Source organism: Lissotriton vulgaris, chromosome 1_1 (assembly GCF_964263255.1).
Source record: "Lissotriton vulgaris chromosome 1_1, aLisVul1.2, whole genome shotgun sequence".
In the NCBI taxonomy this organism is placed as follows: Eukaryota; Metazoa; Chordata; class Amphibia; order Caudata; family Salamandridae; genus Lissotriton; species Lissotriton vulgaris.
The window spans coordinates 30,492,535-30,636,713 of NC_141685.1; the positions used below are offsets into that span (position 1 = coordinate 30,492,535).

A 144,179-nucleotide genomic window follows, 5' to 3' on the forward strand; every position below is an offset into this window, starting at 1 on the left:
TTCATGAATGAGCCCTCACTCTTCTGAAGGATGCCCTGTGCTCGGCCTGACTGACACACAGCTGCAGCTCTGTGACTTTCATGAATGAGCCCTCGCTCTTCTTCTGAAGAGATGCCCTGTGCTCGGCCTGGCTGCACACAGCTGCAGCTCTGTGACTTTCATGAATGAGCCCTCACTCTTCTGAAGAGATGCCCTGTACTCGGCCTGACTAACACACAGCTGCAGCTCTGTGACTTTCATTAATGAGCCCTCACTCTTCTGAAGAGATGCCCTGTACTCGGCCTGACTAACACACAGCTGCAGCTCTGTGACTTTCATTAATGAGCCCTCACTCTTCTGAAGAGACGCCCTGTGCTCGGCCTGGCTGCACACAGCTGCAGCTCTGTAACTTTCATTAATGAGCCCTCGCTCTTCTGAAGAGATGCCCTGTGCTCGGCCCGGCTGCACTCAGCTGCAGCTCTGTGACTTTCATGAATGAGCCCTCGCTCTTCTGAAGAGATGCCCTGTGCTCGGCCCGGCTGCACTCAGCTGCAGCTCTGTGACTTTCATTAATGAGCCCTCGCTCTTCTGAAGAGATGCCCTGTGCTCGGCCCGGCTGCACTCAGCTGCAGCTCTGTGACTTTCATGAATGAGCCCTCACTCTTCTGAAGAGATGACCTGTGCTCGGCCTGACTAACACACAGCTGCAGCTCTGTGACTTTCATTAATTCCCCCTCGCTCTTCTGAAGAGATGCCCTGTGCTCTGCCTGACTAACACTCAGCTGCAGCTCTGTGACTTTCAGGAATGAGCCCTCGCTCTTCTGAAGAGATGCCCTGTGCTCGGCCTGACTAACACACAGCTGCAGCTCTGTGACTTTCATGAATGAGCCCTCGCTCTTCTGAAGAGATGCCCTGTGCTCGGCCTGACTAACACTCAGCTGCAGCTCTGTGACTTTCATGAATGAGCCCTCGCTCTTCTGAAGGATGCCCTATGCTCGGCCTGGCTGCACACAGCTGCAGCTCTGTGACTTTCATGAATGAGCCCTCGCTCTTCTGAAGAGATGCCCTGTGCTCGGCCTGACTAACACACAGCTGCAGCTCTGTGACTTTCATTAATAAGCCCTCGCTCCTCTGAAGAGATGCCCTGTGCTCGGCCTGGCTGCACACAGCTGCAGCTCTGTGACTTTCATGAATGAGCCCTCACTCTTCTGAAGAGATGCCCTGTACTCGGCCTGACTAACACACAGCTGCAGCTCTGTGACTTTCATTAATGAGCCCTCACTCTTCTGAAGAGATGCCCTGTACTCGGCCTGACTAACACACAGCTGCAGCTCTGTGACTTTCATTAATGAGCCCTCACTCTTCTGAAGAGACGCCCTGTGCTCGGCCTGGCTGCACACAGCTGCAGCTCTGTGACTTTCATTAATGAGCCCTTGCTCTTCTGAAGAGATGCCCTGTGCTCGGCCCGGCTGCACTCAGCTGCAGCTCTGTGACTTTCATTAATGAGCCCTCGCTCTTCTGAAGAGATGCCCTGTGCTCGGCCCGGCTGCACTCAGCTGCAGCTCTGTGACTTTCATGAATGAGCCCTCACTCTTCTGAAGAGATGCCCTGTGCTCGGCCTGACTAACACACAGCTGCAGCTCTGTGACTTTCATTAATGAGCCGTCACTCTTCTGAAGGATGCCCTGTGCTCGGCCTGACTAACACTCAGCTGCAGCTCTGTGACTTTCATTAATTCCCCCTCGCTCTTCTGAAGAGATGCCCTGTGCTCGGCCTGACTGCACACAGCTACAGCTCTGTGACTTTCATGAATGAGCCCTCACTCTTCTTCTGAAGAGATGCCCTGTGCTCAGCCTGACTGACACACAGCTGCAGCTCTGTGACTTTCATTAATGAGCCCTCGCTCTTCTGAAGAGATGCCCTGTGCTCGGCCTGACTAACACACAGCTGCAGCTCTGTGACTTTCATTAATGAGCCCTCACTCTTCTGAAGAGATGCACTGTGCTCGGCCTGACTAACACACAGCTGCAGCTCTGTGACTTTCATGAATGAGCCCTCGCTCCTCTGCGGAGATGCCCTGTGCTCAGCCTGACTAACACACAGCTGCAGCTCTGTGACTTTCATGAATGAGCCCTCGCTCTTCTGAAGGATGCCCTGTGCTCGGCCTGACTAACACACAGCTGCAGCTCTGTGACTTTCATTAATGAGCCCTCGCTCTTCTGAAGAGATGCCCTGTGCTCAGCCTGACTAACACACAGCTGCAGCTCTATGACTTTCATGAATGAGCCCTCGCTCTTCTGAAGAGATGCCCTGTGCTCGGCCTGACTAACACACAACAGCAGCTCTGTGACTTTCATGAATGAGCCCTCACTCTTCTGCGGAGATGCCCTGTGCTCGGCCTGAGTAACACTCAGCTGCAGCTCTGTGACTTTCATTAATGAGCCCTCGCTCTTCTGAAGAGATGCCCTGTGCTCGGCCTGACTAACACTCAGCTGCAGCTCTGTGACTTTCATGAATGAGCCCTCGCTCTTCTGAAGGATGCCCTGTGCTCGGCCTGACTGACACACAGCTGCAGCTCTGTGACTTTCATGAATGAGCCCTCGCTCTTCTGAAGAGATGACCTGTGCTCGGCCTGGCTGCACACAGCTGCAGCTCTGTGACTTTCATGAATGAGCCATCGCTCTTCTGAAGGATGCCCTGTGCTCGGCCTGACTAACACACAGCTGCAGCTCTGTGACTTTCATTAATGAGCCCTCGCTCTTCTGAAGAGATGCCCTGTGCTCGGCCTGACTAACACACAGCTGCAGCTCTGTGACTTTCATGAATGAGCCCTCACTCTTCTGAAGGATGCCCTGTGCTCGGCCCGGCTGCACTCAGCTGCAGCTCTGTGACTTTCATGAATGAGCCCTCACTCTTCTGAAGGATGCCCTGTGCTCGGCCTGACTGACACACAGCTGCAGCTCTGTGACTTTCATGAATGAGCCCTCGCTCTTCTTCTGAAGAGATGCCCTGTGCTCGGCCTGGCTGCACACAGCTGCAGCTCTGTGACTTTCATGAATGAGCCCTCACTCTTCTGAAGAGATGCCCTGTACTCGGCCTGACTAACACACAGCTGCAGCTCTGTGACTTTCATTAATGAGCCCTCACTCTTCTGAAGAGATGCCCTGTACTCGGCCTGACTAACACACAGCTGCAGCTCTGTGACTTTCATTAATGAGCCCTCACTCTTCTGAAGAGACGCCCTGTGCTCGGCCTGGCTGCACACAGCTGCAGCTCTGTAACTTTCATTAATGAGCCCTCGCTCTTCTGAAGAGATGCCCTGTGCTCGGCCCGGCTGCACTCAGCTGCAGCTCTGTGACTTTCATGAATGAGCCCTCGCTCTTCTGAAGAGATGCCCTGTGCTCGGCCCGGCTGCACTCAGCTGCAGCTCTGTGACTTTCATTAATGAGCCCTCGCTCTTCTGAAGAGATGCCCTGTGCTCGGCCCGGCTGCACTCAGCTGCAGCTCTGTGACTTTCATGAATGAGCCCTCACTCTTCTGAAGAGATGACCTGTGCTCGGCCTGACTAACACACAGCTGCAGCTCTGTGACTTTCATTAATTCCCCCTCGCTCTTCTGAAGAGATGCCCTGTGCTCTGCCTGACTAACACTCAGCTGCAGCTCTGTGACTTTCAGGAATGAGCCCTCGCTCTTCTGAAGAGATGCCCTGTGCTCGGCCTGACTAACACACAGCTGCAGCTCTGTGACTTTCATGAATGAGCCCTCGCTCTTCTGAAGAGATGCCCTGTGCTCGGCCTGACTAACACTCAGCTGCAGCTCTGTGACTTTCATGAATGAGCCCTCGCTCTTCTGAAGGATGCCCTATGCTCGGCCTGGCTGCACACAGCTGCAGCTCTGTGACTTTCATGAATGAGCCCTCGCTCTTCTGAAGAGATGCCCTGTGCTCGGCCTGACTAACACACAGCTGCAGCTCTGTGACTTTCATTAATAAGCCCTCGCTCCTCTGAAGAGATGCCCTGTGCTCGGCCTGGCTGCACACAGCTGCAGCTCTGTGACTTATATGAATGAGCCCTCACTCTTCTGAAGAGATGCCCTGTACTCGGCCTGACTAACACACAGCTGCAGCTCTGTGACTTTCATTAATGAGCCCTCACTCTTCTGAAGAGATGCCCTGTACTCGGCCTGACTAACACACAGCTGCAGCTCTGTGACTTTCATTAATGAGCCCTCACTCTTCTGAAGACACGCCCTGTGCTCGGCCTGGCTGCACACAGCTGCAGCTCTGTGACTTTCATTAATGAGCCCTCGCTCTTCTGAAGAGATGCCCTGTGCTCGGCCCGGCTGCACTCAGCTGCAGCTCTGTGACTTTCATTAATGAGCCCTCGCTCTTCTGAAGAGATGCCCTGTGCTCGGCCCGGCTGCACTCAGCTGCAGCTCTGTGACTTTCATGAATGAGCCCTCACTCTTCTGAAGAGATGCCCTGTGCTCGGCCTGACTAACACACAGCTGCAGCTCTGTGACTTTCATTAATGAGCCGTCACTCTTCTGAAGGATGCCCTGTGCTCGGTCTGACTAACACTCAGCTGCAGCTCTGTGACTTTCATTAATTCCCCCTCGCTCTTCAGAAGAGATGCCCTGTGCTCTGCCTGACTAACACTCAGCTGCAGCTCTGTGACTTTCAGGAATGAGCCCTCGCTCTTCTGAAGAGATGCCCTGTGCTCGGCCTGACTAACACACAGCTGCAGCTCTGTGACTTTCATGAATGAGCCCTCGCTCTTCTGAATAGATGCCCTGTGCTCGGCCTGACTAACACTCAGCTGCAGCTCTGTGACTTTCATGAATGAGCCCTCGCTCTTCTGAAGGATGCCCTGTGCTCGGCCTGGCTGCACACAGCTGCAGCTCTGTGACTTTCATGAATGAGCCCTCGCTCTTCTGAAGAGATGCCCTGTGCTCGGCCTGACTAACACACAGCTGCAGCTCTGTGACTTTCATTAATAAGCCCTCGCTCCTCTGAAGAGATGCCCTGTGCTCGGCCTGACTAACACACAGCTGCAGCTCTGTGACTTTCATGAATGAGCCCTCACTCTTCTGAAGGATGCCCTGTGCTCGGCCTGACTGCACACAGCTGCAGCTCTGTGACTTTCATTAATGAGCCCTCGCTCTTCTGAAGAGATGCCCTGTGCTCGGCCTGACTAACACACAGCTGCAGCTCTGTGACTTTCATGAATGAGCCCTCACTCTTCTGAAGGATGCCCTGTGCTCGGCCTGACTAACACACAGCTGCAGCTCTGTGACTTTCATTAATGAGCCCTCACTCTTCTGAAGAGACGCCCTGTGCTCGGCCTGACTAACACACAGCTGCAGCTCTGCGACTTTCATTATGAGCCCTCGCTCTTCTGAAGGATGCCCTGTGCTCGGCCTGACTAACACACAGCTGCAGCTCTGTGACTTTCATGAATGAGCCCTCGCTCTTCTGAAGAGACGCCCTGTGCTCGGCCTGACTAACACACAGCTGCAGCTCTGCGACTTTCATTATGAGCCCTCGCTCTTCTGAAGGATGCCCTGTGCTCGGCCTGACTAACACTCAACAGCAGCTCTGTGACTTTCATTAATGAGCCCTCACTCTTCTGCGGAGATGCCCAGTGCTCTGCCTGACTAAAACTCAGCTGCAGCTCTGTGACTTTCATGAATGAACCCTCGCTCTTCTGAAGAGATGCCCTGTGCTCGGCCTGACACACAGCTGCAGCTCTGTGACTTTCATTAATGAGCCCTCACTCTTCTGCGGAGATGCCCAGTGCTCGGCCTAACACATAGCTGCAGCTCTGTGACTTTCATGAATGAGCCCTCACTCTTCTGCGGAGATGCCCAGTGCTCGGCCTGACTAACACACAGCTGCAGCTCTGAGACTTTCATGAATGAACCCTCGCTCTTCTGAAGAGATGCCCTGTGCTCGGCCTGACTAACACTCAGCTGCAGCTCTGTGACTTTCATGAATGAGCCATCGCTCTTCTGAAGGATGCCCTGTGCTCGGCCTGACTAACACACAGCTGCAGCTCTGTGACTTTCATTAATGAGCCCTCGCTCTTCTGAAGAGATGCCCTGTGCTCGGCCTGACTAACACACAGCTGCAGCTCTGTGACTTTCATGAATGAGCCCTCACTCTTCTGAAGGATGCCCTGTGCTCGGCCCGGCTGCACTCAGCTGCAGCTCTGTGACTTTCATGAATGAGCCCTCACTCTTCTGAAGGATGCCCTGTGCTCGGCCTGACTGACACACAGCTGCAGCTCTGTGACTTTCATGAATGAGCCCTCGCTCTTCTTCTGAAGAGATGCCCTGTGCTCGGCCTGGCTGCACACAGCTGCAGCTCTGTGACTTTCATGAATGAGCCCTCACTCTTCTGAAGAGATGCCCTGTACTCGGCCTGACTAACACACAGCTGCAGCTCTGTGACTTTCATTAATGAGCCCTCACTCTTCTGAAGAGATGCCCTGTACTCGGCCTGACTAACACACAGCTGCAGCTCTGTGACTTTCATTAATGAGCCCTCACTCTTCTGAAGAGACGCCCTGTGCTCGGCCTGGCTGCACACAGCTGCAGCTCTGTGACTTTCATTAATGAGCCCTCGCTCTTCTGAAGAGATGCCCTGTGCTCGGCCCGGCTGCACTCAGCTGCAGCTCTGTGACTTTCATGAATGAGCCCTCGCTCTTCTGAAGAGATGCCCTGTGCTCGGCCTGACTAACACACAGCTGCAGCTCTGTGACTTTCCTTAATGAGCCCTCACTCTTCTGAAGAGATGCCCTGTGCTCGGCCTGGCTGCACACAGCTGCAGCTCTGTGACTTTCATGAATGAGCCCTTGCTTTTCTGAAGAGATGCCCTGTGCTCGGCCTGACTAACACACAGCTGCAGCTCTGTGACTTTCATTAATGAGCCCTCGCTCTTCTGAAGAGATGCCCTGTGCTCGGCCTGACTAACACACAGCTGCAGCTCTGTGACTTTCATGAATGAGCCCTCGCTCTTCTGAAGGATGCCCTGTGCTCAGCCTGACTAACACTCAGCTGCAGCTCTGTGACTTTCATGAATGAGCCCTCGCTCTTCTGAAGAGATGCCCTGTGCTCGGCCTGACTGCACACAGCTACAGCTCTGTGACTTTCATGAATGAGCCGTCATTCTTCTAAAGAGATGCCCTGTGCTCGGACTGACTGCACACAGCTACAGCTCTGTGACTTTCATGAATGAGCCCTCACTCTTCTAAAGAGATGCCCTGTGCTCAGCCTGACTGACACACAGCTGCAGCTCTGTGACTTTCATTAATGAGCCCTCGCTCTTCTGAAGAGATGCCCTGTGCTCGGCCTGACTAACACACAGCTGCAGCTCTGTGACTTTCATTAATGAGCCCTTGCTCTTCTGAAAAGATGCCCTGTGCTCGGCCTGACTAACACACAGCTGCAGCTCTGTGACTTTCATGAATGAGCCCTCGCTCTTCTGAAGAGATGCCCTGTGCTCGGCCTGACTAACACACAGCTGCAGCTCTGTGACTTTCATGAATGAGCCCTCACTCTTCTAAAGAGATGCCCTGTGCTCGGCCTGACTGCACACAGCTACAGCTCGGTGACTTTCATGAATGAGCCCTCACTCTTCTAAAGAGATTTCCTGTGCTCGGCCTGACTGCACACAGCTACAGCTCTGTGACTTTCATGAATGAGCCCTCACTCTTCTTCTGAAGAGATGCCCTGTGCTCGGCCTGACTAACACACAGCTGCAGCACTGTGACTTTCATGAATGAGCCCTCGCTCTTCTGAAGAGATGCCCTGTGCTCGGCCTGACTGCACACAGCTACAGCTCTGTGACTTTCATGAATGAGCCCTCACTCTTCTTCTGAAGAGATGCCCTGTGCTCAGCCTGACTGACACACAGCTGCAGCTCTGTGACTTTCATTAATGAGCCCTCGCTCTTCTGAAGAGATGCCCTGTGCTCGGCCTGACTAACACACAGCTGCAGCTCTGTGACTTTCATTAATGAGCCCTCGCTCTTCTGAAGAGATGCACTGTGCTCGGCCTGACTAACACACAGCTGCAGCTCTGTGACTTTCATGAATGAGCCCTCGCTCCTCTGCGGAGATGCCCTGTGCTCAGCCTGACTAACACACAGCTGCAGCTCTGTGACTTTCATGAATGAGCCCTCGCTCTTCTGAAGGATGCCCTGTGCTCGGCCTGACTAACACACAGCTGCAGCTCTGTGACTTTCATTAATGAGCCCTCGCTCTTCTGAAGAGATGCCCTGTGCTCAGCCTGACTAACACACAGCTGTAGCTCTATGACTTTCATGAATGAGCCCTCGCTCTTCTGAAGAGATGCCCTGTGCTCGGCCTGACTAACACACAACAGCAGCTCTGTGACTTTCATGAATGAGCCCTCACTCTTCTGCGGAGATGGCCTGTGCTCGGCCTGACTAACACTCAGCTGCAGCTCTGTGACTTTCATTAATGAGCCCTCGCTCTTCTGAAGAGATGCCCTGTGCTCGGCCTGACTAACACTCAGCTGCAGCTCTGTGACTTTCATGAATGAGCCCTCGCTCTTCTGAAGGATGCCCTGTGCTCGGCCTGACTGACACACAGCTGCAGCTCTGTGACTTTCATGAATGAGCCCTCGCTCTTCTGAAGAGATGACCTGTGCTCGGCCTGGCTGCACACAGCTGCAGCTCTGTGACTTTCATGAATGAGCCATCGCTCTTCTGAAGGATGCCCTGTGCTCGGCCTGACTAACACACAGCTGCAGCTCTGTGACTTTCATTAATGAGCCCTCGCTCTTCTGAAGAGATGCCCTGTGCTCGGCCTGACTAACACACAGCTGCAGCTCTGTGACTTTCATGAATGAGCCCTCACTCTTCTGAAGGATGCCCTGTGCTCGGCCCGGCTGCACTCAGCTGCAGCTCTGTGACTTTCATGAATGGGCCCTCACTCTTCTGAAGGATGCCCTGTGCTCGGCCTGACTGACACACAGCTGCAGCTCTGTGACTTTCATGAATGAGCCCTCGCTCTTCTTCTGAAGAGATGCCCTGTGCTCGGCCTGGCTGCACACAGCTGCAGCTCTGTGACTTTCATGAATGAGCCCTCACTCTTCTGAAGAGATGCCCTGTACTCGGCCTGACTAACACACAGCTGCAGCTCTGTGACTTTCATTAATGAGCCCTCACTCTTCTGAAGAGATGCCCTGTACTCGGCCTGACTAACACACAGCTGCAGCTCTGTGACTTTCATTAATGAGCCCTCACTCTTCTGAAGAGACGCCCTGTGCTCGGCCTGGCTGCACACAGCTGCAGCTCTGTAACTTTCATTAATGAGCCCTCGCTCTTCTGAAGAGATGCCCTGTGCTCGGCCCGGCTGCACTCAGCTGCAGCTCTGTGACTTTCATGAATGAGCCCTCGCTCTTCTGAAGAGATGCCCTGTGCTCGGCCCGGCTGCACTCAGCTGCAGCTCTGTGACTTTCATTAATGAGCCCTCGCTCTTCTGAAGAGATGCCCTGTGCTCGGCACGGCTGCACTCAGCTGCAGCTCTGTGACTTTCATGAATGAGCCCTCACTCTTCTGAAGAGATGCCCTGTGCTCGGCCTGACTAACACACAGCTGCAGCTCTGTGACTTTCATTAATTCCCCCTCGCTCTTCTGAAGAGATGCCCTGTGCTCTGCCTGACTAACACTCAGCTGCAGCTCTGTGACTTTCAGGAATGAGCCCTCGCTCTTCTGAAGAGATGCCCTGTGCTCGGCCTGACTAACACACAGCTGCAGCTCTGTGACTTTCATGAATGAGCCCTCGCTCTTCTGAAGAGATGCCCTGTGCTCGGCCTGACTAACACTCAGCTGCAGCTCTGTGACTTTCATGAATGAGCCCTCGCTCTTCTGAAGGATGCCCTGTGCTCGGCCTGGCTGCACACAGCTGCAGCTCTGTGACTTTCATGAATGAGCCCTCGCTCTTCTGAAGAGATGCCCTGTGCTCGGCCTGACTAACACACAGCTGCAGCTCTGTGACTTTCATTAATAAGCCCTCGCTCCTCTGAAGAGATGCCCTGTGCTCGGCCTGGCTGCACACAGCTGCAGCTCTGTGACTTTCATGAATGAGCCCTCACTCTTCTGAAGAGATGCCCTGTACTCGGCCTGACTAACACACAGCTGCAGCTCTGTGACTTTCATTAATGAGCCCTCACTCTTCTGAAGAGATGCCCTGTACTCGGCCTGACTAACACACAGCTGCAGCTCTGTGACTTTCATTAATGAGCCCTCACTCTTCTGAAGAGACGCCCTGTGCTCGGCCTGGCTGCACACAGCTGCAGCTCTGTGACTTTCATTAATGAGCCCTCGCTCTTCTGAAGAGATGCCCTGTGCTCGGCCCGGCTGCACTCAGCTGCAGCTCTGTGACTTTCATGAATGAGCCCTCGCTCTTCTGAAGAGATGCCCTGTGCTCGGCCCGGCTGCACTCAGCTACAGCTCTGTGACTTTCATTAATGAGCCCTCGCTCTTCTGAAGAGATGCCCTGTGCTCGGCCCGGCTGCACTCAGCTGCAGCTCTGTGAATTTCATGAATGAGCCCTCACTCTTCTGAAGAGATGCCCTGTGCTCGGCCTGACTAACACACAGCTGCAGCTCTGTGACTTTCATTAATGAGCCGTCACTCTTCTGAAGGATGCCCTGTGCTCGGCCTGACTAACACTCAGCTGCAGCTCTGTGACTTTCATTAATTCCCCCTCGCTCTTCTGAAGAGATGCCCTGTGCTCTGCCTGACTAACACTCAGCTGCAGCTCTGTGACTTTCAGGAATGAGCCCTCGCTCTTCTGAAGAGATGCCCTGTGCTCGGCCTGACTAACACACAGCTGCAGCTCTGTGACTTTCATGAATGAGCCCTCGCTCTTCTGAAGGATGCCCTGTGCTCGGCCTGGCTGCACACAGCTGTAGCTCTGTGACTTTCATGAATGAGCCCTCGCTCTTCTGAAGAGATGCCCTGTGCTCGGCCTGACTAACACACAGCTGCAGCTCTGTGACTTTCATTAATAAGCCCTCGCTCCTCTGAAGAGATGCCCTGTGCTCGGCCTGACTAACACACAGCTGCAGCTCTGTGACTTTCATGAATGAGCCCTCACTCTTCTGAAGGATGCCCTGTGCTCGGCCTGACTGCACACAGCTGCAGCTCTGTGACTTTCATTAATGAGCCCTCGCTCTTCTGAAGAGATGCCCTGTGCTCGGCCTGACTAACACACAGCTGCAGCTCTGTGACTTTCATGAATGAGCCCTCACTCTTCTGAAGGATGCCCTGTGCTCGGCCTGACTAACACACAGCTGCAGCTCTGTGACTTTCATTAATGAGCCCTCACTCTTCTGAAGAGACGCCCTGTGCTCGGCCTGACTAACACACAGCTGCAGCTCTGCGACTTTCATTATGAGCCCTCGCTCTTCTGAAGGATGCCCTGTGCTCGGCCTGACTAACACACAGCTGCAGCTCTGTGACTTTCATGAATGAGCCCTCGCTCTTCTGAAGAGACGCCCTGTGCTCGGCCTGACTAACACACAGCTGCAGCTCTGCGACTTTCATTATGAGCCCTCGCTCTTCTGAAGGATGCCCTGTGCTCGGCCTGACTAACACTCAACAGCAGCTCTGTGACTTTCATTAATGAGCCCTCGCTCTTCTGAAGAGATGCCCTGTGCTCGGCCTGACTAACACTCAGCTGCAGCTCTGTGACTTTCATGAATGAGCCCTCGCTCTTCTGAAGAGATGCCCTGTGCTCGGCCTGACTAACACTCAGCTGCAGCTCTGTGACTTTCATGAATGAGCCCTCGCTCTTCTGAAGGATGCCCTGTGCTCGGCCTGGCTGCACACAGCTGCAGCTCTGTGACTTTCATGAATGAGCCCTCGCTCTTCTGAAGAGATGCCCTGTGCTCGGCCTGACTAACACACAGCTGCAGCTCTGTGACTTTCATTAATAAGCCCTCGCTCCTCTGAAGAGATGCCCTGTGCTCGGCCTGACTAACACACAGCTGCAGCTCTGTGACTTTCATGAATGAGCCCTCACTCTTCTGAAGGATGCCCTGTGCTCGGCCTGACTGCACACAGCTGCAGCTCTGTGACTTTCATTAATGAGCCCTCGCTCTTCTGAAGAGATGCCCTGTGCTCGGCCTGACTAACACACAGCTGCAGCTCTGTGACTTTCATGAATGAGCCCTCACTCTTCTGAAGGATGCCCTGTGCTCGGCCTGACTAACACACAGCTGCAGCTCTGTGACTTTCATTAATGAGCCCTCACTCTTCTGAAGAGACGCCCTGTGCTCGGCCTGACTAACACACAGCTGCAGCTCTGCGACTTTCATTATGAGCCCTCGCTCTTCTGAAGGATGCCCTGTGCTCGGCCTGACTAACACACAGCTGCAGCTCTGTGACTTTCATGAATGAGCCCTCGCTCTTCTGAAGAGACGCCCTGTGCTCGGCCTGACTAACACACAGCTGCAGCTCTGCGACTTTCATTATGAGCCCTCGCTCTTCTGAAGGAAGCCCTGTGCTCGGCCTGACTAACACTCAACAGCAGCTCTGTGACTTTCATTAATGAGCCCTCACTCTTCTGCGGAGATGCCCAGTGCTCTGCCTGACTAAAACTCAGCTGCAGCTCTGTGACTTTCATGAATGAACCCTCGCTCTTCTGAAGAGATGCCCTGTGCTCGGCCTGACACACAGCTGCAGCTCTGTGACTTTCATTAATGAGCCCTCACTCTTCTGCGGAGATGCCCAGTGCTCGGCCTAACACATAGCTGCAGCTCTGTGACTTTCATGAATGAGCCCTCACTCTTCTGCGGAGATGCCCAGTGCTCGGCCTGACTAACACACAGCTGCAGCTCTGAGACTTTCATGAATGAACCCTCGCTCTTCTGAAGAGATGCCCTGTGCTCGGCCTGACTAACACTCAGCTGCAGCTCTGTGACTTTCATGAATGAGCCATCGCTCTTCTGAAGGATGCCCTGTGCTCGGCCTGACTAACACACAGCTGCAGCTCTGTGACTTTCATTAATGAGCCCTCGCTCTTCTGAAGAGATGCCCTGTGCTCGGCCTGACTAACACACAGCTGCAGCTCTGTGACTTTCATGAATGAGCCCTCACTCTTCTGAAGGATGCCCTGTGCTCGGCCCGGCTGCACTCAGCTGCAGCTCTGTGACTTTCATGAATGAGCCCTCACTCTTCTGAAGGATGCCCTGTGCTCGGCCTGACTGACACACAGCTGCAGCTCTGTGACTTTCATGAATGAGCCCTCGCTCTTCTTCTGAAGAGATGCCCTGTGCTCGGCCTGGCTGCACACAGCTGCAGCTCTGTGACTTTCATGAATGAGCCCTCACTCTTCTGAAGAGATGCCCTGTACTCGGCCTGACTAACACACAGCTGCAGCTCTGTGACTTTCATTAATGAGCCCTCACTCTTCTGAAGAGATGCCCTGTACTCGGCCTGACTAACACACAGCTGCAGCTCTGTGACTTTCATTAATGAGCCCTCACTCTTCTGAAGAGACGCCCTGTGCTCGGCCTGGCTGCACACAGCTGCAGCTCTGTGACTTTCATTAATGAGCCCTCGCTCTTCTGAAGAGATGCCCTGTGCTCGGCCCGGCTGCACTCAGCTGCAGCTCTGTGACTTTCATGAATGAGCCCTCGCTCTTCTGAAGAGATGCCCTGTGCTCGGCCTGACTAACACACAGCTGCAGCTCTGTGACTTTCCTTAATGAGCCCTCACTCTTCTGAAGAGATGCCCTGTGCTCGGCCTGGCTGCACACAGCTGCAGCTCTGTGACTTTCATGAATGAGCCCTTGCTTTTCTGAAGAGATGCCCTGTGCTCGGCCTGACTAACACACAGCTGCAGCTCTGTGACTTTCATTAATGAGCCCTCGCTCTTCTGAAGAGATGCCCTGTGCTCGGCCTGACTAACACACAGCTGCAGCTCTGTGACTTTCATGAATGAGCCCTCGCTCTTCTGAAGGATGCCCTGTGCTCAGCCTGACTAACACTCAGCTGCAGCTCTGTGACTTTCATGAATGAGCCCTCGCTCTTCTGAAGAGATGCCCTGTGCTCGGCCTGACTGCACACAGCTACAGCTCTGTGACTTTCATGAATGAGCCGTCATTCTTCTAAAGAGATGCCCTGTGCTCGGACTGACTGCACACAGCTACAGCTCTGTGACTTTCATGAATGAGCCCTCACTCTTCTAAAGAGATGCCCTGTGCTCAGCCTGACTGACACACAGCTGCAGCTCTGTGACTTTCATTAATGAGCCCTCGCTCTTCTGAAGAGATGCCCTGTGCTCGGCCTGACTAACACACAGCTGCAGCTCTGTGACTTTCATTAATGAGCCCTTGCTCTTCTGAAAAGATGCCCTGTGCTCGGCCTGACTAACACACAGCTGCAGCTCTGTGACTTTCATGAATGAGCCCTCGCTCTTCTGAAGAGATGCCCTGTGCTCGGCCTGACTAACACACAGCTGCAGCTCTGTGACTTTCATGAATGAGCCCTCACTCTTCTAAAGAGATGCCCTGTGCTCGGCCTGACTGCACACAGCTACAGCTCGGTGACTTTCATGAATGAGCCCTCACTCTTCTAAAGAGATTTCCTGTGCTCGGCCTGACTGCACACAGCTACAGCTCTGTGACTTTCATGAATGAGCCCTCACTCTTCTTCTGAAGAGATGCCCTGTGCTCGGCCTGACTAACACACAGCTGCAGCACTGTGACTTTCATGAATGAGCCCTCGCTCTTCTGAAGAGATGCCCTGTGCTCAGCCTGACTGCACACAGCTACAGCTCTGTGACTTTCATGAATGAGCCCTCACTCTTCTTCTGAAGAGATGCCCTGTGCTCAGCCTGACTGACACACAGCTGCAGCTCTGTGACTTTCATTAATGAGCCCTCGCTCTTCTGAAGAGATGCCCTGTGCTCGGCCTGACTAACACACAGCTGCAGCTCTGTGACTTTCATTAATGAGCCCTCGCTCTTCTGAAGAGATGCACTGTGCTCGGCCTGACTAACACACAGCTGCAGCTCTGTGACTTTCATGAATGAGCCCTCGCTCCTCTGCGGAGATGCCCTGTGCTCAGCCTGACTAACACACAGCTGCAGCTCTGTGACTTTCATGAATGAGCCCTCGCTCTTCTGAAGGATGCCCTGTGCTCGGCCTGACTAACACACAGCTGCAGCTCTGTGACTTTCATTAATGAGCCCTCGCTCTTCTGAAGAGATGCCCTGTGCTCAGCCTGACTAACACACAGCTGCAGCTCTATGACTTTCATGAATGAGCCCTCGCTCTTCTGAAGAGATGCCCTGTGCTCGGCCTGACTAACACACAACAGCAGCTCTGTGACTTTCATGAATGAGCCCTCACTCTTCTGCGGAGATGGCCTGTGCTCGGCCTGACTAACACTCAGCTGCAGCTCTGTGACTTTCATTAATGAGCCCTCGCTCTTCTGAAGAGATGCCCTGTGCTCGGCCTGACTAACACTCAGCTGCAGCTCTGTGACTTTCATGAATGAGCCCTCGCTCTTCTGAAGGATGCCCTGTGCTCGGCCTGACTGACACACAGCTGCAGCTCTGTGACTTTCATGAATGAGCCCTCGCTCTTCTGAAGAGATGACCTGTGCTCGGCCTGGCTGCACACAGCTGCAGCTCTGTGACTTTCATGAATGAGCCATCGCTCTTCTGAAGGATGCCCTGTGCTCGGCCTGACTAACACACAGCTGCAGCTCTGTGACTTTCATTAATGAGCCCTCGCTCTTCTGAAGAGATGCCCTGTGCTCGGCCTGACTAACACACAGCTGCAGCTCTGTGACTTTCATGAATGAGCCCTCACTCTTCTGAAGGATGCCCTGTGCTCGGCCCGGCTGCACTCAGCTGCAGCTCTGTGACTTTCATGAATGGGCCCTCACTCTTCTGAAGGATGCCCTGTGCTCGGCCTGACTGACACACAGCTGCAGCTCTGTGACTTTCATGAATGAGCCCTCGCTCTTCTTCTGAAGAGATGCCCTGTGCTCGGCCTGGCTGCACACAGCTGCAGCTCTGTGACTTTCATGAATGAGCCCTCACTCTTCTGAAGAGATGCCCTGTACTCGGCCTGACTAACACACAGCTGCAGCTCTGTGACTTTCATTAATGAGCCCTCACTCTTCTGAAGAGATGCCCTGTACTCGGCCTGACTAACACACAGCTGCAGCTCTGTGACTTTCATTAATGAGCCCTCACTCTTCTGAAGAGACGCCCTGTGCTCGGCCTGGCTGCACACAGCTGCAGCTCTGTAACTTTCATTAATGAGCCCTCGCTCTTCTGAAGAGATGCCCTGTGCTCGGCCCGGCTGCACTCAGCTGCAGCTCTGTGACTTTCATGAATGAGCCCTCGCTCTTCTGAAGAGATGCCCTGTGCTCGGCCCGGCTGCACTCAGCTGCAGCTCTGTGACTTTCATTAATGAGCCCTCGCTCTTCTGAAGAGATGCCCTGTGCTCGGCACGGCTGCACTCAGCTGCAGCTCTGTGACTTTCATGAATGAGCCCTCACTCTTCTGAAGAGATGCCCTGTGCTCGGCCTGACTAACACACAGCTGCAGCTCTGTGACTTTCATTAATTCCCCCTCGCTCTTCTGAAGAGATGCCCTGTGCTCTGCCTGACTAACACTCAGCTGCAGCTCTGTGACTTTCAGGAATGAGCCCTCGCTCTTCTGAAGAGATGCCCTGTGCTCGGCCTGACTAACACACAGCTGCAGCTCTGTGACTTTCATGAATGAGCCCTCGCTCTTCTGAAGAGATGCCCTGTGCTCGGCCTGACTAACACTCAGCTGCAGCTCTGTGACTTTCATGAATGAGCCCTCGCTCTTCTGAAGGATGCCCTGTGCTCGGCCTGGCTGCACACAGCTGCAGCTCTGTGACTTTCATGAATGAGCCCTCGCTCTTCTGAAGAGATGCCCTGTGCTCGGCCTGACTAACACACAGCTGCAGCTCTGTGACTTTCATTAATAAGCCCTCGCTCCTCTGAAGAGATGCCCTGTGCTCGGCCTGGCTGCACACAGCTGCAGCTCTGTGACTTTCATGAATGAGCCCTCACTCTTCTGAAGAGATGCCCTGTACTCGGCCTGACTAACACACAGCTGCAGCTCTGTGACTTTCATTAATGAGCCCTCACTCTTCTGAAGAGATGCCCTGTACTCGGCCTGACTAACACACAGCTGCAGCTCTGTGACTTTCATTAATGAGCCCTCACTCTTCTGAAGAGACGCCCTGTGCTCGGCCTGGCTGCACACAGCTGCAGCTCTGTGACTTTCATTAATGAGCCCTCGCTCTTCTGAAGAGATGCCCTGTGCTCGGCCCGGCTGCACTCAGCTGCAGCTCTGTGACTTTCATGAATGAGCCCTCGCTCTTCTGAAGAGATGCCCTGTGCTCGGCCCGGCTGCACTCAGCTACAGCTCTGTGACTTTCATTAATGAGCCCTCGCTCTTCTGAAGAGATGCCCTGTGCTCGGCCCGGCTGCACTCAGCTGCAGCTCTGTGAATTTCATGAATGAGCCCTCACTCTTCTGAAGAGATGCCCTGTGCTCGGCCTGACTAACACACAGCTGCAGCTCTGTGACTTTCATTAATGAGCCGTCACTCTTCTGAAGGATGCCCTGTGCTCGGCCTGACTAACACTCAGCTGCAGCTCTGTGACTTTCATTAATTCCCCCTCGCTCTTCTGAAGAGATGCCCTGTGCTCTGCCTGACTAACACTCAGCTGCAGCTCTGTGACTTTCAGGAATGAGCCCTCGCTCTTCTGAAGAGATGCCCTGTGCTCGGCCTGACTAACACACAGCTGCAGCTCTGTGACTTTCATGAATGAGCCCTCGCTCTTCTGAAGGATGCCCTGTGCTCGGCCTGGCTGCACACAGCTGCAGCTCTGTGACTTTCATGAATGAGCCCTCGCTCTTCTGAAGAGATGCCCTGTGCTCGGCCTGACTAACACACAGCTGCAGCTCTGTGACTTTCATTAATAAGCCCTCGCTCCTCTGAAGAGATGCCCTGTGCTCGGCCTGACTAACACACAGCTGCAGCTCTGTGACTTTCATGAATGAGCCCTCACTCTTCTGAAGGATGCCCTGTGCTCGGCCTGACTGCACACAGCTGCAGCTCTGTGACTTTCATTAATGAGCCCTCGCTCTTCTGAAGAGATGCCCTGTGCTCGGCCTGACTAACACACAGCTGCAGCTCTGTGACTTTCATGAATGAGCCCTCACTCTTCTGAAGGATGCCCTGTGCTCGGCCTGACTAACACACAGCTGCAGCTCTGTGACTTTCATTAATGAGCCCTCACTCTTCTGAAGAGACGCCCTGTGCTCGGCCTGACTAACACACAGCTGCAGCTCTGCGACTTTCATTATGAGCCCTCGCTCTTCTGAAGGATGCCCTGTGCTCGGCCTGACTAACACACAGCTGCAGCTCTGTGACTTTCATGAATGAGCCCTCGCTCTTCTGAAGAGACGCCCTGTGCTCGGCCTGACTAACACACAGCTGCAGCTCTGCGACTTTCATTATGAGCCCTCGCTCTTCTGAAGGATGCCCTGTGCTCGGCCTGACTAACACTCAACAGCAGCTCTGTGACTTTCATTAATGAGCCCTCACTCTTCTGCGGAGATGCCCAGTGCTCTGCCTGACTAAAACTCAGCTGCAGCTCTGTGACTTTCATGAATGAACCCTCGCTCTTCTGAAGAGATGCCCTGTGCTCGGCCTGACACACAGCTGCAGCTCTGTGACTTTCATTAATGAGCCCTCACTCTTCTGCAGAGATGCCCAGTGCTCGGCCTAACACATAGCTGCAGCTCTGTGACTTTCATGAATGAGCCCTCACTCTTCTGCGGAGATGCCCAGTGCTCGGCCTGACTAACACACAGCTGCAGCTCTGAGACTTTCATGAATGAACCCTCGCTCTTCTGAAGAGATGCCCTGTGCTCGGCCTGACTAACACACAACTGCAGCTCTGTGACTTTCATTAATTACCCCTCACTCTTCTGCGGAGATGCCCAGTGCTTGGCCTGACTAAAACTCAGCTGCAGCTCTGTGACTTTCATGAATGAGCCCTCACTCTTCCGGGGGGATGCCCTGTGCTCGGCCGGGTCATCTTACAGTGTGCAGCTTCATGACTTTAAGGTCTTATTGTTCTACCTGCGTGAGATCCAAATAAACCTTGATTTTGCTTTTGGTTCTTTGTGAAGGCACCCACCTTATACGAGAATAAGGTAAGACAACACACTAGGATATTGTTCTTGATGTTATGCAACACAATTAATATCTAATCAAGAACTATAGCCTTGATAATATAACTGCAACAAATAATTATAAGCAAACTGTGAATATGCCTAATATAAATGTGTGAAACGTTATTAAAAATAAAATAAAAAGTGATGTTAAAATACATCTGCACAGTATGTTCTCCAGTACGGTACAAACTATGGAACATGCTGTTTCGATGATATGCCTTGTCTAAGCCGGCATCATTGGGGTTGCCCTGGATTTCTCCGGCCTCTACGTCCTGAATGGCTAATTGCAGACATTTCCCCTCTTGACCAGGTTGTGTAATTCATATACAAATGGCACCTACAACCCATTCAATTTGGATTTGTTACATGTGATGTTCTCAGCATCTGTCTTGCAACAAAACTCTTTTTTTTTAAATGTCACACGTCTATGAACGTCTGCCAGTGATGACATTATAAAACAGCACACAGCCTACAGAGAATGAATGTTTTCACATATCTTTTATAGTCATCATACATTTTAAAAGATAACATGAGTGCTTTATTTATTATGTGAAAGTCACTGAAGTGGCTGCTCACCCCCAAAAGTGATTTCTTATTTTAGAATTTAGAGAATAATAGTATTATTCACACCTTCTGCTTCTCCAAGGTAGGTTTTATAGAAATACAAGCTGGCATAAAACCAGCAATAGATGGCAGAAAGGCTGTGTCAGACATACTGAGCTATGTTTGGTAAAATAAGTAACATTACATTTGGTAGTAACAGCACTTTTTAATAAAGAGACAAATGAGTGAATGGCATGCAATAAATGGTTGTTTGTATTATTTAGCGTAGAGATCAACAACAATGCTCATATTTAGATTTTATCCTAGGATATTTTTTGACAGATGTTGTTAGTGGCATGCCTAATTTGCATGATGTGTGTCAGCTTGTGTTGGCTCGTCTTGTTCTTGTCACTACCCTGGAATAGAGCCTCTTTACCATCTGTCTGATTGGATGACTTTGATACTTTCACTGCTCGCTATGAGAAACTACGCGTGTCTTTTTGGTTAAGCTTTCCATGGGAGTGCATGTGTTTTGGGTTTATGAATTTACAGGTTTTATCACTAATCCCGAAATCTAGCTGAAACGATCCTTGTTAGTCCAAGCATTGTTCATAGTGTTGCTTTTACCAGAAGTATGATCAGATATGCATGTTTTTTCATGCCCTTTTTAAGAGCACTGTTTCACTCACTGAAAAGCAACTATATTTTATTTTTTTAGTCAACCTTATCCTAGTCTTCCAATATGCTTCCTAGTATTTCATGGTTTTCCCTACATGTAGAGAAGAATAGACACTTTCATAATTCTTGAAATATATATGTGTTTCTTCTTTCCTGCAAGTCGGGTCTTCTATCCTCTACTTTTTATTATCTGGTAATGGAATGTCCCACTTAATTGTAATGTTACAATTTTCTGTAATTCGTTCCTCTCTCAATAACTGCACATGTTTGCTCCTGTGTGTATCCACAGTTGGGTAACTATAATGGCCCTTACATTCTTGCCAAATTTTCACCATCTCTAGGATTATTTCACTTGTTCAATGAAGGTGTGTTTTTGCTTATGGCTGTGCAGAGCTTATAATCGGCTAAAGGCTTTCATACATTCAGTACACTTGTGTGGCTTTTACCATGGGAGTTCTCTGATGCTTCCTTAGGTTTGAGGAGTCACTGAAAGTACTGCTATACTCAATAAAATGGTAAGGTTTTTTCCATGTGTGTTCGCTGATGACTTTACAGAATTGATAATTGACTAAAGCTCTTCACACATTCATTGCACTTGACTGACTTTTTCCCCTATGTGAGTTCGCTGATGTCTGTGTAGGACTGATGACTGTCTGAAGCTCTTCCCACATTCAATGCAATGGTAAGGTTTTTCCCCAGTGTGTGTTAGCTGATGGCACTGTAGGTCTGATAATTGACTAAAACTCTTTCCACACTCATTACAAAGGTATGGTTTTTCCCCTGTGTGTGTTCTCTGATGTCTGAGTAGGACTGACGATTGACAAAAGCTCTTCCCACATTCACTGCAGTAGTATGGTTTTTCACCTGTGTGTGTTCGCTGATGTCTGAGTAGGACTGACGATTGACAAAAGCTCTTCCCACATTCACTGCACTTGAATGGTTTTACCGCTGTGTGTTGCTGATCTGTTTGAAAACATGATAACCGACTGATGCTCTTAACACACTCACTGCACCCAATAGGCTTTTCCCCTGTGTGTGTTTGCTGACGATTCCTTAATGTTAAGGAATGTCTAAAACTACACCCACATTTATTGCAGTGGTATGATGTTTCCCTAGTGTGTGTTCGAAGATGTCTTTGGCGATGTGATGACTGACTGAAGCTCTTCACACATTCATTGCAATGGTATGGCTTTTCACCTGTGTGTGCTCGCTGATGCCCTTGGAGGTGTGATAACTGACTAAAGCTCTTCACACATTCATTGCAATGGTATGGTTTTTCTCCTGTGTGTGTCCGTTGATGTACTAGGAAGTTTGCTAACTGACTAAAGCTCTTCCTACATTCATTGCAATGGTATGGTTTTTCCCCTGTGTGTGTTCGTTGATGTCTTTCAAGGTCAGATAACTGATTACAGCTCTTCATACATTCAGTGCAATTGAATTGTTTTTCTCCTGTGTGCGTTTGCTGAGGGCGCTTTAGTAGTGATGACAAACTAAAGCACTCGATGCGTGTGTCTGATTCTTTATTCTTTGTTAGTGTCTCTGGATTGGGTATATATTTTTCTACATCACATAACTGTGTTTTCTGAAGGGTCAACATGTCTGTTAAAGCAATTGTGTTATTCTCACACTCCCTAAATGTGTGTGCTATTTTGCACATTTGGTTTCCGATTTAACAATAAAGTGCAAAGGGCACCAAATATCTGTTACACTTATAATGTGTGTAATACTTCTTTGTGGGTGATAGTGCCTTTAGAATGGCTATTGGTTTTGTAAAGCTAGGGGTAAAGATTAATCTTCCTTCTGGTTTGTGCAAATTGGGACAGAGGTTTTCATTTTATTTAGCAAAACTCGACTTCCATCTAAACTCCAGTTGTCTGGCTCTACTCCGTTGTTCTTTTTTCTGCTTCCTGTGGTTTGGCCAGAAATAGTTTACAATATACATAAAAGACTGGATAGTAGTAGTCATTTTACGAAGCAAAGCACTACTGTAAGCACATCATACCAATCCCATGATCAAAGCTTGTACTGGATACTTTTTTATACGATAGGAGGTTTATCAGTGGTGTTTCCTAAATCTTCTAGAGTTCTTTTCTTGGCCTTGTGACGTGGAGGCACACAGCTCAGACTTGTATATTCACTGAATTGCCCTTAACTGTTTCTTCCAGGATCTGTCTGTTAAGGTTCAGGTTCGTCTGTCTATGACTGTGCTGACATTTTTCTGAATACTGGAGCCCAGTTTTTCATTGTTCTTGCAGATTTACAGTACTATCTTCATTATCCATATTCATTTCAAGTATTCAAGGCTTGTTTTCTGTTGGATGTAAAGAGATGTATAATTACTACAAGCAAATGTATTGGAATGTGAATATACAATGTTTAAATTGTAGTAAAAGACATCTTGTCTTTACCATCCTTGAAACTTAGTAAGGGATGTTCCCCCATACACAGATATTTAACTAGAAGTTCTGTTTAGCACAACACATCTTATTGACTTCAGAGACGGAGGTGATTTGTCAGTTTTCACAAAGTAACACAGTCAAAAAAATGCACTCAAGGAGCACCCACCTGCTACAGGCACAACTTTAGGGAGATGCAAATGATCAAGATTTTATTTGAACAAGAACAGATTATGGAAGAAGATGGATCAGGATGTGCTGCTGTTTCTTCAGTTTCAATGGTAACTCTTCGGGAAGTATATAACAAGTATATAACAAAACTAAAACTTCAGGAGGTACAAAACAAAGGTAACTCGGGGTGCATTTTTTTCCAAAGCAGTGGAGCGTCTGTCTGCATGCAAATAGCAGAAGACAGGTACTGGCTTGAAAGTCAAGTGCCCGTTGTGAGAAGTTGGCCCGATATGCAGCGTTCGCTATTCTAGCGGCCGCTATGTATCGTTCCAACGACCCTTATGGTGTTTGGTTGTAAGTCAACCTATAGACCAGCTATCCTAGTAGCGTGGATACGAGCAGTCTAAGGCTAAAGACTCGAGAGGGCGCGTTAAGCCAGCTGTTTACCACACATGTACCCCTTGAACACCCAGTGAAAAGACACCACACAAGTGTTATGAAAATAAACAGTATATTTATTAAGAATCACAACAGCCCTGTACTCTTTATGAGGACAGGGTACTAAGCACAAACCAAATCTCTTTAGCAAATACTTCAAGTGCACAGTTAAAACAAGTGTCCGAGGACACGGAAAGTTTAAGGTCTCGGGCGGACCCGATTAGGCAAGTCGGAAGCGAGGGACTCGGGACCCTAGAGTAAAGAGGCTATGCAGGCACCGAAATGCCGAGTTACCTAGCCACGAGGGCTGCGGCTGCACAAGTCTTACAGGCGTCGGGGTCTTCGCTGACGAGCCAGGAGCCGGAAGAAAAGAAGTTGCTGGCCGGCGACCAGTGATGAATAGTTCGTAGAGATCCAAGCCTGGATCAGAGATGGAGGGTACCTGGAAGCAGAGGGGACCAAGTTCGTACTACTAGCCAGTAGTCAGAGGGTACCAGGAAGGCACCGGTTGGCCGTCACCTCGACCAGGTGAGTGGGCGACGCTAGGCTCTGCAGTCTCACGGACCAGGAGGCGTTGTCGGCGACCACGGTGGAGGTGCGAGCTGTCCCACGAAGGATGATGCTGTCGGCGTCGCTGGGCCCAGGATGGGGCAACAAGCCTTGGCAAATCTCAGGGCCACGTGGTGGGCCTAAGATGGCGTCTTGAGTGGACCAGGAGGGTCCGGGGTGCTTCTCGAAAAGATGGAAGCAAGGGCCAGTCTGGAGCAACCAGACCAGCAGTGTTGATTTCCGGATGTCGTCACAGAAGGGCACAAGCCAGCGGCTAGTGACCAGACAACGTGCTGAGCAGCGAGCAGAAGGGCCCCACGCAGATCGTGGAGATGCTGGGAGACTGCACTTCGGTGCTGGAGCGGCTCAGGGTTGGGGCTTCTCGGACCCCAGAGCACTCACCAGGGAATTGCTTCGAAGGTCGTGCTGGTTAAGAGCGTGCAGGTTCTGATGATGGCCGGTCCCTCGAGGTCTCGTCGCACCCACAGATCACAGCTGAGCTGATGACGTGGGTAGAGGTCAGAGGTGCCAGGGAAGCCGGTTCTCGTCGAGCTGGGCCGTCGGATCCTTGAGGAAGGACTTGCAGCAAACCGCAGAGTTCTTAGATGGTGCCCGCTGATGCAGGGTGACTACTCCTTAGTCACAAGGGAGAAATCTTGAGAAGAGTCTTGAGTGTCCTTTCGTAGAAAGTAGTTCTTGATTCAAAGATGATCTAATTTGGAAGGGTCCCCGCTCCGGCCTTTATTCTAAAGAAAGGGGTGGGTACATGACTAGGTCCTGCCCTAAGGGTGGGACCAGGAAGGGGGGTAGTTACACCCCTCTCCCCTGCCGGACTTTCCCCAGGCCAGGGCTGTCGCCCCTGGAACTGGTTCTAACCGGCAGATGCGTAGTGAGCACCGGGGTGCCACTCCGCAGTCACCTTCTCGCAAAAGCCCTACCTACCCAGAATACACAAACCCTGTCTGGGACGGTGCGAACACCGCCCTCGACAGGAAACCCTTTGTCCAAGCTCTCCTCGCTGGAAGGACTCCCAGCAGCAGGAGGTCAGACTCGTGTCTGTGGTGGCAGCATCCATTTTGTGGAGCTGAGGCTTTAGTTAACTTTAACCGGGGTTCACAGTTACGTACATGTCGTGTCCCTCTAGAAGGGCGGAATGCTAACCTCGTCGCCAGAGTTGGTGAGAGGGCAGCATCCCAATTCGTATGACACCTTACTCGACATGTCTTGATAACGCGACACCGAAGTTACCGATGGGGTACGCGTTACCATGGAACAGCCATTGGATCTTGGTTCCGCAAGCTGCAACCGGGCTCGGCTCGGGCCAGAGCCTAGTTCACACGAGCCCATGCACTCTGCCTTCAGGATTGTCAAGGCCTGCCATAGGAGTGACTGATAGGAACTCGGGTGTCCATTGTATGGTTAGATATAGGGCTACTATATCTAAAGCAAAGTGTGATTACACGACTTCGCCCCAGCTGTCATGCAGCCAGTTGTGTCAAATTTAGGAGGCCAGCCAGGGGTGGCATAATACATGCTGCAGCCCCTGGCGGCCCTGGGTACACCTATGCCCTGCGTTACGGGGTCTGATAAGGTGGCCCAGTACCAATTGGAAATGCACCTAAGGTACATGGAATCCATTTTAAAGAGAGAGCAGTAGGCCTGGGGTCCTGATTGGCAGGATCCCAGGTCGACTATGTCAAAAACCAGCTAAAACACAGGGCAAAAAGTTGGGGGCAACCATAGTCAGGATGTACCTTCCTACACAACCCCCCCCCCCAAACGAAAGGAGATAAGGCTATCCTTGTCCAGGTAAGCCTCTATTACCTAAGTGGCCATATAAGGAAGGACCAGTTCTGGCTTGGTTTCCCCCTGTGTCATGGTCCACTAGGCAACCCCTCACCCTAAGGGTATCTGAGGGTCTCCACCATAGGGAATCTCTGTCTCTGGTGTGTCTTGGGAAAGAAGAAGGCTGATGCTGGGATGGAGTACTGAATTGAGGCTCCTCTACCTTTGGGCTCCACTTCCTCCAATCACCATCCATCATGTGTGCCTTTCTTTCTTTAGCTGAGATGCACTGAGCTCTCAGGGTCAGCCTCTGGCTACCTAAAGCTGGAGGCTGAGTCCCTCGGTTTGGCTTACTGGAGGGACAGGTCAGGTCTGGGGTTTTTAGGCCCCATGTTTGGCTGTGCCCAACAGTGTCCAGCTGTGGGAGTTCCCTAACTACTTTTAAGGGGGATCCCTCAGGAGTCTGTTCTATTTTCACTTGGCTAGGTTTGCCAGCTTCAGTGATCCTAATCTGCTGATTAAGGGGTTCTTTTGGACAGGGGGCCCTTGGGGGTCCACCACTGGCCTCCCTGATCTCTTCAGCCCTGGGCTGACTGAGGCAGGGTAGAGAGGTGCAGGTTACCTGCTCCAGACTGGGTCCCACCTGGGAAGGGTCCACTGCCATCAGAGGCTCTGCCAGGCTAGGCCTGACAAGAAAACTATCCTGGTTTCATGTTTTATTATTCATTTACTCTATTTTTGATGTTAGTGTGGTAACATCCTGTGTTTTCTCATTGTTAGAAACTTTTAAATTGATTCGAACAGCCGCTGATTGAACTCAAATTTAGGTACTTTGATTGTTATTCAACAAGCCCTAAACTAGTGCTGCAAATTCATATAAATGAAATCCCTTGCTGGCCAATTTATACTTTACTAAACTCTGCCCGAGCCCGCAAGGGTATATTGGGTTACTCACCTTCCGAAACATTCTATTTGCGCAGAAAACCTCTGCTGTGAGCCATTTGTTTCAAAGTGGTAAAAACTGTTAGTGAACAGTTTATTTCTCCCTTTCTTTGACTTTGCAATAACTCTAAGTCTATGTCTGAAGCCGAGACTCTGTCATATACCGATGACTACATTCAAAAAATTGCCTCTGGACCATCCCTACTAGGGAACAGAAGCACACCAGTCAATTCACCTCTTGAGTCTGACTTGAACCAACTAGAACGCCTCAAGAAAAAATTAGTCAGAACTGAACTCCATGCGAAGTTTCTGACAGACTGTCTCAGTGCTAATATTATTCCCACTGGGCTACAGATTCGCAATATCCCTATTATTTTTACTGAAGACGGTGAATTCAAGGTTAGCTTTAGCCACGCAGCCAATAAATGCTCACGCACGTGGATGGTGCTTAGCATTGAGACTGCGGCAAAACAAATCAAATTACTTCTGAAAGAGATTGAGACACTTGAAAATAAAATCAACAGTGACTCAAACATTACCAATGCAAAAATTCTTCTGGATAAAATAACACAAACAATCAAAGAATTTGAAGAATTCAACTCTATGAGAAAAACAGATAAACTCCAGAAGGATATTCGTAAATATAATAAGGAAATCACATATCCCTACTTAAACAAAGACTTCTACCAGGCCCAGAACAACCCTAGAGGTCAAAATCCCAACCAACCCCAGCAGAAAAGAACTACCTTTTCTGAAACTGGTTCAGAGTCTGACGGCGACCAACCACCAACAGGTCACTTCAGACCGGCATTTGACCAACAGCCCTCAACTTCACGCCCTTTTTTAGGCCAGGACAACAGGAGAGGGAGAGGGCAACCTCCGAAACCCAGAGGGGCGAAACGAGGATGGTACAGGAATCAATATACTCCAGGGCAAAGACAAACCCGCAACCAGTTTTACCAATGGTAGACAGCCCTTCGACCATTCCAATATTTAACCTGTCAAATCACCTCCTATCAGAGGCTGAAACATCTGTCCTCGCATCAGGTTTATCTTTCGTTCCAACCTACAGAAACAATCAATTTCTCACTAAATGTGAACTGTACAAATTTTTCAGAACAATCAGATTAAAAAACTTCTTTGCTTCCAAAGAAAGTATTCCGGAAAAGAACGTCACTGGTCTCCATCCTCCATCAACCTTCTTTCCGATGAACAATATGGTCTCAAAGAACATCTTGACCTTTGAAAGTGCAGTCTTAATTGAAATTGACACTTTATTTACTCAACAACCTTTCTGTAGAAATAACCTCAACAAAGAACAACATCTAGCTCTCAAAAATCTTGAATCCCTTAAAGATACAGTGATCAAACCCGCCGACAAGGGTGGAGGTTTGGTACTTTGGGATCGACAAGCATATAGGGAAGAAATGTTGGAACAACTCTCTGTACCTGAGAATTACAAACTATTGAAATCTGATCCGACACCCACCCTAGAGAAAAAGATCAAGCAACTGAGGGACCGGGGACTAGAAGGTGGCTGGCTAAGCACTAAGGAAGCCTCTTTCCTTATAAATGATTCACCAACTGTGCCAGCCATATACATCTTACCAAAAATTCACAAGCATGCCACCAAACCACCAGGGAGACCTATTGTGGCCGGTTGTAACTCTATTCTTAAACCCTTGGCCCAATACGCAGATGTCTTCATTAGACCCTTTGTCACCGAAACAGAAACCTATATCAGAGACACTACCAGTGTAATCACCAAACTAGAGAATCACAGCTATAATCCCGAGGAGGAATATCTTGTAACCATGGACATAAGTAGTCTCTATACAAATATTCCACAAGAGGAAGTTCTAGAACTTATCACGAATCTCCTAGATAGTCGTGACAGACCACATGTCGTACCGAGCGAATTCATAACTGAATGTATTAGAATCTCCATGTGCCAAAACTTTTTCCTTTTTGAAAAAAAGTTTTACCAACAACTCAAAGGAGTAGCCATGGGGGCAGTCTATGCACCGGACATAGCTAACATCTATGTGAATCATTTCGAAAACGAGTTCATCTATAACAGTCTTAATCCTTTCTTAGCCAACATATCCTGTTGGCTAAGATATATAGATGACGTTTTTCTTATATGGAGAGGTACACAAGACCTACTTAAACAATTCCATATATGGGTCAACCAAAGAAATCCACACTTACAATTTACCCTAGACTACCATGCCCACGAAATGAATTTTCTAGATTTAACAATCAGAGCAAGTGAGGAAAATACAATCTATACAACGTTGTATACAAAACCCACCTCACGTAATACCTTGCTTAAGTATACCAGTCACCACCCCAAATCACTTCGGGATGGCCTTCCCTTTGGTCAGTTCCTACGACTGCGTAGGAACTGCTATAAGCGATGTGACTACTTCCATGAAGCTAAAATCCTTAAGAATAAACTACTAGAAAGAGGCTACCCTAACAAACTTCTGAAAAATTCCATGAAACGGGCATGGTACAACGATCGTGAAAGTCTACTACAAACGAGGAACAAGACCAACCAGGCACCCTTGGTATGTGTGACTACCTTCGGGACATATAGTCAAAAAATAAAAAAGATCGTAACAAAACACTGGTCCCTGCTGCAGGAGCTACCAGAACAAAGAGAAAAACCAACGTTCTCATTCAAGCGTGGGCCAAACCTCAGAGACCGCTTGGTGCATGCATATGACAAACAAGACACCAACGTAGTGGACAGCATGAGACAGCTATCCCCGGTCGTGGGCCACTACAAATGTAACAAATGTTTGGCATGTAAAACAACTAAAAACATCAAAACCTTTGAAATCAATACACGCAACTATACGATCAGACACTTCTCCAACTGCCGAACCACCAATGTAATCTATTGTATACAGTGCCCATGTGGCAAACTGTATATAGGGAAAACTACCCAAATGATTAAGCAGCGAATCCTCCAGCACCAATCGCGTATTCGCTGCAAAGTGGTAAATGCACCCCTAGTAGATCATTACTCCTCCGCCAAACACTCAGAAAATGACATGATCTGGTGGGTGATAGACGTGATCAAACCATCTATTAGACAGAAAAACTGTGAGAAAAGTCTAATCATTAAGGAGAACCGTTGGATTGAGGTAGCCAAAAGTGTTAACAACGGACTAAACGTATGTACAGAATGGCATACCCTTGCTTGCCTATCGTGATTAATATATTGAGTTGCCTTAGCCATATACACCCATATATGCTGTATCCACGTAAATTATTTTTTGTGTGCATTTGGCTTAACAAGAATGTGAGCACCTCATTGGTGACAGCAATGATAGGCATGCTGTGATGTTTTGACCTTATAAGAATCATATACTGTGTGTCCAAGATATGTAATCTATTTTTGTAGAGTCTAATGTACCTATTCAAAATGTGATAATGCTCAAACAGAAGGTCGTTCTCCTGTTAATCTAAAACAAACCAAAGATGAGATGACTCTTTCCAAAAAAACAAAGACTTTTCCCAATCCAAAATGGCTGCCCCTTAAGCCTTTATACCTTCAATGGGCAACATAGATGGATATTGTTTCCCGAGTGGCCTATCAACATTTCCAATTGAATCATATTCGGCTGCCCGACGTCACTTTTATATTTGACTTACAGATAAAATCCAGCAACACAATAAGTCAAGTTTACAATATGGATTTAATAACTCAAAGAACTTCCAAATGATTCTTATTTTAACTTACGAAGCGTCCGTAGTATCACAACTAAGTTATACAAATAAGAAACGATACTCTTCACTTCGGTTCGCATCAATAATGACACTTTAGAACCTGTGTTAAGATGGCCGCCGTTAAATGAATCAATTCCGATTCTCCAAATCGCCACACAAAACATCGCGAGATCTCGCAATTTCTTCTTCCAATCAACACCGGTATTTAAACAGCGGTAAATTGTAACATTGTTACTCTCCGGACTGTTCGTTGCTGACGTTCCGCGATTATACTAAGTAAGTGAACCGATGCCCGGCTTGATTAAATGCTATGCAATGGTGGGATAGACGCTAGTCTGCTGTAAACGTAATATTCGTGTCTACACACGTTTTAGATTGTGAACCTATATAACCACGGGAGAATAATACGTCTTTGCATAATACTAGCCGGTAATGCGCCTTAATCACTGCAAAATATGTTTTTATAATTCAATGCCAGTTAGACGCCTTGTGGGCTCCTTTGCTTTAAACTTAAATACCCTTGTTTACATTCTCTGTAGACTTCTAACCGATGTAACAAGACGTCTATCCACAGTTTTAACCGGCAATGCGTCCTAATTACTGCATAAGACGTTTTTTCTACTACTCAAATGCCAAAAACTTCTGGTAGATGAGCACCTTGGTTGCGCTGTTTTGTTTCACGAACAGCACATGTTTTGGGGCTTTAAGCACTGACCCTTTATACTTAGCTGGTATATATGCATTATGATAACTACAATATGCAATATAGCTAGTATAACCTTTTCTGCCAATAATAAGTCTGGTGTCAAAGTAAAAAGACACACAATATAAGATACCTTTATCAGGGTGCCCGAAACCTTTGAAAATATCGCGAAGTCTATGATTCAATCAATATGTTATCTCCTAAAACATGGTTAAATTGTTTTCTGTTTAGACAACTGTTAATACTTGGCAAAAGAACTGCGATTTGAACAAACCACCAGAATCTGTCTTTCGCAGAACTGCTGTATGCACAAGGTAAACCCCTGATAAATATGAAATGTATATGTACTAGCACATAAAGGAAAGATACAAACTAAGAATACCTTTTTCCCCCGATAGTGCGTGATACTCATAATTGAGTCTGCACATTGCCCGCTTCTTAAAGAAATTAGCTGAGGCCGTCACTTGTACCTATAAGTGTCGTGAGCTAAAATAAAAAAGTGAGTAAACCAACATATGCTCAAAACAAAACCTAGGAATAATGTAATCCTATGATTGTTAAATGATGTTATCTTGCTCCAGTCGCCACACCGACTGTTTTAGATTGTCTCTAATTTTTCTAAATAAAGATGCAACTACAAATGCTTTTAAGCTAGTGAACCAGGAATTTAAAAGTATTCAAAAGTAATAGAATACATTGTAATGTTATGTTGTTTTTCTTACAGAGGGTCAACCTTGTATATATCAATATCTCGTCCTGATGATGGTCTTGTAAATGATCAAGATAAGACCGAAACGTCGACCCACATAGTCCAATTCTGCACTGTATGATTTGTACCAACCGTTGATTTTCTCCTGATTAATAGTAGAAATCAAGTTGTCACCTCTTTAGCAGTCTGGACATTTTTCATGGATATATTATAGGAAAAGTAACTAATACCTTTAATATCCATTATATATCGTTGTATGTACCCTGCTTTATGTTTTTGTTGATTTTGTGTACAGAATTATTCTTTGTTTTAAGTGAAAAAATAATAACTTCTCAGACAAGAAAACTATCCTGGTTTCATGTTTTATTATTCATTTACTCTATTTTTGATGTTAGTGTGGTAACATCCTGTGTTTTCTCATTGTTAGAAACTTTTAAATTGATTCGAACAGCCGCTGATTGAACTCAAATTTAGGTACTTTGATTGTTATTCAACAAGCCCTAAACTAGTGCTGCAAATTCATATAAATGAAATCCCTTGCTGGCCAATTTATACTTTACTAAACTCTGCCCGAGCCCGCAAGGGTATATTGGGTTACTCACCTTCCGAAACATGACTACCTCTGGGGCAGTTCCTTCAACAGGGGTAGAGTCAGTTCCCTGAGGAGGCTGGCTCTCACCTAGTGTCTGGGAGGGGGAAGACTCTTCTTCCTCCTCAATGCTCTCTGTTTGAGTGGAGTGATCCATTGTTTCAGGCTTCACAACCTCACTATCTGTTTGAGTAGAGGCTGAGACCATTTCAACCTTGCCAACCTTTTCAGGAGGGCACTCAGTTTGTGTTTGGGCTGTGACTGTCACAGCCCTCCTATCCTGTTCTGGAAAGTCTGTCTGAGCCTGGGCAGGGGCTACCACTGCCCTTCCAACCTTTTCAGGGAGGAATGGTGCTTGGACTGGGGCTGTAGCTATTACTGCCCCACTAACCTGTCTGGATAGGCCTATCATTCGGGAGTGAGTTTCTTGCTCCACCTCAGCCCATGCTGAGAGTTCCAGGTCATTCCCCAGTAAGCAATCTACAGGTAGGTTATCTGTCACTGCCACTCTCATGGGCCCTGTGACATTACCCCAGCTGAGCTTGACCACTGCCATGGGATGCCTTCTCTTCACTCCATGAATGTCTGTCACCTGATAAGTAAAACCAGGGGTCAGTTGAGCAGAGGGGACCAGATGGTCACTCACCATGGTGAGGCTGGCCCCTGTGTCTCTGAATGCCTCAACTTTCTGACCATTCACTAAAACTTCTTGTCTATACTTTCCCAAAATGTGGGGTCCAGTAGTGAAGTTGGCAAACCCCATGCCAGTCTCACAGACAAGAGTGTGGTCAGGGAACCTGGCTAGGCCATAGTCCTCCTGATTGCCCAAAGTAATGCCCACCACATTCTTGGGGGCACTCCCACCACCTGGGGGATTACTACTAGTGGTAACAGGAGGTCTGGGAGTGTTACTTGGGGGTATGTTTTCCTTATTGCTATTTTTAGGGCACTTGGCATCACTTTTGTAATGGCCCACCTGTTTACAGGTATGGCAATAAGGTTTCTTCTGTTCTGAAGGAGTGTTCTGGGACCCACCACCCTTGTTGGAGTTTTGGGGCCCTTGGGAAGTCTTCTCTGTGGATTTATCCCTACCCTTCTCTTGAGGCTTGGTTGATTCCTTTTTCTGGTCACCACCCTGGTTTTTAGGCCTAACCCTGCTTCTGACCCATTTGTCTGCCCTCTTACCCAATTCCTGTGGAGAGGTCAGATCAGAGTCTACCAGGTGCTGGTGTAATAACTGGTTCTGACAATTATTTAAGATTTGCTCCCTTATAATTAGATTATACAATCCTTTAAAATCAGTAACCTTACTACCCAGTAGCCAGCCTTCAAAAGCCTTAGTGGCACAATCAACAAAGTCAGACCAATCTTGAGACTGCGTTTTCTGGGTATCCCTGAACAGCACCCTGTACTGCTCAGTGGTTAGGCCAAACCCTTCAACCAGTGTATTCTTCAAGACTTGGTAATTGTTAGCCTCCTCTACCCTTGTGGTGAGGAGCTTGTCTCTTCCTTTTCCTTCAAAGGAGAGCCACAAGATAGCTGCCCACTGACTCTGGGGAACACCCTGCACAGTGCAGGCCCTCTCCAAAGCAGTTATCCATTTGTGGATGTCGTCCCCTTGTTTAAAGGGGGGCACTATCTTACCAAGGTGTTTCGTATCGAAACTCTTTTCCCTATTGCTAGGTACATTGCTGCCACCAGTGGGGACTACCCCACTTAACTGTTGCTCTCTAGCAAAGGCAAGCCTCTCTTTGGCCAGGGCAAGTTCTTCCCTTTCGATCCTCAGATTAGCTGCCCTTTCCTTAGCTTCGTATACTCTCCACTGAGGGGACGTCATCCCTCTTTGAGAAGAGTTGTGAGAGCCATTGGTTTGAAGGGATCTGCCCGAGTCTCTTGACAGAGATCGGGCTCGTCCATTCCCAATGTTAAGCGGACCTGACAGTAGCGCTGGGGCCGCCCCAGTACCACTATCATGTTTGCTTAAGTTGGACCTGCTTAGTCTAACGACTTCTACCTGTCCCTTATCTGCCTCATCCCCAGAGGGATCCTCATCCTCATCATCCTCCACATCTTCGTTCTCAGTTGCGAGGTGGATGAGGTCAGGATCGTCTCTGGTTCCCTCGAGGGGAGGCATGTCTCCTTCTGGATTAGAATGGCTAAGAAGCTTCTCAGCCTTTCTGGCATCATAAGTCTCTAGGAGACCAATCAGAAAGGAGGTGGTGGGGTTAGCCCCTTGCTTAATCTTCCTAGAGGTACATACTTGTCGTAACTCATGGAAGTTAAGCGCAGTATATCTTGAGGAGATGACCTGTGGAGGGTCGACTGACACAAGGGGAGACTCAGAGTTTCCTCCTTTGTCCGACATACTGCTTCTAGTGTGGTGTAAGTGATGCACCTACCTACACTACGTGTTTACCTACTGTTCCCTTGCTAAGAGTTGCAGCCAAGGTGTGCTAAGCCTTGAGGAGCTACAACAGCTGGTTCAGTAGAACTCAGAGTATTCTAAGCTTTAGTTATATGTACTAACAGTACTTGTGTGATCTTTCAACAAGATATTCTTAGGATACGTGTGGTAAAACAACAGCAAGCTCAAATCCCAACCGCTGCTCACCAATGTGAGAAGTTGGCCCGATATGCAGCGTTCGCTATTCTAGTGACCGCTATGTATCGTTCCAACGACCCTTATGGTGTTTGGTTGTAAGTCAACCTATAGACCAGCTATCCTAGTAGCGTGGATACGAGCAGTCTAAGGCTAAAGACTCGAGAGGGCGCGTTAAGCCAGCTGTTTACCACACATGTACCCCTTGAACACCCAGTGAAAGGACACTACACAAGTGTTATGAAAATAAACAGTATATTTATTAAGAATCACAACAGCCCTGTACTCTTTATGAGGACAGGGTACTAAGCACAAACCAAATCTCTTTAGCAAATACTTCAAGTGCACAGTTAAAACAAGTGTCCGAGGACACGGAAAGTTTAAGGTCTCGGGCGGACCCGATAAGGCAAGTCGGAAGCGAGGGACTCGGGACCCTAGAGTAAAGAGGCTATGCAGGCACCGAAATGCCGAGTTACCTAGCCACGAGGGCTGCGGCTGCACAAGTCTTACAGGCGTCGGGGTCTTCGCTGACGAGCCTGGAGCCGGAAGAAAAGGAGTTGCTGGCTGGCGACCAGTGATGAATAGTTCGTAGAGATCCAAGCCTGGATCAGAGATGGAGGGTACCTGAAAGCAGAGGGGACCAAGTTCGTACTACTAGCCAGTAGTCAGAGGGTACCAGGAAGGCACCGGTTGGCCGTCACCTCGACCAGGTGAGTGGGCGACGCTAGGCTCTGCAGTCTCACGGACCAGGAGGCGTTGTCGGCGACCACGGTGGAGGTGCGAGCTGTCCCACGAAGGATGATGCTGTCGGCGTCGCTGGGCCCAGGATGGGGCAACAAGCCTTGGCAAATCTCAGGGCCACGTGGTGGGCCTAAGATGGCGTCTTGAGTGGACCAGGAGGGTCCGGGGTGCTTCTCAAAAAGATGGAAGCAAGGGCCAGTCTGGAGCAACCAGACCAGCAGTGTTGATTTCCGGATGTCGTCACAGAAGGGCACAAGCCAGCGGCTAGTGACCAGACAACGTGCTGAGCAGCGAGCAGAAGGGCCCCACGCAGATCGTGGAGATGCTGGGAGACTGCACTTCGGTGCTGGAGCGGCTCAGGGTTGGGGCTTCTCGGACCCCAGAGCACTCACCAGGGAATTGCTTCGAAGGTCGTGCTGGTTAAGAGCGTGCAGGTTCTGATGATGGCCGGTCCCTCGAGGTCTCGTCGCACCCACAGATCACAGCTGAGCTGATGACGTGGGTAGAGGTCAGAGGTGCCAGGGAAGCCGGTTCTCGTCGAGCTGGGCCGTCGGATCCTTGAGGAAGGACTTGCAGCAAACCGCAGAGTTCTTAGATGGTGCCCGCTGATGCAGGGTGACTACTCCTTAGTCACAAGGGAGAAATCTTGAGAAGAGTCTTGAGTGTCCTTTCGTAGAAAGTAGTTCTTGATTCAAAGATGATCTAATTTGGAAGGGTCCCCGCTCCGGCCTTTATTCTAAAGAAAGGGGTGGGTACATGACTAGGTCCTGCCCTAAGGGTGGGACCAGGAAGGGGGGTAGTTACACCCCTCTCCCCTGCCGGACTTTCCCCAGGCCAGGGCTGTCGCCCCTGGAACTGGTTCTAACCGGCAGATGCGTAGTGAGCACCGGGGTGCCACTCCGCAGTCACCTTCTCGCAAAAGCCCTACCTACCCAGAATACACAAACCCTGTCTGGGACGGTGCGAACACCGCCCTCGACAGGAAACCCTTTGTCCAAGCTCTCCTCGCTGGAAGGACTCCCAGCAGCAGGAGGTCAGACTCGTGTCTGTGGTGGCAGCATCCATTTTGTGGAGCTGAGGCTTTAGTTAACTTTAACCGGGGTTCACAGTTACGTACATGTCGTGTCCCTCTAGAAGGGCGGAATGCTAACCTCGTCGCCAGAGTTGGTGAGAGGGCAGCATCCCAATTCGTATGACACCTTACTCGACATGTCTTGATAACGCGACACCGAAGTTACCGATGGGGTACGCGTTACCATGGAACAGCCATTGGATCTTGGTTCCGCAAGCTGCAACCGGGCTCGGCTCGGGCCAGAGCCTAGTTCACACGAGCCCATGCACTCTGCCTTCAGGATTGTCAAGGCCTGCCATAGGAGTGACTGATAGGAACTCGGGTGTCCATTGTATGGTTAGATATAGGGCTACTATATCTAAAGCAAAGTGTGATTACACGACTTCGCCCCAGCTGTCATGCAGCCAGTTGTGTCAAATTTAGGAGGCCAGCCAGGGGTGGCATAATACATGCTGCAGCCCCTGGCGGCCCTGGGTACACCTATGCCCTGCGTTACGGGGTCTGATAAGGTGGCCCAGTACCAATTGGAAATGCACCTAAGGTACATGGAATGCATTTTAAAGAGAGAGCAGTAGGCCTGGGGTCCTGATTGGCAGGATCCCAGGTCGACTATGTCAAAAACCAGCTAAAACACAGGGCAAAAAGTTGGGGGCAACCATAGTCAGGATGTACCTTCCTACACCCGTGGTTAGCAGTGCAGGGATGACAAACTAGGTGCATAGGTACCTGAGAGGTACAAGCAGAGGAGGTGTTCACAGGGGGTGCTTATGAGGTACAAACAGAAGAAGTGCAGAGGCAACTGTTTATGAGGTACAAATACAGGAGGTGCACAGCCAGGTTCTTGTGAGGTACAGTGTAGGTGCAGAGGGAGATGTTTATGAGGTACAAATAGTGTAGGTGGAGAGGTAGTTGCTTATGAGGTACAAACAGAGAATGAGTGCACAGGTAAGTTCTTGTGAAGTCCAGAAGAGGTGCACAGGGAGGTGCTTATGAGGGACAAACAGAGGAGGTGTACACAGGGGGTTGCTTATGAGGTACAAACAGAAGAAGTGCAGAGGCAACTGTTTATGAGGTACAAATACAGGACGTGCACAGGCAGGTTCTTTTGAGGCACAGTGAAGGTGCACAGGTAGGTGCTCATGAGGGACAAATAGAGGAGGCGCACAGGTAGATGCATGTTTCTTTCTGGGTCTGCTTCCCTCTGCACTGGGCGGAGTATTAGTTTTCAATTAACCCTCTTCCTGCGGCCTCACATGGGCGCTTGCTGAGTGGGTGTTACCACTTGACCATTCACCTGAGAGCAGCAAAGCCTCATAAAACCAACATCTAGAGACTGCCTGCCTCAAGGGGGTGATCCAGGTGAGGGCCCAGGTGTCTCACAACATAAGCTTCGGAGACAAAAGCATCCTAAAAATCACTCCGGTTCTCAGGGCGTTCCCACCAGAGATCTGAGGGATATTTTGCCATCCGTCCACAATATCAAGTTCTGACTCCTTTATCAACTCCTCTGGTTCTACACCTGCCTCCCGGACAGGTAACTCCTCCACAGATGTGACAGATATCCCATCTGCTCACCTTATTACAACCGCCACAGGATAGCATGCACTTGCAATAAGACGGACAGGATTTCTGTCATGTTTTGTGACCTAGTAACCCTCCTGCCAAACTCTAAATCAGGCGCATGGTGGACCGTGTGTCCGATGTCCTTTAAGTGTCAGAGAGTTAAAGACAGTATCCTCTCAGTGCAGCTGTGAGTTGGAGTTATAATGCCACCGCTGTTGTGTTTCTGTTCGCTTCTTTGCTCAGCTCCTGTCACCGATGCTCATGAACTGTCAAGAGTCGATTTTGCTACTGTTTCACTCTGATGTTTCCAGTGACTGAAGCTCTTTACTCGATTGATTTTTTTAAATTGTGTTCCCAATGGGCACCATCAGCGAGCAGGGAGGCTTGAATGAGATCCAGAGAGCCATGATAAGGCGCCCGATTTAGTCTTCTGTAATCAAGCGTTCCAACCGGTTCTGGGAAACGCGTCTTTTTGTGACTGCAGGTATCTCGGCCGGGGTAAGAATAAGGCAAGGAAAGTAATGCATAATGTGCTGCTCTCTGCATGTAATAAAGTGGAGACTATCTGACACTTTGCCCTTTGGAAACTCTAAACTCTGAGCATGCTTACAACATACCTCTTGGAAAGTGTATATTGTGATGAGAACGTAATCAGATGGCAGAAAAGAAAGGAGTGAGAAGAGAAAATGCAGAAGGGAAGAAAAGAGGAAAATAGCCCAGCCTAGCGCTGGGATGCCCGAGGGTAGCCAGGCGCTCTATGAGTGCTTAATTATCATAAGCAAGGGGTCAGCCTTAGAAAAAGATGAAATGAAGGACTTTGTTTTCTTGAACTCTAATTTCAGCACTTTCAGGGAGGGAGCGGGTCTGATATGAACTGGTAGTAGGTAGCAAATATTCATTGCATTGCCAGACAAGGGTCTGTTGTCCGTAGATGTCTGTCATATGAAGCGACTAGACATAAGGACCCACTTCCTAGTGTTCTGTTCTTGCTCGATAGCCCGGGCCTTCACTTAAATGCATCAGATTGTATCACTGCCTTGAAAGGCATTTATTGAAAGTGATAGTTCTCAAATATGATCGTAGAAAAAACTTCATGCCTTCCCCACCCCGACAACAATACCATTATCAAATCAAGAGTCTAGACAGTTGTCTTGTGCACCATCTATGTGACCTGGGTTATTATTATACATGGAAAAAATATATAATTTATTAAATCAAACAAATATGTTTTGTACAGTGTTCATCCTGAACTCATGAATTTCAAGTTGCTCTCAGATGTGTGATAATGAAGTAAAAGGAGTGAAAGTAAAATTAAACAATTGCCTGGGTAATACAATTTGGTCAAGCAGGGAAGCCAAGATTGATCCCATGTTTTCTAATTCCAGACTGACAAATTAGCGAGTAGATGGGTATGTCTTTAGCTCTCTCAATTTACATCACAGGTTAGTGCTATGTCTTTGGTACTTGGGGCATAATGTTTAGGTGTGGGTGACAGACAAAAGGCTCAGTTTGTTTTGGCCCGAGGATCCAAGGTATTGTTTCAAGATTCATAACTTTCTCACTAAACCATATTTTAATGAGTGGACTATGAAACTGGGTGTTCTCTCCTTAGAGGCAAAATGTCACGAAAGTGACAGCATCCATGCTAAATGGAACAGTGCAGCTCACTTTAGTGGAAAGTATGGATCAAACCTGCACAGTTGCTAATGTAACTGGATCACAAAACACATTGATGGTAATAGAGGCAACATTAAAAGGCGAAAGCCCCCTGATGGTTTCCTTTCTAGGCATACATATACTTTTATCAAAGATACAGTTCCCATGTAAACCATACCAGGAGTGATAGTAAGAACACACCTAGTAATAAAAGATAGCTTCGATAAATTCAGAACAGCTTACAAAGGGTTAGCTTCTGCATATTCTGGCATCAGTACTATAGTGCCACAGCAATGAGAGTGGTGGCCATGTTTACTTACGAATGCCAAAAATAACTCTTCTGTAGTAAGTCCAGCACCTAATCCCATCACGATATCAAATTTCCAGCATCTAGACGCTTTCGGGTATCAGTTTGTGCTTTATAAATAAATAAATAAATATGCCTTGGGTGTCATTTCCTAAGCCAGCAGTCAAGTAGAATAACTACATATTGGAGTTGTTTCTTGCTCTTGATTTCTATGGGTGTGGCAGCAAAACACTGCCCTTGTATGGAGCGCTGAAACTTTTCAGACACTCACACCCAGTAACAGATCTGGGTTGAATCCATCAGTTGGCAAGGTATGTCCAGACGTGGGTCCCTTGCTCACTTTGCCACTGGATTCAAGCTAGCCTGGCTGATGAGGGATGTCAGCCCGAAACCTGTCCCAGGATGCTTGTTTCCAGTACAGGGAGGACCTGGCTTGGCAGTTCGGTCTGGACTGTTCCCATGAGGCACAGGGTCAAGGCTAATTTGCATATCGCTGGATCTGAACTGAGGTGACGAACTGATTGATTCAACCCAGATCTGTGATTGGAGGTGTGTCTGAAAAGATTCAGCGCTCCGTCCATCATCTCCTTGTGTTTGCTCCGTTAGGGGTACGAAGGTGTTTAAAAATATCAACAACTTTACCAAAAGAAAAACGTCCATACATGTGCTGCTAAAGAGAAAACAAAACAAGCACCCAGAATTATTGCAATGAATTTCTTCCCATTACACTTACTGCGCTTTCAAGAGGAAAGTCACAGACAGCGCAATATACTCAGCACTTGCGAGAACCATAACTTAGGCAGCTGTCTCTCAGCAACTAACAAAAAACTAACACAAGCAGCTAAGAGCTTGTGCAGAGGTGAGGAGCAAAGTGAAGCTGGGAAGGAGATGAGGAGAGCAGGGTATGGAGGAAGCAAGCATGAGCAGTGTAGGATCTTGGTGAGGCAGAGAAGGAAAAACATGAAGAGCGGGTAGAGGGCATCCGGCTATCACATCAGATCTAAACACAAAGGACGCACTACAGTAACAAGCATTGAAAATGCAATAGGTCTCGCCTTTGATTAAGTTAAAGCCATTTGCTTTGCTAATGGTATTGTACAGCAAAGCAAATGGCTTTAACTTAATAAAAGGCGAGACCTGCTGATTTTTAATGCTTGTTACCGGCTGCTGTAAAGACTACAAGGGCTGCCACTACAATGGTAGCTTAGTAAGACACAGTTAACTTATAGCCCATGGATAAGTGTATAGATTACCTTATGTATTTAACGCTTTGTGAATTGATGGCTGTCTTTGGCTCACCAGCTTACCCATCATTATAGCACACTCTCCTTTTATGTAAAAGGGTGTATATCGGAATTTATTTCAAATGTCAATGATATCTGGGTGCCTCACACTGTATAGGGTTTTTAAGAAGGTTTTATAGAATGTTTGTAAATTTGAATTGGAATTAATTGTTGTAAATTTGGTTTTATATTTTTTTATTGTTTTAGAAATTGCGTGGTTACTCAACTATTGTAAAGACACAAGAAATGAAATGGTATGCACTTTTATGCATTTTTAATGTGAAAAAAGTTTGATTTTGATTTGACTGTGTCTGATTGTATATGAAGATGTGTTATTAGAGGCAGAGTAAATGAGTGACGGTGTCTGATTCGAATCAATAAAGTAAGCCTACTGGCTCTAAAATGAAGATAAACATGGCCATGCATGCAGGTGTCTGTTTCAGAGGAGGGATTGCTCTGTTAAGATACCATTTTACCCTAGGTTATCAAGTTGTCACCAGTAGGACATCAGGGGACAGTGATACTGATATCTAATAACAGGTGGGACGGGAGGCAGGGTCATGCCTCATGTGTCCAATATCAAGATGAGCAGAGAAGCCAACCCCACACCACCCAACCACTGAATGTGGATCCTGAAAACAGCTGAGTTTCAACAGCTGCAGCACTTTAATGGGTGTCAAGCCCTTATCCCCCTAGATAAACATGCCTGTGTCCCGGACGCCGAACTGCTGGTTAACATACCTGAAGAATCAGTAATATAATATTGTTGATTTTGGCGACCAACAGAGTAAACACAAAAGCAAACAAAAACAGGCACAGGTTCTCCCATATCAACTACACACACTAAAGTTATACCTCGCATCCTTTGGCATTTAAGATTGCCTTATCAACTTGCATACCAAGTCAGCAGCAAATTCAAGAGGTTCACGAATACAGTAAAAAAGGCAATGGTTTCTGCAAACAAACAAGAGGTGCACCTACAAGGCACATGCTTTCCTAAGTCATGAAGGAGTATTGATCTGCTCTTTACCAATCAACTTACGGTATCTCTGCGGCAGTCATTATGATAGATCATGGGACGGGCACCGTCCCTGCTGGCTCCAACCAGGCTGTCCTAGTGGGCACCAAATCCAGACAGACCGAAGTCATGCAGACAGAAGGCAATGGGAAGAATGACGTCAGCAACAGGCATCAAAGTGTGTCAAGACGATGAGCCTCATAGAGAAGGACTCAGTGGTGTCAAGACGATGAGCCTTATAGAGATGAACTCAGTGGTGTCAAGATGATGATCCTTATAGAAAAGGACTCAGTGGTGTCAAGACGATGAGCCATACAGAGAAGGACTCAGTGGTGTCAAGACGATGAGCCTCACAGAGAAGGACTCAGTGGTGTCAAGACGATGAGCCTCACAGAGAAGGACCTAGTGGTGTCAAGATGATGAGCCTTAGCGAGAAAGACTCAGTGGTGTCAAGATGATGAACCTTATAGAGAAGGAATCAGTGGTGTCAAGATGATGAGCCATACAGAGAAGGACTCAGTGGTGTCAAGACGATGAGCCTTATGGAGAAGGACCTAGTGGTGTCAAGACGATGAGCCTTATAGAGAAGGACTCAGTGGTGTCAAGACGATGAGCCTTATAGAGAAGGACCTAGTGGTGTCAAGATGATGAGCCTTAGAGAGAAAGACTCAGTGGTGTCAAGATGATGAACCTTATAGAGAAGGACTCAGTGGTGTCAAGACGATGAGCCTTACAGAGAAGGACTCAGTGGTGTCAAGACAAAGAGCCTTATAGAGAAGGACTCAGTGGTGTCAAGACGATGAGCCTTATGGAGAAGGACCTAGTGGTGTCAAGACGATGAGCCTTAGAGAGAAGGACTTAGTGGTGTCAAGATGATGAGCCTTATAGAGAAGGACTCAGTGGTGTCAAGACGATGAGCCATACAGAGAAGGACTCAGTGGTGTGAAGACGATGAGCCTTATAGAGAAGGACTCAGTGGTGTGAAGACGATGAGCCTTATAGAGAAGGACCTAGTGGTGTCAAGACGATGATCCTTATAGAGAAGGACTCAGTGGTGTCAAGACGATGAGCCATACAGAGAAGGACCTAGTGGTGTCAAGACGATGAGCCTTATAGAGAAGGACTCAGGGGTGTGAAGACGATGAGCCTTATAGAGAAGGACCTAGTGGTGTCAAGTCGATGAGCCTTATAGAGAAGGACTCAGTGGTTTCAAGACGATGAGCCTCACAGAGAAGGACTCAGAGGTGTCAAGACAATGAGCCTCACAGATAAGGACTCAGTGGTGTCAAGACAATGAGCCTTATAGAGAAGGACCTAGTGGTGTCAAGACGATGAGCCTTAGAGAGAAGGACTCAGTGGTGTCAAGACGATGAGCCTCACAGAGAAGGACTCAGCGGTGTCAAGACGATGAGCCTCACAGATGAGGTTCCGTGGCAATTGTAAGTGGTGTTTTCGACTCGCACAAATATGGTTGAGTCTGGTATCTACGAACCGCAAATGACGAGTTTAGTAAGTGTGCGCAGTTTCGCTGTGCTAACTTAAACCGTTCGTTTGTTACGTGGGTTTTTCATCTGTACCCACGGGTTCCATCTTAGATACGGCATCCATTTTGTCTCTTGCCCTCAAGTAGCCAGCGAACGGACGTTGTCCGCTTCGCGACCCTGGGACTCCCAAGATATCTGCGGAAGACACATGTCCTTTGAAAGTGTCTTTATGACGAGGGGGATGATACTGTAAGGCAGATGGCCCCGCTCGAGGCTCATCTCGCCGTGCCAGTTTATTGTCTCAGCCGTGCATCTCATTAGGCACGTCCCTTTGATGCCTGTAGCTCGTGTTTCCCGATACCTCCCCTTTTTCACCCTTTCCAATCTCCCTACTGTTTCCATCTTCCTCCACACCTGTTCTTGTTCCTTCTTCGATCTGTTTTACTGCTGATTGGAATGTACTAATGGTGGGAAGATGGGTTTTTACAGTTGGGAACCGCCAAATGTTTCCGCACTTATATTCCGGACCTCGAATGTATCAAAGTGACCAAAGCGACCCCTCTCGGGGATAATTGTGGGAACCAAGTCGTAAACCTTTGTGTACCATGTTAACCTATGGGAGAATCGTGTATAAAAGGAGCGATCCACAGAACCAATTTGAAGCAGTCTCCCCGAACTACACTCGTTGTACTTCCTGTGACTTCTGTGTTTCCCTGCAGTAAATAAACCTTGAATCTTTGACGCCGAAGGAAGTGTCCCGTGTCTCTGTCATTCGTACGCCGGAGCAGATTACCCACGAAGGTTTCAGGTGTTGTCCCCTGGCACCGCTGGGTCTTAAAGAACCCAGTCCTTCAGTTGGCGCCCAACGTGGGGCTCGATCAGTGGTACCGGTCCAAGCCCGACGATCGTGAGGAACTTCGTGTGAAATCTCCGAGGGAAGGTGCACTCCGCTTCATCGATCCTGTTGTCGAAACAAGTGGCCCGAAGACTTTTCCCGCGAAGATTCCCGCCTCCTGACGGCTGCGACGGACTGCTGCCCTGACTGTAGACCTGTTTTGGCGCCTGGCGTAGACCTTGGTATAGCGAGACGATTGACGGGCCTTCCTGGTGACGCCATCGATCTTTGAGTTAAGTATTTGTGGGTCGCTCCCAGAGTTCTTGGTTGTGGTTGCTTAGTTGTTGCATGGTTCCATTGCATTTGTAGTTCTTGGTACTTTGTTGTGATATTTGACGTCTGCAGTCGCCAAAAACCGAGGGTTTTTGCTTTTTGCTGGGACTTGGTAAATCCCGTAACCCTTGACGTTTGTGAAACTCGGCTAGTGTGCAAGATGCCTGGTCGCAGTACTTTGTTTAGTTGTTTCAGACGTTGTGGTACGGATTCCCGACTGGAGGACTCGTGTCCGATACCTCCGGTTGGAACTCCAACTTATGAGCTGTACAGCAAACACGGGCTAGGCCCGATTACTTTTAATGATTACTGGATCCGTTACACTAAGAAAGATGGTGCCCTTAGTTGGCCACCTCATGGTAGTTTTGAGACAACGATCTTAGATAATCTTGAGACTAAATTATTTGAGAGAAAGTCAAGGCCGGCCATGTTTGATGCCTTTCGGTTGTGGCGTAAAGAAGCCCGACAGAAAGAGATCAGACAGACTAAACGTAATCAGAGAGATGGTGTTGCCACCATTGTAAAGAAAGCAGAGCAGTTTCAGCGTGATAAGGAGGTTAAGGAAAAGGAAGTGTTTGACAGACTACAGCGTATGTCCATAGATAAATGCTATCCTGTTTTGCCAACAGAGTCGGATAAGAAGGAAGAGTCAGTTGAGGATCCCCTAATGTCTTATCTTATGAAGTCGCCACCTCCGTACGTGCAGGGTACCACAGTTCCTGTGGCTCCCCCTGTACCTATTCCTCAACCTGTTCCTCAACCTGTACCCGTTCTTCCGAATGTTCCCGCTTCTTTGCCTATTGCTATTCCTACTGCTCCTCCGCTTCCACATCCTCCTGCTCCCGCTACTGCTCCTGCTCTACTTACTCCTGTTGCTTCTTCTGTTTCTACCTCTTCACTTGTTAGTCCCTTGTGCTATACTTCTCCGTCTACTCGTAGTCGTACTTCTCCTGTTGCGGCTAATTTTTTCCATTCTCTCGGACCTGTTTTTGGGTCCGCCGGTTCAGATGGTCCTCAGAGACGTAGTCAGCTTCCCGGTAACAGGGAACGTGCTTCGCTATACAATATGGCGATGGGTTGGATGACGCACCCTCTTAGAAATCCTCCACGTGTTGTACTTGATACGTTTTGCCAATTCAATGAACCGACACAAAGATACGTGTTTGAAGAAATGTGCAAGGTACTGCGTGATCAGATATCGGCCGATGCACCTGACGAGGTGTTGACCGCTTTGTCTGATCTACAGCTTCAGTTCTCAAATGGACTGATAGTGGATACTAACGTTCGACGTGCTGTTGAACGGTTGTTATCTTTCCGTCCCGCTCCTATACCTCAAGCTTTGTTTGTTGAGGATGTTGAGAGGCAGTCAGATGCGTCCGGTCAGTTTCCCATGCGTGAAGTTCCACCAGTGTGGATGCCAGGTGACGCTACTGCTGCTCCACCGATCTTGCCGCATTTCCAGAGAGTATGGATACATCTCCCATGGAAACGCTCTGAAGTGTTACAGGTGAAGCAATCTTTGCCTGACCCTCGCAAAAATCCTGCAGGGTATTATAAAGAATTATCGCAGCTTGTAGACGCTACGGTGATGAATCTTGCCGATATCGATATGCTGTTCGGCAATATCGTACCGCAACCGGTATGGGCTAAGATTCGGCACGAAGATCACGCAAACGAATTAGGTGGCGATTGGGCTGCGCTTACTGCGGCCGATACGCGGCAAGTTGGCGGGGCTAAGCCTGAACAACTCATTACTGCTCTCCCTCAAAGAATAATTACGCTAATGAAAACACTTATGCCAGCTATGAGGGTGAACTGGGACAAACTGTCAGCTTGTAAACAGAAAAAGGACGAGAGTGTCTCTGATTTCTTTACGAGATTTGAGGAGGCATTCATTGATCATAGTGGTCAAGATATGAGCACTGAGGGTGGTCAGCGGTTGTTCGTGGACACATTTGTCTCTAACTTATTGCCCGATTTGAGCAATAAATTGAAAAATTCTGAGAGTGCGTGGGCCGTTTCTACCTCGGCTCAAATATTGGCTACGGCACAGTATTTTGAGAACAGAGAAAAAGAGGAGAACGACCGCGCTGATAAAAAGAAGAAAGAACTCAAAACTAAAGTGTTGTTACAGCAGGCGTATCCTCCGCGCTCGAATCAGAATACCTCGCAGCAAAATAGACCGCAGTCGCAATCAAATAGGTCACAACCTCGAAATGACTCCTCTTCCCAAAGATCTTCGTTAGGGTACAATCAGTGTGCCTATTGTAGACAAGAGGGTCATTTAAAATTTAACTGTCCCGTTTTAAATGATCGTAACAGTGGTAACTCATCTAGAGGAGGTCGTGGTGGTTCTCAGCAGGCACCACGTGGTAGAGGTCGCGGTGTTCAAAATGACCGTTCAGACAACTCATCAAATTCCGATAATTGTTTTGATCAACGTGGATCATCGCAAGGACGATCTGCGCAGTACAATGTAGACGATTATTATGTCGATCAGGGAACTGACGACAGCAATTACTAGGACAGCCATAGACAAGGCGAGGGAGTGATGTCAGTTCCGGTTGATCAGAGAGGGCCTTACGTCGCAGTTGCTACATCGGGCGTCGTTGAGCCTTTTCTGTTGGACACTGGTGCAGCGATAAGTTCCATAATGCATTCGAAACTCCCTGGCGCACCTTTGTCTGGCTTAACAAATGTTTCCGTTGGATTCTCTGGCGCCCCCGTTAGCAATCCAGTTTCACGCCCTTTGCCCCTTACAATTGGGCCTCGTGAGCTAGAAGCTCCGTTGATTTTGACCACGGGTTGTGGTGAAAATCTTTTGGGCCTGGATTTGCTAAAACGTTTGTATGCAACTTTGTATTGTTCTCCTGCGGGTGTAAAGCTTACTTTAGGAGAGAGGGTTGTCTCTCCTATGTACTTGTCTCTCGATAAGCTTCCACCGGAATTGAGTTCTCTTCCTGCATCTTTGTGGGCAACAGGTCCCAATGACGTGGGCCTGCTTGACATCTCCCCTTATGTTGTTCAGTTGAAATCTAATGTGCGGTTGCCACGTATTCCCCAGTATCGTATCTCTCTTGATGGTGAACGAGCATTGTTAGCGATCATTTATGATTTGATCGAGAAAGACGTAATTGAATAGACGCGGGGAAAAGTGTGCAACAGCCCTGTGCTGCCTATTCTAAAACGTACTGATCCTTCGAAACCACCTGTTTATCGTTTTGTTATCGATTTACGGGAGGTAAATAAAATTGTGATTCCTCAGTTTCCTGTTGTGCCTGACATCACGGCGCTACTGACTCTGATTCCAGCTTCTGCATCGTGGTTTTCAGTGATTGATTTGAAGAATGCGTTCTTCAGCATTCCAATTGCAGAAGAGAGCAGAGACCTTTTCGGTTTCTCTCTTGGTGGACGCAGCTTCCGGTTTAAACGCGCTCCTCAGGGCTACTGTGAGAGTCCATCGATTTACAGTCAAGCCTTGAAGGGTCAACTGGATGCGTTTACGTTGCCGGCTGGTGCGGCCTTAATCCAATATGTCGATGACTTATTGGTGGCTGCAGATACTCAGGACATTTGCAAAATTGCTACGGTGTCGTTGCTGCAACATCTCTGTGACTTACATCACAAGGTGTCACCTTCTAAACTCCAATATTGTTGTCAAGAAGTAACCTATCTAGGTCACTTATTGTCAAAGGAGGGAAGACGGTTGACCCCAGAGAGAATTGCAGCAATTGCGCGAATGGCTGTGCCAACAACCCAAAGAGATGTGCGTGCCTTTCTAGGTATTACGTCGTATTGCAGGCAATGGATTCCAAATTTTTCATTGCTAGCGAAACCATTGGTGGCTCTTACGTGCAAGGATGTTTCAACTCCTTTACCATGGACGGAAGAATGTCAGAAAAGTTTTTCTGAATTACGTGACTCATTGTATTCGGCTCCTGTGTTAGGTACTCCTGACTATAGTAAGCCGTTTACACTATATGTTCACGAGAGGGAAGGTTGTGCTTTGAGTGTCTTAACGCAACCTTTTGGTGGTAAGCAACGTCCATGTGCATATTTTTCCTCGACCTTGGACCCGGTAGCTAGAGCATTGCCGAGTTGTTTGAGAGCAACAGCGGCAGCTGCGGTGTCCATCCGACAATCAGCAGGATTGGTCATGGATAATATGCTTACGGTGATGGTTCCGCATGCAGTCGATACTCTTTTGAATCGTACGAAAACTCAGCACTTGACGAGTGCGAGGTTGTCTGGGTACGAATTGACGCTGTTGGCAAGTCATATTCAGATAAAACGTTGTAATGTTCTGAACCCGGCAACTTTGTTACCCATTAGCACAGAGTCAGATGAAATAGCAGCCCATGACTGCTATTTGAGAACTGAAGAGGAAACAAAAGGTCGAGTGGACCTTAAAAACACTCCTTTGGAAAATCCAGACGGAACGTTGTATGTGGATGGTTCATGTTTTAAATTGCCGAATGGTGATGTGACTACTGCATATGCTGTTGTAACTTTGAATACTGTTGTGGAAACTGCGAGATTGAATCAGAACTCTGCCCAGGCTGCAGAGCTGATCGCTCTAACTAGAGCGTGTGTGTTAGCGAAAGGGAAACGTGTGAATGTGTTTACCGACAGCCAATATGCTTTTGGCGTCGCCCATAGCTTTGGACGGTTGTGGAGAGAGAGAGGTTTTATGACGTCGCATGGTACGAAGATTCAGCATGGACAGCTTGTGAATGATCTGTTAGATGCACTTACGTTGCCTAAGCAGGTAGCGATTGTTAAATGTAGTGCGCATCGTAAGGTGACGGATGATGTTGGTCGTGGTAATGCGTTTGCGGATGAGATTGCTAAGGAGACTGCACGGAATCTTAGCACTAGAATGTATGTGATGAGTTCGGCTAGGTGGCCTACCGAATCGAGTATGTGTGAGGACACTATCGAGAGTGTGAAAGCAATTCAGAATGAGGCCACCGAGACTGAAAAGACGAAGTGGAAAGAAAGTACGGGAAAATTGGATGTGAATGGTTGTTGGGTTGATTTGTCGGAACATAAGAGATGGATGTTACCGGATGCGTATGTGCTGGCTGTTGTGACAATGGCGCATGGGTTAGCACATATTAGCGTGAAAGGTATTTGTAAGTTGCTGTCCCCTGTGTGGAAGAATGATGGTATCACGAAATGTGCTGAACGATTGGTTAAGAATTGTATGGTATGTATGTTGTACAATCCTGGTAAGGGAACCCCAACTCCTCCTGGTAGTTTTGCTCCCCCTTCATGTCCCTTTGAGGTGATCCAATTAGACTTCATCCATATGGAGCGATGCAATAACCTGAAATACGTTTTAGTTGTGGTTTGCGCGTTCTCCCGATGGATTGAAGCCTATCCCCTAAAGGACAACACTGCTTTGTCTACTGCGAAAATCCTACTGAAGGAATACTTTCCTCGGTATGGAATGCCTCGGATTGTATGGTCGGATAATGGAAGTGAGTTTGTGGGGAGTGTGATGAAGAGTGTGTGTAAGTGCCTTGGAATTAATCAAAAATTCCATAGCGCCAATCATCCCCAGTCAGCTGGTTTGGTTGAAGGGTACAATGGCACCCTTAAACTGAAGTTAGCGAAGATTCAGGCTACGACTGGTCTTTCGTGGCCTGATGCTTTACCCTTAGCTTTGTTATCAACTAGGGCAACCGTACACTCCCGAGTAGGGCTTAGCCCCTATGAAATAGTGTTCGGTCGTCCTGCGAATGTGTGGGGGGTCCCTAGACCGGGTGTGTTCTCCAGTCTCGAATACCCAATGTTGATTGACTATCTTCATGATCTGACTGCTAAACTGAGGTTAATTCACCAACAGGTTTACGAAGCATTGCCGACGCAGACGGAGGGTCCAGGCCACCAGCTCCAGCCCGGAGACTGGGTGGTCACCAGAAATTTTTCCCGCAAGAAGAACTTGGAACCCCGGTTTACTGGACCCTACCAGGTCCTCCTTGCCACGAGAACTGCCGTTCGTTTAGAGGGCCGGAAAAATTGGGTGCATGCCACCCATACAAAGAAAGTTCCTATTCCTTTGCCGGCAGACTCGTGGGTGAGGAGGGGCATTGCTTCATCTGAATCCGAAGGATTGCCGGCGTTTGTACCTTTCAGCGACGCACAACCTGTCGGAGAATCCTCAGTGCAGCAGAAAGACACTGTTGAACATTTGTTGTCAAAAGACTCGAGACCAGAACATTCGGCTGATCAACAGGACTCTGTTCCCTCATCGGATCCTTTGTTTGATGAACATACACGTCCTGGGAAAACTCGATACTTTTTGCGTTCCAGTACTAAGGACAAATAAAAAATACCATTCTGCCCCTTGACAATTGCATTATCCCGTTTTCCACGATCAGTCCGAACACCCGTATTATTGTAATTATTTTTGTATATATATATTGAGTTTTGTTCCATATGTGTTTTTGCTTCCACAGCTGAGAGACATTTTTGCATATACATTGTGAATAAAGGCCGTAGGGCCGCGCGTGTACTTCCTTCTGGTTAGCAGGTCTTGACGCTAGGTTAAAGACCGTCGGTTCCTGGGAACTCCTAGGGATTGACTACTGCTACACAGAAAGAAGTGCGTCAAGAAACGTTGCGGACGGTCATAGGGGATGGCGTTTTCGAAGCTGATGGACTTGGAAGAAGCTCAGGCGCAAAGGTTCAAGCTACAACAACTTACTCGTACCAAATGTTTTATGTTTCAAATATTCGTACTGCTTCTGATTGTTTCTGCTCTATTGGCGGGTGGGGTGTATTACATGATGTCTTACTTCTTACCTTCTGCTATACCTACTCCTACCTCTGACCCTACACTTACCTCCACTGCATCTCCTCATTCTTTTCATATCCTACCTGAACACGAGCAGGCTAGACGTGCAGAATTCCGCAATAATTCCTTTATTCAGCTCCTTCACCAGCACCAGTTAGTGGTAAATACTACTAATTGTTGGGTGTGTGGGTTGATGCCACATACCACGGATAAGGGAATTCCATATTTGGTCTTACCGTATAGTTCCCAGGGTTCAGCTCGAGCATTCCAAACAATGTTTCGAAGCGCACTAGATTCTCACCCCAGTCGAGAGCCACGTTCTCCCTACCTTGGCCCTGGCTCGTACTATAAGCCTTTGTCCATAGCGATAGAAGATTTAGATAGAGATATCTATGAGCCATCGCTCATCCCAGAGGAAGAGGTACAAGCCTATAGGGTCTTGAGTAAGGTCGAGTACAGTGCGCTCACGAGTGATAAACAGCTTAAAAGCTCGCCTCCGATATGGGTCGTACCCCACATTGATAATTTTTGTCTAATGGGTCGTGGCCGAAGATCGAAAGCCCGACTTGGATAGAGTGCTTGCACCGAGAATTACATTCTGCCGATGGTCTCGTCCCCTGTGTTTCTGGCTGCCAAGGGTACGTACTTTGTCTGCCATGATCGTGCGTATGCATGGTTGCCCTCCGACTTTGTGGGCGCATGCTTTATCGCAAATTTGTTGCCTCCGACGTTCACTGTAGATGCAGATTATCACAAGACAAGAGTTGTGAGAGGCGTAATTAGCGAAGAGGATACTGCCGGTCAAGAGGCAGGAGACTTTTTCAAGGGTTTCCTCCCGTTTTGGGGGCCTATGGTTAATAGTAGGAACCTGAGACAGTTGACTCGAGTGGTAGAATCGACAGCTAATATTACTGCCAGTGCCCTTGGTAATATCACCACAGAACTTCAGGCGGATAGACTTATGACGTTACAAAACCGTATGGTTTTAGACGTGATCTTAGCAGATCGAGGTGGGGTATGTAAGGTGATCCATTCGAGCTGCTGTATTTTCATTCCGGATAACGCTCCGACTGTTTATCAAGCCATCTCGAAGTTGCATAAAATCTCTGAATCCATACACGTGGATGTAGGGGATTGGACGCTACTTGGGTGGTTTTGGGGCCTGATGTCGACTTGGGGTTGGAAGATTCTGATGATTATCGGAGTTGTTGTGGCGTTCCTGTTCACGTGTTGCCTTTGTGTGCAGTGTGGTCCTGCCTTATGTGGCCTCTGTGCTACAACGTGTATGAGACAGCCACCTGTTACCAAGGGGACTCGGTTGGACAGAGCTATGTTACAGCAACATCTAGATGGTCTGATGAATATCGAGTATGATTCCGACTAGTGCTTGCCTACATGAGGGCAAAAGGAGCGTCTGAGGTTCCGTGGCAATTGTAAGTGGTGTTTTCGACTCGCACAAATATGGTCGAGTCTGGTATCTACGAACCGCAAATGACGAGTTTAGTAAGTGTGCGCAGTTTCGCTGTGCTAACTTAAACCGTTCGTTTGTTACGTGGGTTTTTCATCTGTACCCACTGGTTCCATCTTAGATACGGCATCCATTTTGTCTCTTGCCCTCAAGTAGCCAGCGAACGGACGTTGTCCGCTTCGCGACCCTGGGACTCCCAAGATATCTGCGGAAGACACATGTCCTTTGAAAGTGTCTTTATGACGAGGGGGATGATACTGTAAGGCAGATGGCCCCGCTCGAGGCTCATCTCGCCGTGCCGGTTTATTGTCTCAGCCGTGCATCTCATTAGGCACGTGTTCTTGTTCCTTCTTCGATCTGTTTTACTGCTGATTGGAATGTACTAATGGTGGGAAGATGGGTTTTTACAGTTGGGAACCGCCAAATGTTTCCGCACTTATATTCCGGACCTCGAATGTATCAAAGTGACCAAAGCGACCCCTCTCGGGGATAATTGTGGGAACCAAGTCGTAAACCTTTGTGTACCATGTTAACCTATGGGAGAATCGTGTATAAAAGGAGCGATCCACAGAACCAATTTGAAGCAGTCTCCCCGAACTACACTCGTTGTACTTCCTGTGACTTCTGTGTTTCCCTGCAGTAAATAAACCTTGAATCTTTGACGCCGAAGGAAGTGTCCCGTGTCTCTGTCATTCGTACGCCGGAGCAGGTTACCCACGAAGGTTTCAGGTGTTGTCCCCTGGCACCGCTGGGTCTTAAAGAACCCAGTCCTTCACAGAGAAGGACTCAGAGGTGTCAGGACAATGAGCCTTACAGAGAAGGACTCAGTGGTGTCAAGACGATGAGCCTTACAGAGAAGGACTCAGTGGTGTCAAGACGATGAGCCTTATGGAGAAGGACCTAGTGGTGTCAAGACGATGAGCCTTAGAGAGAAGGACTGAGTGGTGTCAAGATGATGAGCCTTATAGAGAAGGACTCAGTGGTGTCAAGATGATGAGCCATACAGAGAAGGACTCAGTGGTGTCAAGACGATGAGCCTTATAGAGAAGGACCTAGTGGTGTCAAGACGATGAGCCTTATAGAGAAGGACTCAGTGGTTTCAAGACGATGAGCCTTACAGAGGAGGACTCAGTGGTGTCAAGACGATGAGTCTTATAGAGAAGGACTCAGTGGTGTCAAGACGATGAGCCTTACAGAGAAGGACTCAGTGGTGTCAAGACGATGAGCCTTATGGAGAAGGACCTAGTGGTGTCAAGACGATGAGCCTTAGAGAGAAGGACTGAGTGGTGTCAAGATGATGAGCCTTATAGAGAAGGACTCAGTGGTGTCAAGATGATGAGCCATACAGAGAAGGACTCAGTGGTGTCAAGACGATGAGCCTTATAGAGAAGGACCTAGTGGTGTCAAGACGATGAGCCTTATAGAGAAGGACTCAGTGGTTTCAAGACGATGAGCCTTACAGAGGAGGACTCAGTGGTGTCAAGACGATGAGTCTTATAGAGAAGGACTCAGTGGTGTCAAGACGATGAGCCTTACAGAGAAGGACTCAATGGTGTCAAGACGATGAGCCTTACAGAGAAGGACTCAGTGGTGTCAAGACGATGAGCCTTATAGAGAAGGACTCAGTGGTGTCAAGACGATGAGCCTTACAGAGAAGGACTCAGTAGTGTCAAGACGATGAGCCTTGTAGAGAAGGACTCAGTGGTGTCAAGACGATGAGCCTTATAGAGAAGGACTCAGTGGTGTCAAGACGATGAGCCTTATAAAGAAGGACTCGGTGGTGTCAAGACAATGAGCCTTATAGAGAAGGACTCAGAGTTGGTCAAAGGCAGTCATCCAAGTTAGAAGTTTAGAATTGCTTTTGACCCTCAGTCCGTGGCTCTGATGACTGCAGAAAGGCACTGACAGCTGTCATAGGAAATTACATCATTCATTAGCCTTAACTGTCACGTGCCAGTCATCAGGCATTCGAGACAAAGGCAAATTAGCTTCCAGTCCACTCCAGAGGTGTTTGTTACCAATGCGAGTGATCAAAGTGTGAGCATGAGAGTAAAAGAAGGCGCAGAGACAGCTCCAAATGTGGACCAGTGGAACAGCTGGAACTGGGCAAAGGCCACCTTGAAAGGAGTCCTAATACCAGTAAAGACCCCCCTTTACTGCCCCGCGCAGACTGGGCTGAGACCCCTGGCACAAAGATGCCTATCCGGGACACTGTGGAAATGTTTATTTTGCTTTTGTTTGCCCGATTGGCATGGGATGTATTAATTGTAGTGGCGGCGCTGTTTATTGTTCAAGGGGGGCTGAAGCGAGTGTCGGTTTTATTCATCAAACACATGCGCCATGAGCCCAATAAAAGGAAACATTGAACTGAGGCATGTGGCTCCGGCCGAACAGGTCTTATCTCTCCATTGTGCAACCCCGCCAGAGTCCATATGTTAATGCCCCCCCCCCCACTCATAACAATACAATGAGTCAGAGTGGGCTTTATTGCCAATCTTGCCTTCGGGCAAATGCTTTGTTGACAAAACCTCACTTGGTGCAATTTAGTGTTTGAAAAGTCACGGCTGGCTCATGGTGTCACTTGGGACAGGGACCCCTTGCAAGTTGTGCAAAGAATGCGCCGCATTCAGACTATCTTGATGCAATATGCGGAGTGCTGCTCTCTTTACATTTGTGGCCAGGTTTCATGAAAGAGTCATCAGTGAGTGCAGCGCAGAGAGGGCGGTTCAACTGCACCCAGCGCACAGCTCTCATCTCAAACCAGTGAGCCCATTTAAAACTAGACTCTAGGGGCAGATTATTAAAATGCAGTTTGGGAATACTGCTTTTTGAATAATTGCCCCGATGACCTTGAAAACGTATAAAACATATACAGAATAGACAGCGTATTTCTGATGTATGACGTTACAACGCATACTTTTACCACGCACACCATTACAACGCGGTATTTACAACGCATACCATTACAACGCATAGCGCTTTGGGGTGCTGGATAGTGAATAGTTTACTTTACTATTCCAACTCCAGTCCCCGTGGACACTAGGGAAGGTGTTGGATAGTAAATTAAACTTATTCCCTATCCTAGAGCGCCCCCCAGCGCAATGTGTTGTAATGTTTTGCGTTGTAATGACTGCGTTGTAATGGTAGTGCGTGGTAAAAGATTTGTTGTAAAGGTTGTATACCGCGTATTTCGGAGGAATGCCCCTTCACCAACCCTCCTCTCCCCTGCTTTCTTTCCGGCCGGTATTTTCCATAGGTCAGAGGTAAAATATTGAAAATTAGTTCCCAAGCCACCACATACCTTTTCGGAAAAGTTGTTAATTTGCATTGAACGAAAATATGTCCCTGTCTCTCTTGCAGGCCTGGGTGTGGAAAAGTTTTAACCCATAGGGTAGGATTCTAGCAACGGTGTGAGGGAGGGCGGCCCCCAGAGCTAAGGCCCCCCTGGCTCTCAGCCAGGCCAGGGTGCAGCCAGGGCGCTGCAGGAAATGTCAGGCCCTGTCAGGCGCAGCAACGTAACTTCCACTGGTGCAGCAGGTGCAGTGGCACCGGGGTGCAGAGAGGTCTCTCGATCCTGATGATTGATGTATTTTATAGTTCAAATAGCAGTAGGGGGAGGGGCAATTCCTTTCCCTGCACTAGGGCCCCCTCAAGGAAACCACGGTCATGGCTGCTTTAGCAAACCCCTGCAAATGAGAAGTCTGCGCTGCAGCCGAGCAAAAAAGGGAAATGGAAACAAAAATGCACATCTGGGGGGTGGCTCTCATAAAAGAGGGCTGGACTATAACAGGAAATCCCCTTGCAGAAACAACACACTGCTCGACGGGGGTGTCTACTGTGCTACACGATTCTTGGTACAAAATAGGTTTTCTGTTTAATAGCCGCACCCTTGCTGCTCCCACTCTTTCTTTTCAAATCGGACCCAAGATGTGCGAAGAAAGGGGAGAAAAACAAACAATAAGACGCAATCCAGCCCTTTTTCTCCCAGCGATATAAAATACGGTAGGGGGCACCCGACATTTCGGGATGCAGTGCTCGCAACGAAATTCATTTTATTTATTTATATGTTTACTTACCTGTACTCCTCCGTAATCCATAGTTTACTACCCCCCCACCCTGCCCTCCCGCTATCCACATCACCGCCCGTCAGCTACTCCCACCACCGACCACAACTGGTCACATCACTCCTTGCAAATGCCCTCCTTGCGCCGACCAAAGCAGACAGCACCTGCGGCTGGTTCCCAAGGCTGCCCTGCCATGACGTCAGCGGGTACCCCGGAGGACCAGCCAGAATCGTCTCTCGTTCCACACGACAGTCCTTCCTCCGAACAGCTCAGATCTGCCCTTGCTGTTTGCAGACAGCTTCTAAGGTGCGGGGTATCTCCTCGCAAACCTTTCTGTGAACCTTTCACAGACCCTGCTTAGAGCTTCCAGGGCTGCACGCTTCTCGTAGAGCCCTCCTCAATCCCTTACCTCTTTCATCAAGTCGCCGTGGCGGTAGCTCAACCTCCGGCGGGATGTCCCCTGTCTGCCAGTAAAGGGCCCGCCCACCACCAGACGGGCAAGCCAACTCACTTTCGCAAGCTCATTTTTTGCTCGGGGTTACGTCGCTGGTCAAACCTCTTCCCCAAATTAATAAACCCAAGGCAATTTTTCCATATCCACATCAGAGAAGTTGACACATAGGCACTTCCAAGCTAGGTGCGCTCGCTTTTCCACGAGCCAAAAGATGACACAGAAATAAGGAGTAGTTTCTTTTCTGTAACTCCAGTTCTGTAGTAGGGGTATCTCTATTATAGTCATAATCTAGTGAATAGTCCCGCCCATGTGCGTGGACCCCGGAGCAATAAAAAATAATCTCTTACAGTGTCAAAAAATGCAGAAATGCATAGACACTTAAGAGAGAATTTAAAGACATATAATGCAGCCTATAACAGGCTACACTGTCCAGTACTTCAGCTAGAAATTCCACCAAAAATCCACAAAACAGCACAGCCTGTCCAGATTTCCCTTGCTTTACCAGCAAAATTCCTCTGAATGATAGAGAGGAAGACATAGACAGACAAGCCCCATAGGCTGCCATTATGTGGCTCAGAATAGGATACTGTGTCTTTAAGAGAACTTTCCAGAACTTCACAGTATCCCAGAATGCCCTGCAGGTCCTTCCTACTTTCAGTTCTTTTTGAAGGCGGAACACGCCAGACCTGTAGCATTCCTTACATAAATATCTCTCCACCGGGCGCTTATGACTATAACAGAGATACCCCTACTACAGAACTGGAGTTACAGAAAAGAAACTAATCCTTCTGTAGTAGGGGATCTCTGTGTATAGTCATAATCTAGTGAATAGAATGGCAAGCCCATCCCCACACCAAAGCGGCGGTGGAGAAAAGAAAATCAACACCACTATTGTGCGAACAAATTCCGCAGCGAAGCCTGTCCAACCTGAGCATCCGCCCTGGCATCAGTGTCCAGACAGTTATGCTTAGCAAAGGTATGAACCGACTTCCAAGTGGCGGCCATGCAAATCTCTGCAATCGGCACATTACGGAGCAATGCTGTCGTGGCAGCCTTGCCCCTGGTGGAATGAGCCTTAGGCTTACCTCCTAAGGTCTTATTAGCTTTCTGGTAACATAGTTGTATGCAGGACACAATCCACCTAGAAATGGACTGCTTAGAGGTCGCAAGACCAGTCCTGACTGAACCATAATTGATAAACAATTGGTCTGACCTACGAATATCTTTGGTCTTATCCAGATACAATTTCAACACCCTCCTAACATCCAGGGAATGTAAAGACCTTTCCGCTGGAGACGAAGGATTCTGAAAAAACGTAGGCAAAGTTATAGTCTGGTTGACATGAAAATCAGAAATAACCTTGGGAAGAAATTTAGGGTGAGTACGCATAACAACCTTAGCAGCATGAAATACAGTATAAGGTTCATTACAACACAACGCCTGAATTTCACTCACCCTGCGGGCCGATGTAATGGCCACGAGGAACGCCGCCTTCCAGGACAGGTGCTGCAACGAAGCCTTATGAATAGGTTCAAAAGGCTCCTTCATCAAACTGGACAGCACCACATTCAATTCCCATGAAGGCGAAGGAAGCCTGACAGGAGGGAACACTTTCTTCAAGCCTTCCAAAAAATCTTTGATCACAGGGATCTGGAAGAAGGAAGTCTGTGAAGGGCTTTTCCTGTAGGCAGTCAATGCAGCGAGATGAACCTTAATGGAATGAACATTAAGGCCAGACCGCGCCAAATGCAGAAGGTAAGGAAGGATGACATCTTCCTTGCACGTCGTTGGGTCAAAGTTCTTGGACACACACCAGATACAAAACCTCTTCCACTTGTAAGCATAAGAAGTCCGAGTGGAAGGTCGCTTAGACTCCTTCAGTATGTCCATGCAATCTTCGGGAAGATTCAAATGGCCATATTGCACTATCTCAGGAGCCATGCCGCCAAACTCAAGGACGAGAGGTTGGGGTGCAACATCTGCCCCCCGAACTTCGTGAGAAGGTCCGGCCTGCACGGCAACCGAATGTGTGGAAGGAGGGACCGGTGTAGCAGGTCCGTGAACCACCACTGTCTGGGCCATTCCGGGGCAATCAGGATCATCCGGGCCCTGGACCGGGACAGCTTGATCAGCACCGCTGGAATCAGGGGAATGGGTGGAAAAGCGTAAACAAAGCTGTTCGACCAGTTGATCCAGAGTGCATTCCCCAGCGTCCCTTGCTGGTAGTACCTGGAGGCGAAGTCTCGGCATTTGCTGTTTTCTGCGGTGGCAAACAGATCTACGTCTGGAGTCCCCCACCTTTCGAAGACTTCTCCTAGCACGTCATCGTTTATGACCCATTCGTGGTTTTCCTGAAGCAGTCTCCTCAGTGCATTCGCCTGAACATTCTACACACCCGGCAGATGGGTAGCCGTTATCGTCAATCCTCTGGCCAGAAGCCAGCGCCAGATCGTCTGCGCCTCCCGAGACAAGGTGCGCGATCTCGACCCCCCCTGCTTGTTGAGGTAGTACATCGTGGTCGTATTGTCCGTCTGTACAAGCAGAGAGTTGGTCCGGAAGGACGGAAGAAACGCCTTCAGTGCCAAGTGAACAGCTCTGAGTTCCAGGAAATTGATGTGATACGTGGTCTCCGTCTGAGACCACGTTCCTTGAATCTGTAAGTCTCCCGAATGCGCTCCCCAGCCCTGGAGAGAAGCCTCCGTCACGATAGTCTGAGTGGGAATGTCCTTGTGGAAGGGAACCCCTCTGAGGAGATTCTCCGCTGAACACCACCACTTCAGAGACTGAAGAGCATGCAGAGACAGTCGTATTCTGTCGTCCCAAGAACCTCTCCTCTGGTCCCATTGGTCCTCCAAGCACTCCTGCAGAGGTCTCATGTGTAGTCGTGCATGAGGAGTGAGGAAGATACAAGAGGCCATCGAACCCAGTAGAGAAGACACCGTCCTCACTGTTGTAGATGGAGCGGTCATAAGAGCCTGAGCCTTCCGAAGGATCGATCGCCGTCGCTCCTCCGAAGGAGACACGCTTGCTGACAGCGTATTGATGGTGGCCCCCAAGTATTGAATGCACTGGACCGGGATCGGGACAGACTTGGACATGTTTATGTGCAACCCCAACTTGTTCAAGAGAACGCACGTCTTCTGAAATTCTGCTAGAGCTTCCGAGAAGGAGGAGGCCTTGATCAACCAATCGTCCAGGTACGGGTAGACAAACACCTTGTTCTTCCTGAGGTGTGCCGCTACCACTGCCATGCACTTCGAGAATGTCCTGGGCGCAGATTTCAGCCCGAAAGGCAGCACTGTGTATTGGTAATGGTTGGTGCCGACTTCAAATCGCAGAAACTTCCTGTGTTTGTACGCGATGGGCACGTGGAAGTACGCATCCTGTAGGTCTATGGCACAAAGCCAGTCCCCCTGTTGCAACTGAGGATAAATCTGATGCAACGACAACATGCAAAACTTTTCTCTGCGAATCCACTTTTTTGCCTGCCGCAAGTCCAGAATGGGCCTGAACTCATTCTTGTCCTTCTTGCGCACCAGGAAGAACCGGGAGTACAGACCTCTTCCTCTTTGAGACAGAGGTACGTCTTCTATCGCCCTTTTCCTTAGCAGGATATCGGCCTCCGCCTGGAGCTCGCGCAGTTGATACTGTGAGCTGACCGGCGGGATCGCTGGAGGAGGGCTGATGAACCGAAGACTGTATCCATTGCAAACAATATTCAGCACCCACTTGTCCTGAGTAATTTTTCTCCACTCTGCCAGAAAAAATTGAACGATTCCCCCCACCGGAGCGGGTAACGGTTGACGGGGAAGTAACCGCTCAGGGTTGAGACCCGGCCGGGCCCTTGTTCGCGGTAGAGGACTGTTGACCCCCTCTACCCTTCTGACGTTTCTGGAAGGGTCTCCGGAACTGCTGCTGTTGTTGCTGCTGCTGTCCCGAAGACTGTCCCCATCCTCTTCCCTGCGCGCCGTAGCGCCTCTGGAAAGGCCTGAAGGATTTCTTCTCTTTGGGCTTCTCCAAGCCCACAGCCGTCAGAGTCTCGGCCTCCGCTTTCATGCGGGCCATCTCATCATCTGCGTGTTTACCGAAAAGGGTCTCTCCGGTAAAGGGCAGATTGGCCACCCGCTGCTGGGCCTCCGGCTTGAGTGACGTGAGCCGTAGCCAGGCGTGCCGCCGCTGGTTGATTCCATGGCAGTAACCATGAGCAGCCAACAGGGAGGTGTCCGCCGCCGCACTGATCACCTGGTTAGAAACCAGCATTCCTTCCTTGAGGATCTCCTGGAAGTCCTCCCTCTTGTCCCTCGGGAGCAGTTCAACGAACTGTTGAAGGGAGTCCCACAGCGCCCGGTCGTAACGGCCTAACAGGGCTGTATCGCTGGCAGCTTTCATGGCTGCGGAAGCGGTCCCACACGCTTTTCTTCCTGCTGAGTCGATCCACCGACTCTCCTTATCTGGTGGCACCGTGGATGACGTGGAGGTAGAGTGCAATTTCCTGGCCGCTGTCACAATCACCGAATCCGGCACCGGATCCATTCTCAGGAATGCAGGATCCGAGTCTGGGGCCCTGTACTTCTTCAGAAGCCGGGACGGGGCGGCCTTCACCACCGCTGGTGTGAGAAACAGCTCCTCCGCAGGTTCCTTCAGTCCAGGCACCAGAGGCAGAAGGGGGCGAGACAAGTGCTTCTTGTGAAGCGTTTCGAATATCACGGACGTCGTTGGTGTTGGAGCCGTCACCGTGATACCCAACTTCGCAGCCCCTCTCAGGAGAACCTCCTGGAATGTGGCAATGTCGTCCACTGGAGAGATCCTGGTCTCTGGAGAGTCTGATAATGTCGGCGGGTAGGAAGTATGGGTCCTGCAGGAATCCGTGCGTTACCTGGACCCCCTCCTCCTATGGCGGCGCCTTGATCTGGTGGAGGATCTGTGGCGACTCCTTGATCTTCCTCTCCGTCCGGAGCGTGAACGGGACCTCCTCGGCCGAGGACGATCAACCGGGCCCACTGGAACGGGCGATTTTGGTTTCGACGGAGCCTTAGGTCTAGGCGTACCCTTCGGAGGCGTCAGAAACTTAGGCAACTTAGGCAAGGAGGTCGACGTCGGAGGAACCGGAGGTGGCACCTCCGGCAATCCAGATCCAGGTTGCGGTGGAGGCAGCGGAGGAGGCGTAGGTGTCCTCGGACGGGGCCCCCTCGGCAATGGGGGAGGAGGAGTCACTTTCCCCGATGGGGTACAAACCTCTGAATACACCGAGTGCGGCGAACCCCCTTCCTTGCCAGCCTGGGACGTAGGTGAACCTCCTACGTTGTCAGGTCTTCCCTTCGGAGTCGAAGAACGACGACCATACGGCGAGCGTCGGCCTCTGGACGTCGAGCGGGTCTTCCTTGGCGTCGAACGCCGACGGTGTCTCAACGGTGTTCTTCCATGCCTCGACGTCGAACCTCGGTGCCTCGACGTCGAACCTCGGTGCCTCGACGGCGAACCTCGGTGCCTCGACGGCGAACCTCGGTGCCTCGACGGCGAACCTCGGTGCCTCGACGTCGAACTTCGGTGCCTCGACGGCGACCTCTTGCGCCTCGACGGTGACCTCTTGCGCCTCGACGGCGACCTCCTGTGCCTCGACGGCGACCTGGCCCTCGACAGCGACCTTGACGGCGAGGATCTCACCGACGACGTACGCCTCCTCTTCGCCGATGGCGAACGGCGGTATCGCCTCGACGGCGAGCGCCGACGCTGGGGCCGTCGACGCCGATCGCTCGACGCCGACGACGATGACACAGACACCGGTGACTTCGAAGGTCTGGTAACATCCCTCGACGCCGATCCTCGATGTCGTTTCGTCTCCGACGATGGGGAACAGACCGCAGTCATTCCTTTCGACGCCGTAGAGGGCGCAATGGACCCCGGCGGAGAATGGTGACGTTTGCTGGTCTTCCTGCCCCTAGGGAGCCCCCCAGAGGCCTCAGCATGGGCAGAAGGAGCCCCTCCAGACCCACCTTGAGCCTTCAATCGTCTGTCCTCGAGACCCTGAAGTCTGATCTTCTTCCTTTCCCTCAGGGTCATTCCAGAGAAGCCTTGGCAGATAGTACACTCCTCTGGAACATGAGAAGCTGGAAGGCAGAGGATACCCACCTCATGGTGGTCTGACCTGGCCTTTTTCCTGGAGCACTCCGGGCATTTGTCGAATAAGGCAGGCATCTTCGACAAAAACAGAGTGAGAAAACCAAGAAGAAAAGGCCCCACAGCACAATAAAGTACTTCAACTTCGAAAATCAGTGAAAAAACACCAAATAAATCCCAATAGGGAGAGCTCAATGTTCCAGGGTCCTGCTAGCAGGAGCCGGAAAAAAGAACTGAAAGTAGGAAGGACCTGCAGGGCATTCTGGGATACTGTGAAGTTCTGGAAAGTTCTCTTAAAGGCACAGTATCCTATTCTGAGCCACATAATGGCAGCCTATGGGGCTTGTCTGTCCATGTCTTCCTCTCTATCATTCAGAGGGATTTTGCTGGTAAAGCAAGGGAAATCTGGACAGGCTGTGCTGTTTTGTGGATTTTTGGTGGAATTTCTAGCTGAAGTACTGGACAGTGTAGCCTGTTATAGGCTGCATTATATGTCTTTAAATTCTCTCTTAAGTGTCTATGCATTTCTGCATTTTTTGACACTGTAAGAGATTATTTCTGATTGCTCCGGGGTCCACGCACATGGGCGGGACTATTCACTAGATTATAACTATACACAGAGATCCCCTACTACAGAAGTGTTTGACTCGCTTGTGTTTTTCACCGACGTGCTTACATGTAAATAGTGCTTATAGAGTAATTGAATGAGGCCGTGTCCCTCCGCAAGTAAACGATCGGATCCCGGTGGGCGGGGCCAAAAGGGGACAGGGTGGCAACTCTCAGTGTAATGATTGTCTCCGGTGCAATCATTACACTGTGTTTTGCATCAGCCATGACGCAAAACGACGAGCACCAATGAAAATTGGAGGCGGAGCCGCGAGATGACTTCTGCAATCGTTTCAATTCCAACAAACCCTCGTAGGACAAGAGCAGCTCATGCACTGCTCACGTAAGGCTGAGACTTAATGCTAATGTAAAAACATAAACACTGGGACTGTAGGAAACTTCCTTGTGTGCAGATGTGCTCCTTGTGAAAGGACTAAATGCAGTCACTCAAAGTATCATTAACCAGTGGCTGAAGTAGGCTGCCCCACTGCCCCATGCTGTATGCTGTAAAGGGAGGAAGCGAAATGTGACTGACACAACAGTAGACCAATGGATGAATAGAGCTGGCGGAAAGCCCCATTAAGTAAGTGTATTATACATATCATGTTTGTAAACCAAAAATGTCTTGGCTAACTGAGGTTCCGTGACGGTTCCGTGACGACTTGAACCCGTGTTTTCAAGTTTGTCGGAAATACATAAAATTAGTATCAGCGAACCGCAAATGATCCATTTAGTATATCCTAGTGTTTTCGCTACGCTACGAGCAAGAGCACTCCTTCCACTGACACATTTCTGATATACACACGGCATCCATCTTAAGATCATGGCCGCCATTTTGTGGTTCCTTGCCCTCACATATGCAATAGCCTCTGATCATTTCATTCACTTCACTTTGATTAAGGACACGTAGCCTTAGCCGGAGATTCACCTCTTACATGACACGTGCACCTTAAACCAGATCACGCTGAAGCTGCATGACTCGACAAAGGCTGCCTCCTCTGCCCGAGGCCAGCCCACCTGAACTGGTTTTCCTGTCCATTGTACCTGATCATGATTAGGCGGCCGAAGCCGGTAGCCTTGCCCATTTACAACCCACAAACATCTCTTATCCCGCTTTTCTATCTTCTGCACCTGGCTCTGCTCCTTTCCTTCTGGGCCTTTATTAGGGGGAGGTAGCGAACTTTACGATGAGGCGGTCCGGGTCTTGAATGCAATATTGACAAGGGATTGTGATGAACTGGTGGGAACCCCTCTTCGTGATGTTTGGTATCAGATATTATCGACAGTTCCTGTGTAACGCCAAATATTTATTGTTTAGAGACACAAAGGTTTGGGAATGTACCGACATGTGAAATATTTGCCTAGAGCACAATTTTTAGTATATAAGGAGCAACCCACTTTGTACAAATCGAACAGTCTCCTAGATTCTGCCCGTGTGTAGATTCTGTGACTTCTGTGTCCCTGCAGTAATAAACCTTTGGTCTTTGACGCCACCATCGAGAAGCCCGTGTTTCTGTTCATTTGTGCACCAAGGCAGGTGGGACTCCGGGGTCTTTGGGTGTTGTACCCTGACACCTCTGGACGGAACCAAAAAAGTCCAGAACTCCAATTGGCGCCCAACGTGGGGCGACGTCATTCGGTACCGGTCCAAAAGCCTGAAGAGTTCGAGAAGCTTCGTGTGAAGATTCCTGAGGGAGGCGCCCCACTTCATCGATCCCGGCATATCGCAAAAGTGGCCCTGAAGTTCTCTTCCACGAGGGTTCCCGTTCAGGACGGCTGCAGTGGGCCGTTGCCTTGACCGTCGCCCTGTCTTGGACCCGAAGTGGTGCAGTCCTTAGTACGGCGAAACGTGACGGGTTTCTCCTTGGTGACGTCTTCAGTGCCTCAGTTAAGTATTTAGTGATAGCTAGCTGGTTACTTTTGTGAGGATTGTTAAAAATCCTTGATCGGTTCTTGGTTTGGTTTGGTTTTGTAAGATTATCACTAGTTGTTCTGGTTACGATAATCTATTTGGTTCAGTTTTGGGTATCGATACATCAGTTCGTTTTGGTAGGCCTAAGTTCTTGGTTCAAGTGCACAATTTGTTTCGTGTTTTGTTTGTTTTGTGTTCCGGACTGAGAATGGTAAGTCGGAAAATGTTGTCTTGTTTTAGTTGCAACAGTGACTCACAATTAGAGGATTCCTGTCTGGTTCCTCCGATTGGGACTCCCCTATATGACCTATATTGTAAGTATGGTGTGGGTCCTATAACTTATAATGAGATATGGGTCCGTTATTGTAAGAAGGATGGTGTCCTTAGTTGGCCACTGCATGGTAGTTTTGAACAAGAGATTCTCGACAATTTAGAAGCGAAATTGTTTAGGAAGAAAGCCCGGCCGGCAATGTTTGACTCTTTTCGTTATTGGCGAAAAGAATCCAAACAGAGAGAAATGAAAAGGTTGAAAAAAGAGCAAAAAGAACTAGAAGAGTTAACTCTAGAGCAAGCGACTAAGCAGTTGCAGGCTAACGAGTGTGAGAAAGCCATAGATGTAGCCATTAGAGAGCGTAACTTAGCGATTGACAAGTGCTATCCTGCCTTGCCATCGAAAATGGCTAAGATACTGGAGGATTCCGAAAACGATCCTCTGCTATCTTATCTGTTACGGTCGCCTCCACCGTATGCACAAGGTGCTGCGGCTCCACTGATCCCGAATGTTCAATTGCCGGTTGCTGGACAACCTGGTGTTCTTGTTCCTCAGAATCAAGTTCCTATACTTCCCGTGGTGAATGTAAATGTTCCTACAGCTCCTCCTCTTCCTGCACTGCCCGCTCCTATACCTACCACTGTACCTATTGGTCCTCAAACTATTTTCCTCGATACTCCTACTGTTTCGTCATCTATTCCTACCTCTACTGCGTTCTCTATGTCTGCGAGTGTACTAACTCCACTTTCTGTTCGTCGAAGAATTACTGATTCTGTTACTAATATGCTGTCTCCTATATATAAAACCTTGATTAAGACTCCTACTCCTGACTCTGTTCAGAGACGGAGTCAGCTTCCAAGTACTGAGGAACGGGGAGTTTTAGACTCCACGGCTCTCAGATGGATTACAAAAGTTAGAAGATATAGTACGAAAGATGTGTTAGAGACATTTATGCAATGGGGAGAGCCAACACAGCGATACGTCTTCGACGAGATGTGCTCGTTGTTGCGTGAGGAAATAGAAGAAGACGGTGTCGAATCAGATTTGGAAGATTTAATTAAGATTCAAAAAGAGTTTGCTGCTGGAATGATAGTGGGCGATAATATAAAGGAAGCGATGGAACTCATTTTGAGTTTTAGGAATGATCCATCTCTTCGTTCGCCGAGAGATTTAGAGAAAGGTAGAATGAAGCTAAGTCGCCAATATCCTATGAGGGAAGTTCCTCCAATTTGGCGCGAAGCAGTACAACGTGATGATAATGCGGGTATTGCAGCTGCTCCAGCACAGTTCCAAAGAGTATGGATACATATTCCATGGAAGCGAGCAGAAGTGTTAGCAGTGAAACAGGCCTTGCCAGATCCACGTAAGAATCCAGCCGGATATTACAAGGAATTGACACAGACAGTTGAGGCTTGTATAATGAACTTAGCCGACATTGATATGTTGTTTGGTAATGTAGTTCCACAACCAGTGTGGGCTAAAATTCGTAGAGAGGATCATCAGGCTGCTTTAGGTGGTGATTGGGCAGCTATCACTGCAGCAGATGCTCAACAAACAGGTGGTGCGAAACCCGAACCCCTAATTGCTAATCTTCCTGGCAGAATAATTGATCTAATGAAGACTCTGATGCCAGCATTGCGTGTTAATTGGGATAAATTATCCGCATGCAAGCAGAAGAAAGACGAAAGTGTCTCCGACTTCTTCACGAGGTTCGAAGAGACTTTTGTAGACCATAGTGGTCAGGATATGAGCACTGAAGGAGGACAGAGATTGTTTGTCGATAAATTTGTGCATAATTTGTTACCCGAATTATGCAATAAATTGAAAGACTCAGAAAGTGCGTGGGCTGTATCTACGACAGCGCAAATACTTGCGACTGCACAGTACTATGAAAATAGGGATAAAGAGGAAAAGGAGAAATCAGAGAAGAAAACGAAAGATTTAAAGACTAAAGTTCTTTTACAGCAGGCGTATCCGCCTCGCACGAATCAGACTAATATGCAACAGAATTCGTATCAAAAGACAGATTATAATTCGACCAGGCCTCAATACCAGTGGAATCAGTGTGCGTACTGTAAGAAAGAGGGTCACTATAAAAATGATTGTCAGATTTTAGCGCAAAATAATGCGGCAGCAGCTCAGAGAGGTCGTGGTGGTTTTGCACAGAATTCTAGAGGTCGGGGACGAGGTGCTATGCCTCCACAAACTAATGATCGTCCTTCTAATCACTTTGATCAGCGAAATGTACAGTCAGCTCAACAGAATAGATCTCAGCAATATCTTGTTGAAGATTATTGTGAAGTTGAAGAGGGATTTCAACAAAATGGGTACTAGGACAGCCATAGACAGAGAGAGGGAGTAGTATCAGTTCCAGTGGATCAGAGTGGGCCTTATGTCGCAGTAGCAACATCAGGTGTAGTCGAACCGTTTCTGTTGGATACTGGTGCCGCAAAAAGTTCTATCATGCATGCGAAACTCCCTGGCGCACCTTTGTCTGGCTCAACAAATGTTTCCGTAGGTTTTTCAGGCGCCCCTGTGTACAACCCGATATCTGGTCCTTTGTCTATTTCTGTTGGACCGTGTCAATTGAAAGCACCCTTAATTTTGACGACAGGTTGTAATGAAAATCTGCTTGGTTTAGATTTGTTAAAACGACTATATGCGACATTGTACTGTTCTCCGGAAGGAGTACAGCTTACTTTGGGTAAAAGACTCACCTCTCCGATGTACTTGTCAATGGACAAACTCCCGCCGGAGCTACGTTCACTCCCTGATTCTCTTTGGGCGACTGGTCCCAATGATGTAGGTCTACTAGAGATTCCACCGTATGTAGTAACTTTGAAAGCGAATGTGAAATTTCCAAGAATTCCTCAATATAAAATATCGAATGAAGGTGAGCGTGCACTCTTATTGATTGTGCAAGATTTGATTAAAAAAGGTGTGGTTGAAGAAACGCGAGGAAATGTTTGTAATAGTCCTGTATTGCCGATTTTGAAACGAACAGATCCTACAAAGCCTCCAGTCTATAGGTTTGTCATAGACCTTAGAGAAGTTAATAAGATTGTAATTCCGCAGTTTCCTGTAGTGCCAGACATTACTGCTTTGTTAACATTGATTCCTGCTACAGCTACATGGTTCTCAGTCATCGACTTGAAGAATGCCTTTTTCAGCATTCCGATAGCCGAGGAAAGCAGAGATATTTTTGGCTTCTGTTTAGGAGGTCGCAGTTTCAGATTTAAACGCGCTCCACAAGGCTACTGTGAAAGTCCATCTATTTACAGTCAAGCTTTAAAAAGTCAGTTAGATTCTTTTGTCCTTCCTCCAGGTTCTGCCCTAGTACAATACGTAGATGATCTTTTGGTGGCTGCCGATGACAAGGAAACTTGCAAAGCAGCTACAATTTCACTATTGCATCATTTGTCTAATTTGAATCATAAGGTGTCACCTTCCAAAATGCAATATTGCTGCCAAGAAGTAACCTACTTAGGTCATCTCTTGTCAAAGGAGGGAAGGAAGTTGACCCCAGAAAGAATAAAAGCAATTACGCAGATGAGTGTTCCACGCACACAGAGGGAAGTACGTGCCTTTCTAGGTATTACCTCTTACTGTAGGCAATGGATCCCAAATTTTTCACTTTTAGCAAAACCGTTGGTAGCTTTGACTGGGAAAAATGTTCCGAGTCCGGTGCCATGGTCTGATGAATGTCAAGAGAGTTTTGCTGAATTACGAAAAGCTTTGTGTTCAGCTCCTGTATTGGGCACACCTGATTACAGTAAGCCATTCACGCTCTACGTTCACGAAAGAGAAGGTTGCGCGTTGAGTGTTCTGACACAGAAGTTTGGTGATAAACAACGCCCTTGTGCGTATTTCTCATCAACATTAGATCCGGTAGCTAGAGCATTGCCTAGTTGTTTGAGGGCTACAGCGGCAGCTGCAGCTTCCATTCGACAATCTGCTGGTTTGGTGATGAACAATATGCTAGTGGTCATGGTTCCTCATGCAGTGGACACACTCATGAACCGAACGAAGACACAACACCTTACTAGTGCGAGATTATCTGGTTACGAGCTGACGTTATTAGCGAGTCATATTCAGATCAAAAGATGCAATGTATTGAACCCAGCAACATTGTTGCCGACTGATCAAGAGTCGAGTGATTCTGAGCCACATGACTGTTATTTCAAAACGGAGGAAGAGACAAAAGGTCGTATCGACTTGAGAGATACTCCTCTATCCGACCCAGATGGTACGCTGTATGTGGACGGGTCATGTTTTAAATTGGAGAATGGTGATGTGACTGCTGCCTACGCGGTAACGACTTTGAAGACGATTGTGGAGACTGCAAGAGTGAGTCAGAATTCTGCCCAAGCTGCAGAGTTAATAGCTCTTACGAGAGCGTGTGTTTTAGCTGAGGGAAAGAGAGTGAATGTGTTTACAGATAGTCAGTACGCATTTGGCGTGGCCCATAGTTTTGGCCGGTTGTGGAGAGAAAGGGGTTTCATTACGTCCCATGGGACTAAGATTCAACATGGTCAGCTAGTTAACGACTTGTTAGAATCTCTAACCTTACCGACTGAAGTTGCGATTGTGAAGTGCAGTGCTCATAAAGCAATCACGGATGATGTTGGTCGGGGAAATGCCTTTGCTGATGAAACCGCTAAACAGACAGCTAGAGACATGATGAGTAGAATGTATGTTGCTACGTCTGCAAGATGGATTGCTGAGTCTGGAATGTGTGAAGATACAATGGAAAGTGTAAAAGAGATTCAGAAAGAAGCGACTGAGGAAGAGAAACGCGTATGGAGAGAAAGTACGGGCAAATTGGACTCGAATGGATGTTGGATCGATTTGACAGAACAGCAGCGTTGGATGTTGCCTGATGCGTATGTGCTTGCAGTAGTGACGATGGCGCATGGAGTGGCGCACATAAGTTCTAAAGGGATATGTAAGATGTTAGCTCCGGTTTGGAAGAATGAGGGAATCAGTAAGTGTGCAGAGAGAGTGGTGAAAAATTGTATGGTGTGCTTGATGCATAATCCTGGCAAGGGAACTCCAACTCCAGCTGGTCATTTTGCTCCTCCTTCCTGTCCCTTTGAAGTAATACAGTTAGACTTCATTCACATGGAACGCTGCAACAATTTAAAATACGTCCTGGTGGTAGTTTGTGCTTTTTCCAGGTGGATAGAAGCATACCCACTAAAGGACAACACTGCTTTATCAACTGCCAAAATTCTTCTCAAAGAATTTTTCCCTAGGTTTGGAATGCCACGGATTGTATGGTCAGATAACGGAAGTGAGTTTATAGGGAAAGTTATGCAGAGTGTGTGTGCTGGTCTAGGATTGAAACAAAAATTTCATAGTGCGAACCATCCCCAGTCTGCTGGTTTAGTCGAGGGTTACAATGGCACCCTCAAGCTTAAAATAGCCAAAATTCAAGCATCCACAGGTTTGGCTTGGCCAGACGCACTTCCTTTGGCCTTGTTATCAACGAGAGCAACAGTGCATTCTAGAATAGGGCTTTCTCCATATGAGATTGTATTTGGCCGCCCGGCAAATGTCTGGGGTGTGCCAAGGCCTAAACAATTCTGCTCCATTGAATATCCTATGTTGATAGACTATCTTTACGACTTGACTGCTAAATTAAGTCTTATTCATCAACAGGTCTTTGATGCTTTGCCAAAACCTCCGGAGAGTCCAGGGCATCAGCTGAAACCCGGCGACCACGTGGTGGTCAGAAATTTTGCGAGGACAAAGAATCTTCAGCCTCGCTACATCGGCCCCTTCCAAATCCTGCTGGCAACGAGGACAGCTGTACGTGTTGCTGGCCGGAAGAACTGGATCCACGCTTCTCACGTAAAGCGTGTTCCACTGCCGCTGCCCTACGACGACTGGGTGAAGAAGGGAATTGGTGCCTCCGAATCTGAAATAACTCCAAAATTTGTCCCTTTCAGCGATGCCGATTTGATTTCTGACACTTTGAAACGTGACTCTCCTCTTGAAAAGACTGCTTTGAACATTGAAAATTTGTCTCCAGCATCAGAAGAAACTTTGCCATCTGCGAACGTAAACTCTGCAACAGCTGCTAGTGATACACTATTTTCCGATCAAACAGTACCAGCGAAGAAAAGATACAACCTTAGAAGCCATAAAAAGGACTAATAAAGCAGGCAACTGCATGCTGTGATTTTGATATATATATATATATTTTGAACTTTTGCCTTCAGCCAGGAAGTTTGTTATTGTTTATTGTTTTTAAAATTGCCTTGCCGTCTGGGTAGCCGTAGGGTCGTGGCTGTGTGCCTAGTTTGAATTTGCAGGGGTCTGACACAAGGTCGATCTTTCTGTTAGTACTGGGAACTCCCAGGGCTGACAGAGGCATTTTCATCTACGTACACATCATCAGTGGTCGCGAGCGGATTGTAGAAGATGGAACTTCCTGCGCTGCAACGAGAAAATGTGATTTACGTTCGCAGAAACAGACTAAATAGAATTCTTCATAGCAAATGTTTCTTGATGCAATGTGCCATTACATTTTTGATTGTTTTAGCAACACTGGTGGGTGGAATTGTCTTTAGCATAAATTTGATTTTTGTGCCAGTATCTACAGTACCTCCCCTTGATCCTGCTATTTCTACTGTTTCTTCTATACACTCTTTTCACTCGTTTCCGGAACATGAGCAAGCTCGACGCTCAGAATTCATTAATAATACTTTTGTACAGCTCTTGCATCAACACCAACTGGTAGTTAACACTACAGACTGCTGGGTGTGTGGCTTGATACCCCACACTATGGATAAAGGTATTCCCTATCTGGTTTTGCCTTTCAGCTACAATGGATCATTTCAGGCCCTTCAAACCATCTTTGCTTATGCTCTTGAGACCTATCCTCCACGTCCACCACGTTCCACTAAATATAACTCTGCCAACAAAGCTTTAGTCCAGGGAATTATTGACATGGTCAAGGACGTCAATAATACTCCATCATACCCTAGAGACGAATTGCGAGTATATTTAAGTTGGAATACTTCAGAGTATCGCCTTAGTTTAGGAGAAAGCAAGCGTAAAAGCTCAACTCCAATCTGGGTCGTACCTCACCGAGGTCAGGTCTGTTTGCAAGGTAATGGGAGAAATCCGAGAGCTCAGCTAGGGAGGAGTGAGTGCGTAGAGACTTATGTGTTTCCGGCTAACTCTTCCCCTGCCTTTCTTACTGCTAGGGGTACCTATTTCATTTGTCGAGACAGAGCTTATACATGGTTGCCTGCCGACTTCTCAAGATCATGTTATATTGCTCGATTATTGCCTCCGACATACACTGCTTCACCTGATTACCACAGAACAAGAGTAGCGAGAGGTGTCTTCAGCAAGGAAGATACAGCTGGTCAGGAAGCTGGAGACTTCTTCAAAGGCTTCCTTCCGTTCTGGGGGCCTATGGCCAATAGTAGAAACATACGTCAGCTAACACGGGTAGTTGAATCTACTATTACCGAAACTGCTGGTGCCCTTAGCAATCTGACAGCTGAGCTTCAGGCGGATAGGCTCATGACATTGCAGAACCGTATGGTTCTAGATGTTATACTTGCAGATCGAGGTGGGGTATGCAGAATGATCCAATCGAGCTGCTGTGTCTTTATTCCTAATAATGCTCCAACAGTTTACGAGGCGATCTCTAAGTTGCACAAGATTTCGGACTCCATACATGTAGATGAGGGAAACTGGTCCTTTATGGAGTGGGTTTGGACTCTGATCTCAGCGTGGGGATGGAAGGTTCTAATGGTCATTGGTGTCATCTTAATATTACTATTCTCATGTTGTCTGATTATCCAGTGTGGTCCTGCTCTGTGTAGTCTTTGTGCTACAACCTGTTTTAGGAAACCACCTGCATTTGGAGAAAAGACACGAGAAAGGATGATGATACAACAGCATGTCACTGACCTGATGAGCATAGAACTAGATTCAGACATAGATTGAGTAATTGCCTATGTAAGGGCAAAAGGAGGGTCTGAGGTTCCGTGACGGTTCCGTGACGACTTGAACCCGTGTTTTCAAGTTTGTCGGAAATACATAAAATTAGTATCAGCGAACCGCAAATGATCCATTTAGTATATCCTAGTGTTTTCGCTACGCTACGAGCAAGAGCACTCCTTCCACTGACACATTTCTGATATACACACGGCATCCATCTTAAGATCATGGCCGCCATTTTGTGGTTCCTTGCCCTCACATATGCAATAGCCTCTGATCATTTCATTCACTTCACTTTGATTAAGGACACGTAGCCTTAGCCGGAGATTCACCTCTTACATGACACGTGCACCTTAAACCAGATCACGCTGAAGCTGCATGACTCGACAAAGGCTGCCTCCTCTGCCCGAGGCCAGCCCACCTGAACTGGTTTTCCTGTCCATTGTACCTGATCATGATTAGGCGGCCGAAGCCGGTAGCCTTGCCCATTTACAACCCACAAACATCTCTTATCCCGCTTTTCTATCTTCTGCACCTGGCTCTGCTCCTTTCCTTCTGGGCCTTTATTAGGGGGAGGTAGCGAACTTTACGATGAGGCGGTCCGGGTCTTGAATGCAATATTGACAAGGGATTGTGATGAACTGGTGGGAACCCCTCTTCGTGATGTTTGGTATCAGATATTATCGACAGTTCCTGTGTAACGCCAAATATTTATTGTTTAGAGACACAAAGGTTTGGGAATGTACCGACATGTGAAATATTTGCCTAGAGCACAATTTTTAGTATATAAGGAGCAACCCACTTTGTACAAATCGAACAGTCTCCTAGATTCTGCCCGTGTGTAGATTCTGTGACTTCTGTGTCCCTGCAGTAATAAACCTTTGGTCTTTGACGCCACCATCGAGAAGCCCGTGTTTCTGTTCATTTGTGCACCAAGGCAGGTGGGACTCCGGGGTCTTTGGGTGTTGTACCCTGACACCTCTGGACGGAACCAAAAAAGTCCAGAACTCCATAACCCCAGCCCTAAATATTCAAAAAGTCAACCCCGCTCCCTCGTAAAAAAAACTCCCAGGCTGTGAAAGTCACTATTTATTTAGTTTTTCAAACAATTTGATGAGCTTCTGTGTGAAACATGGAGGCCACTGAGCACATTTTCAGTACTTTCCGAGGAGCTGATGTGGCTTATCTGAGGGCTTAGATATTGCCAGGTTCTGGAGATGTCTAAATGTGGTGGATGGTTATCACCTTCGCTCCTTTGACAGTCGGCCGGCCACCAGCCACACTCTAAATGAGGTGGACAGACTTCAAATACAACCCAAAATCGGAGTCCGCGCTTTATTTGTTTTAAATTTTCTCAGCAGGATTCGTGGACCCAACACGAATTCTGATGATTAAACAAAATGCTTTTTTGGGACCCCCTGAGCAGGCCTAGGGGGTCAGGGTGTTTCTACCCCGCCCCCTTCTCTTGTTTTTCATCTTTTTTGCCCCCTTTTAATTGTGACTCGGTTGCCAAGTCACAAGATGGCTGCCAACACGTCCTGGTTTGGAGTGTTGACAGACAATCAGAGTGAAACTTGTGCCCAGGAGGGTTCGCGAATCCTCCTCGGTACTCAGTTATCGAAATGTTTCTTTTTTAAATTTCTCAGCAACTACTGAACGGATTTATACCATTAAAAAAAAGCATGCTTTCTAGACCAAGACCTACCTTTTTGCCAAATTGTAATTATATCTATATATGGAAATTGTATTTATAAAGCACCTACGACCCCTGATGAGGCATTGAATTGGTGTTTTCCAGTTGCCACAACCATACCCTTCCCAACATTAACCCACAGAGTGCAGTTGTTTGTTTAAGAGTGTAAACCGTAAATGCCATCACAAGTTGGTGACAAATTTCTAAATGTAATATGCCTACCACGGTTACAGAAATACACAGCACTCCTTTATAAACCACTATATTACAAGGTCCAACACTAAAGAGCATTCATGATTTTTACTAAATGTGTTATAATAGTCGAGTAGTTAGCATTACAGTCAAAGAATAATTATAGTACTAAAGCATTGGCAAAATCAAATTACCACAGTGAGTATCAGGCATTACCAGGTCCCGAAATAAGATTAGCTAACCACCCCAAGACTGGCGCCTATGAGCTACTATCCTAACACTTCACATAAAAATGCACTTCAATGAAAACTCTAATACAAGTTACAGTTAGTATGCAAGGACTGTCTCAAAGAATGATACCATGTGGGTTCCATGTTAGATTTCTTGCCACTTGACAAGCAAAGAAATGTTGAGGAGCAATTCAGGAAATGTTATTTTACAATGCCAAGAAATGGCTGCAATGAAGCATAGGAATGTCCCTTCACCAACCATGGCCTTTGAAGTCCATGAAGCCTCACTGTGGCTCTCTCTCGGCACACGTTCTAGATCCCTTCCGTAAAGGGACATTTCTCAGGACTCTATAAAGTACTGCTTCATTTTTGACCGCTTCAATAACCCTGAGGGCATATGCGCCTAGATCAATGCGATGTTGCAGAACCTGTCCCAGAGAATAGCAGTCTTCAGGTGCACCAGCATTGGCATGGAAAGATATGTCAGTGGCCATATTTAGCAAATTGTGTCCTGGCTGTTTTCCCGTTGCCCGTCTCAAGTGCCAATGTTGAGAGGGCCTTTTCACAGATAAAAGTTTACATGTGAAGGAAAGAGTGAGCGAGAATAACCAATGACTCACTGAAGAAGTATTGTATGGTGCACTACAATAAGGTGATTTGTAGAAATGCATTTGGACCTCATATATGCTGTCCATGCACTGTCAATATACCATGCAGACCCTATGTAACATTGTTATGCACGTACCCTGGGTACTTGAGTGTTAGACCTGGCACCTTGGCGTGAGTCTCCCTTCCACTTTTTGCTGATGTGCCTCCGATGTTTTGCTGGTTTTCCGATACTCAGGGCACTGCGCCACGGCTGACCCGTGCCGCAGTGCAAGTGCTCCCTACTGTAAATGTACATGCGATTGGTATCCATGATTGGTTCATTGGATTTACTGTTAGTCCCTAGTAAAGTGCACTAGAGAGTGCCGGGGCTTGTAGATGCCAATACTGCTGGTGGGCCTGCAGCGCTGGTTGCGCCACCCACCGAAGCAGCCATAAAGATGTGTCTGGGAACTGCGACCGCAGAACCCGCATGCGGTCTCGTACTGTCACGCTAGCTGGGCAAGTGCACCCACTTGCCAGCCCCGAACCTTCCCTTGTCTACATATTAGTCACCCCTATGGTAGGCCTGCGGGCAGGGTGCGTTGTAGGTGTAAGGTAGGACAAGCCCTGATGTGTGTGGCATGTCCTAGTAGTGACTTACAACCAAAACCGTATTTCACTATTGAAGGCTACCTGCTCCATTAGGCCAGACTGGGCTGCTGGAATTATTACACCCTATAATCCCAGCAGGCTCAAGGAGCATGGTAGCGAGTCGTGTTTAGTATGCCTGAACTCAGGATGATAAAATATTTCTTTTAGTAAAGTTTATTTTAGTATCCTGGGTTTGCAAATGCTACTTTTAGAAAGTTAGCATTTGCTTGCCTAACCATTTCAGCCCGCCTCTGCTGGTATGTGTATCTGACTGTCTGGGACGTGTGAGTGACAGGGCTGGGGGGATGACAGGTGGTGAATGCGCAGATTACACCTTAGTGGGAGGTAGGAGTGCCTCTTGACTCGAACTGTAGCTGTGCTCTGCCACCACAATGCTGGCTCCACCCTCCTGGGGAGCGACTGATGACTCAGCCGGCACCTGGCCCAGGAAGGGCGAAGCCCCCATCAACAAGGTACTCTGGCAGCCCCTGTCCGCACAATGCTGGCTCCACCTCCTGTGGGGCGTCTGATGCGCCTGCCCCTCACACTGAAAGCAGAAGCCGGAGTACACCCACCAGGGTACTCAAGGACTGAGAGTGGCTATGCAAAGGCCCCCCTGGCCTGCGAGAACAAAAGAAATGGCCTATAAAAGAAGGAGCCCTGCTCCTTGAAAATTAGATCCTGTTTGGGCTACAGAAGGAACTCTGCCCGACGAGAAGGACCGTGAGAGACAAGGAAGGGTGCTGACTCTTGCCTGTGTCTGGTGCCTTGCTGCCGAAGGAGAGGAAGAAGGAAAGACTGCGAGAAGAGTTTTGGTTTACTTTGTGCCAAACTCTGCTAAAAGATCTCCAAGGGCTTGCAAACTGAACTTGCCCCCTGACCAGCGCCCCAGGACCAGTGGGCGCTACACCCTGAAGAAAGCGACTGTGTGTGCTGCTTATCGCTGCAGTACCGACGGAGGAATCTCCTCCAAGGCAACGACATCCACCTGACCACCGTGACCGGGGCCCAAAGCAACAGCGAAAGCAAAGTAAGGACCAGCCGCCGCTGGCCCGAACACCGTGACCGCAACTGCACCGGGAGCCCGAGAGCAAAGCGAAGGAGGACCCGTCCGGTCCGAGCTCTCGAGTTGGCTGCGCCACGAGCAGCCAATCCACTTGCAAAGACGGACAGTTGCCCTGTGAGAATCCACTAGGTCGGTATCTTGCCCGACAGCTCAGCTGTGAGCGCACAGCTGCACCGGCACTTGGCTGGGTACGTCCTGCACTTGGGGACCGTACTGCCACTTGCCGCCACCACACAGCCGCCGCCTCCAGGGTCGGAGCGGACGACGAGGAGAGGACCCTGCCGCCACAGAACACCGCTGCCCCGGATGACCCGTGAACTGCTCGGCTGAGAGCCGCAACGAACAGCGACCCCGGGAAGGCAACGCGACGTGGGACAGATCCCCTGGAAGCCGCCTGCTCCACAAGAACTTTGTTGACACCGGCCTGAGGGCCCTAAGAGAACGCTTATTGCTAGAAAGAACTGTGGCAACTTGAACTAAGTAACTTGAAACCGATACCTTAAAGTACGTTGACTGTATTCACCAACCTGCTTAAAATCTATATAAAGATATATATTTTTACAGAATACAGCCTGGTCTCGTTGTGTGGTGGGTTGGTTGTAAAGATGTAATATTGCAAGTGTTTAACCCTATGTGCCCCAAAGATTAGCCTACGACTGCTTAAGCCACACTACCTAGAGGGTAAGCAGAGGTTGTCTGGAAGGTAACCCTCAGCCCTGACGAGGAAGAGAGAGTCCCTGCTTGTCGCTAGTGTTGCACTGCGCCAGTTAGAGCCCCCCCCTTCCTACATTGGACGCAGCGGTGAGGATTTTTCGAATTTACACTTGCGATATCTATACCTGAGCTTCTGACCACTACACAGGGATTACGGTCCAGTTACTTAGCCACAGACTTTGCTTTTTGAATTTTGCCGAAAGAAGATTCCGAGTGCGAGAACCATGCCGGGCACGAAGAGCCTGGATGGAGCGGAGTCCACAACCTCTGAGGTGTTGGAGGTGGAGTGGGACGCCGCGAAGCTGGATACATACACCAAAGATGAACTCAAGTTCTTTTGCAAGAAACTCAAGGTTCCGCACGCTGGTTGCAAAAACAAGCCACAGCTCTACAAGGCCATGAAAGCCTGGATAGAGTCCAGAAAGGCCCCGGAGGATCAAGACGCCCTCGCAGAGCAAGATGCGACGGAGGAGCAGAATGCACTTGGGGACCTGACTGACCTCGAAAGGCAAGACAGCGTGCACAGCTTTGGAAAAGGCCTGTCGCCAGAGGAGCTGGCGGACAGGAAGGAAACGAGGAATCACGAAAGAAAGCTGGCAGAATTAAAAATCCAACTGGAGCTTGAAACCAAAAGAATGGCGCTGGAAGAGCGAAAGCACCAGATGGATTATGAAGTAAAAATGAGGGAGATAAGTCTCAAGGAGAGAGACTTGGATCGTCCTCCCTCTGGTGGCAGCACATCGCCAGTGCAGGTAGAGTCAAGAGTGCACATCCCGAAGGACGTAGTTAAAGAGTTCTTTAAGGGGGATGACATAGGACAGTGGTTTAGGGCATACGAGGTAGCCATGTCCTCCCACCGGGTCCCTGACAAGGATTGGGGAGCGGGGTTGTGGGGAAGGTTCCTTAGCGAAGGGAGAGATACCTTGCTAGATTTGCCCGTTGAGAATCAGAGATCCTATTCCCACATGAAAGAAGCTTTAATGAACAGGTACGGGCTTACTCCTGAAATGTTTAGACAGAAGTTTAGGGGATGTACTAAGCGGCCTGGGAATACGTATGTGGAGTATGTGACTTACTTTTGCAGAGCACTGGATGGTTGGGTGAAGGGTAGCAAAGTGAATGATTTTCAAGGTCTCTTTGATTTGATTGCATGGGAGCACTTGTCTGATCACTGTTTTCCTGAGTTACGCCAACACCTGATCGATAGCAAGCTGTCCAACCCGAGGAAGCTTGCTGAGGAGGCGGACCGCTGGCTCAGCACCAGGGTCCACAAGGGTCCCGTGGGAGACTCCGCCAAGAGTGGGCAGGGTCCCCAGCAGAAGAGTGGGGGGGAAAAGGGGGGAAAACAGAAAGGGTTCCAAAAAGGCCCCCAAAGTAGTTCCCAGGGGAGCCTGCAGCAGGGTTCTCAGCCTCCCCCACCCCCGAAGCAGAATGGGGCCCCGACAGGTAAACCTGTTCCAAAGGGGCCCTTCAATTGTTTCAAATGTGGCGAGCCTGGGCACATATCCAGTGACCCCAAGTGTCGCCTGTTTGGAAAACCCGCACCCACTGGTGCTCCGCCCCGTCAAGTGACTAGTGTTCACTTAGGAGAAGAAGTGATGGTCCCGGGGGGTGGAGATCCCGTTCACATGACCCTAGTCTCGCTAGGAGACAGTGAGATGATCCCTACGAACTACCTGCCCTCTAACACTAAGAAATATGGGCAGGTGGTGATCATCAATGGTAAGGAAGCTGAGGCTCTTAGAGACACAGGAGCCAGTGTGACTGCAGTGAGGCAGCACCTGGTGTCTCAAGAGCAGGTTGTACCCCATGCCTACTGTAGGGTTATCAACGCTGATAATTCAGAGAGTCAGTGTCCGATGGCTCAAGTTCCCTTCGAGTGGGGGGGGTCTCTGGTACTCTGCAGGTCTGTGTAAGAAAAACCATGCCTGTTGACTGTTTGCTAGGGAATGACTTGGAACACTCCCCTTGGGAAAAGGTGGAGAAGACGACTCACCTGCGGATGGTGGGTCTGCCTGACTGGGCGTGCGTGACCACCCGGTCGATGGCAGCCAGTAGGGGTGATCAAGAGGTCCTGGGGCCTGAAGGAGAGGCCCAGGAACCGGCCTTAGGGAGAAGGCGCAGGGGGCGCGGGAAACCGGCCCCTGAAGTTCCCACGGTCCAGGAGGAAGCAGACCTTGAGGGGGATGCCCTGGAGCCTACAGGGGAACAGATCGCCGAACTGGGGGACCTGCCTGAGCTGACCCATTGGCAGCAAGAAGGAGGACCCTCCAGGGAGGAATTCTGCAAGGAGCAGAAAGAATGCCCTTCTCTCGTGGGTATGCGGCAGCAGGCTGCAGACCAGGCCAATGGTGTTCAGGCCAAAACACATTACGTGTACTGGGAGAACGACCTCCTGTATTCAGAGCCTAAGGCTGCTGAACCTGGGTCAGCCCGTGTGCTGGTGGTACCCCAGAAGTTCAGAGCCTTCCTACTGGGTCTGGCTCACGATGTGCCTTTAGCAGGACATTTGGGGATGGACAAGACCTATGACAGGCTTGTCACCCACTTTTACTGGCCCCAAATGCATAAGAGTTCAGATGCTCATTGCAGAACCTGTCCGACTTGCCAGGCAAGTGGGAAGACGGGAGGGAAGAACAAGGCTCCCCTCCAACCCTTCCCTGTGGTCGGTACGCCATTCCAGCGAGTGGGTATTGACATCGTTGGGCCTCTGGACCCCAAGACAGCCATGGGCAACAGGTTCATCCTGGTCTTGGTGGATCATGCCACCCGGTACCCTGAAGCCATCCCTCTGAGGACGGTGACGGCCCCCGTGGTGGGACGTGCACTGATGGGAATTTTCTCACGAGTAGGATTCCCTCTAGAGGTGGTGAGCGACAGGGGGACCAATTTCATATCCAAGTATATGAAGTCCCTTTGGCAAGAGTGTGGTGTAACGTATAAGTTCACCACACCTTACCATCCCTAAGGAAACGGGTTGGTTGAGAGATTCAACCGAACCCTGAAGGGCATGATCATGGGCCTAGAAGGTCCGATGAGGCGTAAGTGGGACGTCCTCTTACCATGCCTACTCTTTGCATATCGCGAGGTACCACAGAAGTCCCTAGGGTTCAGCCCCTTTGAACTGCTGTACGGTCATCCCGTGAGACGACCGCTGAGTTTGGTAAGGGAAGGCTGGGAGCAATCTCCCAGGAAACCTCCCCAGAATGTACATAGCTACATGCTGGCCTTCAGAAACCAGACCAGACGCTTCAGACAACTTGCCGAGGCAAATCTGGAAGCGAGCCAGGAGGAAATGAAGCGGTGGTACGACCAGAATGCCACTCTGGTCGAGCTTCAGCCTGGACAAGAGGTGTATGTCCTGGCCCCAGTGGAGCCCTGTGCCCTTCAAGATAAGTGGACGGGCCCATTTGAGGTTGTGGAGCGCAAGAGCCCCGTGACATACTTGGTGGACATGAAGACGCCCAGGAACCCTTTGCGGGTCCTACATGTCAACCGCCTCAAGCCCCACTTGCGAAGGTCCGAAGTGGGCATGTTGTTGGCAACTGATGACGGAATGGAGGAGGAGTCGGAGCTTCTTCCTGACCTCTTGGTGGCCTGTGAGAAAGATGGGTCAGTGGATGGAGTTAACCTCTCACCCACCCTGACCGCCGAACAACAGGAAGACTGCTGCCAGTTGCTGGGGCAGTTTCCAGATCTGTTCTCCCTGGTTCCGAGTGTCACAGATTGGTGCGTCCATGATGTGGACACTGGAGACAGCTTACCTGTGAAGCATAAGGCTTACAGGGTGACTGACCGGGTCCGGGCCTGCATCAAGGAGGAGGTCTCCAAGATGCTTGCCCTCGGGGTGGTTGAGTCTTCCAGCAGTCCTTGGTCCAGCCCCGTGGTCTTGGTTCCGAAGGCTGCTGCGCCGGGTGCCACACCCGAACTCCGGTTCTGTGTGGACTACAGAGGACTCAATTCAGTCACGAAGACTGACGCGCACCCCATCCCCAGAGCTGATGAGCTCATTGATCGGCTGGGGGCTGCCAAGTTCCTGAGTACGTTTGATTTAACGTCTGGGTACTGGCAGATCGCCTTGACCGATGGGGCAAAGGAGAGGTCGGCATTCTCTACACCAGATGGGCATTTCCAGTTCCGGGTTATGCCATTTGGAATGAAGAATGCCCCTGCCACCTTTCAGAGATTGGTCAACCAGGTGCTGGCTGGGCTGGATGAGTTCAGTGCCGCCTACCTGGATGACATCGCGGTGTTCAGTGGCACCTGGCCAGAACACCTGCGACACCTCTGGGAAGTGTTGATGGCCCTGCGCAGAGCAGGCCTCACAATCAAGGCAAGCAAGTGCCAGATTGGGCAGGGTTCAGTGGTGTACTTGGGACACCAAGTTGGGAGTGGCAAGGTAGCACCCTTGCAGCCCAAAATTGAGACCATCCTGGCTTGGGAACCCCCCAAGACCCAGACTGCAGTGAGAGCCTTCCTGGGGCTCACTGGGTATTACAGGAGGTTTGTCAAGGGCTATGGCACGATCGTGACCCCCTTGACAGAGCTGACTTCGAAGAAGCAGCCCAGGAATGTGATTTGGACTGACACCTGTCAGAAGGCTTTTGACACCCTGAAGACTGCCATGTGCACGGCGCCCGTGCTCCTGGCTCCGGATTTCTCCAAGGAATTCATAGTGCAAACAGACGCTTCAGAGCATGGTGTAGGGGCTGTTCTTTTACAGATGACTGAGGAGGGCTTTGACCAACCTGTAGCCTTCATAAGTAGGAGGTTACTTCCACGGGAAAGTAGGTGGAGTGCAATAGAGCGTGAAGCATTTGCTGTGGTCTGGGCGCTGAAGAAGCTAAGACCCTACTTGTTTGGGTCTCACTTCCGAGTTCAGACGGACCACAGGCCCCTCAGATGGTTGATGCAAATGAGGGGTGAGAACCCGAAACTGTTGAGGTGGTCCATTTCTCTACAGAGTATGGACTTTACGGTGGAACACCGCCCTGGCACCGATCACGCCAACGCTGACGGTCTGTCCAGATTTTTCCGCCTTAGTGATGTGGAACTCCCTGGGGAAGGGTAGTTCCCCCCACATTTCAGCTGGAGGGGACACATGTTAGACCTGGCACCTTGGCGTGAGTCTCCCTTCCACTTTTTGCTGATGTGCCTCCGATGTTTTGCTGGTTTTCCGATACTCAGGGCACTGCGCCACGGCTGACCCGTGCCGCAGTGCAAGTGCTCCCTACTGTAAATGTACATGCGATTGGTATCCATGATTGGTTCATTGGATTTACTGTTAGTCCCTAGTAAAGTGCACTAGAGAGTGCCGGGGCTTGTAGATGCCAATACTGCTGGTGGGCCTGCAGCGCTGGTTGCGCCACCCACCGAAGCAGCCGTAAAGATGTGTCTGGGAACTGCGACCGCAGAACCCGCGTGCGGTCTCGTACTGTCACGCTAGCTGGGCAAGTGCACCCACTTGCCAGCCCCGAACCTTCCCTTGACTACATATTAGTCACCCCTATGGTAGGCCTGCGGGCAGGGTGCGTTGTAGGTGTAAGGTAGGACAAGCCCTGATGTGTGTGGCATGTCCTAGTAGTGACTTACAACCAAAACCGTATTTCACTATTGAAGGCTACCTGCTCCATTAGGCCAGACTGGGCTGCTGGAAATATTACACCCTATAATCCCAGCAGGCTCAAGGAGCATGGTAGCGAGTCGTGTTTAGTATGCCTGAACTCAGGATGATAAAATATTTCTTTTAATAAAGTTTATTTTAGTATCCTGGGTTTGCAAATGCTACTTTTAGAAAGTTAGCATTTGCTTGCCTAACCATTTCAGCCCGCCTCTGCTGGTATGTGTATCTGACTGTCTGGAACGTGTGAGTGACAGGGCTGGGGGGATGACAGGTGGTGAATGCGCAGATTACACCTTAGTGGGAGGTAGGAGTGCCTCTTGACTCGAACTGTAGCTGTGCTCTGCCACCACAATGCTGGCTCCACCCTCCTGGGGAGCGACTGATGACTCAGCCGGCACCTGGCCCAGGAAGGGCGAAGCCCCCATCAACAAGGTACTCTGGCAGCCCCTGTCCGCACAATGCTGGCTCCACGTCCTGTGGGGCGTCTGATGCGCCTGCCCCTCACACTGAAAGCAGAAGCCGGAGTACACCCACCAGGGTACTCAAGGACTGAGAGTGGCTATGCAAAGGCCCCCCTGGCCTGCGAGAACAAAAGAAATGGCCTATAAAAGAAGGAGCCCTGCTCCTTGAAAATTAGATCCTGTTTGGGCTACAGAAGGAACTCTGCCCGACGAGAAGGACCGTGAGAGACAAGGAAGGGTGCTGACTCTTGCCTGTGTCTGGTGCCTTGCTGCCGAAGGAGAGGAAGAAGGAAAGACTGCGAGAAGACTTTTGCTTTACTTTGTGCCAAACTCTGCTAAAAGATCTCCAAGGGCTTGCAAACTGAACTTGCCCCCTGACCAGCGCCCCAGGACCAGTGGGCGCTACACCCTGAAGAAAGCGACTGTGTGTGCTGCTTATCGCTGCAGTACCGACGGAGGAATCTCCTCCAAGGCAACGACATCCACCTGACCACCGTGACCGGGGCCCAAAGCAACAGCGAAAGCAAAGTAAGGACCAGCCGCCGCTGGCCCGAACACCGTGACCGCAACTGCACCGGGAGCCCGAGAGCAAAGCGAAGGAGGACCCGTCCGGTCCGAGCTCTCGAGTTGGCTGCGCCACGAGCAGCCAATCCACTTGCAAAGACGGACAGTTGCCCTGTGAGAATCCACTAGGTCGGTATCTTGCCCGACAGCTCAGCTGTGAGCGCACAGCTGTACCGGCACTTGGCTGGGTACGTCCTGCACTTGGGGACCGTACTGCCACTTGCCGCCACCACACAGCCGCCGCCTCCAGGGTCGGAGCGGACGACGAGGAGAGGACCCTGCCGCCACAGAACACCGCTGCCCCGGATGACCCGTGAACTGCTCGGCTGAGAGCCGCAACAAACAGCGACCCCGGGAAGGCAACGCGACGTGGGACAGATCCCCTGGAAGCCGTCTGCTCCACAAGAACTTTGTTGACACCGGCCTGAGGGCCCTAAGAGAACGCTTATTGCTAGAAAGAACTGTGGCAACTTGAACTAAGTAACTTGAAACCGATACCTTAAAGTACGTTGACTGTATCCACAAGCCTGCTTAAAATCTATATAAAGATATATATTTTTACAGAATACAGCCTGGTCTCGTTGTGTGGTGGGTTGGTTGTAAAGGTGTAATATTGCAAGTGTTTAACCCTATGTGCCCCAAAGATTAGCCTACGACTGCTTAAGCCACACTACCTAGAGGGTAAGCAGAGGTTGTCTGGAAGGTAACCCTCAGCCCTGACGAGGAAGAGAGAGTCCCTGCTTGTCGCTAGTGTTGCACTGCGCCAATTAGAGCCCCCCCCTTCCTACATTGAGGGAACTCACACACATTTGGAGGTCGGGCTGAAGTCTCACAGAGAGCAGAGGCCAGAGAGAGTGACTGATAGCGCCATTAACATCTGCAACGACAGACACCCTGCAAAGAGATGGACACGCTACAGACATGTCTCATAGACACACGTAAAGACATCCCTATTCTCTTCACAAGCACACACCGACCCTGCAGACACACATTCTCCTGCAGAGGTAAATTAAAAACACACACACAGCTACGTTTCTCTGCTTGACAGGCCTCCTACCTGGCAGGCTCAAGGTCAGACAATGCCTCAAACCAGCCTATGCCACAAGAAACCATTGCAATGACTAAAGCCTTTGCCTAGTCTGAGGGATGGAAACAAGGGTAAGAGGGGTACAGGGGCACAGGGCAGCAGGGCAGCCTTGACATCAACTGCCTGGGGGACATGCTTAGAACATAGGGGTAGAGGTGTGCAAGTAAACAAATTAACAGGGAGAGACGAATAAAGGATGTGCACACATTTCTCACAGTGCACTAAGATGCAGCACAGTGTGCACAGATACTTCACGGTGCAATAAGATGCTGTGTAGTGTACAGATTTCTCATTGTGCAGTACGATCCACTGCAATGCAGTGCCACAGAGTCCTCACAGTGCAGTGTGATGCAGTGTCATAGATTTCTCCTAGTGAATTAAGATGCAGTGCAGCATGCTCAGATTGCTCAAAGTGCAGTAAGATGCAGGACAATGTGCAGATTCCTCCTAGTGCAATAAAATGCAGTGCACAGATTACTCATAGTGCAGTAAGATGCAGTGCACAGATTACTCACAGTGCAGTAAGATACAGTGTAGTGTGCACAGACTCCTCGCGGTGTTGTAAGATGCACTGAGTTACAAATATTTCTCAAGGTGCAGTAAGATGCAGTGCAGTGACAGATTCCTCATGGTGCAGTAAGACGCAGTGCAGCATGCACAGGCTGCTCACAGTACAATAAGTTGCAGTGCAGTGCACAGATCTCCTCTTTAACTCCAATGATGCCCACAAATCCCCCCAGACTGGAAGGAAAGCCCACAGGGGCCCCCGGATAGAAGAGCCCAGCTCAGCCCCAGGGCCCCAGATAGAACAGCCCAGCTCAGCCCCAGAGGCCCCCAGATAGAACAGCCCAGATCAGCCCCAGGGCCCCCGGATAGAAGAGCCCAGCTCAGCCCCAGGGGCCCGGATAGAAGAGCCCAGCTCAGCCCCAGGGGCCCCAGGATAGAAGAGCCCAGCTCAGCCCCAGGGGCCTCCAGATAGAAGAGCCCAGCTCAGCTCCAGGGGCCCCCAGATAGAAGAAACCAGCTCACCCCTAGTGGCCCCCGGATAGAAGAGCCCAGCTCAGCCCAAGGCCCCTGACTAAAAGAGCCCAGCTCAGCCCCAGGGGCCCCAGATAGAAGAGCCCAGCTGAGCTCCAGGGGCCCCCGGATAGAAGAGCCCAGCTCAGCCCCAGGGCCCCAGATAGAACAGCCCAGATCAGCCCCAGAGGCCCCCAGATAGAACAGCCCAGATCAGCCCCAGGGCCCCCGGATAGAAGAGCCCAGCTCAGCCCCAGGGGCCCGGATAGAAGAGCCCAGCTCAGCCCCAGGGGCCCCAGGATAGAAGAGCCCAGCTCAGCCCCAGGGGCCTCCAGATAGAAGAGCCCAGCTCAGCTCCAGGGGCCCCCAGATAGAAGAAACCAGCTCACCCCTAGTGGCCCCCGGATAGAAGAGCCCAGCTCAGCCCAAGGCCCCTGACTAAAAGAGCCCAGCTCAGCCCCAGGGGCCCCAGATAGAAGAGCCCAGCTGAGCTCCAGGGGCCCTGGATAGAAAAGCCCAGCTCAGCCCCAGGGGCCACCGGATAGAAGAGCCCAGCTCAGCCCCTGGGGCCCCGGATAGAAGAGCCCAGCTCAGCCCAGCTCAGCCCGGCTCCTGCAGAGATTCCCTCCAGGATTATTCAGTCTATTTCTACAAACACAGCAGAAGGTGCTGACAATCTCCTACCTGAGCAGAGACCTGTGCAGACATGTCCAGGCTCTCTCCTCCCCATGGGGCTGGGGGGGCAGATCTGGGGTCTGGGGGGGGGGGGTCTGTGAGGGTCTGTAGATGATGGTAACTTCCCACCAGACAGGGCTCCTTCCTCCTCTGCAGCAGGCTGGACACACCAGGAGAGGGAGGAAGTGATGTTACAACTGCTGCTGGTGCTGTCTCTGCCGCCGCTGACCCGGAAGAGGAAACCCTTCTCCCTTTCATACAATGAGCAGCTCAGTGGGTTTCATCAGCAGGCGAGGAGTGCCCTCTGGTGGCCACTTACGGAACTGCCGCATCCAGGCTCCAGCAGGGAAACAAGATTTGGTACATGTAAAGACCTGGGATTTCAGATGTCACAGACGTGAATGTTTTTAAGGGTCAGACAGTTCAAGTACAGGCCTCACACTTGGTTGCTGCTGTGGAAAGGATGTATAGCTTCACTTCAGATGAGCATCTTCCAAACACTGAGTATTTACAGAAAGATGACAACTGGAAGCGACAGTCTGCATTTCAATGAATATATCTGTATTTCAATTAATATATCTCTATTTCAATTAATATATGAGCATGCCGGTCAGTTTTGCAATTAAACTGGGCAGCTTATTTATTTTTAAAATAATTTATTTGCAGTTTTTCATATCCACAACGCAGTACGTAGCAAAGTAAACAGAGGAAGATACCATGGAGTTTTAAACACTAGATCAGTGACAATGCGGCATAGGTCATGTGTCAAAGTGAAAATTTAAGGAACAGCGTATTTCTAATTTTCCTGTGTGTGTGGCATATTGCAGATTTTGTTACAGTTTTATATCCTCGAACAAGATTGAAATGTAGGAACTAACTAGGTTTTGAGTTTCTGGTTTAAGAGCACAACTGTCTCCTAAAATATTAAGATAGCGGCCTCTTCCAGGCTTTGTTGTTTTGTTTAAAGTAAAGACCACCCTCTTTCAACAAAAATTCACTGACAAAAAATAAAGCAATACATTTATGAAACAATTAACTCCTAAGATCATAGAGCAATCAATTATGATCCAAACATTTCTTACAGTGTGCATTGTATCATAAAAATGAGTGGGCGTTACTGGCCTGAAGAACAGGGGAGGGGCATTTTACTACTCAAAAATATTGTTCACCTTCACATAGGCCCTTATATGACAGTACCCTCATCATCAATACACCATTGATTAGTGAGTGCGTCAACTCTTTGTAGCATTGTCATGCAAGCAGCCTTGGGTGCCTCGACGTGGACATTAGTTCAGAGGTGTATACATCAGAGCCCTAAAGCCTCACTCATCATGAGTGACCCTCACACATTTAGAGGTCATGCTGAAGTCTCACTGAAACTTGGTTCATTCTTCAAGACTATAGGGATAAACTAGAACATCACACATGACTTCTGGTGTGTGCTGAGTAGCATCTCACTAACTTTCTGCACAGAGCAGACTCCCCGTCCCACATTTTGGTGGCAAACCCTTTCTTATATTTGACCTTGAGCACTGCACATGTTACAGTTCTATAGAATGCTAATGTGAATGTCTATTTTAGTGAGACTTGGTTTTTAATTGTATCACTTTACATGTGTTCGCATCATGTCTATAAATTCAGTAATGTCTCTAATGGCCTTTTTTAATATCTCAATTCTTTATTGATTTTCCTTATACAATCAGCATATAACAGGTATGAAAGATTATCGATTCAGCAGAGTCCAAGATACTGTGTAAACTAGAACTTGTGAGAAGAGAATACGTTGATAACAGGGAAGGGGGACGTGGAGAACACAAGGGGAAGGGACAGGGGAACAGGAGAGAAACGTCAGGGTGCCAGGCCACCTGGCAGCCCCTCAAGAAGCCAACTCCCACCCCCGAAGTAGTCAAGGGGCAGGCAAAGAGGACGGAACCAGGCCGATTGGTGTCAGCGGTTACCACTACCCATGTAGGAAGGGACCCCAAACTTCTGCAGTTGGTTTTTCAGTTTACAAATAGGTCTTTTGTAAGTAGCAATGTTGTGCGTGTCAAAGAGCCATGTACTATGAGACAGTAGCGTGGTGGATGACCAATGAAATAAAAATCCACTTTTGCCTCTACGAAGGCTATGTAGTGTCCTCCAGTGGGGTAGCGGTGCAGTCTACCTAGTCTCAGAGGGTTCAAGCTAGTGCTGGCGCGTTTTGTCATGTGCCGGCAATATAAATAAAGGGGCGTGGCCTGGCTCAGGCAGTCGGGACCACGCGGTTAACTACACAAGCAGTGTCCCTTGCTCATTGCGACCCCAGCACTGATTACAGGCAGACGTGCATCGCATATCACACTGGTGACGAGGTGGTAACGAGCCCAATTACAGCAATCAGTGGGCTTTGTTCTCCGGAGTGGCTTAGAGCCTTTGATTTAGGCCTTGAAACCATGTGAGAACCATCAGCCCTGCGCAGGCCTGCTGGGTGCCCCTGGAAAGTCTGCTGCCTCCAGTAAGGGCCCTGCAGCCCCTGAGAGTGCCTGGAAAGAAGAGGGGCTATATCTGCACACTGTGTCAGAGCCCACGCACGTGTATGCCCCCAGCACCCTGAAAGAGGACACCACAGTGAGGCCTAGCACCCACAGGCCACAGACGGAGGACCCAACTGCGCCTTCGTCGCTCTCAGCCAGGCGGCTACTACCACGCCCAGGAGGTAGGCAGTGCAAGTGCCGCAAGGTGTGACTGCGTCTGCATCAATTCCCACCATTGAGCCCTTTGTGGTGGATGGCACCCCTCATCCCTTGACCCGCGATGGAGGGACTGGAGTGGCCGTCTCCAGATTTACTTTGAAGTGGCGGGTATAGCCCGGGACAGGCGCAGAGCCCTGCTCCTCCATCTAGAAGGCAAAGACATCCACCACATTTACAAAACCTTAGCGGAGGCCACACCCAAAACGTATGTGACGCTGCTCAACGCCCTGAATGCACACTTCGAGCCGATGGTGAACAGGGACTATGAAAGATTAATCTTTTGCTAAGCAAGAAGCGGAGGAGGTGTTAGACGCATTCCACGGACGTTTAAAAAAACTGGCCAACACGTCCGGATTTTAAATTGAACAGGAAGAAATCCGAGGACAGATTATACAAGGGTGCCACTCGTCCAAGCTCAGAGTAAACATCCTTCAGGAGTCAGGCAAGTCTCTAGCGGACATCGTCATCCTGGGCCGGTCAAAAGAACTGTCGCAAGCCAGGGCATCCCATATGGAGGCTGCCCTCCACCGACCTATGAAAACGGAACAAGTCAACGCGGTGGAAAAGGCAAATGTGGTGAGGCCAAAAGCACGCCAAAACTCAGGAAAAAGACAGCAAGATAAGAGAAAGGAATGTGGCTACTGTGGAGGTGCGCCCCATCGCATGCAGGACTGCCAACTGAGAGGGAAAAGGAGCACTGCTTGCGGATGGATGAACCATTTCGTGGCAGTATGCCGGTCCTCGAAGACATTGAAAGAAGCAGAACAGACAGTGGCCGAAGCACACGACAGTGAGGACATGGATGATGACACAGGAGACTACCGGTCCACTATGTGTTCGCAGTAGACCAACCGCGACGGAATAGGAGACGACTTCCAAGGTACAGAATCAAGATCCACCACCAGGATGTCCGGACTGACCCTACACAAAGAAAAGTGCCAGTTCTTAAAGAACAAGATCAGTTTCTTTGGCTACACATTCTCTGACAAAAAAGTGGCCCGGACCCCCAAAAGGTGCGAGACGTCTAGTAAGCCCCAGCACCCTCCTTTATATCAGAAATAAGGAGCGTCGTAGGGATGGTGAACTTCTGTGGGCGGTTTGTCCCGGACTTATCCAACCTCACAAAGCCCCTCAGGGAAATGACCAATTCCACCACCACGTGGCAGTGGGGCCCTGACCAGGAACAAGCCTTCAAGGACACTAAAGCAGCCCTGTCGGCAGACACTACACTGTCATACTTCGACCCGGCCCGATCCACTAACGTCTCTGTTGACGCCAGCCCATATGGGCATGGAGCTGTGCTCACGCAGTTAAAGGAAATGGAGAGTGGGCCCCGATTGCATACATGAGCCGCTCCCTGACAGACACAAACAGAGATACTCGCAGATAGAACGAGAAGCGATTGCCATCCACTGGGCCTGTTGACACTTCCATGTCTATGTGTACGGCCATCCATTCACAATGTCCACCGACCTTAAATCCCTCATTCCCCTGTTTCAAGGGTCAGCATACAAGCCTCCCCCGAGGATCGAAAAATTGATTCTTCAGCTGCAGGGGTATGACTATCGAGTAGAATACAAGCCAGGCTCATCCAATCCGGCGGACTACCTTTCGAGACATCCTAGGGCCGCCACCAAAGCGGAAGAAGAGGATGCTGAAGACACTGAAGAATATGTCTGGCTCGTATCGGAAAGATCCGACCACTTCCCATGAGTCTTGAAACCATTATAGAATCCACCCGGACCAATGAATGCCTGCAACTGGCCAAAATAGCGGTTCAAGCGAACAAGTGGCGCCCCATTCAATCCACTATGACCAGACGGACGCCGCAAGCAAAGGCCATCCTGGAGTCAATTGTGCGTGTCAAAGATGAACTTTCGGTCAACAGCGGCGGCTGCCTACTCAGAGGCCCACAACTGGTGATCCCATCAAGCCTTGCTCAACAAGCCATTGATCTCGCACACAGGGGACATCAAGGCATGGTAAAAACAAAGAGCCGGCTGAAAGCCAAGGTGTGGGTCCTGGGGATGGACCCAATGGTTGAACAGACAGCTCATCGTGCCGGGTATCAGGCCAACCAGATCGCCCTCACCCCATCATCACTGAAGAAAACCCCCAACGGCCATGGGAGTGCCTGAGTGTTGACTTCGGACACCTTCCGGATGGACACTATGCCCTGGTGATCATTGATGACTACACAAAGTACCCCGAAATCAAGATTGTAGAAAGTCAGACAGCCACGTAAGTAATTACTAAACTAGAAAAAACCCTTCCAACCCATGGAATATTTGAGGTGGTGAAAAGAGACAATGGCCCACCTTTCCAAGGACAATAATTTGCAGACTATCTCAAGGCTTGGGAAATTCAACACCGGAAAGTGACCCCGCGCTGGCCCCAAGCAAATGGGGAAGTAGAGAGGTTCATGCCCACTCTCAACAATGTAATACGCATTGCGCACGCTGACAGAGCACCCCTTGAGAGAGCTGTATACAGATTCCTGAGAGAATACCGGTTGACGCCCCATCTCACGACGAGGCAGCTCAGAGGCCGGCAAGCATGGGCCGAGTGGTGCGAGACACCAATCTCGCATCACCCAAGCTGGACCCGTCTCTGATTGATGCCAGCACCGACCGAAGAGCCAGAATGTCAGCCATTCATGTAAGGGACAGAGTGTAAGTCAACGGCAGGTACCCCGGGAGTAAGTTCCGGCTTCCGTTCGAACATCAGCCATGGACACACATCCGCCGAACCGGCACAATGATAACAGCCAGGACAGGAACCGAGGAAATCACACTCAACATATCCTTCTTCAAAAAGGTACATGCCGGGACTACAGACCAGCCGCTATCGGACAACCTGGGTGCCATAACACATCAACCGCCAGAGGAGGAAGGAATGGATGATGACCAAGGGATGATACCCGCAGATGATCTGAACAGATCTGACCTTGGCACCCCTTCGCTGTATGGAACGCCATACAGTTCACTGCCAAGTCCCCCGGCGCGACCTCCAGAGGGTGGGGTCTCGCCGGAACTGACCTCGTCATTGCCGTCCTCACAGGGAGAACACTCCAGATATGGCCTGAGAAGCAATCCGGCTCCATCCTCCCGCCCAGCAGGGTTCATGGTATGATGTACCAAGGACTGGAATCTCATAGTGACTGGTAACAGATTTGATTTGATTTGATTGTACACTTATATAGCGCGTACTGTCACCCTACGGGTATCCTGGCGCTATTGACTGAATTAGGTGACCAGAATTGAACTAAGTCAAGCCCAGGTGAGCAGATAAGGGGAAAATTTTAGGCTTTTGGGAAGAGCCAGGTTTTCAATCTCTTTCGAAACTCCAACAAGGTATCCATTTGTCTAAGACTAGTCGGAAGGTCATTCCATAGGTGATTTCCCACCACATTGAATGCCCTTCCGCCAGATCTGGCACGTTTAAATCTGGGGACCATTAAAAAGCCAGCACTCGAAGAGCCGAGTTACCTCCTAGGTTGGTACCACATAAACTTTTCTTGTAGGGGAATAGGGCCAGTCTTATGCACAGCTGTAAAAATCATACACAGGGCCTTAAACTGGACTCTTTCCTTAAAGGGTAGCCAATGCAGCTCTCTCAGAGCCAGGGTGGAGGATGAGCTTCGCTGCTGCAGATTGTACTCTCTGTAGACCCTGCATGACATATTGAGGGGCACCTGAATACAGAGAGTTACAATAGTCAAGTCTGCATAGCACGGTGCTCCTTTCCACCAGTGGACTTGACTCCAATGGTAGTAGTGGGAGTATTTTACATAGTAGACGGATTAAGGAGAAGCATACATTGGCAGTTTTGCTTGCGTAAGACTCCAACTGGAGGTTATCGTCAATCAAAACCCCCAGGTTGCATACCTTCTTCACCTGCACTATTGGTTTCTCCTCCGGAGAGAGTTTAAAATCACACGGTAGGGGTTTAGGGATCCTCCCAGAAGAGCAGTACAGCACTTCAGTTTTTCCGCTGTTAAACTGGAGAGAATTTCCCCTAAGCCAGCCCGCCGTGCAGTGACATAAAATAAGGGCATTCCCGTTGTCGGCTCGCATACACAGGTTGTCCATCATAGTGACGAGCGCTGACTCCGTACTATGTCTCGGACGAAACCCAAACTGGTCTCTATCCAGCAGGAGATTATCCTCCAAAAAACCCGACAGTGTCCTACTGACTACCTTCTCCAGGATCTTAACCGGGTAAGGTAGGGGGGAAATTGGTCTAAAGCTGGTGAGGTTGGATGGATATAGTGTAAGTTTTTTTGTCAGTGGTGTTACCATCGCCTGTTCCCCTTCTAAAGAGAATGCTAACTGGGCATCGTCAGCATAGTTACCTAAGCTGACCCCAAAAGACTTGATAATAGGGAGGAGGGGCTGCAAATATACATTAAAAAGGATGGGACCAATCGCAGAGCCCTGCGGGACCCCATGTATTACTGAGGCTTTAGCGGGGGGAAATGGTGCCAGAGTCACTTCCTGCTGTCTCCCCACCAATTAGGACTGGAGACACTGTAATGCTCATCCTTTCACTCCTATTCTCCTAAGCCTTTCCACTAGGATGGTATGATTCACCGTGTCGAATGCTGCCGACATATCGAGAAGCACTAAAATAGTGGCATTCCCGTTGTCGGCTCGCATACACAGGTTGTCCATCATAGTGACGAGCGCTGACTCCGTACTATGTCTCGGACGAAACCCAAATTGGTCTCTATCCAGCAGGAGATTATCCTCCAAAAAACCCGACAGTGTCCTACTGACTACCTTCTCCAGGATCTTAACCGGGTAAGGTAGGGGGGAAATTGGTCTAAAGCTGGTGAGGTTGGATGGATATAGTGTAAGTTTTTTTGTCAGTGGTGTTACCATTGCCTGTTTCCAGCTTTCCAGGACAGTGTCTTCCATCAATGATTGGTTGCAGATCTGTCTCAGCCAAGGGAAGGTTTCTTTACCAAACGTCTTCCAAACTTTATGAGGAAGGGGGTCAAGAGTAGACCCTGATGTAACACTGTAAGCTAGACCGTTAAATACATCGGTGGTGAGGACCGGAAAGCTATCCAGAACCGACGACTGAGGTAGGTCGGCCTTCGGCAGTTGTTCTACCTCATCTACGCCCTCACTATTAGGAATGAATGTATCAAGGATTTTGGAAATGTTGTCCTGGAATTAAAGGGAGATATCATCAAATAGTTTTTGCGATGCTGCGACCTTATTCTTTAGGCATGTGCAGGAGGAAAGGTCCTTAATGATCTTGAACAGGGCTTTAGCACCATTCGGTGCTTGCGTGATGGAGCTAGCATAGAATTCTGCCTTAGTTTTAAGGATAAGTTCTTTATATCTCAATTGTATTGAGCTTAGATTTTTTTTGTCTTCAATCATTATAACCCCTTCTCCATTTCCTTTCTGCTTTCTTACGAAGTGTACGCAGCTGTTTCAAACCTTCATTATACCAGGGTGCAGACATTTTATTCCTGTTTTTTTTATTCCTTTACTGGAATTATCTGATCTCATACATCTGTATATGGCTGGTATATGTTTTATAGTTCTCTTCAACCGTCAATGAAGGTGAGAAATGATTACCATCCTTAATAGTTAGGCGGCAGCCACTCTTATCCAACTTTGCCCATTCCCTACCCCTCCTGTAGGTGCATTATTGGATATTTTTGGACTTGGAGCATGGTCACCTAACCTCAAATTGTATTAGATAGTGATCAGTCCACGGCTGTGGGGATACATCTAATATCTTAGAGATATTCTGATTTGAAAACAGTAAATCTAGCACATGTCCCCCCTGATGGGTGGGCTGTTCTACTAACTGTGGGAGATTGAGATTAGTGCAGGTATGCTTTAGGTCTCTCAGGTGAATACTAAGATTCCCATCTTCCCTAAGATTAAAATCCCCCAGTATAATCACTCTTGTGTGTGTCAGAGTTAGATTGGTGATAATATCTAAGAAAAGTTGGTATTGCATATTACTACCAGGAGGTCTGTAGCATAATAATCCTGTGAGTAGACTGCCGCTGGGTATCTGTAACGAGAAACTCATAGTTTCAATCCCCTCCACTTCGTCTATTGATAACATCGTGAAGTCCAGCTCCTCCTTGAAGATGACTCCCACTCCTCCCCCTCTACCTCGGGATCTGGGCTTATGCAGGATTGTATATCTATTAGGACATGAAAGCCCTATTTCCACCATTGACTCGGCAGTAATCCATGTCTCCGTTAAAAACAAAACCTCTAGTCCTCTATCTTCGCATACTAGAGATATCCACCCAAGATGGCGCTACTACAATCGGGTCCGGTTCCAAAAATGGTCTTTGCCCCGCCCAAGCAGCGAGTGAGTAGTATCCATTTTTATAGTGCAAGTATGTGGTTAGGCTAAAATTCAGAATTTCATCAATTGAGATTTTTAAAAGAGTTAGCAACTCACGACAATTTTATTAAAAAGAGTGCTCTCCAATAAGAGCCGTTTCTCACCCTTCAATCGTGGCGAGAGTTAGTCCCTCAGTCTAGGCTGGATTACTGCAACTCCCTGTACCTGGGAGCGCCACAATACATTGTGCAGAGGTTGCAGAGAGTCCAGTCTGTGGCAGCAAAGCTGGTGTTAAACAGACAGGGAAGGACCTCTACAACACTGGCCTTGAGAGATCTTCATTGGCTCCCTATCAAGGAGAGAATTTGTTTTAAATCCCTCTGCATTGCATACAGAGCAGCACATGGTCAGGGTCCTGTCCCCCTGCAGTAGATGTTTACCTGGTATAATCCTGGGAGGCGGCTCCGCTCTTCAAATGTAAATCTGATAAGAACTGCCAGATTTAAGAGGTCTCGGATGGGGTGACAGAGCCTTTGGTTTGACTGCCTCGCGTGTATGGAATGAGTTACCTCTGGACCTTAGACAGGCCAGCTCCCTGACATGCTTTAGGAAGAGCCTGAAAACCTGGCTATTTCCAAAGGGTGATCTTTAGATCATCTCACTGACAACTGAGTCTGCTTTGTGGTGTCTATTAGACAATCCAAGCGCCAGGATACCCATAGGGTGGCAGTTTTGTGCTATATAAGTGTGTAATTCAATTCAATGAATGGGGCTTTGTGCAAAGAATGGAGGAACAAGATCAAGAGGAATCTTCTCTAGGGATAATATTTCAGGAGATTAGAAAAGTGAAAGAGGAAGAGGTGGGTTTACAGAAGAAGGCAGTGGCCAGTAGGCCCATTTGGGGTGAGCAGAATGGCAAGGAGTGAGGCAGAGCTTCACAATGTTGAGACACGAGTTGATGATCTGGAGCAGAGGGTAAGAGATACCCTGGAGGCGCTTTGTTACCTCTTGAAACAAAAAGAACAACGATTGGAACAACAAGAAGATGCCATAAAAAGAATGAGGAGAACAACAAATTGATATTTTGTTATGTTATGTTAAGACTTTTTGTAAAGCACTCTATCACCTGGGCAGGAATTCTGTTGACGGGGGAGCATACTAGGCTGAGCCTAGAATTAGCCTAGTTGAAGAGCCGTGTCCTAAGCTCTGTGCAGAACTCAAGAATTGAAGAGGCTGTTCTGATGTGCAGAGGCAGATCGTTCCAGGCTTTAGGAGGGATGTAGAGGAAGGCATGACCACCGGTTCTGGTTCTGCGTATGCGTGGGGTGTATGCAAACAGGCATCCGGCTGGGTGGAGGTGTCTAGTGCATTTGTGAAATCTGACGCAGTTGTTGAGGTAAGCAGGCCCATATTGTGTAGTGTTTTGAATGTGTTTGTGATGAGTTTGAACATAGCTTGTTTGTGAATGTGAATCCTTTGGAGCTCCCTGGGGTGCAGAGGGATGTGTATGCAGGAGTGTGAACACGTCTGCTGGGTTTTGTATGGTTTGGAGTCGTCTAGTTAAATGCATACAGGACATTCTGTAATCCAGTTGGCCCATGATAAGGGCTTGAATGACGGTTCAGTGGTTGCTGGTGGGGAACTATTTGAAGCTCTTCTACAGCATCTTCAGGGTGTGAAAGCAGGAGGTGGTCATAGTGGGCTGATGGTCGATAACTAAAAAGAGGTTCTTGGCGTGGGTGAAGTGGGTGGGTCGGCCAGCAGGTGGAGTCCCATGGTGAGGAGCATCTGCTGCCAATTGCAACTTCGGTCTTGTCAGTGTTTAGTTTGAGAGAGTATGTTCTCATCTAATCGTAGACTTTGGTCATGCAGTCGGGATACTTGGTCCGAGTGTTTGGCATTTTTCCAGTATCAGCTTTGTGTCATCAGCATAAGATAACATTAAAGCAACAGTGGTCCCTTACAAGCGTGGGAATATAGTTAATAAATATAGACAAAATCTTATCTATATTGAAGTGACATGCCCTGCCGGGTAGAGGTCAAATATTTACTTTTTAAACAATGTCAGGCAGTTTATACATACAATGTACAAGGCGGGGCACAAGCCTGTACCTAGCTTAACACACAATGAAAAGAAGGGGAAAAAAGGAACAACTCAAGAAACAAACAAAAACAAAGGGCTTTTAGGCAAGGGATTCACGCTCTGTTATCTCGTTCTTTGTACAATTATAAGATATAGAGCATACCATTACTAGCACCTTTACAATTATTTGGAAGGCAATAACGTTTTTCATTTGTATAAGGTGCATACATATGTCGACGGCGTTTCGATCCGTTTAACAAATCATTCGGATCATCATCAGGACATTTGATAAATGCCTATCAGTTGGAAGCCTCAGTTGCCTACGGAGAGAGGGGGAGAAGGAAAATATAGGGAGAGTAATTAAAGACAAACTTTTAAGATAATAGAACCTATACAACAGGGGCAGTGAGGTGAGGAGTAGCGACGCTTGGTGATGAGTCATCCTTGTATCTGGGAAACAAATGAGTCATGCGAGTGGAACCTAGGTTGGTCCTGTGGAGAATACGAGCTATGGTGAAGAGTAGAGTGAAGCTGAAATAAGGTGGATATAGTTGCGGGTGAATCGACGGATACTGTGACAAAGTGCCCATACACGGTGCTGACGTTGGTGAATTAACGTGGGCCGGAGCATTAAGGAATGGCAACATAGTAAGGTGAATAGTCGCAGTGGACGATTTGCGGGCGATGGTGCCATGAGAATGCCAGATACTGTGAAGCGGTATGCATCTGGTATTTACACGGGTGAGTAATTCTGGTGAGGGAGGCGGACGGGGGCACTAAGATAGGTCAGGCTTACCGTTTGCAAGCTGGTGGGATACTAGGTATTAAGGGTGGCTGCGAATGCAGCAGGAAAGTTCAGTTGAATTAGTTGAACCTGAAAAAAACATTCAAAATCAGGGCGGTGCACACGTGAACGATGTAGCAGGGCCATGCAAGTAACCCGGTTGGGGGGCTTACCGAATCAAGGTTCCGGATGGGAGCGTCAGGATGCTAACTGCATCGACTCCTGAGGTAACGCGCAGTTGTGCATTGGGGTTCGAGAAGCCCCAGCCACGATCACCCTTTGCACTGAAGCTCAGAGCCCCACACTCGACGAGTGTCCTGCAGCGCGACGTGTCTTCGCAGTTCCTTGCCCGTTGACTAGTGAGCCCCCTGAAGACCTCCTTTTGAATCTAACTTGCTTTCCTGGTTGCTCCAGGCTTGCTCCAGCTTCCCTACAAAGGAGAAGCGCCACAGACCTTGCTGGTCTGTAAAGAAGTCAATCTCGACTTCCTGCATGGATTGCATTTGCCAAGGCTTGTTGAGTCCAATCCGGATACCGATACCGCAGTCAACTAGATCCTTTGTGCGACAGCTCGAATCCTGCGCCTGGTCATCATCGATGCCTCCTGGACCCCGTGGCTGAAGAGACAAACTTTACTTCCTCACCTGAAATCACCCGACTTTGGCTGGCAGCTTCCCATCGCCATCCTGGTCACTGGCAAGTGACCCAGACTCTGTCCCTTCTGCTTTCAGGTTCTTCAGATCTTTGATCCGCCCTTGGATACACCCGGACACTTTTCCTCTGGTCGCCTGCAGAACTTCTTTGCTGCTCTCCATTGAAAACGACGACGAAACCCGACACCGAACGGCACCTATGGGTGAGGTAACATGAGTACTCCGGTGCTCCCGTGGGTCTTGACTCTCGAAGTGTCCTAGTTTAAAAGGGTTCCATCGTAGTCCATCCGGAAGTTTCCTTAAGTTGTACTTTTGTAACTTCTTCATTTCCCATAGAAAGTCAATGGTAATCCGCGGCTGTGTTCAGACACTGCACGCGTCTCCCTTGGGCCTCCTATTTATTTGATATATTTGATATTTATGTGTATTTATAAAGCGCAGGCGTTCGCTCCCAAGGGAGCATCATGGCGCTAAGCAAACTGCAGTGGATAACTGAAAAAGTGAGATGTGAAGGAAGATTGAAACTAGATGGCAGCCAATACAGAGGTGTCTAATTGTTGATAGACCCATGTCTTGAGGAGCTTTCTGAAACTGTTCTCATTTTCAATAAGTCTAAGGTTGACTGGCAGGTTGTTCCAGGCTTTGGCTGCCAGAACAGTGAAAGATTTCCCACCTTTAGTCTTGTATTTGAATCTGGGGATTGTGACAAGATTTGTCCCAGAGGATCTCAAGCAACGCGGGGGATTATAGCGCGTAAAACGATTTGCAAAGTAGTGGGGCCCTGTGTTTTGCATAGATTTGAAAACTGTAAGGAGCAGTTTAAAGAGGATTCTTTTATGCAACGGTAACCAGTGCAGAGATTTTAGTGCTGCTGACGCTGATGACCTTCTGGGGAGTTGTAAAACCAGTCTGGCCGCTGCATGTTGTATACTTTGCAGCTTTCGGAGGGTGGATTTTTTCACTCCGGCCATTAAACCATTGCAGTAATCAAGTCGGGAGAGAATTAGGGCTACCGCGACTGACTTTCGGGCTGCAATGGGAAGGAAATCAAAGAACTTCTTCAGGGATTTTATTAGTCCAAAACAGCGGCCGGCAGTAATCCTAACGTGGTCATCAAAAGAGAGGAATGAATCGAATTGCACGCCTAGGTTCCGAGCTGATGATACTGCACTGGGAGGGGCCTCTGATCCTGAGGGCCACCAGTCTTTCGGACAGAAAGACAGATTTTTACCCAGTGGAATGATTTCTGTCTTGGCACTATTGCATCTTAAGTGGTTTGTATTTAGCCATTTGAATACATCAGAGAGACAGTTTTTGAACCGTAAATCTGCGTCCGTCCACTGTTTATCAATAGTGATGACCAATTGAGTGTCGTCAGCATATGACGTGACGAGAATCCCATGTGATTCTATCACAGCGAGGAGGGGTGCCATGTAGATGTTAAAAAAGAGAGGACTTAATATAGACCCCTGGGGCACTCCTACTTCCTATCCTTTGGTTGTTCAGAGTAGCCCCAGCGATTCCACAGGCCCCAGGCCTGCTTTCTATCCCAGACGTGGTTCTTATACCACTATTTTAGTATATGGTTTGTGAGGCCCCTAGGGCAAAATGTATACTGTGCAACTTATCGTATGCTAATTGGGATTCTTGTAATGTACTTTGACCTCTGACCTCATAAAGGGTGCAGAGGGGTTGTGTTTAGACTAAATACATATATATTTGATATATACCTTGTGTGGTGTACTTTCATTTGATACTCAAGAGATTATAAATGGTAAAACAACTCGCTTAACTCGCCTACAGAAGTCTTAGGCTGATGACTGCTGGCCCATGCTACCACTTGGATAGCATTCTATAAGGTTGACTTTACAACCACCATCAATAAGGGTTGATTAGACTGGTGCAAGGTGCCCACTAGAACTAGTGGACATCATATGCCAGGGTAACTTCTCACAGGAGGGTCTGCCACGATTATTCTGCTGGACCTAAGCTTGGCCTCCGATACCATCAACCACACCCTGCTAAAAAATAGATTAAAGGGAATAGGTATCCAGGACAGAGCCTTGAAATGAAATGAAATGAGGGTATTTATAGAGCGTGTGTCTGCCGTGGTGTCTTAGCGCTTAACTATCAAAAATACAGAGTAAGGAGAAATGCAGCTGGTTATGTACAGCTAAAACAGCCAGGTTTTGAGATCCCTCCTAAACTGAAGTAGATTATTTTGGGTTCTATGATGCAGGGGCATAGAGTTCCATAACTTCGGAGCTAAAAATCGGAACCTTATACCGCCCCACTTCAGCGTCTTTATCCTTGGAACTAAAAGTAAGGATGCAGAGGCAACGCAGAGAACTCTCTGTGGAGCGTAACACTCAACATACTGTCTAATCTGTCCTGGTCCTTTTTCATGCAATGTCTTATGTAAGATACACAAGGACTTAAATTGGATCCTTGCTAAGATGGGGAGCCAGTGCAGCTGTTCTTGAATTACATGACTAATAGAGCTGAATTTGGGTAGATTTAGTAGTAGTCGCGCAGCTGCATTCTGTAGGGTCTGCAGTTTGTGTCACACTTTTTTTGCTCCAAGGTAGAGTCAGTTACAGTAATCTATTTTTGACAAAATCAGAGCTGTGACTACCCTTTTCCTGAGGTGCATAGGAATGAAAGGTAGGATTTTCCTAAGAATTTTTAGGGTATAGAAATAGGAAGAGGTAATGCTGTTGACCTGGTCTGATAGGGAAAGACAATCGTCAATTAGGACTTCGAGGTTTTTTACCTTTTTTATGGGTTGAGGGCAAGATCCTGCTGTATCAGGCCACCAAGCGGAGTTCCAAAGAGAAGAGTCCCTGCCAAACGTTACTAACTCCATCTTCCCGGTGTTCAACTTTAAGCAATTGCTTTGCTTCCAATTGATAATATGGCTCATGCATGAGTTAAAACGTGCTGATATAGCAGTCAGTGAGATGACAATGTGCGTGTCGTCAGCGTAGCATATGTCTATAAAGCTAAAGGAGCGAATACGCTTTGCCAGTGGGGCTACATATATGTTAAACAGGGTGGGCCAGAGTGGCGAGCCCTGAAGTACCCCACATGGTATAAAAAAGGAGGGGCCACTCAATTTGAAAGCCACTCGAGTGATGAGAAGACGCCGAACGAGTATTCGCCACGGCAACCTTATTGAAGGGAGATAGGACTTCGCCCACCGAAGGGGGCACAGTTCCTTTGGTTTTACTCTCGGCTGGTAGGAGAGGTTAAGCCACGCAAAGGCATTGGCAGCACAGCGTCTTTAGCAGTGGCTTTCAAATTGAGTGGCCCTGAGGAAATTGCCTGATTTATACCACGGCAATGAAACATGTCGGCTGTAAGTGGGGTGTGAAGTGATAGGTAGTCTTCACACTCTCCTTTTTTAATTTAAGTGTTTTACTGTTTGCAACAGAGAAAGGAACAGAAGTAAAGTTTGAAGTCCTAGTTGCACAGTATCTTATATGTTTAAATGTTTAATGTTGTTAGTTTTTGTTACATATAAGTTGTGTCCACTGCATCACGCACTGTCTTTACACTTTGGGTTTGAGGCACGTTTCCGTTAAAGCTTGATGGCACCAATGATGATAACAGGGCCATCCTGGTGAGTACCAACCAGGGGTCCCATTGGTGGTGCGCCCGTGAGGTGCCATCTCGCTATTCACACATTTTTTGTCCGTTCAAGGTGTATGTGAGTCTTGTGTTGTCTTGTACTGTCGAGATCAGAGCGAGGCTGCTTTTTATTCAAGCAATAGATTAAGAGATCATGAGTATCCCTAGATGAAGGAACTCCCTGGTGTGATCTACAAACAACCAGTGATCTCTAGATATCTTTAAAAATATTGCAGTGAGAACTAGGACTTGTTTTGTTTGATGTGTCTCCTGGGTCCCTGATACCTCTCTCTTGGGCCATGGGTGTGTCAACAGGGTCACCGGTGTGTCTCCTGGGTCACAGGTGCCTCTCCTGGGTCACAGGTGCCTTTCCTGGGTGCCTCTCCTGGGCCCTGGGTGTCTCTCCTGGGGCACGAGTACCTCTCCTGGGTCCCTGATGCCTCTCTCTTAGGTCATGGGTGTGTTTCCTGGGTTACAGGTGTGTCTCCTGGGTCCCGGGTGTGTCTCTTGGGTCACAGGCGCCTTTCCTGGGTGCCTCTCCTGGGGCCCTGAGTGCCTCTCCTGGGCCCCGGTTATCTCTCCAGGGTCATGGGTGTCTCTCTCCTGAGTTGCAGGTGCCTCTGTCCTGGGTCACTGGTGCCTCTCCTGCAGTGCTTAATTTTCACCAGTGGTTTCCGTGCTCGCATGGGTGCCTCTCTTGGGTCTAGGGTGCCTCTCTTGGGTCTCGGATGCCTCTCCTGGGTCCCGGGTGCCTCTCCTGGGTGCTTCTCCTGGGTCCCGGGTGCCTCTCTTGGGTCTCTGGTGTCTCACCTGGGTCCCTGATACCACTCTCTTGGGCCATGGGTGTGTCTTCTGGGTCCCGGGTGTGTCTCCTGGGTCCCTGATGCCGCTCTCTTGGGCCATGGGTGTGTCTCCTGGGTCCAGGGTGTGTCTCCTGGGTCCCTGATACCTCTCTCTTGGGCCATGGGGGTGACTCCTGGGTCCCGGGTGTGTCTCCTGGGTTACGGGTGTGTCTCCTGGGTTACAGGTGTGTCTCCTGGGTCCCTGGTGTGTCTCTTGGGTCACTGGGGCCTTTCCTTGGTGCCTCTCCTGGGGCCCTGAGTGCCTCTCCTGGGCCCCGGTTATCTCTCCAGGGTCATGGGTGTCTCTCTCCTGAGTTGCAGGTGCCTCTGTCCTGGGTCACTGGTGCCTCTCCTGCAGTGCTTAATTTTCACCAGTGGTTTCCGTGCTCACTACAGGCACTTAATTGTCAACACCGGCGCTTGTGACATTCAGCCACAAGGTGGCATTGTCTAGCTAATTTACAGATGACCACAACCACACTCAATTATTAATGCAATATACATTAAAAAAAGACTTGCCTGGCGCCCAAAACATTCATATACCTTCACGGGACTGGAATAATCCGAATTGTCACACTTGTAGGAGTGTGATGGTTAGTCGTTGTGTGGTAATTATCATAAGCAGTGGCAATGTATAGTGCAACCCGCAGTGCCCTCCTGACCAGAACCCTAGCACTTTTTTTTTTTAATTAAGCACTGTCTCCTGGGTCACGGTTGTGTCTTTCCCGGTCACTGGTGCCTCTCCTGGGTCCCGGGTGCTTCTCCTGGGCCCCGGATGAAGGCAGCTGGCCCCTACCTGCAGACAATGAGAGGGCCCCGGCTCGGGCCCCCCGCGTTATCAGTAAAAAGGAGAGACAGGGAAGGCTGCAAAGTCAGGATGTCCAGGGGCCCCAGAGTGAGCAGCAGGGACCCCAGATTGAGCAGCAGGAACCCCATAGTGAGCAGCAGGGGCCCCAGAGTGAGCAGCAGGGGCCCAAGAGTGAGCAGCGGGAGGGGGCCGAAGTGAGCAGCGGGGGGCCCCAGAGTGAGCAGCAGGGGGCCCCAGAGTGAGCAGCAGGGACCCCAGAGTGAGCAGCAGGGGCCCCAGAGTGATCAGTAGGGCAGTCCTGCCAAGCGTCACGCAACGGGTGTGACACTCACGCATTTCAGTGCGGGGATCCGCATCACCGCACTGAAATGCATTGTCACGCATTTTGCCACCAGTGCCAGGCGCGCCACCAGCGGCGCCTGTGCCAGCGCTCTGACTGCTGCTCGAGACGTGCTGTGCTGCCTGATCCCGAGTTCCTAAATAGTTAACTGCTCTCATCCTTTCGGAGTGGCTGGGAGCGCTACAATGTATCTGCACTCTGCCCTCGAAACTGAATGCGGCGCCGGAGGCTCGGGGTTTACTCATCTGACACTGCAGGGGGAGGGAGGGCCGCCCTCTCTTAGTAGACTCGATAGCACTGCTATCAATCACCGTTGTGGCATCATGGGGGCCGGGATTTTAATTCGGATGTGCCGTCACGACTGGAAGAGGAAGTAGGCTGGCAAAAGTGGCGGGGAATCCGAGTGAGCAGCAGGCAGCACGAGAGACAGACTCGAGTCTCATGGCCGCCCGCCGCCATGCAAAAGGGGGAAAGAATCGATTAATTTGCGGTGGGCAGCTGCACCGCAACACTGCTGTCTGCCCAGCCTCACCTTGATGACCTGGCCACAGCCGAGCCGGCGACAGTCAGCTGAGCTTTGATCAAAGGCCTATGAGCGGCCGCGCCCGGGGGGCCCAGAGGACTCGACTCGAGTGGTGAGCAGCTGCCTCAGCCTGTGGCAGAGTGCACATCGTGGCTGGGCAGTGAGTGCAGTAAGTGACCTGGTCGGGCCCTCAGCCTGCGCATAAAATGTAATATTATTATTTACCGCTCGGCCGCCGAAGTGGTTGGCTGGGACGAGACCGTAACGGAAAACATCATCCATTGAGTCACCTGCAGTGAGTCGCTGTGACTGTCACTAGTAACTACAGCTGTACACTCTGTACCGTCTGGAGGCCTCTGTTTGCACGTTGTTTATCTTAGCATGGCAACCGATGGGTGATGAATTTATCTTTTACTCGTGGTGCCATAAATGGTGCTCTCCAACTGTCTCATTCAAACAAGGCACTTTCCTCCTCCATGCGTTCTTTTGCGTGAGCTAACATCCAACGCGCTTTCTAAATGCATTTTTGCAGAATTTAATACGAAGTGTAGAGGTAAGGTCCGAAATTATTCTAGATTAGGCACATTGTGACAAGTACTTATAAACTTAGACCAGATCCTTAATGAACCCATGGGCTGTATTCTGAGATTTTAATGAAATTGTAAGGCCTGTGTACCAGTGACACCCAAAGCTGCAGAAGAAGCATTCTTATTTGTTTAGGCCCCGCCTGCAGAGTAAGGTGAAAAGCAGTACACATGAAGGGTTTTGCTTATTTTAAAATGCACCCAGTGACGCAGAGCACTGAAGTGCCCTCTTTCTGAGGGCACAGACCGGTGTGGGACTGAGTAGCGCCCCCCGAAGACAGTCTCAGCAAAGGGCCCGCGCATCAGGCATCGTGATCCTCCAGATGATTGTGGGAGAGTCTGGAGACCCGAGCCGTGCGGCTCACTGCCGGCTGTGTGACAGTGAGACAGAGAGATAGAACAAGTAGGTAATAAATGGTCAGGCAGCCGCCACTGTACGTTGTAGTCATGTGTTGCGAAGTTGTAGTCTTACTTCTGTGAAGATGAGCTGGCAGGGTCAGAGGCATCCTGATCATGCGGTCGGCCAGTCACCACAGAGAGAGGGGAGCAGGCCAGCATCGCGTGAAATCATTAAATGCAGCTGTTCTCGAGCTGTCCTCCCCTGAATTCATTTCAAATAAGAGTATGCCTAGCCCTGGAGTCAGTGAAGGGCATAAAAGAAGAGTTATTGTGCTAATAAACTAACTTGCAAATCTGTGCTCGGCTTCCCTTGCGACCTCCTACAAGTTCCACGCCCACAAGAGTCACACCTACACTTGCAGCCACACACAGACTTGCACATAAGGTGGGCAGTCAGTGACACGCAGACACACACAACATTTACGGCACAACAGTTTTCTCAGACCGGTGGGCTGATGTAACATGATTTCGCTGTGCTGGCTAAACGTTCACTTGACACAGTTTTACTAAAGCCACTATACATGATCCATCATTAACCTTCTGCACAGCGCCACCGTTGGATAGTTTTCTCTTGAAACTGGCAAATGCGTGTATTCTTAAAAGAAACTTTCAGATTTCGTTTTCCATGTTAATCATTACCATTTTAAAATACGTATGTTGTAACCTGTTACAGTTTATCCGTGGTGCTGGACCAGATGTTGCTTTCATGAAAGTGGCACAGGGATTCCGAGTTTTTTTGGTGGCTGCTCTCTGAGATTACCACGCATTGTCATTGATTAACTGTTATGGCTTAACAAACCATTTGTTTTAACTGAAATGTATACTAGACTTCACATTCAACTTTATTAAACTATAGTCATGCTCCCAAACATATATTTTATTGGTTATTATGATGCCAAATATATCTGCCACATGACCCTGTTGGTAAAAGAAAGCAGGTCGGTGATCTTGTTTAGGCACTTTAGGAACATTGGGCAGTTTTGAGGCAGTTTTCATACCACAACATGGGCATTCATGCACCACTAAAAGTGCTACACTTAAGACATTTATATGTAACATGTCAGAAGACTCAATATATGGCTATGTCACACATAGGCAGTCTCAAAATTTGACAGCTATGTATTAGGTCAGTGCAAATACTCCAGATAGTTTACACAAGAGGCATGTTATTCTTCCAAAATGCTGGGGGTTAACTTGTTTCACAGTAAGAATGAATATTATGTATGTGTGTGAATGATGTGTGGTGATTTCTGTCTGCGCCAGAGTCCAAAAGCCAAGCTGTCAATATACAATGAAGTACGATATGGCGCTGCTCAACTTCAATGCAATCGCTGCAAACGTTTTGTGCCTAACCAGATAGAAACATAATACAGTACAGGTTGGCACAGTGGTAAACAGTATTATAGTGCTATGGGGTCCCAGTCTGCTACAGAAAGCACTGTGAATATGCTATGCTATAAACTTTGCTTTTTAGGCTATTTCACAGTCATGAATGATCAGATCTATAAGATTCACTTCTGAGCAGCACCCCCCCCCCCCCCCCCCACCCCCCGTTACTGAGAACTTCAGTCACGCAGTCTATCTCTGGTTATTGTGCTTCCATTTCTGGTGCTTTGGAGTGGTTTTAAGATCTTCTTAGAGTTTCTCATTGCTCAAATGGCTGTCATTTCTGATATTTATGTGTTTCCCTCATCTTCATTGCTTGATTTTGCTCGCGAGAAAGTGTCACTCATAGTCATTGAAATGTCACTCATAATTACACTGAAATTATGAGAGTGTCACACATAGCAATCTGAAACCTTGGCAGCTATGGAAATGTCACTCACAATTACACTAAAATTATGAAAATGTCACACATAGCAAACCTGCAGAGAATCCCTCTAGGATTATTCAGTCTATTTCTACAAACACAGCAGAAGGTGCAGACAATCTCCTACCTGAGCAGAGACCTGCGCAGATATGTCCAGGTTCTCTCCTCTCCCTGGGGCTGGGGGGGGGGGGGGGGGGGGGGCAGATCTGGTGTCTTGGGAGGCGGGTCTGTGAAGGTCGAAAGATGAAGGTAACTGCTCACCAGACACGGCTCCTTCCTCCTTTGCAGCAGGCTGAACACACCGGGAGAGGCCGGAAGTGATGTCAGCACCGCTGCTGGTGTTGTCTCTGCCGCCGCTGACCCGGAAGAGGAAACCCTTCTCCCTTTCATCCAATGTGCAGCTCAGTGGGTTTCATCAGCAGGCAAGGAGCACCCTCTAGTGGCCACTGACGGAACCACCGCCTCCAGCAGTGAATACATTTCACACAAACAAGCATGTATACCTGTAAAGACCTGGGACTTCAGATGTAAGGCCGTGCAGCAGTATGAGCCACCTGAGGCCTACCAAGCCACTACTCACGTAAATCACAGACCCGTCCAAAGTCAGGCATGGCGGGGCCTCAGAGACAGACAGGGTTGAGAGCGGGAACCCTGGGGAACCGAACCACGACCGACCAGAAGCACGCGCAAGTCTAGAACCCACTCTACCCCATGACAGAGAACTCGTATAGCGGTTATGCCGTGATACTGCTCTCATCGATCATCTTCGCCGTGGGCCTCATCGGCAACCTGTCCATCATGTGCATCATGTGGCATAACTAGTCTGGGTGCACTGCTGACCAGACCGTCACGGACCGGGAAGAGACAGCAGTCTGAACTCGTCTAGTCCAAGTAAGTGTTACTTAAGTTACATCAGCCCAACGGGCAAAGTGCTGCGCGTCAGGCAGAGCCGTGACTGACTTAGAACTGTACAGTCAGTTTATTATTGTACTTTTGTGTCAGTACAGCCTCGGAGCGGCACGAGTCTGTCTGATCATCAACAGAAAAAATTATTTCACAAACAATAGCATCTGGAGGCAGTTACGTGATTGCTGTTTAAACGCTGCCGCTGGCCCTCCGCATCCAGCACGCTCCCTCCTCACTTACTCTACTTAGACACTTACACACAGTCACACAGCAGAGATGCTTCCGACTCCCCCCCTTGGCCTCCCAGTCGTAAATAACAATCGCATAAACTAACTTTGCCCGTCTGTGATTTAAAGCGTCAGGAAATCCCTCAGCCCACCTGACCAATTTGCTAAAATCCCTTACTTAGCATTTACTTCATGCCAATGTCATTTTTGGTAAAGCCTCATGTTAGCCACAATTTCGTACCTTGACAATTGACTGGCAATTAATTATTACGTCGTTTGCAGAGGAAATAAGAGTCTGTGTTTTAGAATAGCGCGGTTGAAATGAAGCATCATTCTTTTCTAATAATAACACTCTCTGTGCAGCCGAGATTGAGATTTGTACAATTGTATCGAGCGCACATTTGCAAAAGTGATTCAGAGTAACTGGTCCGTCAATATTTCTTGACGCACTGGCCTCTAAAACTTCCTTTTTGTCTGCTGCACAGTGTTGATCCACGAGTGAGGTCTTGTCAAGCTAAGCAAGTGTCTCTCAGCCCCATCAAACTTTGCCGCAATTAGTTTAAAAATGTAGTTATATTAGAAAGAGGTTGTAGGTTAGTGACCTTTCATTCCAGTCGTTTCCCATTATTTTCAAAGTATGTTTAGAGCTTCTCATTGTTCAAAATATAGAAATGTCTGATATTTATTTCTTCCAATGCACTTCATTCGATGACTTCTCGTGCTCCGGTACAGAGGGCAGTGTCTGTCCTCCGCGCATGCTCAGCAGTTAATGTAGGGCCCGAGACCAAGTCTGTCCTGCGCGCATGCTCAGCTGTTAATATTAGGCCCAAGAGCTCTATCTGTCCTCCGCGCATGCGCAGTGGTTCACCCAACATACCCCCCCCCCACCCCAGTAACCCTCCTTCAGGTGCTGCGCGGTGGGATCATAGTATCAGTATTCCGCGCATGCGCAGTTGTTAATCATGAGACTATCTTCAACCCGCAATTGCGGCCGTGTCTGTCCTCAGCGCATGCTCAGGTGGTTCATCCAACAGACCCTCGGTAACCTTCGCTCGGGTGCTGCGCAGTGGGAACGAAATGGAAGAACTCCGCGCATGCGCAGTTGTTAATCAATAGCAATCTTCAGCTACGGTCAGTCCGCCGCGCATGCGCAGTTGTTAATCAATGGTCAATCTTCAGCTGTGGTCAGTCCTCCACGCATGCGCAGTTGTTAACCAGTATGCACTCTTTAGGTGTATCTATCCTCAGCGCATGCGCAGTTAATGCAAAGCCTCACACAGGCGCCATTGACAGGTCACTGGGTGTCCTGATGGGTCTGGGACAAGGTGTCTACGTTTCTAGTTACTCAGGGTGCCCTATGGCGGGTGTTTCAAGAGTGGATACAGTTAAACGGAATTTCAAAGCACCTGGCTTCTTGTTCCAGGTATAGTTGATTGCATTCGGTCTTCTCATTTTTTCTGCTCAATGTAACAACATGTTTACAATAGGAACTGATTCTAGTGTTATTTCTTACAGCTCGATGTTTCCACAAAGCAAATGGTGCAAGCACATTAGTTGTGAAGTGTTCACAGCTCTGGGGCCTATTTCCTTTAAGTGCTTAACTCTACAAGATGCTTACACTGCATAGTTATCAACATTATTTAGATTCTAATGGGAGAACTGTGAAAAGTAGTACATTCTACCTGGTCTTTCCTCACTGATGCATTGCCCCAACCCCGAGAAAGATGTGTGTTCACGCCCTTGGATTTGTAAGCGCTGGACATGTGTATTGACCTGCCATTTGCACATTTGAGTCTAAATGACCAACCTGTGCCCTGCTGAGTTATGTGCCACCCTCTTTATTTTATCAAAAATATATGTATTGCTTTAGCACGAAAATGCAAAAGGTGCACATGGAAAAGAGGGGCATATTATCAAGATGGTTTATCTCCGCTTTTTTGGCTTTAAAAGCCAAGAAAGCGGAGATAAAATTATCTCCCTATTACCAAGCTGTCGCTAACACCAGTTAGTGACAGCTAGTAGGAGATAGCGACCATCTTGGGGCCCACTTTGCATGTCAGTGATATTTATCACTAATGACATGCAAAGTGGGCGTGCCAAGATGTTAGTAACTGGAAACAGTCCCTAACATCGCTATCTCCTATTACCAACTTTTGGAGATATTCGCGCTAAGCGCGAATATCTCCAAAAGCTAACACCTACCCTGAGCAGTTCTTAGCCATGTTATCCAATGGGAGGTGGATAACATGGCTAAGAGCATTTGCTCGATAATGCATGAATATCGCTGACTTTTCAGCGATATTCATGCATTTCGGCCGTTTTTTATCGCATTTGCGATAAACCTTGTTAATAGCAAGGTTTATCTGCGATAAAAATCGCCGATGTGCGGCGATAATTTTTGTCTCTAAACAAGTTAGAGACAAAAATTATCGCTAGTTGTTGGTAATATGCCCCATAGTTTTTTGAAAAAGGTCGATATTGCTCATGGTAAATTGAAATTAGCATTTGCAATGCAATAGGTCTCGCGTTTACCAGAGTTTTGTAAATGCGACACTTATTGCATTGCAAATGCCTGTTTGTAAAAACTCCCATGCAGCGCAGTAACTTTAATGTTGTCCGGGCCCCTTTTCTTAGATGAGCCGTCTCTAAAGAAAGGGGTGAGTCGCCATTAAAGTGAAAGATCAGTATGGGGCGCTTTTACAAAACAATCATTTGCAATACAATAGGTCTCGCATTTACACAAGTTTGAGCTATTGACATTACAAATAACAATGCCTTTTATTTTTGATTCGTTTTTAAAACATAAATAAAAGGCATTGTCATTTACAATACCAATAGCTTAAACTCGTGTAGTTGCGAGACCTATTGCATTACAAATGCTTGTACATAGATTGGTAAACAGAAACAGGCTGTCTTTTACTCAATGCAAACATGGAATGGGGGACAGATGTATTGATACAAAAACAAAGAGAGGAGTACCATCAATGGAAGGTCAAAAGAGAGATTCCTAATGTGGTGGTAGACTGACAAAAGAAAGGAATGTATCCTTTTGTTAAAAACCCCTCACTCACCAGCCTAGTGGTGACATGCTTCATCATCGGGGTCCACCCTGGTGGCCTAGCGTCACCAGGGTGTGCTGCAACACCTGAATTACAGTGGAGCAGGTTGTGAATGTAAGTGCAGAAAAACAGTGTGTTAAAAATTGTCCTGGTTTAGTTTAGTGGGAAGATACATTTTATTTACAAGTAACTGGACAATGTTAAAAAAGTGGGGCGAGATACTGTGAGGGTATATTAAGGCCAAGAGTATCTCTTATATGTGTGTTGGTCTACATGTTTCAACCGTGATTGGGATATACCAGGTTTTCATCAGAACTGGTTAAACAGGGAACTGGACGGTCTGTGCCCCTAAAAGGCACACCCTATCCTCGTTCTCTGTGACCAAAAATAGCATAAATTTGCTAAATGGTACAAAAAAGAAGACTCTAGCCACAATGGGTGAGTCCAAAATAATAAAAGACCTGTGGGAAGAAAGAAGAAAACAGACATCAATCAGACGTGAACTGTGTTACATGCCTGTTACGTAGTGCAGTGTCGTGTCTTTGGTATCTTCAGGCTTACTACCACTCTCATTAGTAAAAATCATGTGAATTTCAAAGTGAAGTTATCACAATGTGACAAGACCCGTTGTGGGCTGGTTGTCAAGATGGAGCACGCATACATATCAAGAGGTGCGTGCTGAGCGGTAGCGTGATTGTTGCCGTTCGTTATATTTATTCAGGCTTACGTCCTGGTCATATCATTAAGGTGTTGTGGTATCACAATCTCGCCATTCATTTATGGTGGTCGTGAATCAGGATTAAAAGTACGTGAATTATCTGTGGCAATACACTCGACACACTCGGACTTACTTGACATATAACATAGACATATACAAACACATATTGGTTGTAAGTGCAAGGCTTACTACTATTCTGGAGTCTTATATCATCCGAGGGAGGGAGGGGGTATCCCCACTACTCAACCGATTTGTGTGAAAACATGGGTTGAGTTGTTAACGGGGGAGTATTTGTCATGGCACCGCCGCGTTGTGCGGTAAATGAAAGTGGATCGTTTTCTGTCTCAGTTCCTGTGAAGGGAAGCATTTCTACTTACGGTTCCTTCGTGGTGGAAATGCCGATTACCTATGCTTGTCCTCCGCTGCCCTGCTACGAAGCCGTCCTGTCTCGTGTGGGACTAAGTAACGGCTACGCTTCCGGGTTGGGCGGGGACGGCCGTTGATCACGTGGTGGTTGCTGCAGGAACTCATGAGCGTCTCTACTCTACGGAGGCCGTTAGTTGTCAAAAGTGTCTATAGGTTGCAGGCAACTTGTGACGTTTCTAGCGATGCTTGACGGAGCAGAGATGAGTTAATCATTTAAACTAAGGGTCGCGATGGTCTATTTCGCCTGAGCGATCCCATTAAATTCCGAAATTTGCACAATCCAATTTGATGTGACCCGTTGGCTGTAACGAGTACTCTAGATGTGGGCGTGTACCTTGGTTGGTAGTGTTTTTTGTACTTGGGCTTGATAGGATTAAGTAAGCCACTGAATCTAGGAAAAGGCTCATGGGGTTTTTTTTTGGCAAACAGGATAACTGGACCATTTCGCAATCGATAGTGGCATAGTAATTTAGCTCCAAGTTAGATAGCCAAGATATGATTTGGGGCAGATTCATAAGGTTGGGTTGTTTATAGGGGATCCCTATTGGCTATGGGTTTCTTCATACGTATCTTAGTGATATTCATGAAGGTCCATAGGTACTCATTTCAGAACAGTGGCCCAAGGAACATTGTCATTTAATCCCGTCTTATGTGTGAAAAGTCTATAAATCCATCTTTGTTCCTTTTCAAAAAGACGGTTTCGCGATTGGAGTATGATGTGCTGTCAAAAAATGATCCGTGAGTTTGGTGATATTCCTTTTGCAACGTATTATGCTCCGATGTTCGCTTATTCGTTGTTTCACTTTTTGCGTTGTCATACCTATGTAAGGTTTTCCACATACACACTTGATCATATACACCACGTTAGTACTATTACAGTTGGTGTGTGCCCTTTGTTCCCAGATTTTTCCTTGCTCAAGGTTTAGGGTTTTGGTGTACTCTGTGAGATGGCATACGGTGCAGTCACCACATTTTGAGTGTCCTGTCACCGGGGGGAGCCCCCATACTTGTGTTATGGTGGGGTTTATGTTGGTAGTTGTTACTTTGGGTCTGGTGTTAACCAGGCTGTCTTTTAAGCTCCGTCCTTTTTTGTATGAGAAGAGGGGTTTGTCCAACTTGAAGTTGCCTGTGTTAAGTATCGACCAGTTTTTAATGATGCTTTTGGTCACTTGATTGGATAATGCGTTATAGGTGGTAACGCAAGTTAGTGGTGTCTCTCTGGGTTCATTTGTTTTATTTTCCAGTAGAGCGTCTCTGGGTTGATTTCTCGCTCTCTTCTGACATTTGTTTACAATCTTCGTTGGATAGCCTCGCTGCTTCAATTTTTTTGTGAGGTCCTCTGCTTGGTTCTTATAGTCTGCTGGTTCACTGCAGTTTCTCTGAAGACGAAGGTATTGTCCGTAGGGAAGGTTTTCCCTGAGTGGGCGGGGATGGAAAATCTCATATCTCAAGAGGTTATTTTTTGCTGTGGGCTTAAAGTGGGTTCTTGTTGTCAGATGCTCCTCTTCCCTACTGATCTCAATGTCCAGAAAGACGATTTTGTCCTTGTTATGACCGTGTGTGAACCGTAGGTGTGGGTCACGTGTGTTTATCCATGTTATGAACTCAGCAAGTATTTCTGGTGGTCCCTGCCAGATTGCTAGGACATCATCAATATACCTTCGCCGAAACTTAATGTGAGTAGCGTAAGGATTGTTGGCTGATAAGATATGTTTTTTCTCAAAATCATAAACATATAGTCCTGCTACACTGGGGGCAAAAACACTCCCCATGGAAGTGCCTCCTATTTGTAGGAATAATGATCCTTCATACTCGAAGACGTTTCTTTTCAGCGCAAGTGTGGCACATTCTAGTATGAATTTCCTTGGAGTTTTGTGTTCCCACACGGCTTCCTCCAAAGTTGTTTTAAGTACTGTAATGGTGGCATCTTGTGGTATGCTCGTATAGAGACTCTCTATGTCAAAGCTTACAAGGATGGTATCTGTCTCCATTTTGATTTCTTTCAAAAGAGCAAGGAGGCTTTTTGTATCTTTCAGGTATGTTGGAGTGCCTTGCACTATTGTTTTCAGGAAGAAATCACAGAACCTGGATAGTGGTTCCAGTAGCGAGCCTATCCCCGAGACTATTGGTCTGCCGGGGGCGGGGATTTTTGCCTTTATGCATTTTGGGCACTATATAGAAGTATGGGATTTTGCCTTCCGTTTTGCTTAGGTAATCAGCTTCCTGTTTCGATATCTTGCCAGCAGCCTCAGCTGTCTCCACGAGTTGTATGATTTCAATTTCCAAATCTTCAGTGGGATCGGATAGGAGAAGTTGGTAGTTCCTGATGTCTCCTAGTAGTCTTCTACATTCAGTATTGTAATTAACCTTGTCCATTATTACAAGGCCTCCGCCCTTGTCCACAGGTTTGATTATGATGGTGCTGTCTGATTTGAGATCCGCTATGGCATTGTTTTCTGCTCTACTATTGTTCTGGTATTGTTTGGTAACTGTCATTGATTCAATCTCGTTGAACACCGCTTGTTCGAAGGTGTTGATTTCGACGGGGATAGTATGAGGCGGTGGTACAAATGTGGACTTAATTCTAAGTCCGGTTTCGTTGGTAATTTCATCGGATTGGTCAGTGTCATGTTTTTAAAAAAATGCCTTCAATTTGAGTTTCCTAAAGAAGGATGCCAGTTCGCAGTGTAATTTGAATTTGTCCAGATTTGCTGTGGGCACGAAGCCTAGTCCTTTGTTGAGAACCTTGGTTTCTGTCTCAGTGAGGGTTCTAGACGATAGGTTGGTTACTAGCTCTTCGCATTGCTTGGACCCGCTTTGCTCTGTCCAGCTTTGCTCCTGGTGTAGCTGCCCACTGGCTCTTCCTCCTCCCATTAGACACTGTTCCCCTGTTTTTTTTTTTGCCCTCTTCCGCGCCTGCTTCTGTTGGGAAAAGGAGGGCGGAATTGGTTCTGTGGGAAAGGATATTGTTGGAATGGTGGTTGCCATCCATACATTGGGAATTGTTGAGGTGGTTGGAACGGATGTTGAAAAGGGGCCTGGTTGTATTGTGGCCATTGGTAGTGTCCCCTGTATCCTCCTCTTTGTCTCTGTCTTGGGATCCCGTTCCCAGAACCCCCACTGCTATTGGAGGTGTTAGAAGTATTGCTTGAGGCATCTGAGTCAGGATCGGGAGTTGTGGATGCTTTATAATCCAGGTCTGAGTAAGGGTATGCCTTTACAAAAGAGAATCTTTTAAGATCCTTTTGAAATTTGGTTACTTTTTGTTGCGTTAGGTTATCCCTGTACTCATTGATTTCTTTGTTGAGGTCGTCAAGTATCTTTTTGTATCCTGTTATACTGGCTTTGATTTGTGACTCAGTGACCTGTATTTCTATCTGGATCTTCTCTGATAGGCGTAATGCCGTTTTGAGGATCAACATGACCCAGTCGTGTGTACAATGCCATGCTATGAGGGCCCAATCTTTTCTGAACTCAGGGTCATCTAAGAAGATGCGAGGGGCATTGGTAACTAGTAGTCCCTTTGGTGCCATATTGTTCGTTACATACTCTTTCAGTATTGTCCCATGTAGTATAGTTCTTATGCGATTGCGTTTCATTTCAGACAGTTTGTCCCAGTCTGAGGTTTGGAGTTGGTGTTACTGATATTTGCGTCTGAAAATACTGTTAGATTGCTCATGATAGAATCTATCTCCTCCGTGGAATAGGATAGGCCTTGGTTTTCTGCCATGGTTGCCTTGTATGTCTATGTGTATAACAGATATAGCACTATGTATGGACTCTCACAGCTGTGCGCTGCCAGAACATATGCTAACAATGGGGAGAGCAAGGGATCGTGTTCACTGAGAGTGAACAGAGAGTACTCCTGTTCCCCTGTGGAAGGACTAGATAAACAAAGAGAGGAGTACCATCAATGGAAGAATGAAGGAGGGGTTCGCACTCCGACTCACCCACCAGCAGGTGTGCCCCAGGAGCATCATGGTGGATGCAGTCTTTGATAGCGTGTGCGCTAATTTGATGAAGTGTGTGTCATAGCAAGGTTGCAGCACCAACTCTGGACACCGGTGTTTCGGAATTGTTGTTCCTCGTCAGCAGAGTGTAGGTTTTTCGGGGTTAGCTGTGCAGGCTGCCAAGTGTTCTCAGGTATGTACCTCTCAGGCGCGGGTGCGAGATCCGAGCTCGTCAGCTCTAGCTCGAGGGAGCCAATTAACTTTGAAGGAGGGGTTCGCACTCCGACTCACCCACCAGAGTTGGTGCTGCAACCTTGCTACGACACACTTTCATCGTAATAGCGCACACGCTATTGAGAGACTGCATCTACCATGATGCTCCTGGGGCACACCTGCTGGTGGGTGAGTCGGAGTGCGAAACCCCCCCCCCTCAAAGTTGATTGGCTCCCTCGAGCTAGAGCTGACGAGCTCGGATCTCGCACCCGCGCCAGAGTGCTACATACCTGAGAACACTTGGCAGCCTGCACAGCTAACCCCGAAAAACCTACACTCTGCTGACGAGGAACAAGAATTCCGAAACACCAAAACAGAGTTGGTGCTGCAACCTTGCTACGACACACTTTCAACGCAATAGCGCACACGCTATTGGAAGAGACTGCATCTACCATGATGCTCCTGGGGCACACCTGCTGGTGGGTGAGTCGGAGTGCGAAAACCCCCCCCCCCCCTCAAAGTTGATTGGCTCCCTCGAGCTAGAGCTGACGAGCTCGGAACTCGCACCCGCGCCAGAGAGGTACAAACCTGAGAACACTTGGCAGCCTGCACAGCTAACCCCGAAAAACCTACACTCTGCTGACGAGGAACAAGAATTCCGAAACACCAAAACAGAGTTGGTGCTGCAACCTTGCTACGACACACTTTCATCGCAATAGCGCACACGCTATTAAGAGACTGCATCTACCATGATGCTCCTGGGGCACACCTGCTGGTGGGTGAGTCGGAGTGCGAAACCCCCCCCTCAAAATACCATCAATGGAAGGTCAAAGGAGAGATTCCTAATTTGGTGGTCGACTGACAAAAGGAAGGAATTTATCCTTTTGTTAAAAACCCCTCACTCACCAACCTAGTGGTGACATGCTTCATCATCGGGGTCCACCCTGGTGGCCTAGCGTCACCAGGGTGTGCTACAACACCTGAATTACAGTGGAGCAGGTTGTGAATGTAAGTGCAGAAAAACAGTGTGTTAAAAATTGTCCTGGTTTAATTTAGTGGGAAGATAGATTTTATTTACAAGTAGCTGGACAATGTTAAAAAAGTGGGGCGAGATACTGTGATGACTCAGATGCCTCAAGCAATACTTCTAACACCTCCAATAGCAGTGGGGGTTCTGGGAACGGGACCCCAAGACAGAGACAAAGAGGAGGATACAGGGGACACTACCAATGGCCACAATACACCAGGCCCCTTTTATTTATTTTATTTATTTTAAGAATTTGTAAAGCGCAAACTGTCGCCATTGCAGGCATCCTGGCGCTGACAGAGTCTGAGGAAGGTTGGGAGGTGGAGCTGAAAAGGACATGGGCTAGCCCGGGAAGAGCCACGTTTTAACCCTCTTTCTAAAAGGAAGGAGTTCGTCGATCTGTCTGATTTCCGTGGGGAGGGAGATCCAGAGTCTGGCGGCCGTAACCTCAAAAGATCTACCCCCAGATCTAACCTTCTTGAATCTGGGGATGACTACCAATTTGGCATCAGAGGAGCGGAGTTGTCTGGTTGGGGCGTACCACACGAATTTGGCTTGTAAGGGAGCTGGGCCACAACCGTGGAGGGCCCTAAAGACAATACAGAGAGCCTTAAACTGCACTCTCTGTCTAAGAGGGAGCCAATGCAATTGTGCCAAGGCAAATGGTCCATGGAAGCACCTCGGGAGCCCCAAGGCCAGTTTTGCAGCCGCAGATTGAACTCTTTGGAGCCTATCCAATAGGAACTCCGGGGCCCCGAGCAGGAGGGCATTGCAGTAGTCCAGCCTGCTTAGGATTGTACATCTCACTGCTTGGGCGCGAGCCTGGGTTGGTAGGAGGGGCAGAACCTTTCTTAAAGAGCGCAGAATGGCTTTCTGAACATGGGTCTCCAAGCTGAGCTTGTGGTCAAGCATGACCCCTAAGTTGCGAACAGAGTCTGCAGGCTGTACATTGGCCGCTGTCTCCGGGGGCCAAAAGTTGCTAGGGAACAGGCGGGGGATCCTTGAGCCACTGTTAAACAGTACTTCGGTTTTCCCTGCATTGAATTGGAGTGAATTATTCTTCAGCCACATTGAAGTCTCCCGCAAACAATTGTGTAGGATCTCTATGGAGATAGAATCCTCTCCTTCCAGGGAGAGGATCATCTGCGTGTCATCGGCGTAGTTAATGGTTTTGATACCGAAGCTTTTGATCAGGAGAATCAGTGGCCTGAGGTAGATATTAAAAAGTATTGGGCTGATGTCTGAGCCCTGTGGGACTCCGTGCGTCACCGGAGAAAAAACAGATTGGAAAGGAGGTAAAGATACTGCTTGCTGCCTGTCCAGCAAAAAAGAGTGGAACCAGTGCAGTGCCGTATCCCTCACTCCTGCCTCCCATAGGCGTCTCAGTAAGATCTTGTGATTCACTGTGTCAAAGGCGGCAGACATATCGAGCAGTATCAAAAATGATGCCTGACTTCTGTCTGCTCGCCTTTGAAGTTCGTTCATGGCGATAATAAGGGCTGTTTCAGTTCTGTGGGCAGGCCGGAAACCGAATTGGTCCCCATCCAGTAGTAAATGGTGTTCAAGGTGGTTGGACAGGGTGTTACTGATCACTCGTTCCACTATCTTGGCAGGGAACGGCAACAGTGAGATGGGCCTGTAACTCTTTGAGCAGTCCGGGTCCAGGGAGTGATTTTTCAGCAAAGGAGAGACTAGCGCTCGTTTCCAGTACGCAGGGACCGTGCCAGTCAGCAGGGATTGCTGACAAATAAGATGGAGCGGGGGGAAGAGTTCTGCTTCGAATTCTTTCCAGATTTTAGGGGGTACTGGGTCCAGTGGAGACCCAGACACGATCCCTCTAGCTACCTTAGTGAAGAGTTCAAGAGTAAGCGGTGGCCACCTGCAGAGGAATTCTTCTGGAGGTAGAGCTAAGTTAGGCACTTGATTCTCCGGAGTAGCAGTCAGAGGAGTATCCAGATCTTTAAGGATAAGTTCAATTTTCTCCTTGAAGAATAGGGCCAGATTGTCACAGAGGTCTTGGGACGGGACGATCACATTATTACAAGACTCCGGATTAGTAACGCTATTTTTTTTTTTTTTTTTTTGAAAATTTCTTTATTTGCAAGTTAGGTCACTGCATATAACATAGACATGTACACAGTAGTTCTCCGCATCGTGACATATATTTCAGTATACATTTCAATCATTTACATTTTCCGTTTTCTGCTGTCAAGAACGTCCCAACTCCCCCATTCCCTCCCTGTACCCTCCCCCCCCGGCACTTATCATTCCATGTAACAGCAATACGTTGGTTTTGCATCAATATGTACAGTACAATCTGTATCCAGCAGGGGTACCGGTCCCCGGTTACATCATATATGCATATCAGATCATTCCCAGTGTGTCTGCAGCTCAGTTCCCGTGTACTCCGGTCACAGGCGTAGTATCCCCCTGTGAGACATGACAAGTACAGGCTAGTCCTCTTGGTCTAGTATGCCTTGCTCGAATGCTATAAGCAGGGCATTCCATTCCATTGAGATGGGATGTTTCCTAAGGCCTCTACTCTCCTCCCTGCCTAGTTCTTGTCCCTCTGCCTTGCCCCACCTGATCACCTCCCCGCTCCAGGTCCCTATGTCTGGCGGCCTTGCTGATTTCCATCTCATCGCCACTGACCTCTTCGCTATCAGCAATGCCAGATCCACAAATCTGGATTCCACACTCCTCTTCTTCTCTTTGTGTCCTATCCCCAGCATGCAGTAAGAGGTGGATGTGTAGGGTCTATCCGGTATTATATCATTCAGTATGTGATGTATCGTACCCCAGTAGTGTCCCAGCGTAGGGCATTCCCAGAACATGTGCAACATGCCTGCATCTTCCCTCCGGCATCTGGGGCAAGTATCGGGCGTAGCCGGGAACATCATGTGAAGTCTGCGGGGTGTCAAGTATGCCCTGTGTATAATCATCAATTGTATAAATTTAAACCTGGGGTTCCGAGACACTTTCTTCGGCAATTTCAATACCAGGTCCCATTCTTTGACGCTCAACGCCGTTCCTAGATCCTCTTCCCATCTCAATTTCAGGGGTTGTAGGGGGTCAGCCCTGCCCTCCCGTATCCCAGCAGTCAGCCATTTTGTCAAGTGTCCGCCCACCCCCATGAGGTACTGCATAGTGACCAGTGAGTTGGTGGCGGGCTCCATCCCATCTCCCGCCCAATGGGTGCCTATGTAGTGTTTCAGTTGTGCATGCTGCAGAAAGAGCGTCCTTGGCGCCTGGTGAAGCCTGGCGAACTCCTCAAACGGCAGTAGCCTGTTATCCGAGAAGAAATCCCCTATTTGTGTTATCCCCGCCTCCTGCCACACCCGTAGTCTTCTTTCCGTCATCGGACCTGTCCCCAGCGGGACGCCCAACAGTGGTATCGAGGGCGCATAATTTGACCGTCCATTTGCATACCTGACCGCCCTCTTCCAGTACATGAGGGCCAGTTTGAGTAGGGGTGGAGTCGTCGCCGGTGCCTTGGCCCCTGGCAGTAACAGCCGATGTATGACCCCCCGGAGTCTGTCATCCTCTATCATGTTCAGTTTGTGTAAATTGCGGCCAGCCAACCAGTAAGCTAGCCATTGCAGTTGGCACGCACAGCTGTAAGCGAACAGATCAGGCACTCCCAAGCCGCCCCTATCCGTGGGTAGTTGCAGTCGGGTCATGCCTATGCGTCTCCTGCCCTTTCTATGCTCCTGGAATTATTAGTGGTGTTACAGATCAGGGAGGCGTAGTACTCGGCTTTAGATTTTTTAATAAGAGTTTTGTCAGCCCTGGGGAGGGAGGAGGATGATAAAGACAGTGTTCCTTTGTCGGCAAATTGCTTACCTATTAGGATGAGCTCCTCTCTGGAATAGGGAGGCCCAGACGGAAGCTGCTCCTGGTGAAAAGGGTCATAACCGGCAGCGTGAGGGGCCCAAGGCCCTACCTTGGCGCGGACGGCCGCGGACGGGCTTGCCTTAGGCGCGCCTTCGGCGCGCAAACGTCGCGCCCGCTGCGTTCGTCCGCTGTGCTTCCTAGGAAAGCACATTTTTTATAGGGCTGTAATTAGCGTCAAGCGGGGGGGGCGTGGCCTCGAGGGGGCGTGGCCTCCGCGATCGAGCGGTAATGGCGGCAAAATTAGCTAAAGTGTTTGGTCCGCGGCAGCGTTTATATCGGCTGCGCGGCGTCTCTACTGGCAAGTGCAAAGCCCTGAAGTCGTGAGGGAGGGGGCAAGGGAAAGTGCGTTTTAAAAAGCAAGTAATTCACAGTATACAAATTTAAAAAATCGGCAGTTTCCACTCCCGGCTTCCGCCTCAGGAGGTCTGTCAGGCTTGAGTCAGGCACTTGTATTCAGCGCTTAAATGCTGATGCGGGGGGGGCGTGGCCTCGAGGGGGGGATGGCCTCCGCGATCGAGCGGTAATGGCGGCAAAATTAGCTAAAGTGTTTGTCCCGCGGCAGCGTTTATATCGGCTGCGCGGCGTCTCTACAGGCAAGTGCAAAGCCCTGAAGTCGTGATTGAGGGGGCAAGGGAAAGTGCGTTTTAAAAAGCAAGTAATTCACAGTATACAAATTAAAAAAATCGGCAGTTTCCACTCCCGGCTTCCACCTCAGGAGGTCTGTCAGGTTTGAGTCAGGCGCTTGTATTCAGCGCTTAAATGCTGATGCGGGGGGCGTGGCATCGAGGGGGGCGTGGCCTCCGCGATCGAGCGGTAATGGCGGCAAAATTAGCTAAAGGGTTTGGCCCGCGGCAGCGTTTATATCGGCTGCACGGCGTCTTTTACAGGCAAGTGCAAAGCCCTGAAGTCGTGAGGGAGGGGGCAAGGGAAAGTGCGTTTTAAAAAGCAAGTAATTCACAGTATACAAATTTTAAAAATCGGCAGTTTCCACTCCCGGCTTCCGCCTCAGGAGGTCTGTCAGGTTTGAGTCAGGCTTTTCAACATCCGTTCCAACCACCTCAACAATTCCCAATGTATGGATGGCAACCACCATTCCAACAATATCCTTTCCCACAGAACCAATTCCGCCCTCCTTTTCCCAACAGAGGCAGGCGCGGAAGAGGACGAAAAAAACAGGGGAACAGTGTCCAATGGGAGGAGGAAGAGCCAGTGGGCAGCTACAACAGGAGCAAAGCTGGACAGAGCAAAGCGGGTCCAAGCAATGCGAAGAGCTAGTAACCAACCTATTGTCTAGAACCCTCACTGAGACAGAAACCAAGGTTCTCAACAAAGGACTAGGCTTCGTGCCCACAGCAAATCTGGACAAATTCAAATTACACTGCAAACTGGCATCCTTCTTTAGGAAACTCAAATTGAAGGCATTTTTTGAAAAACATGACACTGACCAATCCGATGAAATCACCAACGAAACCGGACTTAGAATTAAGTCCACATTTGTACCACCGCCTCATACTATCCCTGTCGAAATCAACACTTTCGAGCAAGCGGTGTTCAACGAGATTGAATCAATGACAGTTACCAAACAATACCAGAACAATAGTAGAGCAGAAAACAATATATCACAACGAATAATATCTGGGGGTCAAAATAAGTGTTGACAGTGTGAACCACTATACCATGTATACACAGGACAGTAACAGCGAGAAATAATAGTTGAAAAAGTGGTCGAGTCAAGACTCAAGGGTACCAGGAGGGAAATATTGTTCCCATCAGAAGCCACACTGTTCCGCCCTTATTATCATCATGTGGGATCTCCTTACCCAGGAGACAAGACGGCCGGTAGACATTACCGTGACCGGGATGTAGTATGAAGTATGAGAGCAGAACAGAATAGTGAAATGGTGGCTAATGAAAAAAGCAGTGTAAAGATTAGAAATGAAAAGGTGAAAGATATTAAAATTAGGTGAATGGGTGGTAAAAAGAATTTTAATGATAACCCCCAAACCCTAAGGTTAAAAGGCAGGTGTGGGTGCAGGTTTTAAATAATAACCGCACTTGTTAATGGTCGACATGTTTCAGCATATATAAGATGTTCTTAATGCATTCCTCAGGACCTGTATATAGTACACTACTGCTTTCAAAGAAATAAATTGTAAAATGAATCATAAAATGTCACCTGAGAGTCCAGGCGTGCTCAACCGTATACTGTCAGTGTAATGGTAAGGGATCCAACATGTAAAACAACAAATAGACAAACAAATAACACAAGGCACATTATTATTTGTATTCATAGTAGCATTACTATATGTTCAGTCATACCTGATCATTATCTCGGGCATGCACTCACCCTTATGTGTAGGCTGAGGAGCTTCACCCCACCTGGCTGCAGCGCAGGTAAAAGGAGCACCGCTCTGTGAGAAATCACAAACCGTTTAGTTGAGCGGTTAGTTATAAAACACTAACCTATTTGGTTAGCAAAACATACTTTGAGATAACTGATTAATTGAGCCCATAGTAACCAGACCGGGCGTAGCCGCCACGCTCTGTCGCAGCTCAGGAGGAACGACCACACACTGGGAATAAATGGAGCAGAAGGCGTCAGTTTGTTGTTGGGAAACTGACAAAATTCGCCTCATATTGTGGGTCGCGATGTAACGTCTGACAGCGTGTCAGTTTAACTTCAAACAACTACGTATTATTGAGAAGGAAGCTTGCAAGGGCAGCGCTGCACAGACTTAACGGCAGACGCGCAAGACTAAGCAGCCTAATAATACGCATAATGCGTATGTATTCACTCACCTAACCGTCGGCGTCTCCAGGCAGTCTTCAGTACTGCTCGGGGGGGCGCCGACCGCCGAGTGAGCTAGTATTTTGTGTGCTGTCTAGAACAAGCGTGATGACGAGCAGTCACGTGACTACAAGACTTCTGGGAGTTGTAGTCCTCTACCGTGTGAGGTGAAAAATAGGTGATTCTACCAAGGAAAAATATAGGTCCTCTAGTATATGCCATTGGCTGTTAGTAATATCTTTCTGGAACAAAGTCGAGATCGGCATCAATTTTATGCGCACAAGTGCGCAGTGGGTTAAAAGTAGATATGGAATTACTGACAACCGTGCATGTTATATTTTGATGCAATAGATTACCAATGGTTGTAAAAACAGATTGCCAAAGAGAGTATGCAGTGCAAATGGAGCCGTTCAGAGGGACATCCAAGGTATGGGTTCGTTAAGGCCCTCCTTGTCGCTGTTAATGCGATATACCCATTTCTGTTCTATCTTGAACAGGAACCTGCTTATATCAGCGCACGAGTCTGGGATACGTGGTTGTTCAAGGACTGTCCAGTAAAAGTCTTCTGGACTATGGCCCTTCTCCAGAAAATGTGCGGTCAGTCTGGTCGCTTGCTTGCGGCACCGCACAGTGCTCTTGTGTTCCTGGATACGTGTGCGTACCTTCCTAGTGGTCATACCGACATACCGTAGATCACAAGGACATTTGATCAAATATATCAGGTTACTGCTGTTGCAATTAGTGAACTTGTTCTGTGTCCATGGGCGATTGGTGCCAATGTCAACTTCTGTAGATCTGTTAGTCTGAGGACAGACTGAACAATTGCCACATGGGTGGTGACCAACCACAGCTGGTAAATCCCACAATGTGCCCACTTGTCTTTCCTTATAATTTTCTGCAGCTGGTTGGAACGACTGCAAGAAGGGCATCCCTATGGTTGCAATCAACCCTCCGAAAGAAAAATCAGACCGGATTGCCTTTGTAAATACCTTTAACAGTCGTTCCAACCAGCTGCAGAAAATTATAAGGAAACACTGGTCAATCTTAAAAACCGGAGGTGATAACATCCCCGAACCTATGTTTGCTTATAAAAGAGGCCCAAATTTGAAGGACCAATTGGTTCACACACGCCCTCGCAGTAAAGAAGAAAGACAAGTGGGCACATTGTGGGATTTACCAGCTGTGGTTGGTCACCACCCATGTGGCAATTGTTCAGTCTGTCCTCAGACTAACAGATCTACAGAAGTTGACATTGGCACCAATCGCCCATGGACACAGAACAAGTTCACTAATTGCAACAGCAGTAACCTGATATATTTGATCAAATGTCCTTGTGATCTACGGTATGTCGGTATGACCACTAGGAAGGTACGCACACGTATCCAGGAACACAAGAGCACTGTGCGGTGCCGCAAGCAAGCGACCAGACTGACCGCACATTTTCTGGAGAAGGGCCATAGTCCAGAAGACTTTTACTGGACAGTCCTTGAACAACCACGTATCCCAGACTCGTGCGCTGATATAAGCAGGTTCCTGTTCAAGATAGAACAGAAATGGGTATATCGCATTAACAGCGACAAGGAGGGCCTTAACGAACCCATACCTTGGATGTCCCTCTGAACGGCTCCATTTGCACTGCATACTCTCTTTGGCAATCTGTTTTTACAACCATTGGTAATCTATTGCATCAAAATATAACATGCACGGTTGTCAGTAATTCCATATCTACTTTTAACCCACTGCGCACTTGTGCGCATAAAATTGATGCCGATCTCGACTTTGTTCCAGAAAGATATTACTAACAGCCAATGGCATATACTAGAGGACCTATATTTTTCCTTGGTAGAATCACCTATTTTTCACCTCACACGGTAGAGGACTACAACTCCCAGAAGTCTTGTAGTCACGTGACTGCTCGTCATCACGCTTGTTCTAGACAGCACACAAAATACTAGCTCACTCGGCGGTCGGCGCCCCCCCGAGCAGTACTGAAGACTGCCTGGAGACGCCGACGGTTAGGTGAGTGAATACATACGCATTATGCGTATTATTAGGCTGCTTAGTCTTGCGCGTCTGCCGTTAAGTCTGTGCAGCGCTGCCCTTGCAAGCTTCCTTCTCAATAATACGTAGTTGTTTGAAGTTAAACTGACACGCTGTCAGACGTTACATCGCGACCCACAATATGAGGCGAATTTTGTCAGTTTCCCAACAACAAACTGACGCCTTCTGCTCCATTTATTCCCAGTGTGTGGTCGTTCCTCCTGAGCTGCGACAGAGCGTGGCGGCTACGCCCGGTCTGGTTACTATGGGCTCAATTAATCAGTTATCTCAAAGTATGTTTTGCTAACCAAATAGGTTAGTGTTTTATAACTAACCGCTCAACTAAACGGTTTGTGATTTCTCACAGAGCGGTGCTCCTTTTACCTGCGCTGCAGCCAGGTGGGGTGAAGCTCCTCAGCCTACACATAAGGGTGAGTGCATGCCCGAGATAATGATCAGGTATGACTGAACATATAGTAATGCTACTATGAATACAAATAATAATGTGCCTTGTGTTATTTGTTTGTCTATTTGTTGTTTTACATGTTGGATCCCTTACCATTACACTGACAGTATACGGTTGAGCACGCCTGGACTCTCAGGTGACATTTTATGATTCATTTTACGATTTATTTCTTTGAAAGCAGTAGTGTACTATATACAGGTCCTGAGGAATGCATTAAGAACATCTTATATATGCTGAAACATGTCGACCATTAACAAGTGCGGTTATTATTTAAAACCTGCACCCACACCTGCCTTTTAACCTTAGGGTTTGGGGGTTATCATTAAAATTCTTTTTACCACCCATTCACCTAATTTTAATATCTTTCACCTTTTCATTTCTAATCTTTACACTGCTTTTTTCATTAGCCACCATTTCACTATTCTGTTCTGCTCTCATACTTCATACTACATCCCGGTCACGGTAATGTCTACCGGCCGTCTTGTCTCCTGGGTAAGGAGATCCCACATGATGATAATAAGGGCGGAACAGTGTGGCTTCTGATGGGAACAATATTTCCCTCCTGGTACCCTTGAGTCTTGACTCGACCACTTTTTCAACTATTATTTCTCGCTGTTACTGTCCTGTGTATACATGGTATAGTGGTTCACACTGTCAACACTTATTTTGACCCCCAGATATTATTCGTTGTGATATATTGTGTTAGGGGCGTATATCTGGTTGGTCGATAAACTTGCCCTCAGACCCTCCCCACTTGTTGTTGTTGTGAGCAGAAAACAATGCCATAGCGGATCTCAAATCAGACAGCACCATCATAATCAAACCTGTGGACAAGGGCGGAGGTCTTGTAATAATGGACAAAGTTAATTACAATACTGAATGTAGAAGACTACTAGGAGACATCAGGAACTACCAACCTCTCCTATCCGATCCCACTGAAGATTTGAGAATTGAAATCATACAACTCGTGGAGACAGCTGAGGCTGCTGGCAAGATATCGAAACAGGAAGCTGATTACCTAAGCAAAACGGAAGGCAAAAACCCATACTTCTATATAGTGCCTAAGATGCATAAAGGCAAAAATCCCCCCCCCCTGGCAGACCAATAGTCTCGGGGATAGGCTCGCTACTGGAACCACTATCCAGGTTCTGTGATTTCTTCCTGAAAACAATAGTGCAAGGCACTCCAACATACCTGAAGGATACAAAAAGCCTCCTTTTTCTTTTAAAAGAAATCAAAATGGAGACAGATACCATCTTTGTAAGCTTTGGCCTAGAGAGTCTCTATACGAGCATACCACAAGATGCCACCATTACAGTACTTAAAACAGCTTTGGAGGAAGCCGTGTGGGAACACAAAACACCAAGGAAATTCATACTAGAATGTGCCACACTTGCGCTGAAAAGAAACTTCTTCGAGTATGAAGGATCATTATTCCTACAAATAGGAGGCACTTCCATGGGGAGTGTTTTTGCCCCCAGTGTAGCAGGACTATACGTTTATGATTTTGAGAAAAAACATATCTTATCAGCCAACAATCCTTATGCTACTCACATAAAGTTTTGGCGCAGGTATATTGATGATGTCCTAGCAATCTGGCAGGGACCACCAGAAATACTTGCTGAGTTCATAACATGGATAAACACACGTGACCCACACCTACGGTTCACACACTGTCATAACAAGGACAAAATCGACTTTCTGGACATTGAGATCATTAGGGAAGAGGAGCATCTGACAACAAGAACCCACTTTAAGCCCACAGCAAAAAATAACCTCTTGAGATATGAGAGTTTCAATCCCCGCCCACTCAGGGAAAACCTTCCCTACGGACAATACCTCCGTGTTCGGAGAACCTGCAGTGAACTGGCAGACTATAAGAACCAAGCAGAGGACCTCACAAAAAAATTGAAGCAGCGAGGCTATCCAACGAAGATTGTAAACAAATGTCAGAAGAGAGGGAGAAATCAACCCAGAGACGCTCTACTGGAAGATACAACAAATGAACCCGGAGAGACACCACTAACTTGCGTTACCATCTATAACCTATTATCCAATCAAGTGACCAAAAGCATCAACAAAAACTGGTCGATACTTAACACAGGCAACTTCGTGGGACAAACCCCTCTTCTCATACAAAAAAGGACGGAGCTTAAAAGACAGCCTGGTTAACACCAGACCTAAAGTAACAACTAGCAACATAAACCCCACCATAACACAAGTATGGGGGCTCCGCCCGGTGACAGGACACTCAAAATGTGGTGACTGCACCGTATGCCATCTCACAGAGTACACCAAAACCCTAAACCTTGAGCAAGGAAAAATCTGGGAACAAAGGCCACACACCAACTGTAATAGTACCAACGTGGTGTATATGATCAAGTGTGCATGTGGAAAACCTTACATAGGTATGACAACGCGAAAAGTGAAACAATGAATAAGCGAACATCGGAGCACAATACGTTGCAAAAAGAATATCACCAAACTCACGGATCATTTTTTGACAGCACATCATACTCCAAATGACATGAAGTGGACAGTCATTGAACAGGTACAACCAGGCCCAAACTCACAAAACCGTCTTTTTGAAAAGGAACAAAGATGGATTTATAGACTTTCCACACATAAGATGGGATTAAATGACAATGTTCCTTGGGCCACTGTTCTGAAATGAGTACCTATGGACCTTCATGAATATCACCAAGATACGTATGAAGAAACCCATAGCCAATAGGGATCCCCTATATACAACCCAACCTTATGAATCTGCCCCAAATCATATCTTGGCTATCTAACTTGGAGCTAAATTACTATGCCACTATCGATTGCGAAATGGTCCAGTTATCCTGTCTGCCAAAAAAAACCCTCATGAGCCTTTTCCTAGATTCGGTGGCTTTTGGTAGGATTGCATTTCTCTCTCGACGCATTAGGGTTTCTGCTGCCCCTGTCTGCCTTTCCCCTTTGACCCTCCATTTTGTTGTTGTTATCCCCTGGCCCGCCTCTCATCCACACTACCGCCTCCCTGCTGCCCCTCCCACCCACGTTTACCGAGCCTTCCTCTCCCCCGGCCAAACTGTGACCACCTGGACTAGCTTCAGTACGGTCGCTCCACCACGCTCCTCCTCATCATCTGCTGAAACGCTCCCTGGTATCGTTTTCTGCGCGTTTTTACCGCCTCCCTGCTGCCCCTCCCACGCTCCGCCCCCTCCACTGTCCATTTATGTCAGATGGTCCTACGCGCAGCGTCCGCGCCGAGGGTGCGCCGGGGGTGGGCCCGTCTGCGCCCGTCCGCGCCTGGACCGCGCCCAGCGCATGTCCCCCTGGCCCCCGTCCCTCCCACCCCTCCCGCATTACATACGATGCCACCACCCTCCTAGCCCTTAACCCCGGCTGACTCTCCAATTGCGCCCAAGCCGCTCCTGGACACACCCATGGACCCTTCACTTGCTACTCCTGCAAGTTCGACGGCACCAACAAAAACTCCTCATCCACGATCTCAAATCCGAGATCTGACTCCAACCACCTAAAATGCATCCTGCTCAACACCCGCTCAGTCCACAAACACGCCATCGACCTCTGGAACCTACTAGACACCATTTCTCCCGACGTTGCCTTCCTAACAGAAACATGGATGAACACCTCATCAGCTCCAGACATCACCATTGCCATCCCGGAAGGATACAAGATCATCCGTAAGGACCGCACCGACCAAACAGGAGGAGGCATCGCTATCGTCCATAAGAACTCCATCCGCATCTCAACAAGCTCAGACGTCAACCTTACCAGCGCCGAACACCTTCACTTCCAGATCCACACCGACCCCAAAACCACACTCAGAGGCACACTCCTCTACCGACCTCCAGGACCCCGTGCACAATTCAGCGACGTTATCACTGACTTTATCACCCCACACGCCCTCCCTTCCGAGGAATACATTCTGCTGGGAGACCTCAACTTTCACCTAGAAAAGAGCAATGACAGCAACGCCACCTCCCTTATGGACAATCTCGCCAACCTCGGACTCAAACAACTTGTCACTACGCCCACCCACATCGCTGGGCACACACTCGACCCTATCTTCACCTCCAGCAAACATGTCTCCTTCAGTCACACCACTACTCTCCATTGGACGGACCACAGCTGCGTGCACTTTATCTACAAAAAAACCACAACTCACAACCATCTTCAACCTACTATGCGAAGAAACTGGAACAAAATCACCATCGACCAGATCTCCTCATCGCTTCTCCAAAACCCCCCTGCCCACTCCTCAAACCCCGACCAAGCAGCCATTAACCTCTCCCAATGGCTATCCAACAGCGCAGACATCCTAGCACCGCTGAAAAAACGTCAAATCAAAATAGGCAGCAAAAACGCATCCTGGTTCAACGATGATCTGAAGAAATCCATGAAACTCTGTCGCTCCCTCGAAAAGGCCTGGAAAAAAGACCCAAACACCAGCACCAGGGACGCCTTCAAAAACGCCACCCGCATACACCACCAACTAATCCGATCTGCCAAGAAAGCTGCATTCAAAGACCGACTAGACAACAACGCCCACAACAGCAAGGAATTATTCAACATCGTCAAAGAATTTACCAACCCCTCAGCCAACTCCAATGACATCACCCCTTCTCAAGCCCTCTGCGACTCCCTAGCTTCGTTCTTCCACGACAAAATCGCTGACATCCACAACAGCTTCGATAACCGACCCGGAGACCAACCCACCCAACCTTCTGCAGAACCCTCACCCCCCTTGAATATCGTTAATGACTGGAACCCAATCTCCACTGAGGACACCATCCGCCTAATGAACTCCATCCACTCAGGATCCCCCACACACCCATGCCCTCACCACATCTTCAACAAAGCAGACTCCATCATAGCACCGCACCTTCGAGACGTCATCAACTGCTCCCTCAACTCCGCCACCTTCCCGGAAAGCTGGAAACACGCAGAACTTAGCGCCCTTCTGAAAAAACCCACAGCGGACCCCACCGAACTCAAAAAACTACCACCCCATCTCGCTCCTTCCATTCCCAGCCAAAGTCATCGAGAAAGCTGTCAACAACCAGCTCGCCGCCTTCCTCGAAACCAACAAATCCCTCGACTCGACTCCTCACAGTCCGGCTTCCGAGCCAAACACAGCACGGAGACCGCCCTCATCGCAGCAACAGACGACATTCGAACTCTCCTGGACAATGGAGACACAGTCGCCTTCATCCTCCTCGACCTCTCCGCAGCCTTCGACACAGTCTGCCATAGCACCCTTCTACAACACCTCAGAAACATCGGAATCCAAGGAAAGCACTGGAATGGATCACCTCGTTCCTCACCGGAAGAACCCAGAGAGTCCGTCTCCCACCATTCAACTCAGAGGCCACTGAAGTCATCTGCGGCGTACCCCAAGGGTCTTCACTCAGTCCCACCCTCTTCAACGTATACATGAGCCCCCTCGCAGCCATCGCACGCCAACACAACCTCAACATCATCTCCTACGCGGATGACACTCAACTGATCCTTTCACTCACCAAAGACCCTAACACTGCCAAAACTAACCTACATGAAGGAATGAAAGAAGTAGCCGAGTGGATGAAGCACAGCCGTCTGAAACTGAACTCAGACAAAACAGAAGTCCTTATCTTAGGCACCTCTCCCTCCGCCTGGGGCGATTCTTGGTGGCCAGAGGCCCTTGGAAAAGCACCCATCCCGACGGACCACGCACGGAACCTGGGCGTCATCCTTGACTCCTCACTCTCTATGAACAGACAAGTCAACGCCGTTTCATCATCTTGCTTCAACATTCTCCGCATGCTCAAAAAAACATTTCGCTGGATCCCCACCGAAACCAGAAAAACGGTCACTCATGCACTGGTTACAAGCCGCCTGGACTACGGAAACACCCTATATGCCGGTATCACCGCAAAACTCCAGAATAAACTCCAACGCATCCAGAACGCATCAGCCAGACTCATTCTAGACATCCCGCGTAAAGACCACATCTCTTGTCACCTGAAAAACCTCCACTGGCTCCCTGTCAATAAGAGGATCACTTTCCGACTCCTAACCCACGCACACAAAGCACTTTATGAAATTGGACCCGAATGCCTCAACACACGTCTTTCCTTCTACACCCCCCCCGTCAGCTACGATCCTCCAACCAAGCCCTTGCTACCGTACCTCGCATCTATAAAACCACCATAGGAGGTAGATCCTTTTCCTACCTCGCAGCTAAAACCTGGAACTCACTCCCCACTCACCTTCGGCTCACTCAGAACCATCTAGCCTTCAGAAAGCAACTTAAAACTTGGATATTCGACAAATAACTCCCCACCCTCCTTCAAGCGCCTTGAGACCCTCCGGGTATGTAGCGCGCTATATAAATCTCTTGACTTGACTTGACTTGACTGGCTTACTTAATCCTATCAAGCCCAAGTACAAAAAACACTACCAACCAAGGTACACGCCCACATCTAGAGTACTCGTTACAGCCAACGGGTCACATCAAATTGGATTGTGCAAATTTTGGAATTTAATGGGATCGCTCATGCGAAATAGACCATCACGACCCTTAGTTTAAATGATTAACTCATCTCTGCTCTGTCAAACATCGCTAGCAACGTCACAAGTTGCCTGCAACCTATAGACACTTTTGACAACTAACGGCCTCCGTAGAGTAGAGACGCTCACGAGTTGCTGCAGCAACCACCACGTGATCAACGGCCGTCCCCGCCCAACCCGGAAGCGTAGCCGTTACTTAGTCCCACACGAGACAGGACGGCTTCATAGCAGGGCAGCGGAGGACAAGCATAGGTAATCGGCATTTCCACCACGAAGGAACTGTAAGTAGAAATGCTTCCCTTCACAGGAACTGAGACAGAAAACTATCCACTTTCATTTACCGCACAACGCGGCGGTGCCATGACAAATACTCCCCTGTTGAGTAGTGGGGATACCCCCTCCCGCCCTCCGATGATATAAGACTCCAGAATAGTAGTAAGCCTTGCACTTACAACCAATATGTGTATGTATATGTCTATGTTATATGTCAAGTAAGTCCGAGTGTGTCGAGTGTATTGCCACAGATAATTCACGCACTTAATCCTGATTCGCGACCACCATAAATGAATGGCGAGATTGTGATACCACAACACCTTAATGATATGACCAGGACGTAAGCCTGAATAAATATAACGAACGGCAACAATCACGCTGCCGCTCAGCACGCACCTCTTGATATGTATGCATGCTCCATCTTGACAACCAGCCCACACCGGGTCTTGTCACATTGTGATAACTGCACTTTGAAATTCACATGATTTTTTCTAATGAGTGGTAGTAAGCCTAAAGATACCAAAGACACGACACTGCACTGCGTAACAGGCATTTAACACAGTTCACGTCTGATTGATGTCTGTTTTCTTCTTGCTTCCCACAGGTCTTTTATTATTTTGGACTCGCCCATTGTGGCAAGAGTCTTCTTTTTTGTACCATTTAGCGAATTTTTGCTATTTTTAGTCACAGAGAACGAGGATAGGGTGTGCCTTTTATGGGGCACAGACCGTCCAGTTCCCTGTTTAACCGGTCCTGATGAAAACCTGGTATATCCAAATCACGGTTGAAACATGTAGACCAACACACATAGAAGAGATACTCTTGGTCTTAATATACCCTCACAGTATCTCGCCCCACCTTTTTAACATTGTCCAGTTACTTGTAAATAAAATGTATCTTCCCACTAAGCTAAACCAGGACAATTTTTAACACACTGTTTTTCTGCACTTACATTCACAACCTGCTCCACTGTAATTCAGGTGTTGTAGCACACCCTGGTGACGCTAGGCCACCATAGTGGACCCCGATGATGAAGCATGTCACCACTAGACTGGTGAGTGAGGGGTTTTTAACAAAAGGATAAATTCCTTCCTTTTGTCAGTCTACCACCACATTAGGAATCTCTCTTTTGACCTTCCATTGATGGTACTCCTCTCTTTGTTTATCTAGTCCTTCCACAGGGGAACAGGAGTACTCTCCGTTCACTCTCAGTGAACACGATCCCTTGCTCTCCCCATTGTTAGCATTTGATACAAAAACAGTCACACACATCAACCCAGCTCCCATTTAACGTCACAGCTACGCCTGCCAATATTTGGAATAGCGGTATTTCATTTATTTCCTTTACCAATCAAGTGGCATAATGTATGCAAAATGAAGCCGCATCTACTGTAGTTAAATGAAGTAATTTTTTTTTTTTTATCAACAAAAAGAGAGGTAGGGAGAGGCGTGAACACTCTTAGTCCCCAATGGATTAACAGAAAATAACAACAAAAGAGTGTTCTTGTGCAGAAGGTGTGGGAGTCTGCACAGAGCACAAGGAGTCAAACACAAGCCCACTTATTTTGTTATTAAAGCCCTCACTCACCGACCTGGTCGGTGACTTGCTTCATCGTCGGGCCCCACCGGGTGTGACCGAGTGTCACCCCGGTGTGCTGCAACGCCAGAGTTACTGCGGAGCTGGTCTTGTGAGGATGGAGGGGCTATGTGATAAGTAACGTGAGAAGTGTGAAGAGTGGTGGTTTAAAATTGCCTTGTATGTATCAAAAATTATTTAATAGGTGATCATCAAGGACAAAGTAAAAAATGTGTTGGTAGACAAGGCCAACTAATTGGATGGTCTCGTACCAATAACATTAAGTGAAAGTGAAAGTGTAGTTGGTCAACATGTTTCAGCCATAGTGGTATAGTTAACCTGGCATTCGTCAGGACCTAGAGTGTAAACCCCGGCGGTATGAGCACGCTAAGGCCCACCCGACCGTAGGCCTTGAAAGTTAAAAATTGTGTCTGTGAAGTAAAAAAGAGGAGGGCTCCACCGTCCGAAAGGCGGGAAGCAAACAGCCTCAAGTCTCCAAAAATTTAGAGACCGAAATTAAAACTTCACCGGGGATGATACGACACCCCATAGACCTCGGGAGGGGGGGGACAGCGCTTTTTGGCACATCGCCCTCTACGCCAGTCTCCCGTTGATACACCTGATCAGCCCTCGAAACCGGGTCTCGCCGATGGTTAAATGAAGTAAGCCATTCCTTTCCTCGGGGCAGGAAAACAATGCAGCAGAAGAGAAATGCACACATGCTGCTGCTGTTAATCTGCTGCTCGCGGGTGTCTCCACTCCAGATACAAGCTTCCTAGGACCGGTTTCTGGCATTTCAGCCGTCTTCAGCCAGGTTTGCTCGAATCCAGTGGCAAAGTGAGCAAGGGACTCACGTCCGAGCATACCCTGCCAACTTATGGCGAACAAAGCGGTACAAAAGGGGGTGGTGATGGACCGCTTTGTTCAGCTGAAATGCCAGAAACCGGTCCTAGGAAGCTTGTTTCCAGTCCAGGGAAGGCATGGCTTAGCAGTTCGGGCTGGACTGTTCCCATAAGGCACAGGGTCAGACTGATTTGCATATGGCCATGTCTGAACTGGGGTGGCAGAGTGTGCTAAAGAAAAGTGATGGATTAAATCCAGATCTGTTGACTGGGTGTGACTGTTTGATTGGTTCAGATGCTCCGTCTATCACCACCCCCTTTTGTACCCATTTGAAACCAGGCCTTTTTTGCCTTTATTACGCCAGTCCCTTCATGGTGACATCACTCTTTCCGCATGTGTTTACAGGGCGAGCAATATTCCTCGCCCGGCCAGCACATGCGCAGGAGATCTCTGACCTGCTGTGCCCTCGTCATCGTCCGTCCCTTGACGAAAAAAACCAAAACAGTCAGAGTCAGACTGACTGAATTTAATTTGTGACACACGGGGCAGTGAGCAGTTCATTGATTTGATGCTGCTGCATTGCGTGCGTGTGGTACGTGTCTCTCTTGTCTTCCTCCCCGTCCCGACTCTCGAGGCTAGTGGGGCAACGGCCCATTCGCCCCTATGAACCAACCGCCACTGCTTATACCACGTGCAATTCATCCTCTCCAAAGCCAAGCCTCAAGAATTCCTGGGTGTGAAGGGTGGCTGATCCTGATTGGGTGCTTGATAGTTTTCCAGAAACTCATGTTCTTGATTGTTCATGTTTGTCAGTAGTTAATTAAACATGCCCAGGGGTTTTATCTCTTCAGTTGACAGAAGCTACAATAAAAGTTTCTTTGTCATTGCAAAAAAATATGAATGGCGAACGAGCCTCTGTCTGTCAAAGAATGGAAGGGCTGGTGAACTGTCATTCATCTCACTGCTAAGCAGAGCCATGTCATGCTTCACCCTCCTTCAGGCCTCTGATTTTAACCAACATCGCTTAGAACACTGGGACTTTAGAGCCCATTCTTTTAATGAGGTAAACAAAACTACAAGTCCCATAAGCAATATTGGTGTAAGGTGTCACGCATGGCCTAGGACAACATCGGATTCAGCACATCCAGTTCCAGTTTTTTAAGTATTTGACACAATATTGAATTTATAACCTTTGTTTTTTATGGTCATGAGTCACCAGGATACTAAAAACGTGTCTTTTATTTTCAAGGTCAATTAAGTAATGGTCATCAGCTTGGAAGCTCAGTTAATTCTTTAGTATTTGTCATTGATCTCCATGTGTGGCTGGTTTGGGTCTGCCCCCTGCATCGTTCCCGATAACTCACACAGGTAAGGACCTTGTAGCAGCAACATGATAACCCCATACTCGTCTGTAAGAAGTGCGCTCCGAGGCAGGTATCCGATCATTTTTGTGAAACAAGCAAGCACCAATATCTGCTACGTACATTTGTTAAAATAAAACACAATCAAGTCAATTCAAAATATACTTTATTCGGCATAAAGCAATACCATAAAAGTACAGTGTTAAAAAACAATATCTCATACATTATAAAAACCATACTAAAAACCTGTTTAAAAACAATACATAAAATATAAATGATTCGGCACAGGGATCATCTTATAGAAATGACAAGGAGGTACCCGGTTAAAAATGTTTCATCCATAGTATAGTGCAAATCAGAGCAAATATTGAACACACAGGACCATTATTCCTCCCCTCTACTGGTTCTGAGTTTCATCGCTAATCTTAGAAAATGTACTACACAGAAAAGCGTTAAAGGTTCTACTGACAATTTCAGAAACAGTAGGACCACCTTAACTTGTTTGAACTTGGCCTTCCTTAAAATACCTTTTAAAAATAGTCGCCTAGGGTAAGCGTAAAATGGGCATAGTAGGACCAAATGGAGCGTATCCTGTGGAGACCGTTGGTCGCAGCCACAGGAGCCCTTACTCTCCAAATGCTGTGTATACCCTGCTGGAACCGCCAAAGTATGGTGTAACAAATCTAGCCTGAAACGGGTAATGAGAAATCTGTCTTGAGGATTGTAAATAAGACCCAAATAAGGTTCCACGCCCAGGCACGACTTTGTTAACTGATGAGTACTTACTGATGGCTTAGTCAGCTCTCTTGCTTCCCTATTTGACTTGGCTCTGTTTAAAAATTCTGACTGAATACGGCCCTTATCCTTAGATAGCAATTTGGTCGGTGGGTAAAATATTCAACACAACCCATGGCTAACAGGTTTTCCTTGATGTGTCTAATCCAAGGAATATTGTAACCCCGTTCCCGTGCAATGCAGTCTGATATTATTTGTTGACTTAACGCCGCCTCTGGGTTTGTCCACACCTAAATCCAGCATGCGAGGGGCTTCCATTGCAGCCTATCGCACAGATGGGTTATACTCAGTTCCTCATGAAACACGTAGGAGGAAATGTTTTGTGGGACTTTCAGTACCCACCTCAAATATTTGTTTTCTTCTATTTATAACTTAAGCGGGTCTATAAAGCCCCAGACCTCACTCCCATATAAAACTTTGGCACAGCTCACAGAACTGTAGAGGTTCAGGATTTGTTCCGGAGCCCATCGGATTCGCCTCTTTGCAAAATTCATAGTTGCCCCTGTTGAGTTAATTAGTTTATTGCATTTCTCCTCCACAAGGGCTTTAAAACTAAGGCGACGGTCGAACATGATCCCCAGATATGAAAATGACTTGACCTTTTCCAGTCCCTGGGTGCCTATTGTATACTTAGTTTTGCTGGATGGTCCTTCCCTACCTCCATAACATATGATTTGGTGAGGTTCGGTGACAAATTAAGCTATCCATAAAATGGACAAAGCCATCTATGAGGCGCTGCAGTCCACGTGCAGTGCGGGCCAAGAGTACTGCGTCATCTGCTCAATGACTAACTCTGGATGTCTGAAATTCAAAATCACACAATCACCCACAAAGCTCTTTCTGCTACTTCCGATCCAAGCCCCCCTCCTTGCCATCAGAATATGTCTGTGTTGTGTGATATTGAAACCCGTGTTTTTGACTAGCCAATGTGCTGTCTTGTTAATTAGAGTGCGCGGGGATTCCTCCCTCTCATCCCCGTTAGTAGGAACCCCTACAAGGACCACTGTGTAGGGGCTTGAGGCTGGGGGGAGATCCAATGTCGGTAAACCCCTAGTGCTCTGCACAGCGTCCGCTATTGTTAACTCCTCATCACTGACTATTGCCCTTCTTCCCTCCGAGCCCCTCTGGGCTGTGTCAGGACAAACCGTATTAGGTGGCCCCATTCTGTTTATGCTTAGGGTAGTCCCGTTCGTTTTACCCGCCAAGGCACCCTTGTTGGTGCCCTCACTGTCTTTGCCCAATCGCCCGCGTTCGCTGTGCCCCCCTCCTTGACCCTCATAACTAGTTGTGGGCTTTGAGTCTGATGAGGCTTCTGCTCTCCCTCCTCCGGTCCCCTAATTCTACCTGGCACACTATTCCCCTGATCGCATAGCCGAGATGGTTTTTCCTCAATAACCTTAATTCTCTCGAGCACCGGTCCCAAATGGGTGGAAAAAAGGAGCTCTACGTTTGACCTTAATAGATCTTCCATTCCTTGTCCGCTCCCCATCTTCCCACAGTTTGAACATTGATGCTACAAATGGGTCTCACAGCAGTGTTCACTCTGCTGATCTTTACGGCACCCTTCTGTTTTGATTTTGGCTTTGAAACAATCGGCCCCCTCCCCCCGATCGTGTGCCCCGGGTCTTTGTGTCAGCTAGAGGTGATACCAACTGCGTAGTAGATGTGTCTTTTATTGCACCTTTTAATCTTGTGATCACTTCTCCACCCCCCTTACTATGGTTCCAATACCTGAGTTGGCCCTAGAGGCTACCAACTCTGATGGCCCTTGTTCTGGCCTGTCAATCACTGGAGTGGACGTGCTGGAATTCTTCTCCACCTCTTCAATACTAATGTGAGACCGGTCAGGGTCAGAATCCGTTATAAGTGGGTCATCAGGGTACATAAGTGAGCCACCCTCCTGTGTCATATGGGGAACATGAGCCATAGCACTAG

At 48.4% G+C, this 144,179-nt stretch overlaps 1 protein-coding gene across 1 annotated transcript; it reads right to left on the reverse strand.

Annotated features, from left to right (window-relative positions):
• Nucleotides 1-19,820: 19,820 nt before the first annotated feature.
• Nucleotides 19,821-89,769, reverse strand: LOC147737047 (uncharacterized). Its single transcript, XM_086961280.1, has 2 exons — nt 89,616-89,769; nt 19,821-22,786 (listed from the first exon to the last, which is right to left on the reverse strand). The coding sequence occupies exon 2, from the start codon at nt 22,130-22,132 to the stop codon at nt 21,062-21,064; it is 1,071 nt and encodes a 356-aa protein (XP_086817406.1). The 5' UTR covers nt 22,133-22,786; nt 89,616-89,769; the 3' UTR covers nt 19,821-21,061.
• Between the last annotated feature and the right edge of the window lie 54,410 nt (nt 89,770-144,179).

What these genes read in the sequence shown, in the direction of transcription:
- LOC147737047 (XM_086961280.1), bottom strand. Translation starts at nt 22,132, where the DNA reads ATGTGCAAAATAGCACACACATTTAGGGAGTGTGAGAATAACACAATT.